Source organism: Macaca nemestrina, chromosome 13, assembly GCF_043159975.1.
Source record: "Macaca nemestrina isolate mMacNem1 chromosome 13, mMacNem.hap1, whole genome shotgun sequence".
In the NCBI taxonomy this organism is placed as follows: Eukaryota; Metazoa; Chordata; class Mammalia; order Primates; family Cercopithecidae; genus Macaca; species Macaca nemestrina.
Genome location: NC_092137.1, coordinates 26,956,550 through 27,062,683, shown reverse-complemented (window position 1 = coordinate 27,062,683; position 106,134 = coordinate 26,956,550). Strand labels below are relative to the sequence as shown.

Genomic DNA, 106,134 nt, shown 5'->3' with positions numbered 1-106,134 from the left:
AAGGATCTAGTGCCAATTGGCCCTATGAGGCAATTAACTCATTCATTCAGCTTCAGTGACTGAGCAATGAGTTCATGACCAGGGTCAGGACAGCCATGGGCACCAGCAATAAGAAGCATTTTATGTCTAGCCTCTCTGTCAGAGGATTGAATATTGAGAGGGAAAAGGGGGGAATAATACGATTTGGGGCCTGGTGCTGTGGCTCACGCCTGTAATCCCAGCACTTTGGGAAGCCAAAGCAGGAGGATCACTTGAGGTCAGGAGCTGGAGACCAGCCTGGCCAGCATGGTGAAACCCCGTTTCTACCAAAAATACAAAAATTACCTGGGCGTGGTGGCACACTCCTGTAATCCCAGCTACCCAGGAGGCTGAGGCAGGAGAATCGCTTGAACCTGGGAGGCAGAGGTTGCAATGAGCTGAGATTGCATCACTGCACTCCAGCCTGGGTGACAGAGCGAGACTCATATCAAAAATAAAAAAAAAAGGTGATTTGGACCTTGGGTCATGCCAATCCACATGGGAATTCAAGTTTGTGGGGAGTCTTGAGCAAAAGCCCACTTTTCTCCAAAGAGATACACTTTACTTTTCCTTTTAGCTCTTCCTCCAGGTTTAATACTTTAGTAGCCCACCTCCCTGAACCCAGTCCCCCTTCTCCCGGGTCTTGTTGCTTTCTCACTCCTGAGCCTAATTCTGGCCAGTCCTTTCCTTGAAAATGTCACACTAATCACAGAGATTGAGCTCCACAAGTGCCCCCCAGTCATTTCCCTCCACATCCTCCCAAATCCCCCCAGGATGAGGCTGTGCCTGTCTCACTTCCCAAATAGTTTTCTATCCAAGCTTGGTTTGAGATATGTCTGTTCTTAGTTAAGTCTAGTTCAGTCTCATAGACTGTTTTTTGTTTCAGTTCTTCTAGGCACTGGGCCAAATGACCCATTCAAGGCTGATAAAGACTCACTGACCTAGGCACAGGAAGTTCTGTGAGGTGAATGAATTTCTGGGTGGTCCTAAAATAAATCCTTTCCCTCTTGTGCCTAACCCTAGGACAACCTACTGAGTCCAGTCTGACCTGGAACATGGAGTGGAGGTAGGAGGAAGAGGTGACACTGCTCTTTCACCAGTTTGTAGAAACTTGGTGAAATCAATTACCTGCTGGGCCTCAGTTTTCTTCCCCTTTTTTTTTTTTCCTGAGACAGGGTCGGTCTCTGTTGCTCAGACTAGAGTGCTGGAGTGCAATGGTGCAATCTTGGCTCACTGCAACCTCTGCCTCCTGGGTTCATGCAAGTCTCCCGTCTCAGCCTCCTGAGTAGCTGGGATTACAGGCGTGCACTACCAGCTAATTTTTGTATTTTTACTAGAGACGGGGTTTCACTATATTGGCCAGGCTGGTCTCGAACTCCTGACCTCAGGTGATCCACCCACCTTGGCTTCCCAAAATGTTGGGACTACAGGTATGAGCCACCATGCCTGGCCAGTTTCCTTCTTCATGATTCTGAAGGCCCCTTTCGGCTCTGATAGTCTAGAATACTATGCACCTGGGTCAATTGGTTTTAAGCACTTCCAAGGCTTTCTTTCACGTCATTTTCAGTCTAGAAAGTTTAACTTCCAGGGCCGGCCTAAAGGTAGAGCTTATTTTTAAAAGGGAGGGCTAGTTCTGATTCAACAGTAGACCCAAGTGTTTGGTTGGACTTGGATCTGCTTCAAATTTCCAGGAGACATGAAGCATAATGATGTGTAATCCTTAAGACCTAGACCCTTACTCTCCCAGAGGGGAGCTGGAAACAGACTGCTAACTGAGAGATGCATAAGGGAGTACCTGTCTGGGGTTTCACCAGTGTTATGTGGAGGGGACTCGGCTTTCTAAATATGAAGCTTCTGGGAAATATTGAGTGGGGGCTGGTGGTGAGGTGGTGGTGAGGTGGGGGGAGGCCAGGGGAACTACAGACTACTAAAGGCAGGGATTATGTTTAGGAGTCACCGGGCTGAAGCCCTGGGGGACAAACTGTTGATGGTCCCAGACCAGGGAAGCCACTTTGGGATAGTGCATCCCCAGCTCCGTGCACACGGGCGGCAAACTGGTCCCCTGTCCCAAGCTCATAGCATCTCCTGTAGAGTTTTCTTTGGCTCCGAGAAGCAGAGGCCTCCCCTGAGCCTTGGCCCCCCTCTACCGCAAAGCAACTGGCTTCCATTACCCCTGACAGCTCCAGAGCAACAGCCCAGCCCCCGGCCCCGGCCTGGCTCGGTGCCGTTCCCTTTTATGGTGAAGTTGAGAGAAAGCATGGAGTGAGGGGGGAGAAAGTTCTGGCTGGGCAGAGGCTTGGAGAGTTCCAGGGTGCCTCTCCCCTCGCCAGAGACCCTCGGGTACCCGCAGCCACCGCTCTTCGTTCTCTTCGGCGACCTAATCTGTTCTGAACCCAGGACCCTTGCTTGTCCCAGCCCTTCCTCCTCTTCTCCATTTCTCCCCTTCTCCCTCCCTCACATCCGGGGGGTGATTTCCCACTTGGCCGAAGTCCCACGGTTTGGGTTTTGATTCCGGGAGGGTCCGCCCTATTTCCGACGCCCAGCTCCAGGGGTAGCGTGGAGGGAGGGAGCCCGGCTAAGATCCTGGTCAGATCACAAAAGGCAGGATGGTTCTACTTGGTTGCATGTGGGTCACAAAGGTTGGCGCCGGAGAAAGGAGCACCCGGCAGCCCCAGCCCTGTCCCCATTCTACAACGCCTCCCACTCCTGTCCCCGCCGCCCGAGCCAGGGAGAGGGCACTGAGGGCAGGGCCCAAAGGAAGCACCTGGTTGGGCCGGGCCGGGAAGCGAAGGGTGGGCAGCAGTACCGAGGGCCGGGGCCGGAAGGGGGTTGGAGTATCCCGCCGGCCCCGCCGCTGCACCCTCGCCCCAGCCCACTCCTCCGCCCTGGGGAGGCGGCCACCACGGCTTCGCTAGCCGCTTCCCGAGCCACGCCAGCTGCGACCAGCTGTGCAGTGCCCGGCCCAGGCGCGCGTCCGCGGCCCCACCCCACCCCCTACGGCTGGACCTCCCACCGCAGGCGCGCCCGTGGCCCCGCCCCAGTCGCGGCCGTAGGGCGCCGCGCGGAGCCGACGAGACGGTGGGGCTAGAGAGGCCGTCCCGACCGCGCCCCCCGCCGGAAGCGGCTGGTTCTGGCCTGAGTTGGCGCTACGAAGTTCCGGTCCAGGTCTCCTACCTTGCGCTTGTTCGCTGGCGGCGTCGGAGCCGAGCCGGACTGGTCAGGTGAGAGGCACGCAGGCGCCGTCCCGGGGGCTAGTCCCGCCGTGGCCGTGGCCGGCCCGTGGGGCAAGGACGGGTCCTTGCGAGGGCGAGGAGTGCGCCAGCCCGCGCGGCTCAGCCCCTCTCTCCTCCGCAGGATGATCACCGACGTGCAGCTCGCCATCTTCGCCAACATGCTGGGCGTGTCGCTCTTCTTGCTTGTTGTTCTCTATCACTACGTGGCCGTCAACAATCCCAAGAAGCAGGAATGAAAGTGGCGCTTTCTCCGCCCCAGGTAACGGCCCGGGGCTGTAGCGCCCAGCCCCCAGAGCTGAGTGGCGAGGCCGCGCCAGGGGTAGCAGGGTTCGAAACTTCCAATCAGAAAGTGTCGGGCCAAGCGTGATACAGTCCAGAACTGGTCCCCTTTATCTGCACAGAGTAGAGAGCGCGCTGTCCCCTCCCTGTAAACTGTTCCCTGCTAGAATGGGAGTGGGTTTCCTAACCCTCACAGTCCCCATCTTGTCCTCAATAGGTAGATGCCCAAGTTGGGAGTATAGTTGTAAGGAGGCACTGACACCGGTAGGAACGAAGGTACCGAGGGTACCATCCAAGTATAAGGATTTGGGCTCTTAAATAGCTCCCACTTTCCCCAGGTTGTTTAGACCTCATTTGGGCAGAATGTTTTTGGTGAGGGGGTGACAGATGTAGAATTCTGTTTCCATGTTCTGAGGCCAGGGGTTGGCTGCTGACCCAAGCTATAGAGAAGGAAGGGGGGGTTTTGGAGCCAGCCTGAAGTGTGGGTCACAAGTATAAAGGGAATATGGATAGACGTTACTTCCTGAAGGAATCCCCGGAGGAAAGCTGCAGCATTTTCCTTACCTCAGGTCTTTCCCCCTCTTTTCTAGGGTTCCAGGACATAGTCTGAGGCAAGATGGAGGGTATGAGGGGCCTTCACACTTCACTTCATCCCTTCTACCCATCACAACATACAAAGCAACTACACCTGGATTTTTCCAAACAACTTTTATTTCCTCAAAGTCTTCCTTAATCCTATGGAACAAGAAGCTGCCACTGAATAGGGCCCAGTATAGGGGCTTGCTTTTCTACTCCCTCCCCCCAATATAAAAATATAGATTTTTTTTTGTGGTCCCAAAATCTTGTGCTGTGGAGGGAAGGAAGGGGTGGCAGGTCCCTGTTTTGTTCTGTCTCAAGGTGCTGCTCTTTAATGCTTTGGACAGCGTGGCTGGCATTCCAAGGACTTAACGGCTGTCACATGGAATCAGCGGCCTGGAGGGGAACTAGCATATTTCCCACGTGTTACCCCATCTTGGGGCTATATCTTGGGCTTCAACATAAAGGCATTATCAGACCCGGGGAGAAATAGTGAGTGGGGGAGATTTAGGGACAAAACAAACCTCAGGTTGGCCCAAGGGACCCCCGCTGTAACAATTCCAGGATGGGGAGTCAGACAGACTACAGGATATAGGAGAAAAGGCAGGGGCAGAGCGGGGCCGTGGGGGCCTGGCCTGAGGCAGCCTGCAACAGAGAAGAGAGAGGAATCAGGGCTATGAAAACTCTGCTCCTCTTCTGTTCTGCTAACCAGGGGCTGGGAAGTGAAAGAAGTGAAGCAAGATGAAGATGGGTAAGGATGGGCAAGTTGGTTACTGCACAGTGGTCTCTTGCTGGAACCAGCCAGCTCCTAGGCCTTAGGCCCTAACTAAAAGTTGTTTTCTTTTCCTTTGGATTGAAGACTGTGGCCATGGTGGGGGAAAAAAAAATCAGGGACTAGATTCTTAATGAAAGTACATTTAGTCTTTGTGCTCAAAAGGAGTAGGGAAGGCAGAAAATTATTCTGAATGACAGAAATGGGAATGAGGGGACAGAAGTGAGGGGTGGGGTGAGGGACTGGACCCAAGTGCTCACCCTGGTTTAGCAGAGCAGGGTCCCGGCTCCAGCTCACTGCTCTTCCTGGTCCGGGGGGTAGGGGATGTGGGGCCTGAAGAGCCTTTCATCCCTCTGCGAGTCGGCGGTGAGCCCCGGCCCAACCTGGGCCTAGCCTGTGTGGACAGGGTTTGTGCTAAGAGGCTAGATTCTTCCATGAGTTTTTTTGCTTTTAGTTTGCTTCTAGAGTTTCCATGCATTAGAGTGTTGTAGTATAGGGATCAGTAGAGGTACTGGGACATTGAATTCTAGCTGAGAGGGTGAGGCACGATAATAGCCAGAGAAGTCCTGGATTCAGTCCATGACTGTGCACTCCAAGTCTATAACTAGGGGTGGCAAACAGATCCAGCATTTAACCGCCATGGCTATACCATGACTAAGGTCTGGGTGAGTAGAGAAACACTGTGTAGAAAGATAGTGAGGGTTGGTAGACCTCTCTCACAGCCCTCTATGCCTCAGCCCCTGCCAGAGCAGTGTACACTTCACCCATCCAGTCAGCTTCTGCCTGTACTCAACTTTACCTAGCATGGGGATCTGGACTGAATCGGAGTTGGTGGCAGGGCTGTTCCTAGCAGCAGCAACCAAATGTGTTACCTGGGGAATCCGGGACCCCTCCTGGCGGAAACTCTCCTCGGGCAGGTCTGGGCAGAAAGAGAGGAGAAGCTAAGGGCAGGGGCAGGGAAAGCCAAAGCTAGCAGGCTGAAGTTGGGGTACATCTGGCAGGGACAGGTTGAAAGCAAGCAAATGACCTGGCTGATGGGGATGGTGGAGAGCAGGAAGGGGACTGGACAGACAGGCACTCAGGCACCAGAGAAGCTCTCTGATGTGGCCAAGCGTAGAGGCAGTAAAGCAGTGCTGAGCATTTTCCCTCCCACTACCCAGAGGAACAGTGCCTTGCTGGGTTCTGCCAGAGTAGTTGTGCTGAAGACCCAAAAATATTACCTGCAATCGAGTCTTGATGCAGGGCATCCGAGCTCCAGTCCCTAGCAGACCTTTCCCGATTACCATGACAGCCTCTGGTTTGTCCCCGGAGGACAAGAGTGAGCAGCCGCTCCCTAGGGAACAGGAAACTGATCAGGGTAGGGGTCACAGAGAAGAGGAGATAACTTCCAAAGGATCAGGGTTTCTTAACCATGGCACGTTGACATTTTGGGTGGAATAATTCTTTATCATGGGGAGTAGTCTTGTGCATTGTAGGATGTTTAGTAGCATTCTTAGTCTCTAAACAATATATGCTGTTTCCTCATCTCCCTCCTCAGTGTAACAACCAAAAATGTCTCCAGATGTTGCCTGGGCAGCAAACTCACCCCGGGTTGAGGCTCTAGTCTGGTCCAAGGGGTGGAGCAGCAACTCCAGGCTAGAATCGGAATGTACCCAAGCTTAAATCCTGTGTCAATTTATAGGCCGCAGGGCCTACCCCAATCATATGTTTAGCATTTGAGGATCAAGTCAGCTCTACCCAGGACTGGTGGGTTCAGTGCTACCCATTGAGGAGAGTAGACAGGTTGGGAGTAGGGGTCTTTGAGTGAGGTAGAACATGTTGGACTACAATCTTAAAATCATTCCCATCCATTTCTTTATATAGCTGGGTCTGTAATTTAAAGGAGAAGAGATGGCTTAAGTTTTGTGTGAATGATATGGCTGCACACAACATTTAGCAGTGTTGACAGGAGAAAGACCTGTCATGCTTTTTTCATTCTCCTGTTTTGTCTAATGTTGCCCAGCTCCTGGAGTCGGAATTTGCATAAGTAGCACTTTGCAGGTAGACAAAAAGTCCTCAGGTTCCTCAACTGTAAAAATGAGGATTAAATGAGATTAAATGTGTAGAGCAGTGCCTGGCACATAGTAAATGTTCAATAAATGTTAACTATTGTTTTATTACACAAAGACTAATCAATTCCAGCTTCCTATACAAAGGCACCAGTGTTAGAGGTTTAGGATACCAAGAGGATAACTGATGCCGCTGGTCTCCCAACTAGGCTTAAAGAACCTGGGCTGGCCACGGAGGAGGCTGGCAAACCCAGATTTCAGTGGCAGCGAGTACAGACCTGGTATGTTGAGTGAATCGGGCAGTAGACAGGAGCCCAGCTTGTGTGAGGAGGCTGGGCCAGAACTAGTAGGAGCTGGGGATGGAGCAAGGCTGCCTGCAGGGCGATGGGTCAGTGGCTGCTGCCGCCGTCTCCTGTCCTGGCTTCGGGGCTCTGAGTGGAAGAGATACAAGCAGATAAAAGGGCAAATAAGTGGGGCATTATGAGGCAGCCTTCACTGACTTGCTGGCTTCCCTGGTCAAAATATGCTGTTTTTCAAGCTTGTCATCAGACCCGCATCCCTCTCCTGAAGTAACTATTAATATAAGATGGGTAGAAAGATCTACTGTTTATTACAGTTATCCATTCTCCACCAGCCTTCATCCTGCCAGTTTGTTGTTGTTGTTGTTGTTGTTTGATAAAAGGTTTCCACTCTGTCACCCAGGCTGAAGAAGTGCACAATGGCACAATCATGGCTCACTGCAGCCTCAACCTCCCAGGCTCAGGTGATCCTCCTACCTAGCCTCCTTAGTAGCTGGCACTATAGGTGCACACTACCATGCTCAGCTAATTTTTGTTTAAAGTTTTGTTTTTGAGATGGAGTCTTGCTGTGTCGCCCAGGCTGGAGTGCAGTGGTGCGATCTTGGCTCACTGCAACCTCCACCTCCCGGGTTCAAGTGATTCTCCTGCCTCAGCCTCCTGAGTAGCTGGGATTACAGGCGCGTGCCACCATGCCTGGCTAATTTTTGTATTTTTAGTAGAGACGGGGTTTCACCATGTTGGTCAGGCTGGTCTCGAACCCCTGACCTTGTGATCCGCCCACCTTGGCCTCCTACAGTTCTGGGATTACAGGTGTGAGCCAGCACACCCAGCCTAATTTTTGTATTTTTAGTAGAGACGGGGTTTTGCCATGTTGCCCAGGCTGGTCTTCAACTCCTAGGCTCAAGAGATCAACCCACCTTGGCCTCCCAAAGTATTGGGATTACAGGTATGAGCCACCGCACCTGGCCCAGTTCATTCTTTTGGCAAAGAAGTTGGTGAGCTTGGCTAACACAGATTTCCTTGGTTCCCCTCTTACGACTAATTGCTTCTCTTCCAGCTATTCTTCCTGCCCCTTAAGTGTCAAGTCTTCCCCCATCATTCTGTCCTTGAGCCTCTCTTGCTCTACTTACTCTTAAGCTCCCAAGTCAGTCTCTAGCCCTTTTCTCCTGAAATCCAGCTCTAATTGTCCACTGGAAATTTCTTCCCAAGAAAGTCCCCTTGACAAAACAAAACTCATTCTCTCCCTTTCTTTCATTCTCCCTGTCTTCATGCAAAACCCAACTGCTAGAAACTTGTTTCATCTTCCTACTCCTCCTTAGATTTGCATTTGTATAATCAAATCCTACAATTCTATCTCTGCATTCACCTGACTTCTCTTTTCTTTTGGAGACAGGGTCTCACTCTGTCACCTAGGCTGTAGTGCAGTAGCATGAACATTGCTCACTGCAGACTTGACCTCCTGCATCCCAAGTAGCTGGGACAACAGGCGCATGCCACCAAGCCCAGCTAATTTTTAAATTTTTTGTGGAGATGGAGTCTCACCATGTTGCCCAGGCTGGTCTGGAACTCTTGGGCTCAAGCGATCCTCCTCCCTCAGTTCCCAAAGTGCTGGGATTACAGGTGTGAGCCATTGCACTGGGCTTGAAGATCTTCTAAAGGATGAAGTCTAAACTTTTGAATACTACACATTCAAAGCCTTGCCCACTATAGTTCCAGTGTACACATCCTTAGTAGGATGCTGATTTGATTCTTCATACCCTCTGCTATAGACCCTATGGCTATTAGTTGGGTGTGGTTCCTCTGGAACTGTTACCTTTTCTAATGAAATCGTGACCGTCTTTCATGTACCATCTCAAATGTTACCTCTCTGAAGCTTACTTGACCATTACAGGCAGCATTAATTGTTCTCTCCTCATTATCTTCATTCTTTGTTTGTGTGGCTAGTAGTTTATGGTTTCTGTTTAATTAAGTTAGTATGTGTAAAGTACTTACAGGCACAGAGGACTCAATAAACATAAGCTAGTATTTTTTCTAACTGGAACTTGAGTTTCTTGGGAGTAGGGACTTTGTTGCCTCTAACACTATATATCACAGTGCCTGTAAAATACTGCCTGAAAAACCAGAGACCTTTATCAATGTTTTGTTTACTTGAAGAGCAGACACCCACTATACACCATGAGCTGGATCAATCATCTCTGGGAGTCTAAAGCATACAGTTATATCCTTTGGGGCAGCTGTCTCTGCTCCACTCATGTCTAGAGACTTAAACTACTACAAGTTCTGAAGGGTGGGGCCCGGGGGGGCAGATGGTAAATGGATGGGGTGGGGAGGCTTGCAGCTTTGGCATGTCCTTCCTCATCACAGAGGAACAGCAGGTGCCAAATGCTCTCAAACCAATGGGCTATTAACTTTTCATAGAACTGAATTCACCAGAGGTGCCAGCATGCCAACTGACCGTTAATAAACGTGTTGGATATGAAAATCCTGTAACTTAAGAAGTGACAGTAACTTCATCTTCCCAGCCACACTGGGAATTAGCAGGCAGTGACAAGAATACTTTTGAAAGGTCCAAGCCAGGTCAGGCATGGTGGCTCACACCTGTAATCCCAGCACTTTGGGAGGCCGAGGCAGGCGGATCACCTGACGTCGGGAGTTCAAGACCTGCCTCACCAATGTGGAGAAACCCCGTTTCTACTAAAAATACAAAAAATTAGCCGGGCGTGGTGGTGGGCACCTGTAATCCTAGCTACTCCAGAGGCTGAGGCAGGAGAATCACCTGAACTTGGGAGGCAGAGATTGCAGTGAGCTGAGATGGGCTACTGCACTCCAGCCTGGGAGACAGAGTGAGACTGTGTCTAAAAAAAAAAGGTTCCAAAACAAAATGGTAAAAAAAAAATCTGAATGGAAAAAAAACATACTTGTATGAATAAAGAAGAAAGGGAGAGATCTCAGGATGGAAGCTACTATGAGGAGATATGCTGGGTACCAATTATAGGTTAAGACGGTGGTCAAGAGTCAAAAACGTCAGGCACAGTGGCTCACGCGCCTTGGGAGGCTGAGGCTGCTGGATCACTTGAGTCTGGGAGCTTGAGACCGGCCTGGGCAACTTGGTGAAGCCCCATCTCTACTTTAAAAAAAAAAAAAAAAAATTAGCCAGGTGTAGTGGTGTGCACCTGTAGGCCCAGCTACTAGGGAGGCTGAGGCTGGAGGATCACTTGAGCCAGGGACACAAAGGTTGGAGTGAGCTGTGATCACGCCACTGCACTCCAGCCTGGGTGACTGACTGAGACTGTCTCAAAAAAAGAATCAGAAACAACCAGATGTTAGGGGGCTAGTGAGAGTTGGCACAGGTTGCCAATAGGATATCAGAAATCGAGACTTGTGGCCATAGTCAAATAACCTAAAACATTAGCTACCACCAATGACAGAGATAGTCTAGGGCCCAAAACCAAGTAATTCTGTGATTAAAATGGATGTCAGGATGATGTCCAGTTGACAGTGCACAGTAGGCAGAAATCATGAACTTGATAGAGGAAATAGTTTAGATAATTTGAGAAACATCTACACGCAGAGGCATGTTGAAACCGTATTAAGGGACAAACCTTCACCCTACCCCAGGAAAGGGTAAAAGCAAGCGAGAAAGAAAAAGCAAGAGTGCAAGAGTGACGTGATCAGCTCTGCTTCCAGGGGTTATGAAATGGTATCTTATGGTAACCAGCCAGATGTTCCATTTTGGGGGTGGTAGGATAGTACTGGGCAAAGGTCTGAGAGGTCTGAGGAGAGACTGACCTCCCCCTGAATTAGTCAGAATGGGTGTTCTAAGGTCTCGCCATTTACAGCAGCAGTTATTTGACTTGTGCCAAGACCCTGTGTGTCATCCTCCCTGAACATCTTTGCAACTGTCCTTCCATGTAGCACTCCAGATCTCAGTGAATCCCTGGGACAATCACAGACCTGATTTATGTCCTCTGAGGGGTAGAAAGGTGAGACAAGCATTCATTTGGTTCCCAACTTCTTGCTTTTTATTCATTCAACAAATACTTGCTGATCGCTAAGTGCCAGGCATAGGACTAGGTGCCAAGGGCATAAGTACACGTGTTAGGAGACACTTCCTGAAGCTTTTGTTTGCAGTGGAAAAAGTAGCCTTAAAGCCCTCTTAATTCCTCTGTCTTCTACTGAATCCTGCCACTTCTCTTTCTAATACTTATCTCTCCTTTCCAGATACTGGTACTGGCTCTGGTCATCTCACCTCCCGTTTCCTGTCCAATATGTACAGTTCATAGACAGTGTCTTACACAGTCTTAGGTTTATTCCCATTCGTAGACACACACAATTGTTGCCATTGTCTCAGTTAAGCTCATAATCCTTGTTCTCAAGACATTTCAGCTAATTCTCTCTTCACCTAATCTCCTTGGTGATGGGCTTGGCCTTTTGCATACCCACCTAGATATACATGTTTTTTGTCCTCTCCACCCACCAGCTCTGTTCCTGCTCCTGGCTATCATTTCTCACTTTGGGAATGTTTCTGTCAAACTATTGGCTACCTATTTTTCAAATTATTTCTTAACGGAACATTATTCGGTTAATTACTCTTGTGTTTATCTACCACAGTAGTTCCCCAAACCCCCAGGATGTTTACAGTGTGTGTGCGCTCTCATGTTGTATTTACTGTCCTGTTTCCCCTATTAAGTTTCAAGTCAATCAACCAGGAATTACTTGGTACTGACTGTGCATATTTTCTATTGGTAGGGGGAAGTAACAGAAAAATAGAATACATGCCCTTCACCTCAAGGAGCTCAATGCAGTGTTGTGCATTGGAAGCGGGGCAGGGAGGATGTCAATAAAATAGTGATTAAAAAGTGCCTAGCCAGGCGCAGTGGCTCACGCCTGTAATCCCAGCACTTTGGGAGGCTGAGGCGGGTGGATCGCCTGAGGTCAGGAGTTTGAGACCAGCCTGACCAACATGGAGAAACCTGTCTCTACTAAAAATACAAAAAAAAAAAAATTAGCCAGGCGTCAAGGCGCATCCCTGTAATCCCAGCTACTCAGGAGGCTGAGGCAGGAGAATCACTTGAACCTGGGAGGCGGAGGTTGTGGTGAGCCGAGATCGCGCCATTGCACTCCAGCCTGGGTAACAAGAGCGAAACTCCATCTCAAAAGAAAAAAAGCCTAGACGGGCACAGTGGTTCATGCCTGTAGTCCCAGCACTTTGGGAGGCTGAGGCGGTGGATCGCCTCAGGTCAGGTGTTCGAGACCAGCCTGGCAAACATAGTGAATCCCCATCTCTACTAAAAATACAAAAAATTAGTTGGGCATGGTGGTGGGTACCTGTAATCCCAGCTACTTGGGAGGCTGAGGCAGGAGAATCGCTTGAACCCAGGAGGCAGAGGTTGCAGTGAGCCGAGATTGCACCACTGCACTCCAGCCTGGGTAACAGAGTGAAACTGTCTCAAATAAAAAGAGGGGCCTAGAATATTCCAGTGACAACCTAAAAAAGGCTCTTTACTATTTCCCTTTGTAGTGAGGAAAGAAGAACTTAGGATGCTGATGAAGGTATTCCCAGGAACTATGAGTTAAGAGCTAGAAGAGGCTGACCAAAAAAGAAAGAGGTTGGGTACAGTGGCTCATGCCTGTAATCCTAGCACTTTGGAAGGCTGAGGTTGGTGGATCACTTGAGGTAAAGAGTTCAGGACCAGCCTGGCCAACGTGGCGAAACCCCATCTCTACTAAAAATACAAAAATTAGCTGGGTGTGGTGGCGGGCGCCTGTAATCCCAGCTACTCAGGAGGCTGAGGCAGGAGAATCGCTTGAACCCAGTGGGTGGAAGGTTGCAGTGAGCTGAGATTGCACCACTTCACTCCAACCTTGGTGAAAGGGCGAAACTCCGTCTCAAAAAAAGAAAGGAAAAGAAATAGAAGAAGAACTTTATGTAGATTTACCATGGGAAACTAGGCATACTGGAGCATGAGAAGATATAAGTTGGAATAGCTGTGCAATCTTGGAGAAACCATTCTTAAATAGCCTCAGCTTCCTTGTTGGAAAAATGGAAACACCATCCATCCCATAGGGTCCTTGTGAGGATTAAGTGAAATTTATTTATGTGATATTATCTTGTTCACTGTTAAATGCTGTGTAAATATAAGGCATTATTATTACTTTATTTTTCAAACACAGTGCACAAGTGTCCTTTCCTAATGAAGATAAGACTCTCAAACAATGGGGCTTGGAATACAAGCAGATAATCAAGTTGCCTGTCAGGGATAGAATATTTCAATGGTCACAGCTGGTAAGGACCATCGCCCTCTCCTCCATGGCTTCTCTCACTAGCAGTCAGATTTACACAGCCACTGACACAGCACATGTCTGGTCTGTACCAATAGCTAGGGTGCAAGCTGGGAAAAGCTAACAAGGATGAATATGCTGCAAGACTTAGCCCCAGCTGACAAGCCTCCATACTCTGGGCAAGATTTCTGTAGTGCAGAGGCCAGTACAATATTGATTTGTGGTTTAGCATATTTCCAGAAGTGGCACTACAACAATCTCTTCCCCTTTGCAATCCAGGTTACTCCCGTTAATTTCCTCTTTTTCCCTAAAGGCCCATCTGTTTCTGGTATATAATTTTGACCCAGAATCTTATCAGGCAGGGTTTCATTAGGCAAAACCCAGGGGGGTACTAATGGACAGTTAAGCAACTGTGCTCACTGCTGGAAAGAGCTAGACTGCTGCATTTTATACCTAGAAAAGAAATTGTCTGCAGTTGTTCCATTTTTCTTTGGAAGAGTTAGAATCCTTCTGATATCACTTTCTTTTCTTTATTTGAGGCAGAGTCTTGCTCTGTTGCCCAGGCTGGAGTGCAGTGGTACGATCTTGGCTCACTGCAACCTCCATCTCCTGGGTTCAAGCAATTCTTCTGCCTCAGTTACCTGAGTAACTGGGATTACAGGTGTGCACCACCATGCCTGGCTAATTTTTGTATTTTTAATAGAGACGAGGTTTCACCATGTCGGCCAGGCTGTTCTTGAACTCCTGGCCTCAAGTGATCTGACTGCCTCAGCCTCCCATAGTGCTAGGATTACAAGCGTGAGCCGCTACTGTGCCCGGCCTGATACCACTTTCTTAGTGAGCTCTGAAGCCAGGAACAATTTTAGCCCATAAAGACCACAGATAAGATTCCCCATCATTCTGTAGTGCTGCAATTTGGATTCTCAGGACATTCCCTTAACTGCCCCCATGAAGACAGACTGACATTATCCTTGATGTGGAGGCTCCATGTCCTGTTTGGCACTGCTTCAGCTAGTGTTTCATTCTTGGAAACTTCCCTGGCTCCTAGCATGCACTGAAGCCCAGATACCCAGACTTCCCCCTCTGGCCACACACAATACCACTCTGGAATCATGCCGCAGGGAACACCAAGGTCGTAGGAGAGGCCACAGGTTCTGCTACAAACTAATTTTATTGATTCACCCCTTGGTCCTGGGCCAAGAGTATATCTTCAAGCTCTTACTTCCCCCAGCAGTGTCCCAGACAACCAAACACATGTTGCAGGGGCTCCCAGACTGGCTTACCTCTGACGGGGCCCAGCACCCGGTGGGTGACCTTTTGGGTACTAGAGCCCAGGCCTGGCAGCCCTGCAGGCCGACTGCCATGAAAAGGAAAGCTGGGGGAATTCTTCATCTGTGGAGAATTTTGTTGGCTGCTGCTGCTACCACCAGCACTTGTGCCAGTGCTAAAACTTCGTGCCCGGCTCAAGGTGTTTTCGGAGCAGGAAACAGGCAACCCACTGCAAAGAAGCAGATGCCAGTTAAACCTGGGCCAGGAAGGTTGTGTCCTAAGGCTTTCCCTAGGATCTGCTGCTCAGTAAAGCTTCACCTCTGGGGTAAAAAGGTACAGGGACCCATTCCAAGGGAAAAGTGGGGAATTCATGTCCGTGGATGAAGTATCTATCTGGGGAATACCAGCTAATCTCAAAATGTCATAACAGCCATCCCTGAGCAGCTTTATCTCCCAATGAATTTTCCCCCTACTGCCTTGGCACTGACCCTTGAACTCCCTTCAGTCAGTCATTCACAACCGTTGGAAGCTGAGGCCTGCCCCACTGCAATTATATTTGATTTTGTGCAGGGCTCTGCAGCAGTGAATCCCTAGCCTGATACTCAGATCTCTTAGATGTATGTAGCTCAGAGTAAAAGGGAAGAGGATCCCATTTTCAAAAAATAAACTAATCTTACTAATTTTAATTTACCCTGAAAATATTTGCCATTTGGCACTTTAAGGAGGATGGAAAAGGAATATAAATCCCTTGGAACTCCTAGCTCTAGAGCCCTGTCCCACTGTCCTACCCTTTCTCCCTCCTATTTTGCTGGCCTTACTTGTGACTTTTGGGTGGAGTTCGAGGGCCCCTCTTCTTGCTGACACCCACATTCAGAGTGCTGCTTAGGCCTCGGCTGTTGCGTACATGTTTCAGCATCCAGGCCCGAAGATTAGTAAGGCTGCTGTGCTCTGACAGTACAATTCGGGGCCACGGATTACATTCCGCCATGTCCAGAGCTGCGATGGCCATAGCTCGTCCCACCTGTGGGGTAGTCCAGTTTGGCTCAGCATGCTGGTCCTCCCATCCAGGCTGCTACCTTGGGGTGGGTACACAGCACAGTGGAAGGGAAGGAGGGGCCAGACCTATAATTTGCTCATTGGATGCCCTAACCTTTGTGCCCAGGCTGTTTATTACAAATGGATTTGGAGCTGTTCCCTAAACTACCACCAATTTGGGGGCCCTCTTCCATTATGAGGGGCAGGGTGTGTCCTTTCTTTCTGGCTGGCACCATGAAGGAATTCTCCTAGCAGGAAAGGGGTTTGAATCCCTTCTGTAACCTGCAGCTCTTTCTGCTCTATTTTTTTTTTTTTGAGACGGATTCTTGCTCTGTCGCCCAGGCTGTAGTACAGTGGCGTGCAATCTCAGCTCACTGCAATCTCTGCCTCCCGGGTTCAAGTGATTCTCCTGCCTCAGCCTCCCGAGCAGCTGGGACTATAGGCATGTGCCACCATGCCCAGTTAATTTTTGTATTTTTAATAGAGATGGGGTTTCACCATATTGGCTAGGCTGGTCTCGAACTCCTGACCTCAGGTGATCTGCCTGCCTCAGCCTCCCAAAGTGCTGAGATTACAGCCATGAGCCACTGCAACCGGCCAGTTCTATTAGGATAATGGGAGTCATCAAGACCACTGCAGTCAGGGTGCTTTTGAGCCCAGGAACTAATAAACCCAATAGAATGAGAAAGACAAGCCCAGAGGCAAAGAATCTGACTCAGAGGTGCTAGGGGATTCTCTGTGATGTGGGGTCAGATATAGTGCCTGTTCATCCTTTCAATACTATTATAGTCACAGTTATGCTCCTGTTAACTGAGGAAAATAACCATAGTGGTGAGAGGGCCATAGTGATGAATATCTCTTCAGAGGACCTTAGAGTCAGGCATTAGGAGTGAAGGCCTTTCCAGGCTATAAGGTTTCTCCCTTTTCCCACTTACACCATGTATTCATACCTGCTCAAATAGTTCCACAGTGTATCTGGAGGGGAAAGCCGGCGGGGGAGGGGGGCTGGCACGCCCATTGTCATGGCAGGCAGCAGGGATGCTGTTTACTGAGCGTCCAGTGTTGTAGTTGCATTCAAGTGTGTAGCTAAGACATAAAGACCTTTATCAGTGTCCCGCCTGAACAGATACCAGGACAGAACCACAGAGAACAGTTTATGTGATCTAAGGAGGCAATCACTTGGAAAAAAGTGAACACAAATGAAAGTGCTAATAATCCATAGCAACTAGCAGCTGACCCTGGTACTGTATCATATACCCAGGGAGTCCCCCAAAAATAGAGTCCTAGACTAAAGACAATAATGCTAATTGTGAGGTTCTCTTTTAAGAAGACTCAGGTGGTCCCCTCCCTCTCAAACACCCTGAACCGGGTGTTGTTTTCTTTTTTTTTTTTTGAGACGGAGTTTCGCTCTTGTTGCCCAGGCTGGAGTGCAATGGTGTGATCTCGGCTCGCCACAACCTCTGCCTCCCAGGTTCAAGCAATTCTCCTGCCTCAGCCTCCTGAGTAGCTGGGATTACAGGCATGCGCCACCACACCCGGCTAAGCTGTTTTCTGTAGGGAAGCTATTTCATCAACTATATCTCAGCTTCCACCCAACCTGTGGATTATCCCTGAGGCTTTGTAGATTGCAACACGGCCGCTTCCCTCTTTAGACTGGCCATCTCTACGGTCTCGGGCATACATATTCTTCTCTGAGAAATTGCAGCCCTGGAAGTCGAAGTGGGCTGAGTTCAAGGAGATGAGCTTTGGATACAGCATGTTTTCCACCTGTTTGGGGAAGAAAAGTCAACTCAGAAGGAGAGACAGAAGGGACAAGGGGCAAGGAAGAGATGGCAAGTATGCGACCGTGTGACTTAATACACAGCAGATACCATCACAACCATTAACAGTAATCAGTGCTGCTTGAATTCTCAGTTTGACATTACTTCTAAGTGTTGGTAAGCAATTCTTTTTTTTTTAAAGCTTTTAGCTTCTTTCCTCCAACCATGCAAAATCTTCCTTCTCTGGATTCCCAGACTCTAGCGAAGACTATAATGCAGTTAGCTTGACCCTTAAAAAAAGTTCATGATGTAACAATTGAGACATAAGCCCTCTATGCCATCTCTTCTTGGCCCTTCAAAGCTTTTTCAGAGGTAGTCTACACAGGCCTTCCTGCCAGAAGGCTACCTAAGGCTATCTTCCCTCTGTTCATGGCCCAACCCCATCTCCTAACCTGCAACATTTCGCACACTCACATGACATTCTTAGGACTCCCACCTGGGTGCTCTCATCACTAAAGCTGTTTCCGTACATGAAGCAGCCCCTTTTGGAAGCATGTCCATGCAGGTCCACGTAGTAAGCAACGCCACTCTCTTTGGGGGGGATGGTGTCAGGGGCTGGCTCTTCAAGCGCTGCAGACTGTTGTGGCACAATCCACACGCTGTTGAGCTTCTGTTCTGCTGGCTCTGTTTGTTTCCAGGCTTCAGCGTTATCCACGTCAGCTGAGTGCCCACACTGAGCTTCATTTTGGAGATTGTTGGCTTTCTCCAAGTCAGAAACAGGAGCATCAGGAGGGAGACAGGGACTGGGCTGGTGCTCAGAGGAACTCTGGGAGTTCAGACGAGAGTGCACATGGTGGTAGAGAAGCACAGCTTTGGCCCCATAGATGGCTGGGTGCAGGACAGCATCAGGCTTCAGGTACTGACGGTTCAGATTCACTCCACGTGAGTCTGTGCTGTAGGAAAACAAGGACTGAAGCAGGTTCTAGAGGACTGGGCCAGTGAAGGAGACACTAGTGTAGATGAGAAGGAGACCACAGGAGACTGACTTATCAAATGTGAGACTGAAGCTGCGTTAGGAAAGAAAGAATTGAAGACAGGGCCTCTCTTTGATCTGCTGTCACCCTTACCCCATAGAACCCTAAGGAGCTTCCTCAGGGTAGCTGCCTCCACCCAGATGGGCCTGCAGTCATCCTGGTTTGGTTCCTTTCTGGGAGTGCCACTAGATATGATCTCATGCTTTCTCAGGAAGATGAGATGGGCTTGCCTTTATTAGGATGCAAGAGGACTGGGAACACAGGAGAAGCCAGAAGGCTGACAGAATTTCACTGAGATGCAGGGCATGAGGGGGAATGGGAACAGTCCAGACAGGCTGGGGAAGCCACTTACCGGTAGTGTCCCCGAACCACACCATCAGGGTTCAACATGGGAATCAGCTTAAAGACGAAGAGGCGACGTAGGGTTTGGGCCCGGGGATCATCAGGTCGGAGGATGAAGTCCAGAAAGCCATTGAAGACAAAGCTAGATGGAGTCTCCCCTGGGTGTACTCTACTGCTTAAGAAGAATATCTGAGGTAGAGAGGAGAGCAGACATTAAGTCAGTTACACTATAGTTCTACTTTGACAGTATATGGGGGTTGTCATGGATGAGGCAGGAATAGCTGCTGGATTTCCAGTTGGCTGAGTCTGCAAGTGGAGCTGGGGCCATCACCCTTGCCACAAGTTGCCGGCAGAGGCCGTGTCCAAGATGCCTAGAGATAACATAGTCTTTAGCTATCAACAGTACCTGATGCTAGACAAAGGCCAAAGAACTACCTTTATGCTATTTCCACTCACTCTCTTGCCTGCGAAACGGAATGGTCGAGGGGTGCTGGTATCAGGAAATAGCTGCTCTAGACGGGGCTCTCGATCTTCTCGAAGGCCATGGCAGGAAGTGATCGTCAGCAGATCTACACGAAGTCCATCCAGAGAATAGCAAAGGAGCTCCCGATGGTAATAGATGGTATCCAGGGGGCTACATGGAAAAAATAATTAAGCCAGGAGAAGTCCCTAAAGTCCTAGTAAGAGGTAGGCCTTGTCACCAGCCCAGGATTTGCAAAATCTGGTCCTTCACCTAACCTTTGGGGCCTTACAGTCCCTCACAATGTTAAATGAGGCTAAGGATTTGAGTGGGCTTACATTGCCAGAATGAAGAGTACAGGACAGGGTGAACTTGTTTTTCCCCAGTTTGTGCCTTCCTAGAATACTTTATGTAGTTGGAGTTGTTCTCCGTGGGGGCAGATAAAAAAGGTGTACTGAGTCACATAGTGCTGGCTAAACTCTGGATAACTGATGGGAGCTGGGCTAGTAAGAGGTCTGAACTGGGCAGGTAAAAGAGTGGAGGGCAGGTGTTGATATGCTGAGATCAGGGTCATACAGAAACATAGTTTTCAAAGGTACCCGAAGTCCTGTCTGTACATTCTATACAAAAAAAGACTGATGAAAGTTTGGTTCAGAGCTCTAAGGGCAAAATTCCAGATGTAGTGGAGGTACTGTCTGATCCAGGACTGTGTGGCAGGAGTAAAAATGGGGCTGGCACCTGCTATGGGTAGGGTGGTTCTCCGGAAAGCGCTGGTCTAGCTGGTTTAGCAAATCCTGGCAGTCACTGTAGGAGAAGGGGTAGCAGAAGGCGAAGAAGGTGGTGGCCCCACGGCCCTCCAGGAAACGGTGAACAAAGGATAACACAAACTGTGTCTCTGTCATCTGAGGAGCAGAGGAGGAAGAGGGAGGGGCAACATGCCATTGTCAGAACTGAGCTCCTACTGAGACCACCAGGACCTGACCTCACACCCTTATCACCTTTACCAACTTCCCTCCCTCTGACACTTTCTATATGAAAAGGGGCTCCTTCTAGGCTTCCTGAGGCGGGGGCTCATCTTGGACTCCAGCTAACACTGGAGAAAAAGCTGATACTTAAACCTGTTGTCCCACCTGCCTCATACTTGTATCAAGGACAAAAACGCTTTACTTTCCTGTCTACTTTTAGCACCCAATTCTTTCTTTCCTCCTCATGGAGAACTTACCTCAAAGGTGGGCCGGTCTCGAATGCGTTCCCAGCGTGGCCGGGTGGGCAGTGTGCGCACAAAGGGGGCCATGCCCTGGGAATACAGCTTGCTCTGCTTGTTCATGTTCATAATGTTGATCTTGATGAGTTTTCCTGGTGTTCCTCCCCGGACGCTGAAGTAGAACCATGACCTGAGGACCAGAGTAAGAGAGAGGTATGTGGAAGGGTTGGAGATAGGATCTGTGGGAGAGCTGGAGCCAGCCAAACTGGGACAGGGCTATTTGGCAAGCAGAAAGGAGGGAGGACGGGTCAGAAGAGGACAGGTAGCATGCTGCTATGAACAGGTAAGGCACAGGGCTAACTGAAGCATGGGTTTGGAGCCTTCTTCCACCCTCCATTTCGTTCCATATACCTGTTCCCATTCTCAAATTCCGTTTCAGCACAGTCTGGTCGGGTCCACACATTGAATTCATAGTCAGGGGAAGAGGCAATGCCACTGGTCAGGGCTGACGCCCCACCTCCTACCCCTTCCCCATCAATGGACAAAGATTCCACCTTCTCCACGTGGGCTAGATTCCCTGAATCAAAGCGAGAACTGAACAGCAATCCCCCACAGCGCAGCTCCATGGTGGGGCTGGGAAAGCATCCTCTTGCCCCGCTCTGGCCCTGAGAGCTGGGGAAAAACAGGGTTAGGTTAAAGAGGAAAGGGAAGAGTTTTCTGGGTATCTCTGGATAAATAAGAGCTATTCTTAGGGAGTGCCCTATGAAACAAAAGGCTCTCTCCGTCTTAGAAAACACAGAAGTGGTCTTCCAGCAAAGGCCAAGAGAGAGCAGCACTCTGTACTTCAACACTAAGGGTTGTAAATGACCTAAAGGGACCACATTTTACTTTAGCTTGGCTGTTCCCAAATAAAACACAGTGGCTTAACTATGTTGAAAAATACTAAACTCTCAGCTGCTTTGCAGCCCAAAGATTAGAGAATATAATCAGAGAGGTCGGATTTCCCAAACCTAGCCAAGATACACTCACCACCATACATGGCCACCTTTAGAGATGGGCCGTTCTGGATCTCTGGCTCTGCACTCTCCAGCACAGAGCAGAGAGAGGAACGGAGGTTCTCAGTGTAAATGGGTAGTCCTCTCTCCAGCCTCTGTCCTCAAGTACTGAGCGGACATTCTCGTGTTGCTCCCCTGAGCCCTGTAAGGGCTGGTTCTTCCTTTTTTGTTACTACCTTATGCCTAGTATGGAGGAAAATTATAACAGCGTGGCCTCTGCCAAGCCAAAGGCTACTGGGCTCACCTAGCGACAGGAGCTCCATTCCAGCCAGGGCATGGGGATGTTTCCAAACCCTTCCGCCCCGTAAGCAGTGCACCCTGCGAAAGCTACCCTAGTAGTTGTGGATGAGTAATGGGTGTTCTGAGCACCCCTAAAAGAGGTGGGCTGCTAGAGTACCACTCGGGGGCAGGAGGCTGGCTTCTCCACCCTCGACTCGCGGGGAACCGTTCACACCGAGCGGGCTTGTCCTGGGCAGGGTGGGACTGGGAGGCATGGGAGGGGTCGAGACGGACTCCCGCGGCAGGGGGTTGGGCAGGGAGGGCCTAGGAGTCAGAGGTGAGGCCACGGAGCTGCGCGGGGTTGGCACCGCGGAAGCCAGGGCGGGGGAGGGGGGCGGGGGCGGGGTGGCCTTCGAAGGGCTTGGGCTGAAGGGGCTGAGAGAAGGGGGCGGGGCCGGGGCTGGCGGGGCCGGGGCTGGCGAGGCCCGTAGTCCGCGCAGAGCCCCTCACCTCTCTCCGGGCCGGTGATCCCGCTCCCTCTCCCGCTAGCGAGGCCGCACCTCGGGCCCCGGCACCCGGGCCCTCCACCCGGGCCCCCAAAAACACCCGAGCGCCGCGGTGCCGGGACCCCGCTCTGCCAGGAAACAAGAAGTCTCTCGCCTATTGGCCGCGGCTGCAGCTGGCGACCCGCCCAGTAAAGCTCACTACCATTGGTCAGCTCGCAGGGTTCCTCGCACGTTAGTGGGTACCTGAGCGAGTGTCGTTTGGGGACTGGCGGCCAGGCGCGGCCGGAGGATTCTAGCGGCGTCTTCCCGGAAGACGGTTAACGGCCTGCCTGCCAGGAGGCGGGAAAGATAAAGTGGCAGAAACTGGGACTCAACTGCGAAATAAAAACATCGTGTGAAGCTCCTTATCGCTTAACAGTCTTGTAGCTCTAAAATGAAACACCTTGCCCACTGCGCTGGGGATCCCTCCATTTTGTGTTCTCTAGTGTGAGGGACGCAAAATGCGGAGTGGAGGATGCGGGCATCGATCCCGCTACCTCTCGCATGCTAAGCGAGCGCTCTACCATTTGAGCTAATCCCCCGCCTGCTGCTGATTTCTTTCCCTTTGCCTTACAGGTTCACTATACAGTTCCCTGACCAGCGGATCAACCGCAGTTCAGGACATTTATTTAGCATAGTATCATCCATATGCAAGATTCTAAAAGTCAGGCATATAATTGTGTGCTTAAGTAGAAAACCTTATTCTAAAACACGTTACCACATTTACACTGAACGCACAAAGAGCGTTACCGTATACTACATACTACTGTGAGTCCTTTGGTCTAAGAGCAGTACTCATGCTAAGTCACAGGAGGCCTCTAAGCCTTTCCCTTTATGAGACAATTTAATTTAATTGAGGCTAAAAATGGTACACGAAGTCCTTCGAGCCGGAATCGAACCAGCGACCTAAGGATTACCACAGTTCCATCCACTACAGTCCTCCGCTCTACCAACTGAGCTATCGAAGGCTCCGCTGTGATAAGGGGTTGCTGACAGCCCTCTAATACTTACCACAATCTCATCCAGCCATGACCACTGACTTCTCCCGCTAAAGGAACCTGCCGGGGCCTCACAGAGCTGAAGAAGACGGACTCCCAAAGGCAAGGAAAGGAAGCTGCCCAAAGTTCGGGTTCTCAGCCCAGAACGAAGGCCACACCGGCCCTGAGCTTCCCGGCTTTTTAACAAAATGCTCCCAACGCCCCGCGGTCGTTTCTCCAGGATCGCGAACGCCCAGCCCGCCGCCGCCTCCTGGAGCTCCGGGGCAGCGCTTGTGCCGCGGTGCCTGCACTCACGGAGCTTTGCGACCGCGACGCGCAAACCCTGCTCGAGAGCCGATGGGCCACTTTGGCTGCTCCTGCTCCACATTTCCCTCGGCTTCTCCGGGCGTGTTCTCCTGACGCGAAGGACATTCGCTCGGCCAATTAACTCAGGTTTTGTCAGGCTCTATTCATCCTGACCAGTGCAAGAGACGGCGACCGCGGGGCGCTGCAGGCTTCGGCGCGGCGCGGGATCCGGCGGCGCCGACCCCCATGGGCCGCCCTGGGATCGCGGGCCTGGCTGCGTGGCCCGAAGGCTCGGGGAGGGGGCTACGCGCCAGGAGAGGGCGGCGGGGCTGCAGCACAAGCTTTCCTGCCCTAGGAAGCGCTCGCAAGCCTGGAGGATTCCCCTGCGGTAGACCTGGGATGGTGGGGGGCGCGCGGCCCGGTGGGAACCTGAAGCCTCCGAGACCCATGTGAGGTCGGGGTCGGGGCGGCCTTGCAGTGCCCGGCACAGGTCACTGGTCTCCCTTGTGGGTTTTTGCACAGGTCCGTTTACTCTCGGAAATCTTGGGTTCCCCAGGGCCGGGGAAGGGTCTTCTGCCCCGTCTGGGGCCTCTCCCCCGGCACTGTGGATGTCTAAGTGTCCTGCGTGGGGTCAAGGAGTGACCCCACGGGTTCCCCCATCTCTGTCACTAGCCAGCTCACACCTTCGCCTGTCTTTTCCGTGTGTTTTTTCCACAGTCTTTTGCTCACCGGGTTTTCAACAACAGATATAAACCTAAACCTCAACTCCTCTGTGAAGCCCTGCTTGGTCGTCCTGTGGGGTGGGTCTGCCGGGAGACCTGGCCTCAATTTCCAGCTCTGAGCCAACGTCCTGTGCTACCTTGAGCCAACATCGCCCGCGAATCCAGGTCTGGTGATGCTTTCTAGCCCCTTGCAGCTCCAACATTTGATGGGTTCTCTCGGGCTGAGCTTTATATCCGAAGTTTCTAGATATAAAGGTGTGTCAACATTTAGATAGAAGAATATAGAAGATCTGCATAACTTTTATTATTCATTATCAAAAAATGGCATTCATGGCCAGGCGCGGTGGCTCTCACCTGTAATCCCAGCACTTTGGAAGGCCCAGGTGGGCGGATCGCCTGAGTTCAAGAGTTGGAGACCAGCCTGGCCAACATGGTGAAACCTCATCTCTACTAAAATGCAAAAATAATTAGCCAAGCATGGTGGCGCGCGCCTGTAATCCCAGCTACTCAGGAGGCTGAGGTGGGAGAATCGCTTGAACGTGGGAGGCAGAGATTGCAGTGAGCCTAGATTATGCCACTGCACTCCAGCCAGGGAGACAGAGAGAGACTCTGTCTCAAAGAAAAGGCCGCAAGCGGTGGCTCACGCCTGTAATCCCAGCATTTGGGAAGCTGAGGCGGGTGAATCCCCTGAGTTCAGAAGTTCCAGACCAGCCTGGCCAACATGGAAACCCCATTTCTACTAAAAATTAAAAAAAAATTGCCGGACGTGGTGGCGCATGCCTGTAATCTCAGTTACTTGGGAGGCTGAGGCAGGAGAATCGCTTGAACCCGGGAGGCGTAGGTTGCAGTGAGCCAAGATCGTGCCACTGCACTCCACCTCGGGAGACAGAGCAAGACTCCATCTCAAAAAACAAATAAACAACAACAACAACAACAAACCTCTCAACAGACAGAAGTCCAGGATCAGAAGGCTTCAGGGTGAATGCTAGCAAACATTTAAATAATTAACACCAGTCCTTTCTTTTTCTCAGATCACTAAATGAAGGTAACACCAAAATGAAGGTAACATCAATCCTTTCAAACCGTTCGAAAAAATAGAAAAGGGAACAGTTTCTAATTGATTATATGAGACCAGCATCATTCTGATGGCACAGCCAGACAAAAAGACCACAAGAAAACTACAGAACAACATCCCTTATGAATATCGATGCAAAAATCCTCAACAAAATACGAGCTAACTGAATCCAACGGCATATTAAAAGGAGAGGCCGGGCGCGGTGGCTCAAGCCTGTAATCCCAGCACTTTGGGAGGCCGAGACGGGCGATCACGAGGTCAGGAGATCGAGACCATCTGGCTAACACGGTGAAACCCCGTCTCTATTAAGAAATACAAAAAACTAGCCGGGCGAGGTGGCGGGTGCCTGTAGTCCCAGCTACTTGGGAGGCTGAGGCCAGAGAATGGCGTGAACCCGAGAGGCGGAGCTTGCAGTGAGCTGAGATCTGGCCACTGCACTCCAGCCTGGGAGACAGAGCGAGACTCCGTCTCAAAAAAAAAAAAAAAAAAAAAAAAAAAAGGAGAATACTATGACCAAGTTAGATTTATTGAAGGAATGTAAGGGTGTTCAACATAAGAAAAATAAATCAATGTAGGCCGGGCCTGGTGGCTCACGCCTGTAATCCCAGAACTTTGGGAGGCTGAGGTGGATGGATCACCTGAGGCCAGGAGTTCGAGACCAGCCTGGCCAACACAGTGAAGCCCCATCTCTACTAAAAATACAAAAATTAGCTGGGCGTGGTGGTGCACGCCTGTAATCCCAGCTACTCGGGAGGCTGAGGCAGAAGAATTGCTTGAACCCAGAAGGCAGGGGCTGCAGTGAGCCGGCCACTGCACTCCAGCCTGGGAGACAGAGCAAGACCCCATCTCAAAAAAAGAAACAAAGAAAAATAAATCAATGTAATATACCACATTAATAAAATGAAGGGAAAAAACACGTTATCTCAATTGATGCAGGAAAGGTACTTGACAGAATTCATCACCCTTTCATGAAAAGTAGAAACTCAGAAAACTAGACATAGAAAGGAACTTCCTCAGCATCCTCAGCATGATAAAGAACATTTAAGAAAAACCCACAGCTAACATAAAACTCAACAGTGAAGGTCAGGAACAACCACTAAGGTCAGGAATAAGACAAAGATGCCTTTTACCATTGCTACTCAACATTGTACTGGAATTTCTGGCCAGAACAACTAAGCAAGAAAAAGAAATAAAAGGCATCCAAACTGGAAAAGAAGAAATAAAACTATCCCTACTTGCAGATTATATTATCTTATATATAGAAAATATCAAAGAATCTACCAAAAAAAAAAAAAAAAACTATTAGAAAAAAAAAAAACTGTTAGAGAAAATTCAGCAAAGTTGCAGAGAACAAGATCAACATGCAAAAAACCCAATTGTGCTTCTTTACACCAATAATGAACAGTCTGACAGAAAATTAAAAATGTAACTTCCAGGCGTGGTGGTACAGGCCTGTAATCCCAGCACTTTGGGTGGCAGAGGTGGGAAGATGGCTTGAGCTCAAGAGTTCAAGGCCACCCAGGGCAACATGGTGAAACTGCATTTCTACAAAAAAAATACAAAAATTAGCTGGGCATAGTGGCATATGCCTGTAGTTCCAGCTACTCAGGAGGTTGAGGTGGGAGGATCACCTGAGCGCAGGGAGGTTGAGACTGCAGTGAGCTGTGATCAAGCCATTGCACTGCAGCCTGGGTACCCGAGTGAGAACCTGTCTCCAAAATAATAATAATAAAATAAGGCCGGGTGCGGTGACTCACGTCTGTAATCCCAGCACTGTGGGAGGCCTAGGCGGGAGGATCACTTGAGGCCAGGAGTTTGAGACCAGCCTAGCCAACAGGGAGAAACCCTGGTCTCTACTAATAGGATGAAGTCTGCATCTGTAATCCCAGCTACTCGGGAGACTGAGGCAGTAGAATTGCTTGAACCTGGGAGGTGGAGGTTGCAGTGAGCTGAGATGGCGCCACTGCACTCCAGCCTGGGCAACTGAGTGAGACTCCGTCTCAAAACAATAAAAAATAAATTTAAAAAGAAGAAAAATATTTCCTACCTGGAACCTAAATCTTTCTCTTTGGTGGGAGGCATTGTAACTTAAAATATGTGTAGTAGGCTGGGCGCAGTGGCTCACACCTGTAATCCCAGCACTTTGGGAGGCCGAGGCGGGCAGATCACGAGGTCAGGAGATTGAGACCATCTTGGCTAACACAGTGAAACCCCGTCTCTACCAAAAATACAGAAAATTAGCCGGGCGTGACTGCACGTGTCTGGAGCCCTAGTTACTTGGGAGGCTGAGGCAGGAGAATTGCTTGAACCTGGGAGGCGGAAGTTGCAGTGAGCCAAGATCACGCCACTGCACTCCAGCCTAAGCGACAGAGAGAGATTCCGTCTCAAAAAAAAAAAAAAAAAAAAAAGTGTAGTAACCTCCATGGAGCTGTCTGGGACAGACTGGGTATCTCCTGGCCTTCCAAGTGAGGTGAGCTGTTAATAACAGCACCCACTCATATAACTGAAGAGTATATCTATGGATGAAGGCTAGGGTATTTGGAAATATATAAACTATGAAAAGTGTAAATATGTTTTATTGTAGATAATGTATAAGATAGCTATTTAAAACAATAGTAAAAGCCACAGAGTGGGAGAAAATATTTCCAAGAGGCATATCTAATAAAGGACTGTTATCCAAAATATACAAAGAACTCTTAAAACTCCACAATAAGGGCAAGCACGGTGGTTCACACCTATAATCCCAGCGCTTTGGGAGGCAGAGGCAGGAAAACTGCTTGAGGCTGAGAGTCTGAAACCAGCCTGAGTAACACAGCAATGTCTACAAAAAAAATTTTTTTTTTAATTAGCCTGGCATGGTGGTGTGTGCCTATAGTCCTAGTCCTAGCTACTCGGGAAGCTGAGGTGGGAGGATTGAGGTTGCAGTGAGCTGTAATTGCACCATTGCACTCCAGCCTGGGTGGCAGAGCAAGACCCTGTTTCTTAAAACCAAAACAAACAAAGCAAAGCAAAACAAAACCCTCAACAATAAGAAAATGAACAACCCAATTAGAAAATGGAGAAGAGATCTGGACACCTCACCAAAGAAGATACACAAATGGCAAATAAGCATATGAAAAGATGCTCAACTTCATTACGGAATTGCAAATTAAATATTTTCATCCACCTATGAGAATGGTGAAAATCCAAAATACTGACAAAACCCAATAAGGATGTATAGCAATAGGAACTCTAATTCACTGCTGATGAGAATGCAAAATGATACAGCCACTTTGGAAGACAGCTTGATGTTTTTCATGAAACTAAACATACTCTTATCATATGATCAATTGTGCTCCTTGGTATTTAGCTAAATGTGTTTGAAAACTTATGCCCACACAAAAACCTAAACACAGAGGTTTATAGCAGCTTTACTCATAATTGCAAAACTTGGAAGCAACCAAGATGTCCTTCAGTAGGTGAATGGATACATTTTGGTACATCCAGACAAGGGGATATTATACAGTGCTAAAAAGAAATGAGTTATCTAGCCATGAAAAGACATGGAAGAATCTTAAAGACAAATTACTAAATGGCTGGGCGCGATGGCTCATGCCTGTAATCCCAGGACTTTGGGAGGCCGAGATCACTTGAGTACAGGAGTTTGAGACCAGCCTGACCAGCATGGTGAAACCCTGTTTCCACTAAAAATACAAAAATTAGCCAGGCATGGTGGCACCCACCTGTACTCTCAGCTACTTGGGAGGTTGAGGTGGGAGAATTGCTTTAAACCAGGAGGCAGAGGTTGCAGTGAGCCACGATCGTACCACTGCACTCCAGCCTGGGTGACAGCGTGAGACCCTGTCTAAAAAAAAAAAAAAAATTACCAAGTGAAAGAAGCCAATCTGAAAAGGCCACATAGTATGATTTTCACTATGTGGCATTCTGGAAAAGACAAAACTGGAGAGAATAAAAGATCAGTGGTTCCTTGGGCTCTGGGGGAAGGAGGGAGGGAGGAATAGGTAGAGCACAGGAGATTTTCACGGCAGTGAAACTCTTCTGTATAATGGTGGATACATGCTATTGGACAGTTACCAAAACCTACAGAGTGTACAACGCAGATAGCGAACCCTAATGTAAGCTATGGACTTACATTATGGACGATGTGTCAATGTAGGTTCATTGATTTCAACAAATGTACCACACTGGTGTGGGATGTTGATGGTGGGGGAGGTTGTGGGGGGCAGGGGGCGGGTTGGGGAGGAAATACATGGAAACACTCAATTTTGATGTGAACCTAAAACTGCTTTAAAAACAGTCTATTCAGGCCGGTCATAGTGGCTCACGCCTGTAATCTCAGCACTTTGAGAGGGCGAGGCGGGTGGATCACCTGAGGTCAGGAGTTTGAGACCAGCCTGGCCAACATGGTGAAACCGCCCCTCCACTAAAAATACAAAAAATTTAGCTGGGCATGGTGGCGGGCACCTGTAGTTCCAGCTACTTGGGAGGCTGAGGCTGGAGAATCACTTGAACCTGGGAAGTGGAGGTTGCAGTGAGCCAAGATTGTGCCATTGCACTCCAGCCTGGGGAACAAGAGCAAAACTCTGTCTCAAACAAACAAAAAGTCTACTCAAAAATTAGTAAGTGATGCGCTAACACAGAAAAAAGTTACATCAAGGCACATCCAACAACACATGCAAAGCCAACATTTGTATTAATAGGCAGAATAGACAATATTTACTAAATATTCACTCATACCCTGAACAGTGGACACTCCCTCCAAATTCCTTCTTATACCTCAAGTAGACTGTCAAAACTGTCCAGTATAAAAGGGGCACATAGGGAAAAGCAAGGCACATATAGGGAAAAACAAGGCCCTTTCTCCCCTCAACAACTTAGATCACTCTAAGTGTCCACTTAAATTCAAACTCCTTTAGGTGAGGTAAGACAGCAAAATGCTCAGAGGTCATTGAACTACTGAAATGTCTGTGTAGGGCTGGGCATGTGGCTCATGCCTGTGATATCCCAACACTTTGGGAACCCGAGGTGGAGGATCACTAGAGACCTGGAGTTTACTGATTATATGAATCAATGAACCTATAATCAGTGGGACCAGCCTAGGCAACATAGTGAGAAGCCATCTTTACAAAAAATGTAAAAAAAATGTAGCCAGGCATGGTGGCATGCACCTGTAGTCCCAAATACTCAGGAGGCTGTGGTGTGAGGATCATTGAGCCCAGGAGTTTGAGGCTGTGGTGAGCTACGATCACGAACCACTTCACTCCAGCCTGGGCAACAGGGAAAGACCCTGTCTCTTTAAAACAAAACAAATGCCTGTGTAATTGACACTGGGTCATTCTGAAATAGGGTAGGGCAGGTGTGCCTGGCTCTGTGGGAAACAATCCACCCTATCTATGGTGGTGGCATTTTGTGAATGGACTGGCAACATAGCAGGCATGAGCTCAGCAACACTATCTGCCTAGTAATATTATCCATTGTAGTAAGTCAGGCTACCCATCAAGCTGCCCTGCTCTAAAACTGAAGTGTGGATTGGATACAAATAACCAGAGGAATCCAGAAATCTGCTGGAGGCTTAGGAAAACAAAAGGAAGTTTCATAGTGAGTTATGCATATTATTTTCAAGTCCACGAAATAACTGCTAATAGGCCGGGTGTGGTGGCTCACGCCTGTAATCCCAGCACTTTGGGAGGCCGAAGCAGGCGGATCACGAGGTCAGGAGATCGAGATCATCCTGGGTAACATGGTGAAACCCCGTCTCTACTAAAAATACAAAAAATTAGCCGGGCGTGGCGGCGTGCGCCTGTAGTCCCAGCTACTCGGGAGGCTGAGGCGGGAGAATGGCGTGAACCTGGGAGGCGGAGCTTGCAGTGAGCTGAGATTATGCCACTGCACTCCAGTCTGGGAGACAGAGCGAGACTCCGTCTCAAAAAAAAAAAAAAAAAAAAAAACAAAACAAACAAAAAAAAACTGCTAATAAAGTTAATAAGAGATAACCATACTCAAAACTGCCCTTCAGCTTTATGGTGTGTTATCGGTTGACCTTCAGCTGTGTGAAGTTACTGTCCAGATGTGACTGAGGTGTCAGCTCCTTTCGGTTCTTCCAGTAACAACAATAGTTACAGTGTGACTGCCCCACCCATCAGCATCACTGTCATACACTCTGCTAGCCCACGCTGGTTCAATTTACTGGCTCTGCTTGGACTCTTGTTTGTTGACAGCTCTGCAAAAATGAAACATCTCGACATCTGGTTTTGCTTTAACGCAGAGCAGGTGCAGTGTTGGACTAGTTCTCCACAAAGGAAAAATTTCAGACAATTTCAACACTGGGTCAAAAAACTTTATCTATCGAATAAAGTCAATTAAGCTTAAGCTGTCAGTGTGGAGATGGCAATTAATCTAAGTTGATGAAAAATGTTGCTCCCCAGGATTTTAGTGTCAGAAGTTAAATGAACCCAGCAAGGTAAATATAGTCACACATTAGAAGCCAACACAGCACTGTGGCATCCTTGGTTCGCTGGATGCAGCCTTGGACTTCTAGAAGTTATCACCAAACTTGTCCTCCCTGTGCCATTGACAACCCATTCTCACAACTGCCACCTTTCTCCAACTTGCCTTGAACACAGGCCAGTTCTCCTGCCCAGCAGTCCCAAAACATTGGCCCTTTGCCAGGTAGTTTATCTTCTCCAGGAAGATGGTCATGGTTAATTGCCACTAGGAGAGAAAGGGCTTGTGGGCTAATTCCAGAGGAAAGGCAGCAAACACATGAGATGCTGTTATATTCATGACCTCACTTTGGGTCAATATTTTCTTACATCTGCTACTTTATATTTGAACCACTGAAAAAGCAGAGTGTCTCAGGGCTCCACGTGAGAAGGGAAGTGGTAACTGGCCATCATACCTGCTGAGCATCATGGGAGTTTATGAGGGAAGCTGAATCTGCTTTGAGAGCTGCTAGAGCATATCTCTAGTACTGCTGACTTGAAACATTCAAGGAAACCAAACTGAGAACTAAGAAACCAGCAGTTAGATCTAACTTCTCTTTAGTATTGCTGACTTGAAACATTCAAGAAAACACATCTGAGAACTAAGAAATCAGCAGAGTTATCTAACTCCTTATAGTCTCAAGTCAAAAAAAAAAAAAAGGGGCTTTGGCGATAACCCTTGGACTCATGTGTCCTTGGAGTTCTAAATCTTTCACTCACTGCTCTATAAAATGAAGGTCCTGGCAAGGAAAGGACATCTCCTGGTCACTGGCCAAGAATTCCCCTAAGAGACGGCCCCCTGTTTTTCCAAGCACAAAACTATCAAGGCAAATTTGGGATATGAATCAGTGACAAGTCAGACAGTATAATTAGCGTAGCAAGAGAAGTGTCTATAATACCCACCAGGTCAAACTTTAGACCATGGATGTGGCCTTCCCCACCAGGAGCTTAATTACAGCCATGGCTACAGTCTTCAGGAGGGCAAGGGCCCAAGATTTTGTTATTCTGAACCATAATTAGGGGAATTTCTGTATGAGGATGCAGACAGGAATGCTAGAAATCAATCTGTGTCCTTTATTCCACCTGGTAGGCATACCCAATAACCATATGCTGAGTCCTGTCTCAGGTTGATGGAGGGTTCCCTGGACCCAAGGCACACAACTACCTGGGCTCTGCTCTCCAGACAGATGATAGGAAGGATGGACAGTGGAGAGAAGCTGAGCCTTGTGACAGAGTCCCCCAGCATGATGGGGAATGGAAAGTTGGAAGAAGTAGGACTATGAAGGAGGAGACAGGAAGGGGCTTAGAGGCATTTGGGGCAGGTTGGGCATTTTGAAGTGAGAGGCATTTCCATCCAGCCCCCCATGTCCACTGACAGCCACACCCAGGCTTCAGGTGGAGATGAGGCTGCTGTTTCCCAGCGTGGTGCTATATTCTTCTGGAAGCCCCTTTCCTTCTGCTGTGGCTAGAGCTGTAACCAAGAATGGGAACAGGAGGCTGCTAAAGTCTGGAGAAGCAGGAATCATTTGTCAGAAGAACACAGAAGCCACCTGCTGGGAGTTCTGTCTTTTTGGAGATAAGCTGTTTGGGGTTTAGAAATGAGATGGAAGGAAGTGGAAGGCAGAGGGCAAGGGCGGAGTTGTGAGAGGCTACCATCACAAGGATGGAGGCTGGGGGCCATGTGCAGTAGGTCCAGAAAAGTGTTCAGTGGAATTGTGGGTAGGACGCTGAGATGCCGCTGGGCCCTGTCCCCACCAAAGATGGAAGAACTGAGGTGGAGGCAACTGGCCACTTGCCTAGGAGAGAACTCAGGCACCAAGTTAAAAAAGACTCCCATGAAGAACTGCCACCTTCTACCCGCTGCAGTCTTGGTTTGCCCACGCAGAAATCATGGCCAGGGAGGCAGGGCCTACTGCTGGGATATCAGGGCAAGTGCCCAGTCCAAGAAAGCCACTGTGATGTCCTGTAGGCAGAGCCAGGTCCAGTGGACAGCCTCACTGAGCTGTGTCTTCATGCAGTCCCAGGTCACCTCACCTCTGGAAAGAAAGTGGAACATTTTTGAGTATGCACGTGTGTAGCTGTGTCAACTCTCGGGGCTGAAAACTTAGACCCACAACCCTCATCCCAGGGTGGTCAGGGATGGGCAGTCAATTAAGCTTAAGCTGTCAATTAAGGATGTAGCGAGGGGCAGGACAGTGTGGGAGACTGGTCAGAGATGGCTTGTCCCTGGGGCCCGGGAATGGGGCTGCTGGGGATCCTGCTGGAGCCCTGGGCAAAGGTCTCACCTGCATGCCTCATGGCAGTGCTTGTGGGCGCTGGCCAGGGCCTCAAGCAAGAGGTGCCACAATGGCAGCAGTACATTCTGGTAGAAAAGCAGGGGCAGCTCTCTCAGATAGCGGAGCAGCTGATTCAGGGAATCAGGGAGCTGGATCTGTAGCTGGACCATGGAGAATGGATGGGGTCAGAGTATCCAGGGAACTGCATCCTGGACCTAAGGACTCAGGCCACACAATGCTGCTCCTTTCCCAGAATTCTGCTCCTGGGAAAACCAGCCCGTCATGTGACTCCCTGTCTCTGACTTACCCTCTGAGAGAGGCTGGTGAGGCTGTCACCAAACCAGGCAAGGTGAGAGGCACAGTGGGCAGAAAAGAAGCTGACTGTGGCATTGGTGTGAGCCCAGGCCAGCTGCAAGCTGGGCCGCACCATGGTGAGCAGGTGAGAGCCCCAGACAGGCAGTGTCTCCTCCAGCCAGCTGTGGAAGATGGAAGTGGGGGAAGAGGGCTCTGAGTCTCCTCAGGCACCGCTTAGCTCCCAAGAAACAGCTGGGGAAATGGAGGCCGCGGGAAAGGAGAATCACAAGTGCTTCCCACTGTCACCTCCCTGACACCCAGGCCTCCTCTCTTCTGCCTCTCCTCTCCCCTCCCTGGGAGAAGCTCACCTGTAGCCTTGCAGACTGTAGGAGTAGAGCTTGGCACACGCTTGTTGGCTAGCAGGTAAGAAACCAGATGTTCGAAGCAACCGGCCAGTAAGGGAGGCTGAGTAAAGGGGGCCTCTGGTGAGCCGGGAGATGAGAGGGGCAGGGACTGGGGAGACAGACACTACAGGGCCTAGAGCAGGCACAGCGAGGTGCTGGGCAGAGCTTTGTGTGCTCACAGGGCCACAGAGCCAGCTCCAGCCTGCTGTGGAGGAAGGCATGCGGAGTTGTCCTTCTCCTGCTGGGCCAGGTGTGCAGGAATGCAGCTGCCGGGTAGAGCTTGGGCTCAGGGTTCAGGAAGCCTCAGGTTGAGGGTCTGCCCTTCTACTTACTAGCTATGACCTAAAGCTAATTGCTACATCTTTCTGAGACCATTTTCTCAGGAGTTAAAAGGAGGTAACACCTACTCAAATGATACCATGAATATGCAAGCACTTCTATACTGCAAAGTCCTAGTCTAATCTGAAATGGTAGTGTCATATCTGAGGACAGAAAAGTCTGTCTGTAAAGTGTTTACTCTGAGGATTGAGAACTCGTGAGGACAAAATGTGTGCTGTGGGGGCGGGGGGTGCTACACGTAGCTCTGTGCCCCTCCTATGCCATCCTCCTCACTTGCCCATTGCTGCTTACCCTGGAAGGAGCTGTGTGACCGGAGGTCATGGCACAGGAAGCCTACAGCGAAGACCAGCAGCAACAGGAGGAGCCGCGTCCAGGGCAGCCGAGGACCCTGAGCCTGCTGCAACAGGCCCTGGTGGGAGGGGAGCAGGAGACAGTTGTAGAAGCGAGAGGGGCTGGTCTTTGCCTCTGAGGGCAGACCTCAAGCCAGGCCTTCCCGGAAGAGCGTCAAGCCTTCACATTACCCTGGAGGCAGCGGGGGGCTCCACAGACAGGTGGGGCAGGAATGTGATACAGGCCCAACCCGGGTGTGCTGAGACAGAGATGTAAGATAGCGTGTGGGCTGGAGGGGGCCGGGTGCCAGCACCTTGCAGGCCATGTCACAGGTGACGACATCCTGGTTGTTACCGCTGCCCTTCCTCAGCAGCTCCTGGTTGGTAAGCTTGAGGGACTGAATGGTTTCTTGCAAAGACTTCTGTACCTATGGACAAGAAAGGTCTGGCCTGTGAGGGAATTCAGAGCTTCCATCCTGCTTCATTTTCCATGCCAACAGGGTCCCTTCTCAGGGAAGGGACAGTGGCTGAGGAGCCCCTACTCAGAACCCAGAATCCAGACAGGGCTCAACCTGCCACGTCCTCCCAGCTCCTCACCTTCTTGGGAATCTGCTCCCAGGAGCTGAGCAAGTGCTCCAGCAGCAGGCTGTGGGGAAAGCACAACCCCTCCATCAGGTGGCTCATGCGGCCTTGCCCATCCTCCCATCCTCCATTAGCCCTGGCTCCTTCAGGCTGAAAGACCCTCCACCTACCACCCACAGAGCAGCAGCTTCCTAGAGGTTGCTCCAGCAATGTTCCCACTCAGCCTGAGAGGTGTCAGGCCATGAGACAGTGACCCAGGCTCCCCTTCTGCTTCTAGCACAGGGACAGGCTGGCCCCCCACCCCACCTGCCTGGACTGTGACAGGTGCTTAGGGTACAGCTGCCTCCAGACGCTGGCGCTGAGGGGGTCCACTGTCAGGCACTCGGTCAGGCTGCTCAGGAGCTGCACAGCGGGACAGAGGGAGAGGCTGCTGGGGGCATGGGGCAGGCGGAGGGGGAGAGTGCTAAGAGGTGATCCCCTTCCCGTTAAGTGAGGCCACCCAGGCCGCACATTCACCCTAAGGAGTGGAGAAACAGTGTCAAGACTCCAGAAAGCTCTCTGAGAGGCTGTAAAGCGGGAGATTGGGGCTCCTGAGCTAGAGCTCTGAGCTCAAAGATCACTCATCTGCAAGTGACGGGCATCAGAAACCACCCAGACCTGAACGTGCTGTCCCTTGGGATCCATCTTCTGAGGGTGAAGCTCGAGTGAGCGGGGCAGGCAGCTGTCAACAGGGAGCTAAGGAAAAGCCTCAGAATGGGCTCTGTGAAGGCAAGGCCTTTGTCAGCAGGTAGGGACCGCTGCAGTTGACCCCTGGGGAAGGAGAAGCAGCCTCCCACCACGTCTCACCTCTTTCTTCATCTCAGGGGGACAGCTAGGGGTGGCTCTGGACAGGAAAGAAGGGAAGTAGGTATGCAGGGTGGAATCTGGCTTTGCTCCAAATGCCAGCACCTTCAGTCGGGGGTAGAGCTGACATAGCTGCTCCTGCAGGCTGGGTGGGGTGGGGAGGAAAGCCAGGCATAAGCTATAAATGGAGCTGTATGATGTGAACCTTTTGCTTGCTTCAGAGCCCATGCCTGCCTGGGGGGAATAGCCACTGAGGACCTTGCAATGGCTCTGAATCTTTTTACTCAGAGACTCCTTGGAAATCTGTTGAAAGCCATGGACCCTATCCCTAAGAAAATGCCCATATGCCAATCACACTCAAGGGTCCATATAATTTCAAGGGATCACTGTTCCCTTGAAACCTACTCTTGAACTTCCAGGTTGCAAATCTCAGATCTAGGATGGCTGAGGAAGAAGGGATGGGAAAATGTAACGTGGTTCTGGTGCTGGGGGGGTCCCTTCACAGCAGGTGTGCCCCAGAGCAGTACTACCTGGGTGTCAGGGAGTTGTTCGGCATATAGGCAAAGTCCAGAAGTGGGAAGAAGTCCTTGGGGCCAATCATGCCGAAGCCCTTGGTAAGGTTGGGATGCATCCTGTGGGGATGAAGAAACAGGTTAGGTTCGCTGGACACCACCACCTATGCCAGCTGTTTTGGTCATGACCCCAGCTAAGCCAACATCTAGGAAAAAGGGTGTAAACTCTACCCCATCTGCCAGCCCTTAATAGCTCCCTCTTCTTCCTTCCTCACCATCACATTCTAAGATGGTGGGAGAAGCTGGTCCTGATTTTCCTCATATCCCTGGAGACCAAGATCACAGCCTCCCATTTTGCTAAAACAGCCATCTGGGACACCTTGAGCCTTCCCCTCGCTGCCCTTCCATTACTCACAGGAGCAGCCGATCCAGGTATGTGATGGCAAACGGAGACAGAGACTTGATGCCCAGCACAGGTAGCATGATCCCCAGCCACACTGTGGAGGTGAAGGTCAGGAGGGAAGCCTCAGGCTTGCACCTATTGGGGGCATCAAACAGGAGTTTTCCGGTTCCAAAACCCTCCCTCTTTCTTCCCTATTTCCCTGTTACCTTTCAGTCCCTCGGTGAGGTTGGCAAAACCCGCTTGACCCAGGGCCCACATGATGGTCAGACACTTGGCTGGTCGGCTCTGGTGGGACCTCAGTAGTTCCAGGAACTGAGGAGACCGGTAGGGAAGGCAGATTGGGATAGGACAAAACACCAGGAGCACCCCCAAAGACAGGCGGGAAGGGAGATGTCAACTGGAAGAGGGAGGACAGGCCGAGCAAGAGTGGAGCACTATGACCACGTGGTGCAGGGATTGTTTGTGGGCTTCACCTATACTCTGCCATTGGCTGGATGACTGAGCCTAGGAAAGTTACTGAACTCCTCTGTGGCTCAATCTTTTCATTTATAAAAATGGGAAATAATAGCAGTACCTGGCTGCTATGTTTCCAGAGCAGACACACAGTAAGTGCTAATAGTATTACCTATTATTACTAGGCTTATAGGTCTTCCACTATCCCAAACCTGAGTCCAACAATGTAGATTCTGCCCAGACTCCCCAGTCCTAGCTTCCTGGTGTCCCCACCACCACTGAGAGCTCACCTTCCCTAGGTTTGCGGTGGCAATCTTGGGCTTGTCTTGCAGGATGGCCTGGATACAGATGCGGTAACCATGTAGTGACTCCCCTGGAGAGATACACATTCTCACACCTACTCACATGACTTGGCATCCCAAACCTGAAATCTTCCATTTGTCAGTGGTGAGCCCAGGCCCCAGGTCCACTGACTCCTAACTTCCTCCACCCTTTCCAAAAACAGTGTCAAGGTTAGCACATTTCCCTACTGGAAACAGAACCACTGAGTGGTACTGAAAGCAGGAAAAAAAGGAGGAGGCTCCCAAGATGGTCATCCCTCCTGTGCCCCCTCACCTGGTGTCTTATCCAGCTCTTGCAGCATGGTGAACAGACAGTGGTCAAAAAAGAGCTCCAGAGACCCTGCTGCCTTCGCCAGCAGCCCTCGGATGATCCCACGCAGCTCCCGGCTCACCAGGCTGTAGGGATAATCTAAGGCCCATAGGCCTCATTGTGAGTGCTAGGACCAGACACCCATCAGCTCTGAGAACTGTGGTGCTCTCCCTGAGAATGGTGAGTGGAGGCAAAGGCCCCTGCACTGAGGTTGGGATCCTTCCTCTGAGGAGACCCAGAGGGAGGATCACAGAACGAGGCCCAGAAACATTCACAGTCACAGGTGTTTGAGACCAGCCCAAACACCCATGGAAATCAAGACAGTGGGGGGCACTGGGATCTGTTATACCACCCTTTTTGAATTTCTTTGAACTTGTCTGAGCTTGAGGAAGCTGGAAGGACTTACCATGAGTATGCTGGCTCAGCGTGGGTTCACTTAGAGGAGCTTGTAGCTTGTAGTTGAGATAGCTGGCCAGGTCCTTCAACCATATGGATGGGTTTCCAGAGAACACGCTCTGGCTCTTATCCAGTTCCTTCTGCAGGGCTGCCACATCCAGCTGCCAGGGACAATCCCCCAACCCCCCACCATGGCGAGTTGTGAGTGAGGGAGTAAAGAAGTGGGGTAGGGGTGGGAAAATGGTTGAACTAGGTGGCAGCAGGAAGAAGGGTTTCCGTTTTTAAGCATAAGAACATGGAATGCTGCAATTCTGCTGCACCCACATCTTTAAGTATGGAACAGGACAGCTGAAAATGCTGATCTCAAGGCCCTATCCTCTCAGGCTCTCCACATGTTTAAGAGGAAAACAGAGGGCCAGGCGCAGTGGTTCACACCTGTAATCCCAGCACTTTGGGAGGCCAAAGTGGGTGGATCACCTAAGGTCAGGAGTTTGAGACCAGCCTGGCCAACACAGTGAAACCCCGTCTCTACTAAAAATACAAAAATTAGCCAGGCGTGGTGGCACGCACCTGTAATCCCAGCTACTTGGGAGGCTGAGGCAGGAGACAGAGGTTGCAGTGAGCTGAGATCACGCCACTGCACTCCAGCCTGGGCGACAGAGGGAGATTCTATCTCAAAAAAAAAAAAAAAAAAAAAAAAGGAAAACAGAGGACAAGATAGAAAATGAAAGATCAGTATTTCCACAGGACAGAGAATCATAACCAGTTTCTCCATCTCCTCCCTGGTGTTCCTGGGTCTTCAAGGCTTTCCTCTTACCAATCCATGTTTCCCTATAAATTTTCCATTTCCTTTCTATTCTAGCTACAGGCATTCTGTTCCCCTGGGGTTTCCATCTTCTCCTGAACTCCTGCTCTCAACCCTTAAGTGTTCCTCCAATTTCATAGGATCTCAGCTGTCCATCCGCCTCCTCCTCTCATCTTCTCTACATCTCAAGCCCCCATTCTTTCTGCGTGTCATGTCTAGGCACACTCACAGCTTTCAGTGCTTCCTCCAGGCTGCGGAAGCGGCCCTGCTTCTGGTTTTGGTTGGGAAGAGTTGCCACCTTCTTTGGCTGCTTCTTGTTCCCTGGTTTCTTAGGCTCCACAGCAGGGGGTGGGACCTGCTCCTTATTCTGCCGCTTCATGATATTCTCAAAGCCCCGCTCATAAAGGGTGCTTGTGGTCTGGATTGGAGCTGAGGTGAAGATAGGTAGAGAAAGGCAGGCCACCCTTGAGTCCCCAAGGCCTCACCTATCAGTGGTCCCTTTCCCCACACTGCCACCTAATTAATCTCCAGGGAAGAGCCTGTCTCAAAGCCCCTTCCTCTTGGGCTGCTTAAAGAGCAGGGCAGGGTGTTCTCCTGGTAGTTTCTTTCGTTACAGCTCTTGAGTCTATGGGCTCTTTCATAAAGATGGGGCAGTTCTTTATTAGACAAATCAGAGTATGTAGGAACAAGCAGAGAGGCTGGATATAGAGGTTTGCCTTATTCGGTGAGTGGCTACTAGTCTGGAAAGGCAGGCTTTTTCCATCTTGGTCCTACCCTAACGCCTCTTGGTTCCGACATGACAACTCTATAATCAACAAGTGGCAATCTTTCTCCACTCCTCAGTGGAAGAACCAGGTGTCACTTATAATTCCTGGTGAGTGTTGAGTGTGTGGCACTCATTTCTCCCACTGCTTGGCCTCCTGTCCCTTCCTCCATGACTGGTTACTTAAAGAGGGGGCACTGTGTATAATGATCCAGAGTGCCTCTTCCCAGCTCAGACACCTGCCCAGGGAGGCCGGCTAGGTTCCTGGGCAGCTGGGAGAGTGTGTGCAGTGAACTGAGAGTCTGAGGACCGGAATCCTGGCCCCTCTGACACATGACCCTGGCCAGGGTGTCCAACTTCACTGGGCCTCAGTTTACTCATCTGGGAGGTAAGGACCGCAACCTCCCCTGGAGCTGTCCGCCTCCCGTAAGGCTCCAAAAAGACAACGCAAGGGTGGCGCTCCGGGATGTGCCTGCGAGCTCGCGCCCAGGTTCTGGGAGCGGCTCGCTGCGACCCTGCCGGACAGGCCCGGGGTACGCGCCAGGCAGGGTGGGTACTCACGGGTCAGGTCGTATTTCCACACTCCATTTGCTTCCCCGAGCGCCCGGCGGTTCCCGCCGCCGCCTCGGCCGCCAGCGCCGGCCCCAGGCCGCCGGCCCTTCTTCACCACCTCCCAGCGCCCCACGCCCGCCGTCTTGGCCGCCATGGCTCGGAGCCCTCCCGCCTCGGCCACTTCCCCTGCTTTCCGGCCCGGCGCTGGCGCGCCGCACTCTGCCACGTCTCCTCGCAGGACCGCGCGCCCGGCGCCCAGCGCCCGCCGCAAGGCAGCCTGGGACTTGTAGTCCCTCTCCTGGGCCGGGCTCTTTCGGGCGAGGAGCGACTGGAAGAGGCTCCCGTGGCAGCCTGCGGTCCCCGTCCAGGCGAAGAGGCCGGAAGGAGAGGAGATTCCCTTCTGAGAACGTTCACTGAGCGCCGATGTGAACGCCACGGCATCGAGAGACTTGGTAGAACTGTTTCTGTTTTTGTTTCCTTTATTGATCAATTGATTGATCGATTGATTGACAGGGTCTCGCTCTGTCGCCCAGGCTGGAATGCCCAGGCTGGAATGCAGTAGCGCGACCCCAGCTCACTGTAACCTCCGCCTCCCAGGTTTAAGCGACTCTCGTGCCTCAGCCTCCCGAGTAGCTGGGACTACAGGCTCCCGCCGCCACGCCCAGCAAATTTTTGTATTTTTGGTAGAGACTGGGTTTCGCCATGGTGGCTAGGCTGGTCTCGAACTCCTGACCTAAAGTGATCCACCCGCCTCGGCCTCCCAAAGTCCTGGGATTACAGGCGTGAGCTGCGGCGCCCAGCCACTGCTTTTCTTTCCTTTCTGGTACAGCTGGAAGGATGGGATGGAAGTAGTGCTCCTCATCTCTGGGGAGAGTTTGAAGATTGAATGCTTCCTTTCTTCTAGGAAAGTGCTGGCTTTACTGCTGCTAGTGATTAAACTTCGGGTTTAATGGGCTATACAAATCTATTGCCAAAGAACAAGGAAGAGGATGGAGGCTTGAGGAAAGGGCAGAGTGTTGGGGAGCTGGGGTAGGAAGTGGAGAATGGAGAATACTTCTTTTATTTTTATTTTTATTTTTTGAGACAGGATCTTGCTTTGTCACCCAGGCTGGAGTTCAGTGGCACGATCACAACTCACCGCAGCCTCGACTTCCAGGGCTCGGTTGATCCACCGCCACGGATCACCTGACCCACCACCACGCCCGGCTAATCTTTGGTATTTTTTGTAGAGACAGGGTTTTGCTGTGTTGCCCAGGCTGATCTCAAACTCCTGGGCTCAGTGATCCACCCTCCTCAGCCTCCCAAAGTGCTGGGATTACAGGAGTGAGCCACTGCTCCTGGCCTCCGAGTTCTTCTCATGGAGGCTGAGAAAAGTTTGGGGGTCTGGGACAGCTAGGGCCGGGTTTCCCCTTCCAGGCAATGGGAAAGAACAGGCTCTGCCTCCCACCACAAGAGTCAGTCCCAAGTTCCAGATGTGTCAGGGAAGCGATGGAGAGCCCCAGACTTGAGGCATTTGCAGACAGGTTCCTGCTCAGACATCCATGTGGAGGGTGTTAGTATCTTGGGAGCCTTCAGAACCTTGAAGCATGCCAGCAGAGGAGAATGAGGGAAGAGAAAATCGAAGTGACTTATCACAATTAAAGAAATGTGCTATTTCATATACTACTGTGTGTGAGGATGAGATTCCTATCTGCCATACTGAGGTATTATGGTAAGAACTATGAGAGTCCAAATTCCTACAGGATGAACAGCTGAGGGAGTGATGAATTCTTTAGGAAGGAGATTAGCTTCTGGAAGGAGACAGCAGCTGAGATAGGTTCTGAGAAATAGAATTTTCATTGGTTCGCTGGGCGCCGTGGCTCACACCTGTAATCCCAGCACTTCAGGAGGCCGAGGTGGGTATCACTTGAGGTCACCAGCCAGGCCGACATGGTGAAACCCCGTCTCTACTAAATACAAAAAATTAGCTGGGCATGCTGGCACATGCCTATAATCTCAGCGGCTTAAGAGGCTGAGACAGGATAATCGCTTGAACCTGGGAGGTGGAGGTTGCAGTGAGCCCAGACTGTGCCACTGCACTCCAACCTGGGCAACAAAAGCTAAACTCCATCTCAAACCCCAAACAACAAAACAACAACAACAAAAAACAAAATTGAATTTTCACTGGCTGAGGATTAGGGTGGGTGGAGAGAAAATGCCAGTTGTGTGGATCTGTTGATGTAAAACAAAGGCCTAGAGGGTTGGTAAACTGGAAGCAGTTCAATGGGACAATGCTTGATGGGACTTTGGAGGTGATGAGGTTTGATACAGTTTGGATTTTTGTCTCTGCCCAAATCTCATGTTGAATTGTAATCCGCAGTGCTGGCAACGGGGCCTGGTGGGAAGTGTTTGGATAATGGTGGTGGATCCCTCATGGTGGATCCCAGTTCTCATGAGATCTGGTCATTTAAAAGTGTGTGGCACCTCCCCAGCACCTCTCTCTCTCGCTCGCTTGCTCGCTCCCGCTTTTACCATGTGATGTGCCTGCTCCCCCTTTGCCTTCTGCCATGATTGTAAGCTGCCTGAGGCTTCCTTAGAAGCAGATGTCAGCGTTATGCTTCCTATACAGCCTGCAGAACTGAGCCAATTAAACTTCTTATAAATTACCCAGTCTAGATGTTTCTTTATAGCAATGCAACAATAGCCTCATATAAGGTTGGAAAAGGATCTGAGCCCATATGCCAAGGAACTTGCCTGCCAAATCTGGACTTTATCCTTCAGGCCCTGGGAGACCAGTGAGAGGGTGGCATAATCCACTCTTTTGGAAGGGTAAATGGGGCTGTGTGAAATGTTGGTAGGGGAAGGCAGGGGGTGGGAGACGAGCATATCTTGCTGCCTCCTTCTACCTGTCCTCCAGCCCCTTTAGGCCTGACCATGGCTGACTTTCCATCAGGTAGCTCTGAGATGCAGTGCTTTTGGCAAGGACCATATTTGAGCTGATCATTAATCAATTCATTTTGCAGGTCATTGGTTTAGGTGTACTCAGGAGACCAACAGCAATATCTTCTCTTTGTTCGACCCCTCCTGTGTCACATGTATGATCACAGAAGAGACCCTGTTTTTGGAAGAGAAACAGAACTGGCTTTCCATTGAGGCAAATGAGGGGGCTGCCCCATGGCAGAGGCACACAGAAGGGTGGGAGGGGGACTCTCTCTTTCATTGGAATAGTCTGGTAAGTTACCAGTTCTAACTTGGCATCTAGGACGTATAAATCATGCATTTACTTATCCAGCAACCTTTTCTAAGCACCTTCTCTGTGTCAGGCCCTGTGCTAGGTGGAGCTGGAAGATATACCTCACTTGCTTGTAAGGAACTTGAAGGCTGTGTGGGAGACAAATGTATAAACAAAAAATTACAGTTCACCATCTTAGTGTTCCAGAGGAAAGAAGCACTTAGTATGAGGTACCAGGAAGAGGTGGGGAGAAGGGAGTGGCTTTACATCCTTAAGCTCTGGGTGTTTGAAGAGCAGCCTTAGACACTAGCCATGGAGGTGGGCTTGGGTAGGCCCCACCATGGGGTTTGAAGACCAAAAAGATGTTGGGTCAAGGAGGACATGGGTGTCTAGTATGGGAGTAAGCAGAAGGATGAGCTCACTGAAGCACTGTTTTACCCACTGTACTACGTTTCTATTGCTGCTAAAACAAATTGCCACAAACTTAGTGGCTTAAAACAGGTGTGTTATCTTCCAGTTCTGGAGGGCAGGAGTCTAACTCAGGTCTCCCTGGGCGAGAATTGAGGTGTCAGCAGGACTGGGTTCCTTTCTGGAGGCTTTTGGGGAGCATCCATTTCTTTGTCTTGCCCAGCTTCTAGAGGCCACCTGCATTCCTGAGTTCATGGCTCCCTTCTGTCTTCAAAGCCAACAACAGCAGGTGAGTCACTCTCACATTGTATCACTTTGACCTCTTTTTTTTTTTTTTTTTTGTTTTGAGATAGGATCTTGCTCTGTTGCCCAGGCTGAAGTGCAGTGGCATGATTATGGCTCACTGCAGCCTCGACCTCCAGGGCTCAAGTGATCCATCTCAGCCTCCCAAGTAGCTGGTACTACAGGCATATAGTACCATGCTCGGCTAATTTTTCTATTTTTTGTAAAGATGCGGTCTCGCTGTTGTCCAGGCTGGTCTCCAACTCCTGCGCTCAAGTGATCCTCCTGCCTTGGCCTCTCAAAATGCTGGGATTACAGACAGAGCCACCACACCCTGCCCACTCTGACCCTTTCTGCCTCCTGCTTCCACCCTTACAAATGTTTGTGATGTCATTGGACCCACCTGGATAAACCAGGACACTCTCCCTGTTTTAAGGTCAGCAGATTAGCTTCCTGAATTCCATCTGCAACTTTCTTTCTTTTTTTTTTTTGAGACAGGGTTTCACTCTGTTGCCCAGGCTGGAGTACAGTGGAGCAATCATGGCTCACTGCAGCCTTAACAACAACTGGGCTCAAGTGATCCTCCTGCTTCAGCCTCCTGCGTAGCCGGGACTACAGGCACATGCCACAACAACCTTCAAATTTTATTTTTTGTAGAGATGGTGTTTCCCTATGTTGCTCAGGGAAGTCTTGAACTCCTGGGCTCAAGTGATAATCCCACTTTGGCCTCCAAAAGTGCTGGGATTACAGGCGTAAGCCACCATGCCTGGCCCACAGGCAGCCTTAATTCCCTTTTGCCATGTAACCCACATATTCACAACTTCTGGGGATTGTGATATAGACACAGTGCCTCCCACGCCCACTTTACCTTCAGGGTGAGGTCTCAGCCTGAAAAGCAATGCAGAACAATGGCCTATCCTTTCATGGTATCTACCTTTAATCATGGGGAAAAGCCTTTAAAAATTAGGCAAGGGAATTAAAATCATCACGATAAGTAAAAGCAGGCAAGGAACTTGCTGGAGGAGAAGAACAGAGATAGAATAAGGCAGAAGTGTCTATGTATGTGGGGGTGGGAGTCAAAAGGGGCAGTGGTGATTGAGAAATAAACAGACATGAATTGCTTATTTAAGGCTTGAACCTGATGTCATGATAGAAATGGTGGTGGTCTCGAAAGGGGCCATGGGGTGGGGCCACAGAAGAGACACGGCCCCAGCTGCATGTTGGCCATACTCAGGGTGGCGAGGAAACCAGCACTGTCCTGCAGCTGGAAGAACCTCAGTGGTCTTTGGGGATGAGCCCTGAACCTCAAGTGAAGAAGTGTGAGTTCTAGCCCAGGTTTCTGCCATGGCGAGTGAGTCACGCATGTGGGCCTCTCATCCCTCCTCAGTAAACCGGGGGCTGGTCTAGATGACCCCAAGGCTCTCACATTCATTTCCGCACTCCTGGTCTCTGCTGGGCTTCTGGGACATTGGTTAGTGTGGCCTTTTGTCAGGCACATGCCGGGACTGGGGCTGTGCAGATAATGTGGAAGGGCCCCTGGCTCCCTGTTCCCACTGGAGCCTGCTCTACAGAAGGACCCCCTTGGACATTGCCATCCTGGGCTTCAGCACTCAGAACTGCTTGTTCTTTGTAGCCATCCCAGCTCTCTCTGTCACGTGAGCCCCTGTCTTCAGCTGAATCACTATGGTGAGGTGTGTGAGCTTTGACAACAGGTGGGGAATGACATGCAGTCCCCCTGACCCAAAGGAGACTGAAACGAAGAACCTCTTGGCCAGGCCACTACGGTGTCATGGTGTCCCACAGCCGCTTCACCAGCTGCCCCTTGTCATGGCCACGGGCCCAGACCTAGTTCCTCCTCAGGGATAGGGGGTTGGGGCCCCTGCCTGCCCTCAGAGCCCTACCACCAGTGTTGGGCACTGGGGCTAGGCTGGAGCTGGGCTCCGAGCCCAGAGCTGGTGGTGGTTTCCAGGCCTGTGGGAGGGTGACAGTGAGGCTGTGCTGCAGCTGTGGACTTTTACCGCACAAGTTTATTTAAATAAAAGTGAACACATATGCAGGCTGGTGCCTGAGGGGCAGGGGGTGGGCAGGGTGGGTGGGAAGCAGACAGACAATGGGGTCCAGGCAGAGTCTGTGTGGTGAACCAGGCTGCTGGAGGGAGTGGCTGGGGGCCTCAGGGCAGCACTGGGCTTCGGTGCTGGGGCAGGGGGCCTTGGGTGGGTGAGCCTGGTGCCAGGAGGTCATTTCCATCCCTCACATGCCCCCCTCCCTCTCCCTGACCCCCTGGGCCTACGGCACTACCTCCTCAGCCCCCTCTCCCTCTCCTGACATCAGCCTTCCCCTCAGTTACTGAGAAGCCAAAAGACAAAATAAATTAGAATGGGTGAGTCCAGCCCCAGCCCCCAGCCATGGGGAAGGGAAGCCAAGCCAGGCACACTGCCCCGAGCCCGTGCTGTCAGCTCTGGAAAAGAACAGGTAAAGTGCAAGGAGAATCCAGTAAGTAAAAATATACCAATGACTTTGTCAAATACACAGCTGCTGGCTGTCGGGAGCAGGTGGCTGGCTGGGGCGGGTGGCAGCAGCACCCTGGGAAATGTTGGGTGACACAACAGAGAGACAACAGAAATAAATAGGGTGGGTGTGGACAGGGGTCCCGCCAACTGGGCCAGCGCCACCGCTTTCCGGCCCCATGCCCCCAAGCCCCGCTCGTCTGGCTCCCCAGTGCTGCGGCACTGACACAAAGCACCCGGCTGACCATGTTAGGAAAGGACTATAATGTGGGAGTGGAGCAGGGAGGGAGGCATGGGGAAGCCGTGCAGTCAGCCAGGGCTGCGGCCGCCCTCAGTATTCGTCCTGGTCTTCTTGTTGATGCTCTTCAATCTCATCGTCCTCAGGGGGTGCGAATCCTTCCTGGAGGGTGGGAAGGAGAGGAAAGTGGTGGGCCAGGCAGGCCAGTCAGGGCTTCTCAGGTTCTGTAGGCAGCTGAAGAGCAAGGGGTCAAGAGCCTGGGAGCCCTGCTAATAGGTGACCCTGGGCTAGTAACTTTACCTCTCTCTCATCAGTAAATTTTCTCCACGGTCCCTTCTGGCCCTATCACACTTCTGGTCTTAGGGCCAGGCCAGACTGGGGAGTGCCCAATGGGCCTGGGAGTGCTCACCTCCGTTGCATAGAGGATGCCAATGATGCCTGAGATAACAGGGCTGTTTTCACTTTCATGCTCCTGGCAGATGAGCTCGATGTCACGAAGTTTGCTGAAGTAGAAGTCACGTTCCTTCTCCAGCCCATCCACTGTCAGCTTCAAGTCCACCAGCTGCTTGTGACAAAGTGGTGTCAAGTCAGAGGTCCCCACCTCAGGCTCCCCTGCCTGCCCTTTCTTGTCCCTGCAGACACCCCAAGGGCCTGGCTTTGGTGACAGGGCTATCTCAGCTACCCTTACCCATCCCACTCACCTGTTGGTTGAGTTCAAGAATTTGGGCATCAGTCTCATGGCCACCATTTCGGGCTGATGGAGGATTCTTCCGGAGAATGCAGGGGGGGGCCACGTTGCTCAGCCGGCCAGAGGTCTGCATGTTTTTTGGGCCTGTGGGGGACGTCCTCTGTGGAACTGCCCAGAGGGAAAGAGTCAGGTGAGTCCACGTGAGCCCACAGCACACGCGGCAGGAGACAGCCTGGTGTGAGGACTGCGGGGGCAGGCCCATGCGACAGGCAGGCACTCTCACCCCCCTGCCCCCACCCCAGGAAGGCCATCTACAGCTAGGCCCCGAGCCTTGGCCACATGGACACTCCAGCAGCTGGGCAGCCGTTTGGCAAGCCTGGGACAGCAGAAACTATAGGGACTAAAGAAGGTATGAGGTGTTGGGGCCGGGAGAGAGTTGGCCTGAGGGATAGAGGAGAGAAATTAGGACGGCAAATTTGGGGAAGCGGAGTTGGAACGGTTCGGGTCCCTCTCATACTGATAGCTAGAGGAAAGGCAGCTGGCACAGGGCCTTTCCTAACAGAAGCCCCAGCCCAAAGCCATCGTCTCTGGGTGGCTGTCCCTCCTGGGGCCCTATGTCAGGATGGGCTCTGTTGCCCTCTGCTGGGCTGGACCAGGTATCTGTACAGCAGTGGCCAAATCAGGGACCCCAGCTCCTCCCCAGCGCAGCCAGCATGCCGTGGCGAACTGCTCACTAGTGACTGCACCTCCCTAGACAGAGCGGGCTGTTTCTAGTGCGAAGCAAGCAGGCGGGCGAGTGGGGCAGGCCCAGGCAGAACGGCAGTGCAGACAGAGGAGGTGGCTCTGCTATGACGGGGTCCGACGCGGGCTGGGGCTGCTTCTCTCCCTTCCCCTCCCAACGCTGCTGCTTCCCAAAGGCCCTATTGCTTCTCTCCCTTCCCCTCCAGGACTCAGACAAAGCCTCGTTTCTAGAGACTCATCTTTCGAGGACTTAGGACTGTTGGGCCTTTGGAGTAGGGAAAGGTGTGATCCAGCTTGGTAACTCCTGCTCTGGCCATCCAGTGGGCAGGGGGCAAGAAGGGGCTGTGGTGCTGGCACCAGGCTCTTGGCCTGGATGCACCTGGACGGAGAAACCAAGTCACCTTGCTGCCCCACCATCTTGAGGCAAACAAGTTAGCTCGTGCTACGAAACAAAGTGTCTTGGGCCTCCTACCCCAGCTGCCACCATGGCTGGTGCTGGTGGCTCTCCTCTTGGAGCAATTTGTGGAGCTCTCTCACCCACTACTTTCACTCCCCCGGTCTAAGCGGCCAGCAGGCGGCGTCATCTGAACTCCGTGATAACAAGTCTCCTCCAGGCTGGCAGGGCCGGGCCGTGGCCCAGGGGGCATTCCTGGCTGTAGAGGCCTGCCGGCCCGGCCCCCCATGCTCCCTCCCCCGGCTCGGGCACGTTACCTGCTGTGCCAATGAGTTTCTTGGATTTGTTGAAGATCTGATCACCTGGGTTAGGAGGTGGCGCTACGTCCTGGCCCTGCCGCGCCAGCAGAGGGTTGTAATCCTTTCCATCATAGTTTGCGTCAAAGAATTTCTTAAACCACTGAATAAACTCAAAATTATCTTGGAATTTTCCTTTCACTAATTTCTCTACAGGAATGATCTGAAATAGACCACATAAGCAGAGTACTTTAGCCACCTGCTGCTGTAGGGCCGCCTTTCTCTGCTGAGGGCCACTGCTCTCAGGAAAGCCAGCCCCTGGGCTGCAGCGTCCTCCACCTTCTCCACTTGCCCCCCTCCCACGGCACCACAGCAGACAGGTAGGCTGGCAGGCCCTGGTCTCAGATCCAGAGGCATCCCTTCTCTACAGGCACCGTGTGGAAGAACTGTGTGGGGAGGCGTCCCTCGGCTCTACTGCCTGTGTGTGGGCTGGGGGTCTGCAGCCACCGAGGCAGGAGAGTGAGCAAAGACACTTTCTTGGGCCCTACAGAGACAGAGAGAGGTGGAACTTCACAGGAGCGGTACACAGAGCTCAGTGTTAGGGTGGGCAGGGTCCAGAGAGGAGGAAGGGAAAGGACTGTTGTCATGATGGGATGGCAAGTGTTGTGGGCTCTTCCATTGTGCCTTGAAAAGGGGGAAAATTCCCTCTGGAGAGTTGGGAGGTGGAGGGAGGCGCGAGCACTGGAATGACCCCAGGAGCCCCAGTTGCCCGGGCTGATGGGTCCTCTTCTTCCCCAGGGTCACACTGCTCCTCGGGCCCCTCCCCGGAGCGCAGGCACCTACTTTGTCAACACCCATCTTCTTGAAAGCTGCTTGCAGCACCTTGAAGTTGTGGATGTATTCATGCTCTAGTTTGGCCTGGAACTTCACTTTCCTCAAGTGCACACAGCCAGGGAAGAGCATGTCCATGAACTGGCAGTAGGCTGCCCCTGTGGAGAAGGACAGCTGGCTGAGGGTTCTCGCTGCTCTCCTTCTGTGGGCTGCTCTCTCACTTCCCCAAACCCCATCTCCTCTTCTCTCTCCTTGTTCTGAGGCTGGGGCCAGTCCTACTTTCAGGAGAGACATGGCCAGAATCCCCCCAGCTTTCCACGAAGAAGAGCGATGACTATTTATTGATGCACATTATGTACCAGTACCACATCACACACTGCATGTAGGTAGGGTAATCCCAATAGCAACTCTAGTTACTTGGTGATATTGTCTCCATCTTATGGATGGGAAAACTGAGGCCTAAGGCAGCAGAGTGAATTGCCCAAGGTTGCACCACCAGAAGAGCTGAGAGCTGGACCCAGAGAGATGAGGTCAGACTTGTGGCTCTGCCGCCATCCTGGCTCTCAGCTCCCCACTCCTCCTTTCCCTGCAGTCCTTCACGGTGCCTCTCCTGCTCTTCTCTTTCCCTGCTTCCATTTCTTGACTTCAGCTCCAGATAGTCTGACTGGTTCAGGGCCTCCAGCTCTCCTCCTTAGTCTAGTCACAAGCTACAGCCATGGGCTGCATAATGATGGTTTGGTCAGCGATGAACCACATATATGATGGTGATCCCATAGGATTATAATACCATCTTTTTATTGTACCTTTTTTATGTTTAGGTGTGTTTAGATGTGCAAATACTTACCATGTGTTAAAACTGTCTGCCGTATTTAGTACAGAAACATGCTGTACTTGTTTTTAGCCTAGGAGTAGTAGGCTATACCATATAGCCGAGGAATGTAGTAGGTTACGCCATCCAGGTTTGTGTAAATACACTCTGTGATGTTCACACAACAACAGCATCGCCTAAGGATACATTTCTCTGGGCACATCAGTCATTCAGCCATGCATGACTGTATATTCCCTGCCGTGGCTGCTCTGCCTTCTGACCTTTCTTTCCTTTCCTTCCGGCAGGGCCACTTCCCATATTCCCAGCCTCCTACCTGAACAGAGCTGTTCTATCTTGGTATAGTTGAGGTGCAGGGAGTCGTTGACCCATGCAAGCATATCATGGCGACTCAGATTTTCACTGGTCACAGATGTGGAGTACACATTGACGGCCATACCCCAGCTGGAAAGCAAGAAAAATGGTGAGGTCAGCACTGGGGCCTCATGCAGCTCCTTAGCTGTCACGAGACACGGGCTGTATGATCCTGGGAAGTAAGAAACATTCCCTCCAGATTGCCCTCACAGTTTACCCCCAGAGGGAGGGTCTTTATTCCTTAGACATTTCGTGAGCATCTACTATATGCTAGATGTGCGCCAGGAGCCAGTAATTCCAAGTTAATTAAGATATGGCCTCTGCCTTGAGGCATTTACAGACAGGCAGATCCCCTCAGTAGGGAGCGATGGGGCAGTGAAACAGGCACATAAATGTTCAGGGACAGCACAAAGAAGGGCGTAAGCGTATCTGCTGGGCAGGGTCAGTAAAGGCTTCAGAAAAGAGATGTTGGAGCCTGAAAAGAATAGGAATTTTCCAGACATAAAAAGGGATGGGTGGAAGGTATTTGACTTTGGTATGGGGGGATGTTCTGGAACAGGGTCTAGCAAGAACAAAGGCAGAGCTTATTCTGGGCACTCTGAGTTGTGGAGCAGGCCCAGGGAGCAGATTTTTCTGTTGGGGTGTGGCACAATGAGGTTGGCAGGGACAGGTTGCCAGGGCCTTGTTTACCAGGAGGAGGAATCTGGACTTTCTGTTTGGATGACGGGAAACCATTAGAGGGTTTCAGCAGACAGTAACCTGACCAGATTTGTGTTTTAGAAAGCCAGCTAACCTTTGCCTCTGTTCTGACTTCAGATTCCATATTCCTGTGGCTGACGCAGACGCATCTAAATTCTGCTTGTCCACAACCTTCCCTTAGAATATGCTTCTGCCTCCTGTATTCATTATCCCAGTGAATGTCACCACCAGCCATCAATCACCACCTTAGAAAGCTGCGGGGTCATCTCAGACAGCCTACTCTCCCTCATGCACCTATTAATTCTCATTCCTCAAGTCCTGGAACCCCCCCTCCCCAATCCACCCCGTTCTGCTTACCTTCAGGATTTATGCATACCATTGTCCCGGTATTCATGAGGGAATTTGTTCCAGAACATCCCCATGTACCAAAGTCAATGCACAGTCAAGTCCCTTATATAAAATGATGTAGTATTTACAGTTAACCTACACAACCCTCCTGTATGATTTAAATCCTCTCTAGATTACTTATAATACCTACTACCATGTCACTTCGATGTAAATAGTTGTTATACTGTATTGTTTAGGAAATCATGACACGAAAAAAAAGTCTGTAGGCGATGTAACAATCCTTTTTATTTCCTGAATATTTTTGATTGGTATTTGACTGAATCCACAGATGTGGAACCCACAGATGTGGAGGGCTGACTGTATTTTCTCTCTAGCCCAGGCTGGCAGGAGCCTCCTGAAAGGCCTTCTAGCCTTCAGTCTCCCCCTCCTCCTAATCCATCCTTGACACTGCTGTCGTCAGAATCTAGCTAAAAGCGGGCCTGGTCACCCCCCTCCCCCACTCGAAGTCCTTTCAGCCAGCAGTCGTAAAAGAGACACTCCTTGGCTGAATTTGCCTTGCAGACTTAAACTGTTTAGCACTCATAGTGCTGGAAACAGTTTTGAATTAGTGCCCAATATTTTAAAGTTGAGATGTTTAACAACTTGGGATTTCTGGCTTCTTTTGGCCACTCTGACCCTATGCTCCCGCACTGAAACCAGCAGTTGGTGTGGAGCCAGCAGTGAGCCTCCTTCCCACCCCACAGAGGCCAGGGCTCAGTTGCTGCTGCTGACTTGCGCTGTTAAGAAAAAGAGGACATAATTCTTGTAATCAGTTCTTTATCAGAAATGGAGAAACAAGATAGGTCAAAAGGACTGTGTTTTCCGAGAATTGTGAGGACATGTGTTTCTGGAGTGAGCGAAGAATATTTCTCCAGGTTTAATATGTAAAGTGTCTCTGTGAAATAAGAATACATCTTACACACCCTATATTCTTACAGGAAGAATATTTCCCTATCTGTTGCAGGCATCTGCTGTTATCATGTGACTCCTCCCGACCACTTATCAAACTCATAAGGGGACCCCACCTCTTCAGCCTCATCTCCCACTTTGCTCCCCCAGTTAGGAGCCATAGGCAGCTTCCTACTCACCCTCTCTCTGGAATGCTGTCCCCACCCGAAAGTTCATTCTCTGCTCCATGGTTCTCAACTGTGGCCCCAGACCTGCAGCACTGGGACTATATGGGGATCAGCCAGTTAAAAATTCCAATTCTCTTGCCCTCCCCCAGACCTACTAAATGAGAAACTGCCTTTGACCAAGATGCCCGGAGGATCTGCAGGCATGGTCCTGTTGTGAGCAGTACTGCTTTACAGAGGGAGGCTCAGCAAGGCATCTGCAGAGCTGTGTGCCCCTCACGTTCCCACCCCTGACCCCAAGCACATAGGACGGAGCACGTTTAACTTAAATGAATGCTTTGAAGAAAAATCATGAGAGAAAACCCTCCTCTTTATTCCTAGTTCTTCCTCCTTTGAAAAATAAACCTTGTCCTTCATTGCCCAGCAAAGGGAGGCCAGGTGGGGCCAAAAAGCCAAGAGAAACAGAAATGAATTATTGTCATGGGAGCTCCTAAAGACTCAGGACCTGGCAATTTCAGAGCTTTCCGAGGGTAATGTTGACTGCATTTGAGTCTCCTCCTCCACAACGGCTCTGCGCCCACTGCCCTGCATCTTGGCCCTTGCGCTTACCACTGGACTTTTAAATGCCTGTGCCCCGTGTCGGAAGTGCCTTGAAGCCAAGAGTGGGGTATCCAGGCCTGTCACAGGCAAGACGTTCAGTAACGCTGAACAACTGAGTGATGCCTTGTGTCCTCTCCTCTTTCTAAATCGTGTCTCATCACCTTCTGGCCTGGGTCCCCCTGCCATCCCCCCGCCATCCCCCCTCCACCGGCTTCAGCCTCAGGACTCTTCTTTAGCTCCAGGAGACTTTCTCTGACCCCTCTGTGGGAGGCATATGCCTGTGATCCTACAGCACCCTGGGCATGGCTCTTCATGGCATCCCACACGGTCTCTTGAAATCATGTGTGTGAGACCTGGTGTGGTGGCTCATGCCTGTAATGCCAGCACTTTGGGAGGCTGAGGGGGGCCGATCACCTAAGCCAGGAGTTCGAGACAAGCCTGGCCAACATGGCAAAACCCCGTCTCTACTAAAAATACAAAAATTAGCCAGGCGTGTAATCCTAGCTACTAGGGAGGCTGAGGCAGGAGAATTGCTTGAACCCGGAGGTGGAGGTTGCTGTGAGCCAAGATCATGCCACTGCACTCCAGCCTGGGTGACAGAGCCAGACTCTGTCTCAAAAAAAAAAAAAAAAAAAAAAAATTATTGTGTGCCTGCCCCTTCCACCTGACTGTAAGCTCTTCAATGGCCAGGTTGTGTTCCATTCACTTTCGGGTTCCACGCCAGTTCTTGGTGGATAATAACTGCCTAACCATATTGGTGGAGTGGAATTGCAGACCGGAGTTAGGGGAGTGTTTCCCAGTTCCCAGGACACACCTAAAGTAACAGGAGGAGGAGTGGATGGATGGATGGACGCTAAGCTTGCCGAAGGGGCAGAGTGGGTAGGGTCAAGGAAGGGGCATCTAATTTTGATGAGTATTATTATGTTGTGAACTGCAATAAATTGAAAAGATTTGCCCCTGTCCTCAAGGAGTTCATAATCTTATTGCGGAGAGTAATGCACCCATGAGAACAGTATAACCAAATGCCCAAAAGTGTGCTGGAAACAGCAAGTGCCACAGGAAGCGGGAAGGGGAGGGCACGCAGAGGTAGAGAGAGGGATGTGAATGGCCCCAGGGCCAGAGTGGTCAGACTCTGCCAGGTCCCCAGGGAGGATGAAGAGGACGGCCAGGAGCTGGTACAGAGGGCACCAGCTATTCCGGGAACTGTCCAGAATGACTCTGCAAGAGCGTTCCACAGGCTCAGAGACTCATTCCTTATGAGGCCCCTGGGGCAGAGTGATTCTGGGCCAGCTGTGGCTGACAGGCCTCAGAGAGGCTGGTCTGGTTTGGGGTGGTTCTGGGCGCAAGAAGTAGTCTTAGGTTGGTCCTGGGAGTTCCTGAGTCACTTTAGGGATTCTGTTTTGTTTAAAGTATATGAATTTCAAGGACTGACTACTGAAGAAAAGGAAAGGCAATGGTCTTAGTCCAAACATATCCTCCAGTTTTTGACTGAAATTGTTTGAGCCTCAAGGGTCTTCCAGCCTGAGGGCAGCTTTCCTGGTTCCACAGGATTGGACCTGCTAATGGTTCAGGCCTCCTCCATGCATTGCAGAGGTTCTTTACTAGGAGAGTCCACCGGCTTCTCCTGCAGAGACTTCAAGAGGCTAGAGTGTAGCCCAAGTGTGTGTGTAGAAAATATATTATATATACATTACATGTTATATGCACATATTTTACACACACACACACATATATATACATAATTTTAAAGAATACCCCAGGTGATTCTGGTGCACAGCCACATATGAGAACCACAGCCTTCATTTGATATGCATACTTAGCCGGGATTTACTGGCTTTTGTTGCAATGGCAAAGGCTGGAACGTTGGGATGTTCCGCCACTTATCTGGGGGGAAAATGCTAGCCAGTCCTTGGTACACAGAGAAAATCTCCAGTTTCCCTAGAGTTTAGAACGCAACTAAAGGCCTTGCTTTTAGGGCTTCTAAGAGTCACTAAGAGCCACATAGCTACTTGAAAAATGACCAGGTCTTCTCAGCATTGACCCAGTTTTGTCAATGCCTGATGACAGGAGGGTATTTTCCACACCTTTGGTCTGACTCTAGGGTCCCATGAGTGCAGCAGTGCCTGTGCGAAGGAAGCTGGAAAAAATGGCTCCTTTCAGGGCCCAGCAATGAATCATTCTGTTACCCACTATGGGGCTTCTGGGGAAGCAGGTAGCTAGTAGCAGGAACAGAGCCTCAGTCCCCACTCAGGATTCACTCAGGTCCTCTCAACTGGGGCTACACTCTGCCCTAGTGGGGGTCCATTTGGCTCAGGAGGACTCATCCAGGGCACCCAGAGGTCTCTGCAGGAATTCTCTGCTGCATTTGCTAGGGCAGCATGAAGAAACAGCCTCCTTGTTTCCTTATCCCTCATCACACTGGGGAGGGCGGGATGCCCTTTTAATTTTCCTCTCCTAGCTTTGGCTCTGTAAATAGAACTAAACATGGCCAGCAGGTGGCACCCAGGTCCTGAGCAAAAACTCCTTTAAATGTATCCCTCATCCTCCAACCCCCCTTTCCAGAGCTCAATTTAGAGCCCAAATTGGGAGCCTCTAAGAGCTGGGCTGGCTGAGGGGCCTGGAGCATTGGGGCTGTTCTAAGATCCTAGACTGAACTGAGCCAGCCTCCGTATCCCCCAAAACCACAGTTTGAACTCACCAAACAGGTCCAACTTCTGATTGCACTGGGGGTTGACTTGGGCCTGGACTCACACCAGACCAGCTGCTGGGGGCAGAGGTGTATAAAGTATTTGCCCAAGCATCAGGGTCTAAGTGGACCAGCTGCCTCCAATTACAGCAAAGACATAACCTGATGAAACTCTTAATAATAAAGCACTTGTTCCCAAGAGCTCCTTCACCTCCCCAGAGTGAATGGTAGGTAGCCACTCGGAGTGGGCAGGCTCCGTCCCAAGAGATGTAGTAGCAGTGTCTTCCAACCCCATCCACATGTTTCTACCATGATCTTTGGCACACGTGACTGTTAGGAGAAACAGACCCTGATTGGATTGTGGCATGTCACCATCCAGGCAGATCCACATTCGAGGATCAGACCGACAACGTGGCCTTGGGGAATGCCTGCTCTGCTATCAGGAATGTAGTCAAGGGCAAGAAAAGTTGAGGAGGTTTAATCTGGTGATTTTGCTGAGTCATTTCCTATACTAGGACTATAAGGTTCATGGTGCATTCACCGGCAACTAGGAAAGGCAATTACAGCTCTCACTGTGGAAGGGGAAGCTGCTGGTCATTCTGCAGACTGAGGCCTTAAAAATGGTCATCAAAACCAAATCCCACTAACCCATGGTCAGAAGGGTTTCTAGAGACCATCTGCTTCCTTCCCAGGCAATTAGGACTGCACTTAGATCTAGGCACTTATATTCTTAAATCATAAAGATGGCCAATAAGGCTGCACAACTGAAATTTCACATTCTATTATTTAATGACCTTATCACCAGCCTAAATCTAATTTTGGCTTTTTGTTTTTAAGTCTATCTTCCACAAATATGTCTTAAGGGTAATTTAGGGGCCCTCAGTCTTCTCTAATTCTCTAGATCTCCTTTTACCTCAAGGTTAGCCCTGTTCTGGCTGGTCCCTGAAAGAACTCCCTGCAGTTTCCAGGCCTCCACCCTCTGCCCAGCATGGCTATGAAAGACACACCAGGTCTATCAGTCCTGAAGGAGGTGGCCAGCATGCCTCCAGCAAGCTCCAAAAAGGTAGTGCTTAAGAACACTGGATCTCCAGGCACGTCACGTGGGTTCAAATCCTAACTGTACCATTTCCTAGCTGTCTGACTTGACTTTAGGTCTCAGTTTCCTCATCTATAAAATGGGGACAGTGACAGCTCTCACCTCACAGAAGAGTTATGAGGATTAAGTGAGCCATGTGTACACAGTGCTGAGCACAGAGCCTGACATTCAGTATGTATTTGGCAAGTGCTGTCAGCATCACGGGGATAGACAGTAAGAATCTAAGGGCATTTGTTTGAGGAGTAGGTGCCTGACACGCAGCCAGCTTCTGGTCTCTGAGACCACAGAATGGCCAGTCCAGAAGGGAGACAGACTACGGAACTTTTCTCTGCCGCTTTGCCTTGAGACAGCCACATGGTCTTCCCAAAGCTGGGCTCTGACCACAATCCCTCCCCAACCCCCACATAGCCTGCTTTGTAGACGCCATCCTACCGGCCAAGACAACTGGAACAGACGCTGTGGGATCAGAGGAGAGAGAACTCCGCAGAGCCAGCCAACACGTTTCCAGTTCCTGAAGTGGGGCTATGCCCATTGTCACTGGGCTACCCCTTCCTGCCCAGGCCCAAGGGGCTGAAGTCACCTGTTTGGAAAATCTGCAAAATTGCTACCCCTACCCCCGTAAGTCACACATCCAGGTTATTCTGGGCTTGCATGGAGGCAGTATGTGCAGGTGAGGCTGAGGGGTTCTGAGGGGCTGGGGAGCCAGCCAGCGGGTCACAAAGCCCTGGCAGACCCGGCCAATCACCTTCTTCTTATGGCTGAGCAAAGACCTAACTCATCGAGAGGCTCAGCCTCTCAAAGCTGGATTAGTCAATGCAGAGATGGGGCAAGTGGAGTAGTTGCAGGGTTGGCCAGGAGCCCAGCATGCACCCCTTCCCACAGATCCAGGACAGGGATCTGGACGGCTGTGGGTTCAGGTAGGGACAGAAACTCCTCCAGGATTTTGTTCTCACAACATTTTTAGGTCACAACTCTAAGACCCTGATACCTACTGAAGTTCCAGCCACCTAGGTCCTGGATATGTCCTGCTGAATAATTATCTGAACTTTTTTTTTTTTTTTTTTGAGACGAGTCTCGCTCTGTCGCCCAGGCTAGAGTGCAGTGGCACGATCTCGGCTCACTGCAAGCTCCGCCTCCTGGGTTCACGCCATTCTCCTGCCTCAGCCTCCCGAGAAGCTGGGACTACAGGCGCCTGCCACCACGCCCAGCTAATTTTTTGTATTTTTAGTACAGATGGGGTTTCACCGTGTTAGCCAGGATGGTCTCGATCTCCTGACCTTGTGATCCGCCCGTCTCGGCCTCCCAAAGTGCTGGGATTACAGGCATGAGCCACCGCGCCTGGCGAGATCTAAACTCTTACCAAGGTTCTCCCCAGGCTGGTTGGGATAATGGTGCCACATCCCTGTAGCTGCTAGCCAGGGAAGGAGTCCTTGGGGGAGGTTCTGGCTAGGTTACTTTATCTGACCATAACTTCGAGGGTTAATGGAAACACTGCAGTGTAGTAAACAATTTCTCATCGCTAAAATCAATCAATTTTAGTAGAGTTCATCTAGGTGGGCAGATAGAAAGGCAATCTTTTCTTTCTAAAGGTTCTTTGCTGGAGATCTTTCAGTTCCTCAAACACCTACTTTTTAGGTCAACAAATGTCCATGGAGTCACCCAGCAATCCAAGGCTCTCAGCAGAAGGTAGACAGTGTGACTTGACTGCAGGCTTTGCCATTTGCTGCCTGTGAGACACAAGCAAGTAGGCGAAGGTATCCAAGCCTCAGTTTTCATGAAGCAGCAGAATGACGGTATGATTGAGCATGGGGCTGTTGAGAGGATAATGGGTACTGCTGGCCGGAGCCAAAGGTTCACCATCGCCCTGCCTTGGGGGCTGAGCAACTTTACTGATAGGCAAGATCACTGCAATGGACATATCTGACTCACTGTCTTCTTTCCTGCACCCTGACCCAATTGCCACAGACCCTCTGGTCAGGGTCCTGAGCAGGGAAAGAGCAGGGACAGCCTTGGGTATCCACTCTCTGCTGCCCCAGGCAGAAAAACAGAGCTGTGCTTTTGGAGCGATGTTGCCAATTTCTTTCCTCAATTAATACTGGCTCAGGGCTCAGTGCACAATAGCTGCTCAGTACCTATATATTTATTGAATGAATGAATGACTGAATGGGAGAGGTTAAACTAGGGTTTGGGGGGTTCAGATGACAGGTGGACTCAGAAAGTGTGGTTTTCTGGTTTTGTTTCTCGTTTGTTGACCCTAAGGCGGTACTGTCGGCTACATGGAGGAGGAAGGAGAGGAGAATGCTAGCTGCACTCCCTGGCCACACGCAAACAGATGCAGCACGAAGCCTTGGGAACCTTGGCAAGGGATTTAAACAATCTTCCTCTAATGCATATAACATGGTGCTGCTGGACTTCCCAGAATAGGATTTTAGGATGGTTCCGAGGGTGGAACCTGGTAACTCCTGGGAGCACCTCTCTGCTTGGTCTGCTCTGGGGGTGGGCTGTTGGCCCATCTGTGGCTAGCCTCAGGATAGAGAGGGAAAGGAGCTGCAGCAGCTGCCATGACGTGTTGGGAAGGGAACTGTCATGTTTGCAGCAGCCCTGGTGGGTCTGATGTTTTCTTAATTATCCTTCAAGCTCCAAAAGCACATCCATGTCTCTGGGGACACATACAAGCCATGTCACTTTATGTTCCTTTGGAACGATGTCTTTTTGGACTGTCTTATAGTTGTTGTCCAGGGCCAAGTGATATATCCTCACTCTTCTCTGAAATGTCTGCATCCTGTGAATTGTTTAGCCTACTTTCCCGACCCCAGGCTCAGGCCCCTCTTCTCTGCTCTCGTACCTTCCACCTAACATCCAGTCCCCTCCCAAAATCCTCCCAGTTTTACTTCTGTGCCCTTTTAACAGGGCACAGTCATTTATACTTTAACCTTTCCACCAGAAAGTCGACCTGAAGATGTCCAGGACAAACTAAGTTTCAGTGTTTGTTGAACTCTGTGTGCCCTCTCCAGTAGACTGCCATTCCTCATGGCCTCAGACTCTACCCTACCTGCCTGTCCTGTAGGACTAACCCTATGTGGAGACAGTCAGCCCCTACCCCAGTGGGGACATGCACTGGAGAGCTTCCAGCAGACCTGCAGATAGCTTCTCTCCTGCCCTACCATGGTGCCTGAAATTCCCACCAGAAATGCCACTCTTGTGGATTACAGCATCCAGCTCCAGAAAGCCTTTATTACCTCAATTTTGCTTATGAGGAAATGAAGGCTGAGGATTCCAGTGACTTTTCCAAGTTCAAGATCAACCACTGGCAAGATCAGAGCTGAACCCGGCCAACTGAACCCAAATCCCATGCTCTTTCCACACCGCCACACTGGGGCTGGAAGGACGATTTGATTTTTCGCAGCTCTAGAGCAGGATGACTTGCCCAGATTTCACCCCTTGAGAATTAGGAGGAGGGAAAGGGAATTTCCAAGGTTTTCTTCTTCTTTTTTTTTTTTGAGACAGAGTCTTGCTCGCTCTGTTGCCCAGGCTGGAGTGCAGTGGCGCGATCTCGGCTCACTGCAAGCTCTGCCTCCCGGGTTCATGCCATTCTCCTGCCTCAGCCTCCCGAGTAGCTGGGACTACAGGCTCCCGCCACCACGCCCGGCTAATTTTTTGTATTTTTACTAGAGATGGGGTTTCACTGAGTTAGCCAGGTTGGTCTCGATCTCCTGACCTTGTGATCCGCCCGCCTCGGCCTCCCAAAGTGCTGGGATTACAGGCGTGAGCCACTGCGCCCGGCCGGTTTTCTTCTTCTTCTTCTTCTTTTTTTCTCCCCCACCCCGAGATGGAGTCTTGCTCTGTCACCCAGGCTGGACTGCAGTGGCACGATCTTGGCTCACTGCAACCTCCACCTCCCAGGTTTAAGCAATTCTCCTGCCTCAGCCTCCCGAGTAGCTGGGATTACAGGGATTACTAATTTTTGTATTCTTAGTAGAGATAGGGTTTCACCATATTGGCCAGGCTGGTCTCAAACTCTTGACTTTGTGATCCGCCCACCTCCGCCTCCCAAAGTGTTGAGATTACAGGCATGAGCCACCACACCTAGCCCAGTTTTCTTCTTTATACTTATTTTTTCAAGACGTTGTAGCATTGCCTTAACCTCTGTCTCTCTCTCTTTTTTTTTTTGAGATGGAGTCACACTCTGTTGCCCAGGCTAGAGTACAATGGCATGATCTCAGCTCACTGCAACCTACATCTCCCTGGTTCAAGCAATTCTCCTGCCTCAGCCTCCTGAATAGCTGGGATTACAGGTGTGTGCCACCACACCCAGCTAATTTTTGTATTTTTAGTAGAGATGAGGTTTCACTATGTTGGCCAGGCTGGTCTTGAACTCCTGACCTCAAGTGATCCACCTGCCTCAGCCTCCCAAAGTGCTAGGATTACAGGCATGAGCCACCCGGCCCAGCCTAGCATTGCCTTCATCTTGACCAACAAGTGCTTACTGACCACTGACAAAATGTGCTCAACACCCAGTGAGGCATCATGAGGACATGGGATCATTTCAAGGCATGAGTCTTGTCTTTATTAAGGAGCCTTTCTTTGGTTGAAGACGTAAGAGTAATTTCTAAAATAACAAGGGATGCCACAAAGCAGAATATATGACGTGCTAAATAGTGAAAGCACCTTTGGCTTTTAAGTATTCCAGGCACATGAAAAAGATGAGAGGGGGATCAGCAGTTAGAGGGTTTCTGGAGGAAGGTGGCACCTAATTGGGCCTTTAAAGATGACAGGATGCCAGAAAGCAGCGAAGAGAAAATGGGAAATTCTGGACATGGGAAACATATTTATTATTACTTTTATTTTTAAAAAAGGACATAAGACCAATGACTCAGTCCTGGAGGAATGTTAGGGACGCAATGAAAATAGAGGAGGTGGAGAGAAGGCGATGTCTCAGGAGCCAAGGGAGGGCCACTTTCAAAGAGGAGGTCATCTGCTCTGTTTAATGAAGCTACCAGACCAGAGGTGGTGATATGGTCATTAGATTGTGCAATAAGAAATGATGAAACTCTGAGTCATTTTGTTGGCGTGTGGGGACAGCAGCTAGACCTGCAGATGATTGTGGAGTCCTTGATCACCTGCCCAGGAGGAAGCTGGAGAGGGACATCAGGCATTTGTCATCACAGCCATGTGTGTCTGCTGCAGCACTTCGGGTAGATAGTGAGTGACTGCCTGCAGGGTGGAGAGCATCTTGGTTCTTTCAGTTAAAATTTGAAATGAAATATAGATTAGGTCAGGTGCTGTGGCTCATGCCTGTAATCCCAGCACTTTTGGGAGGCCAAGGTGGATCACCTGAGGTCAGGAGTTCGAGACCAGCCTGGCCAACATGGTGAAACCCCATCTCCACTAAAAAAACAAAAATTAGCTGGGCATGGTGACATGTACCTGTAATCCCAGCTACTTGCGAGGCTGAGATAGGAGAATGGCTTGAACCCCGGAGGTGGAGGTTGCAGTGAGCCGATATCGCGCCACTGTACTCCAGCCTGGCCAACAAAGAGCGAAACTCCATCTCAGAAAGAAAAAAAAAAAAAGAAAAGAAATATAGATTAAAGGTAGGCTTGTGCTCCTTATCTCAATATCCCACCCATCCCCCTTCAGACTCCACATCCTACCCTCAAGTTCTAGATCTTATCTGTCCAAGAAGACCCATGAGTGTGACTCATGATCTTTCTCCAGCTACTCACAACGCTGTATCACAAATGAAAAGCAAGATGGGAAGTATGTTTATATAATAAAGTCTTAACTAAGTTGAATGTTTGGAAAATAATATTGTACATATTGATTAACTTTGTTTAATTGTGGTTAATCAGAGCCCTTTTTAATGTTTGGTTTTGTGGGAAATTACTGTATTAAGGCAGGAAGAATAGACAAAATTGCTTTCTAAGGACACTGCAGAGCCTCAGATTCACTCACTCATCACCATTTGTGGAGTGTGTGCTTCAGCACCCAATGCTGTGTGCCAGCCCCTGTGCCAGCACAGGACCTGTAGGAACAAATGAACCCACTCTGGGCCCTCGAGAAATTCATGAACTTAGGTGAGAGCTAGACAACTGAATGAAATAACCAAAGGGCAACACATTACGCTCCAACTCCAGATACAGGAGCTGTTGGAACAACTCTGCTTCCTGCATCAGGGAAAGCTTTGTAAAGGAAGCATGGTTTGAACTGGGTCTTGAAGGAGAAACTCATCAGGAAGATAACAGTTAAGAGGAAAGGGGAATGCATGGGGAGGAGGGAAAGGACTGCAAGTAGCTCATCCCAGAGTCATGTTGGAGCAGAAGGAGATTTGGTTAAAAAGGCAGACGAGAGGCCGGGCGCGGTGGCTCAAGCCTGTAATCCCAGCACTTTGGGAGGCCGAGACGGGCGGATCACGAGGTCAGGAGATCGAGACCATCCTGGCTGACACGGTGAAACCCCGTCTCTACTAAAAAATACAAAAAACTAGCCATGCGAGGTGGCGGGCGCCTGTAGTCCCAGCTACTCGGGAGGCTGAGGCAGGAGAATGGCGTGAACCTGGGAGGCGGAGCTTGCAGTGAGCTGAGATCCGGCCACTGCACTCCAGCCTGGGTGGCAGAGCGAGACTCCGTCTCAAAAAAAAATAAAAATAAAAATAAAAAATAAAATAAAAAAATAAAATAAATTAAAAAAAAGGCAGACGAAAGCCACATCACCAGTAGCTCCATACGCCATGGTTAAGGAGTTATTTTATCTGGAAGGGAAACTCTCCAAAGGATTTTCTTTTCAGGTATACAGTATTTTAGTCAACAATACAAAATATTGCTAATACTATATTTAAAATAATTTCCAAACCAAAATTACAACAAATGAAATTACAGTGCTTAGAAACTGCATTCAATTTATAATTCTGCAGAGGCTTTATTCTATATATTTTCTAGTAAAAACTGAAGAGATTCCCAAGAGAGTCCCTCCAATTTTTGGTAAACTTTTTTATTTTGAAATGATTTTAGACTCACAGTTGCAAAACAGAACAAATAATTCCCATGTATTTCATGTCTCCTCATCCAGTTTCCCCCAGTAACATCTTATGTAACAATTACTAAAACCAGGAAATCCACATTGGCACATTTGTAAATAAACTATAGACCTTATTTGGATTTCATCAGTTTTTACACGCACTCTTTTTTTTGTCATATACTCCATGAAGTTTTATCACATGGATTGATTCATGTAATCACCACCCTACCAGAATACAGACTTGTTCTATAATCTCAAAGAAACTCCCTCATGCTACCCATTTACAGCTGTGCCCTCCTCCCAACCCTATCCCCTGGCCACCAAAGATCTGTTCCCCATCACTCTATAATTTTGTCATTTTGTCAATGTTATATACATGAAATCATACAGTAACCTTTTGAGACTGGCTTTTTTTCTTCTCAGCATAGCGCCTTTGACTTCCATCCAAGTTGTTGCATGGATTAATGGTTCCTCTTTATTGCTGAGTAGTATTCTAAACAATGGCGTACATATGGATGTACCATAATTTACTCATTCACCCACTGAGGACATCAGGGTTGTTTCCAGTTTTGGGTGATTACAAACACACCCTATGAGAACTTTCCTCAGTCTTCTCTTGCTTTGTCCACGGAGGTCTGGCTCTGGGAGAGTTCTCCTCTCCAAACCTTTCTGGCCTCTAAGAACTGTTAATGTGCTTGGGGTTTGTAGTTGGAAGGCCCAGGCATTTGCTTAGGGTGGGAGGAGTTAAACCTGAGTTACACAAGCAACTCTCTGGATTGACTGTTCCCAGAATTATGGCTTTGTCTCAGTTTAAACCTAAGCCTGTACTCCTGCCTCAAAAGATTCCTGCTTCTTTTTCCATCCAAAAAATCCAAATTCAGATTTTTTCTTCTTTTTAAAATAAATTTCATAACTTTAATTTTTAATTATTTATTTTTGAGATGAAGTCTCACTATGTTGCCCAGGCTGGTCTTGAACTCCTGGGCTCAAATGATCCTCCTCCTCAGCTTTCCAAGTAGCCGGCATTACAGGCACATGCCACTGTGCCCGGCCCAGAAGATTCTTGCTTCTTAAATGCGTTTATGCTATCACTCAGATTTGTGGCCTTATTTTTCTAGATGCCATAATTTCACCAAGGATAATTTAGAATTATAGTCACCAGTCAAGGAACCTTTGATGAACAAAATTGTTTGAGAGGCACTTTAGAACAGAAAGAGGACAAAGTTTCAAACATCCAATTGTTTGTAGGATTATTGGTGCTGAATCCACCAAGATTCAAAATGATCCATCTAAATTTCTACCCAAACTTGCACAATACCCTCTAAACCAGAGCTAAAGAAGGACTGAGATAGTCAAACAGCATGATAGAGAAAGGACTCATCATATTTTAAACAAGTCCTCGTAACATCCCTACCCTCCTAGTAAAAAAACCCAATAGGTGGGGATAGAGATTTGGTCAGGACCCGGAGGCCATAAATAGAATAGTCATTCTCTGAGCAGAATCAAATACTCCTTTATCTCCAGTGCTTCCCAAAGCCGCATATTTTACAGCTGTATTTCACTTTTTTAGTATTCCTTTAGATCAAAATAGGCAATATTTGTTTGCCTTCTCCTGGGAACATTAATAGTATACTTGGACTGTGATGCCCCAAAGATTAACAGAGGCCCCCTCAGTACTTTTCACAAGTCTCGAACGACAACCTCAAGGACCTTAAATATCTCTGTTATTCTACTCTTGTTTGACATGTGGATGACCTTTTGTTGTGTTCTAAAGATAAGCTCCAAGACTGTTCCAGCTATCTACTGTTTTCTTTCAGAAAGGACATAAGGTTTTCAAAGGAAACTACAATATTGTCAAAGTAAAGTTTGTTATGCAGAACATAATTTATCCCAGGGCAGTAAATCCTTTACTCCTGACAGACCACAGGCCACTCAAAACTTTCCCAATGACTCCTAAGAGACAATTAAGAAGAATCCTGGCTAATGTGGATAGCAGGTTTACAACTTTTCTAAAATCATCACAGGATAACTTAACCAAGTCCAAACTTCTTCCTTGGGATTCTAAACATGAAGAGGTCTTTTGTGAGTTAAATTAGCCCTTCAACAACCTGCCACTATGAGCTCACCTAATTATTATAAACCTTTCTACCTACTTGTACATGCGAGATATAGACGAACCTTTGATGTTATGACTCAATTTCATGGTGAAGGGAAACCAGAATATGTCACCCCAAAATATGCCTGATTGACATAAAAATTATTTTTGAGCTAAAAGTAATTAAAGAGCAGCAACTAGAGGATGAGCTCTATTCTCCTTTTCTGCCTAAAAACAGGATATAAATTCTTCTTTACTGGAGATAGTTCTTATCAGCCCAGACACAGCACCAGAGGAATCTACAAACAAACCTTACACCATTGGTTTCTTCCCATGTATCTAACTTCCCGTAGTTTCCCCCTTTTGGAAGACTAAAATTACTTTCTTTTGTCCTGTCATTTCTCTACAAATGTATTGTTCTTTTTTGAAGACGGCATATAAGCCAGAGTTTGGTGCCACTGCCTTGAAGTTGCCTTTCATTGGGGTTTCTCCTGCATTCTGTGCCCTCCACACATTAATAAACTTGCTTGGCCAGGCATGGTGGCTCACGCCTATAATCTCAGTGGTTTGGGAGTCTGGGGCAGGAGGACTGCTTGAGGTCAGGAGTTCAAGACCAGCCTGGGCAACATAGCACTACCCCGTCTCTGCAAAAAAAAAAAAAAAAAAAAAAAAAAAGTAGTGGGACGTGGTGGCACATGCCTGTAGTCCCAGCTACTTGGGAGGCTGAGGAGGGAGGACTGCTTGAGCCCAGTGAGTTGTCATCATGCCATGGCACTCCAGCCTGGGTGACAGAGTGAGACCTTGTCTCTGAAGGGAAAAACAAAATAAAAAAAAGCTTTGCTTGTTTTTCTTTTGCTGATCTGTCTTTTGTTACAGGGGTCTGTCCCAACTATGAACTTATGAAGGTTGAGAAGAAATTACATTTCCTCCCCAATAATGGGAATCATCAGACATCGATAGTCTACTAAGTCTCTCTTCACCCAGTGGCAAAGCCTACTCGTCTAACAGCCACAGCAGCTAAGCTAATGGGGGCTTCCACACACTTGGTTTTAAGGTCTCTTTTAAATTTGATAGTCCTCCATGCTGTATAATATTTGTTGCTCACTAAAAATACACATTTCTCAGCAAGTAGGGTTACCACCAATGAAATCCCATTACTTTCTCCCTCACCTATTTCTATTCATTGTAATACTACTTTGAATCCTGCCATCCTCCCTTTAGATGTCATGTTCTCAATAAGGCCATTTGGCCCACTGATTCTGCCCTCGGAGGAAGACAGTGTTAGATAATTTAATTCAAGAGAAAGGAAAACTGGGCCTTAATTTAGGAACCAAAACCCTAACCACTCACGGGAGTTCAGGGTTGCTTTCTTTCCTCCTCAAGCCTTTGCAGTTCATGCTTTGCAAAAGGCCTGGAAAGTAGGGAGAATCCTGCAAAATGTGGGACTGAGGATTTGCTGCAGAGCACTGTGGGATATGAGAGAGAGAGGTCAAAGATGACCCCAAAGTTTCTTGCCCAAGCCACTGGAAGGATGGAGAAAACTGCAGGAAGAGCAAGTTTGAGAGTGCGGTGAAGACCATGAGCTAACTTAAGATTATGCTGTGGACACTTCAAAGAATAATTAAGGATATTAGGAAGCATCATGTTCCATGGGACATAATATTCCATGCTATTATTAGCTCTAGTTGCTGGGCATTTTGATTTTTGATAGTCCTGGAATATATTTGAACATTCAATTTTTGTCTAAATCCATCACTACTTCCGTGGGCAGGGAATTACTGGGTCAAAGGGCATGATATATTTTTTAAGGACTAACAACTTCCAAAAAGGCTGTACCTTTCATTTTTTCCCCAGAAGTTTGCGAGTGCTCATTTCAACACTAACATTGTTATTATTTTAAAAAGTGTGTTGATTGAATGAAAATTTTTTTAATTCTTTAAAATAATGTTTCTTTGATTACTAGTGAGGGAGAACATATTTCTATATTTATGCCCCATATATATTTACTTTTCTGTGAACTGTTTTGGCCTGTTGAGTTTGAGAACCCACAAGTCATCTGTGTTTTCATGTCTAACAAATATCTGGAAATCCTGCTGAGGAATTCTCACCATTCGTACCTTCTACTAAAGATCTAGTATCCTGAGATAAATCCATACTGATCCCAGACATATTCATGGCATTTACTTTTTTTTTTTTCCTAGATCCTTGATATTCTAGTAATTTACTCGAAACATGAGATACTAGAAAATATCTTTTTCAGAGGGTTTTGGCCTAGGCAACATAGTGAGACGCTGTCTTTACAAAAATAGAAATTAGCTGGGCATGGTGGCACATGCCTATACTCAGGAGTACTGTTGTCATACTCCAGCTATCATGAAATGTATTTCAATGTGGGAAAAGTGGGAGTTTGGTAACAATGGGAAAAATTCACATTACCAGAGAACCAAAACAAAGCTAGACATTATCCAAGCTACTCTCTCATCATATTTTTGCCTAGGAAATGAGGGGGAAGAGGAAGGGGCTAAGAAATGGAGAATGACTTAGGCTTTCCCAAGTTTTCTGCTAAAAGTAGGGGAAATAGAGAATTCAGAAAGTAAACTTTAATTGCACTACCCAAATAGGTAGCCCATTCCTAAGAAATAAACTGGCACATTGAGCTATGTGGATGGGCAGCATGGTGCATGAAAAAGGTGGTGAAAAGGACTCTACAGCACCCAACTCCAGCTCTGCCTCTCACGACCTCCCAGGCACGAGAGATCCTCTGGGCAAAGGTGGCCTCTCTTTGCCTGAGTTTCTTACTGTAAAATAGAAGCACTTTTTGGGCATCACTACATGTATGGCTCGTGGGCACAGAGCCTCTGGACAGACAACTCATGAAAGGGGAAGTGTAAATGGCCAACAAACACATGAAACATGCTCAACGTTACTAATAATTCTAAAATACCTATGCTGCCAGACTGTTGTGAAGGTTCAAGCTAACTCAAGTGGAGCACCCACACAGAACCTCACACACGTCAATTCAGTGAGTAACGGTTATAGGTCAGAGGCTGTTAATGCAATTTTGATAGCCGGGGAGTTTTAAACAATCTTTGACACGGGGCCGGTAACAATGAAATTAGGTAAGGAAAAGGGGATGGGGACTGTGATATTGTCATATAAGTAAGCTGTGTGAGGGATTGATTTTGTGGATGCCATATTGAGCAGCACTGTCTCATGGGGAAGGTGAGGGATCTGGGTAGAAGCCGTGAGCTGGAAATTTGACAGTAGTGACTGGTCAGGTATCACCTTCCTGACATTAGCTGGATCGACAACAGGTGCTTCATAAGTTTTAGTTTTCCTTTCCAAGTGGTGGTGGTAACTGACAGAGAAGCGTAATGCCATGCCTATGAGGAAAGCTCGTAGACAGCTGATTTCCCTAAGACGGTGCTTCTCTCTTGAGGATGTTACCTTTCAAGAGATCAGGGTAAGGTCCTGAAGGGAGCATTGAAATAGAATCCTTATCATTTCCCTCCTGGAATCAGAATTCTGATTTTTTTTCTGATTTCAGAGGGGTGGTGATGTGGTCTGGGGCTTTGGCCTGTGTTCTGCATTTGTTCACTCGTGACTATCTGCCTACGCTCATGAATATTGAAACACCACTGTGTGCATACAGAGAATCTGGCCAGAGGATTGCAGTTCAGGGAGTCCTTCTGTCTCACCCATGGCTGACTCCTCACTGGATGAGAAGCGCCGTACACAGTGGCTAACTGCTCACCAGTTAGTAATTACTTCAAAGAGTGCTGATGCATAGGGATCACTCACTCTTTTGACCACCTCCCCAGGAAACTGCAGTACGTCTCAAAAGCAGCTTAATAGATTAAAATGTCCCCAGAATCTACTGACACCGTCTTCTCGGCCTTCTCTGTTACAGACGATGACGTAGACCTGTAAGGCCATTATACCTGAGGTAGGCCAGTAAGAGCAACGTGTGAGGTGTGAGGATGTGGGGTGAACTGTACCAAAAGAGGCCAGTTCCCAGGTGCATCTCAATCTAAGATAAGCCAGGATGGTCTTGAATTAGGACTCAGGTGGGACAAATGATGAATTCACAGTGGCAGAAAGGACTTTCAAAACAAGAATAGATGAGCAAGGTGCATGCTCACAAGAAACATCATGGGTCCTCTGCAGTGCCCATCAGGACAAGGGCCCCGCCAGCCTGCCTGGGCATACAGGACAGCCTGCAGACCTGCACCCCCAGGCGCAACACAGAAGGGTGCAACTGCTCCGGGTTCCGAGATGGGCAGTTCAGAGTCTGGTCAGGGCTAATACAAAGTTAAACCCACACTAATGGGCACAGTGTAACAGCTTAATGACAGAACAAAAAACCTGGTTTTGAGGGTACAGGGAAATGGGCTCTTTTAAACATGATTGGTGAGAATATAATTTAGTACAGCCATTTTGGAGGTTAATTTGGTAAAAAAAAAAAAAAAAAGATTAAAAGCCTTTAGATTTTATATACTCTTTGACCTTAATTCTACTCCTAGGAATTTTATACAGAATCACTAATTATAGATATGTGTAAAACTTTAGATATTAGCATGTTTATAATAATGAAAAACTGGAAACCACCAAAATGTCCAACAATGAATTGTTAAATAAATTGTGACACATCCAAACAATGCCACTCTGAAAAGAGGGATGTTCTAGAATATGTAATGATGCTGGCACTGCTGGCTGGGTGACTCAACTCCCAGCCCAACACCCTTCTTCCTTGCCCATCTCCAATAGAGAGGCCAATAAAACAAAACGCCTGCTTTCTCAGCCTCCCTGAGAGTTAAGAGCCACTTTGAGACCATAAAGCAACACAGCCGCCTAAGAGAGCGGGAGTGTCCTTGGCAACGTCCTCGAGCTGTTCCACCAGCCTAGACCTCCTACTTTCAGACTCCTGCCTCATGGGCAAAATACTCCATTATTTGTTCAAGCCACTGTTAACAGGGCTTGTTGTTACTTGTTTCAAAACACAATCCCAACTGATAAAGACATGGAAAGATGTATACAGTACGTCAAGTGGGGGGAAAACACAGTCATGGCTGCATCACAGTGTTTATGTCAACAACAGACTGCGCGTACGACAGTGGTCCCACAAGATTATACTATATTTTTACTGCACCCTTTCTGTTTAGTTTTATGTATGTATGTATATATGTATGGATTTATTTAAAAAATGCATTTATTTATTTATGAGTGAATGAATAAATGGATGAATGAAGGGGTCTTGATTTGTTTCCTAGGCTGGAGTGCAGTGGTGCAATCATAGTTCACCATACCCTTTCTATGTTTAGATCTACATACCTATCTATCAATCATATGGCTATATATCAATTATCTATCTATCTATGAATGATGGGATCTCACTCTGTCTCACCCACATGGGAGCTCAGTGGTGCAATCATGGCTCACTGCTGTCTCTAACTCCTGGACTCAAGTGGTCCTGCCGCCTCAGTCTCCTAAAGTGCTAGGATTATAGGCATGAGCCACCATGCCCAGACCATATGTTTAGATACCCAAATGCTAACCATTATGTTCTAATTGCCTACAGTATCCAGTGCAGTCACATGCTGTACAACTTTGCAGCCTAGGAGCAATAGGCTATGCCATACAGTCTAGGTATGTAGTAGGCAATACCATCTAGGTTTGGGTGAGTACACTCTAAGATGTTTGCACAATGACAAAATCACAAGACACATTTCTCAGAATGTATCCCATCATTAATCAATGTATGACTGTATTACAGAACAAAAATATACCAAGAGTCATTGAAGAAGAATGTGAAGTATATTCTAAAATTATAATTGTGGTTCTGTCTGATGGTACGGTTATATGGGATTTTTATTTTCACATTTGGGTTTATCTGAATTTTCTAAATTTTCTACAGTGAATATGTCTTTTGTGATGAGAAAAAAATCCAAAATATTTAAAAAATAAAACAAGGTAGATAAATAATTAGATAAATCTTGTGGTCAGGCAGCAACGAGTCCTTGACAATAGTTGCCAAAATAACTACTTTAAGGCTTCTGTTGCTTTCTTCCAGGAGGTTCAGCTGGAACTCTGGTTTTAAAAGGTCCCACTGGCTTCTAACTAGGGCAACTGAGGTCCACCTCCACCAGCGGACACTGGCAGCCGCACCAGCCCAGGAGGCCAGAGGGGCTCTGAGCTCTTCGTGGCACAGCTCCTTCTCCCCTGCTCATGGGCCTTGCTTCCCTTCTCCTCCTCCTGTCTCTCATCTCTTGCCTTCTTGGCAGACTCAAATGAACTAACCAATCTGAAAGTACTTCATACATTATTAGTTGTAAAAAATAGCAAGTTATTTTTCTTGTAACTCTTTCTTCTTCATTCTTTTCCCTCCTTGTTTTTAAGTCTTTCACTTTTCTCCTTTCTCTTCTACCCCTGTTCCTCTTTCCACTTCCCTCCTCCCTCCTCATCGGGTCATAATGGAGAACATTCTGGGCCTCCACAGGCTCATACCTCTGTCATTTCTCACAGGAGCCCGCCCTGTACTTATCTGTCCATGGGTCTCTCTCCTTTGCTCCGCGGTGAGTCCTCTGAGCAGAAACCATGTCTTTCAACCCCTAAGAATCTTTTCATGACACTGTATCACAGTACTCACCTGGTTAGTACTTATTTGATATTACTAAAATGTCTTTTATTATTTTGTTATCTAGGGAAAGCTAATAGTGAAACAAACCCATATATTTATTTGTAAAATCAGCCATCCATATATTTAAGTGAAAATTTGTTATTAGCATCTTAAAAATTTTTGTGAAGTCATTTTTTAAGAACCAACAACTGAGAATTGGTAGAAAGATAAGTAGTTTGAAAGCAGTATTTTGTCTTCCTTACTGCAGTTGTAAAATATTGAGAACTATATTCAGAATTGAAATGGAAACCTTAGTAATGATAATGTGGAAACAATGAAATGTTTTATGGTAAAATATTAGAGCTAATTTGTATTTCAAATTTGCATTATCCACTAAAATGGTTAAAAAAATCTGCCAAAAAAAAAAAAATCCATGAGATGTCAGTCACATTAAAAGTGCATGTAGGCCGGGCGCGGTGGCTCAAGCCTGTAATCCCAGCACTTTGGGAGGCCGAGACGGGAGGATCACGAGGTCAGGAGATCGAGACCATCCTGGCTAACACGGTGAAACCCCGTCTCTACTAAAAAAATACAAAAAACTAGCCATGCGAGGTGGTAGGCGCCTGTAGTCCCAGCTACTCGGGAGGCTGAGGCAGGAGAATGGTGTGAACCCGGGAGGCAGAGCTTGCAGTGAGCTGAGATCCGGCCACTGCACTCCAGCCTGGGCGACAGAGCGAGACTCCGTCTCAAAAAAAAAAAAAAAAAAAAAAAGGGCATGTAGTTGGGCTGGGCGCGGTGGCTCACGCCTGTAATCCCAGAACTTTGGGAGGCCAAGGCAAGTGGATCATCTGAGGTCGGGGGTTTGAGACAAGCCTGACCAACATGGAGAAACCCTGTCTCTACTAAAAATACAAGATTAGCCGTGTGTGGTGGTGCATGCTTGTAATCCCAGCTACTCAGGAAGCTGAGGCAGGAGAATCGCTTGAACCCAGCAGGCGGAGGTTGCAGTGAGCTGAGATCACGCCATTGCACTCCAGCCTGGGTGACAAGAGCGAAACTCCGTCTTAAAAAAAAAAAATGTGCATGTAGTTGGACCCTAATCCTGCCTCTCTTGCTTTGGGCCAACTTGTCATCAAGTCATTGATTTTTCTCATCCATCCTGTCCCTTCCCTTCTCACTGACATCATCCTTGTCCAGGTTGTTGCCATTTTGTGACTGGATAATATTCCTGCCTTTGGTCCCTTTTCTTTCAACTTTCCTTGCTCCTCACTGCAAGACAAACTTCCCAAAAACACTGCTTTAATTACCCCCTCCCCCTAAGCATAATATATCTATAGGCGCTCTATATCTCTATTCTGTAGGATCAAGACCAAACGTCTGTAGGATCAATTCCACTTCCTTCTTCCCCAAACCCTTTCTCTGATGTCTCCAACCCCAAGCCCCTCACTTGGGTCAGACTGTCGTTCTCCCTCCTGCCAGTCTCCCTAATACTGAATCCCTACTTGCCTTGGCTTGTACTGGAATGCTCTCCTCCTTTCAAGGCCAAGCTCATGTCCCACCATTTCTGTGAGCACTAGCTGACAGAATCAGGATTCCAAAGTGCTGTGACAGGCTATGGGAAGAAGCTAAACCACTCCAAATAAACACATATGAGGTTCTGCATTTGTATCTTAAAAAACAAATGGAAGATATTTGGCAGAAGACATAAGGTTTGCAAAACTGTGTGCAAAAAACATAGGGATTTTACACTGGCATGTACTCTCTCAAGTGTCAACTCCCCTGGAAAGTTTTCCCTGACTCCCAGCCTGTTCCCCTGGGCTGGGTTAGCCTAGCCTTCTGGGTACTTCTGTAATACTGTTTGGACATACTTCTAACACAGAAGTACATGTCTATTTCTTCCACATCACTAGGAGCTTCCTGAGGGCTGGGATTACGTTTTTTCAGCCCTATTGTCTGGCATGGTGTCCAGCACATGGAATGTTCTCAGATATTAGCAGAATTGAACTGAGGCTCAGAGAGCTTAGGTAACATGCCCAGGGTAACACAGCTAGTGAGAACAGAACTGATTTGAAACTAGATATTGGGTTATAAAGTCCTTCTTCCAGAATGAGGAAAGTATAATATTGCTCCCCTCTGGGCTTGTCAGATGACACCTGTAATACTGACTTCAGTTCTGTGCAGCAAACTTTTAGAGTAACATTCACAAGCAGGCCTGTTTAAAGGAGAAAGACCATGACAGTGAGTGGAGTGGATATGCTCCAATCTAGGTCAGCCGAGGACCTGGTGGAGAAACTAAGGGGTTAGCTTAGAGACAGAAGAAAAACTCAGCATGACATGAGAACTACCTTTAATGACTTAAGGGCCCAGAGGAAGAGTAGGGATTACACTTACTTTCTGTGACCACAGCGTTTGTAAAACTGTCACCAAAGTGTTGAAGATACAGAAAAAACAGATGTTGACCCACTGAAGACAAACATTCTCAGTAGTGCTGGTTAAAGGCAGCATGTCTACCCCAGGAAGGGGTGAGGTCCCACTATGGCAGGTCTTCAAGCTGATGACACCCTGTGGGCGTGCCCTAGCGGGGTCAAGAACCAGAATGAAGGCTGGACTAGCTGAGATTTTATGTTTAGGTGACTTCTTAAGGTCCTTTCTAATAGATGCAACAATTCTATTATTTTGTCTGCGTTGACCTCTCTAGCCTTCAGCAATTCCTTACTCCTCTACATTTAGTGAATTTTGAGTTTACATAATTCACTTGCCGATTAAGCATATATGTACCCTGCTACACAACATTTAAGTTACCAAACTATCCTTTCTACCAGGGATTTCCAACCCCCAGGCTATGGACTAGTTCGGGTCCATGACCTGTTAGGAACCAGGCTGCATAGCAACAGCGAGCATTCCTGCCTGAGCTCCACCTCCTGTCAGATTAGCAGCGGCACCAGATCCTCACAGAAGCGCAAACCCTATTGTGAACTGTGCATGTGAGGGATCTAGGCTGCATGTTCAGTATGAGGATCTAACTCAGGGCTGTCCAATCTTTTGGCTTCCCTGGGTCACATGGGAAGAAGAAGAATTGTCTTGGGTCACACATAAAATACACTAACATAAATGACAGCTCATGAGCTAAAAAAAAAAAAAAAAAAAAAAAAAAAAAAAAAAAAAATCACAAAAAAACTCCATGTTTTAAGAAAGTTTACAAATGTGTTGCGGCCCATGGGCTGCAGACTGGACAAGCTTGATCTAAGTAATGCCTGATGATCTGAGGTGGAAGTTTCATTCTGAAACCAACGCCCACCTTCTACCCCATTCATGGAAAAACTGTCTTCCACAAAACCTTGGTGCCAAAAAGGTTGGGGGCTGCCGCTTTATACTATTGCCATCTAATTTTTTTCCAAATATCTTCCCAAACAGATAAGTGCCTTGAAGTCAGGGATCACATATCACGTATTTTACAACTTTGGTCTCCAGGTATCTACACTTGTTCAAAATAGAATAAAAATATTTTAAATGCTTACTTCACAACTTGACTTTAATTTCTCTGCTAATGGGCTTGTCTTTTCTCTCTTGAAGATCCCCTAGAAAGTGAGAACCATTTCTTCACTAGATGCTTTCCCTCCAGGTATTTTTCTGTTCCTCAGGTGAAGGGTTTGTTTTAATTTATTTATCTATTTATTTTGAGACAGAGTCTCGCTCTGTTGCCTAGGCTGGAATGCAGTGGCGTGATCTCGGCTCACTGCAAGCTCTGCCTCCTGGGTTCACACCATTCTCCTGCCTCAGCCTCCCAAGTAGCTGGGACTACAGGTGCCTGCCACCACATCCAGCTAATTTTTTTATTTTTAGTAGAGACGGGGTTTCACCGTGGTCTCGATCTCCTGACCTCGAGATCTGCCTGCCTCGGCCTCCCAAAATGCTGGGATTACAGGCATGAGCCACTGTGCCTGGCCCTGGTGAAGGGTTTAAAAAGGAAACCTTGTAGGGTTAGTCTCTGCTATTTAAGAAAACACCTGTTGGCTGGGTGTGGTGGCTCATGCCTATAATCCCAGCACTTTGGGAGGTGAGGCAGGAAGATCGCTTGAGCCCAGGAATTCAAGACCAGTGTGGGCAACATAGTGAGGTCTCCAACTCTACTAAAAATAAAAAAGATTAGCGGGGCAAGGTGGTGCACACCTGTATTCCCAGTTAATCGGGAGGCTGAGTGGGGAGGATCAAGCTGGAGCCCGGGTGATCCAGGCTGCAGTGAACTATGATCTCACCACTGTACTCCAGCCCAGGCAACAGAGTAAGACCTTGTTTCAAAAATAAATAAACTAAAATAAAACAAAATAAAATAAAATAAAATAAAATTCCTATCTTCTGGCCGGGCGTGGTGGCTCACACCTGTAATCCCAGCACTTTGGGAGGCTGAGGTGGGTAGATCACGAGGTCAGGAGATCGAGACCACCCTGGCTAACATGGTGAAACCCCATCTCTACTAAAAATACAAAAAATTAGCCGGGCGTGGTGGTGGGTGCCTGTAGTCCCAGCTACTTGGGAGGCTGAGGCAGGAGAATGGCGTGAACCCGGGAGAGGGAGCTTGCAGTGAGCCGAGATCGTGCCACTGCACTCCAGCCTGGGCGACAGAGCGAGACTCCGTCTCAAAAAAAAAAAAAAAAAAAAAAAAAAAAAAAAATTCCTATCTTCTAATGTCTCATCTGTTTCTATGGGTACCCAAGAACAAACCCCAGAGGCAGGAGCTCCTCCTTTTGGACTCACCAGGTTCCAAGATGGTCAAATATATTGGTGAGGATAATAAGGAATAGAGGCGATAGGCAGGCATGAATGGGCCAAGCAGGCTGAAGACTTACTTCCCTCTGCTATCTTTCCACTGTCTTCTATGGCTGGAATATCAGTGGTCCCCAAACAGAAAAGGCCCATCAGTATCTTGTGGGGAGTTTTTCCAACACACACACACACACACTCCTCTTAGAAAGACTCTCAGGTATTTGAAAAAGTCCCCATTCTGATTTGCCCTCTAACCTACTTGAGAACTGTTCTTAACGTTTAACTCCATCATAAAGGAAGAGCTATCCCTTCCTCCTCCATTTATTTTTTCCTTTATTTATTTATTTAGGCCAGTATAAACTCATAGATGATTATTTTATTCAAAAGATTATAATACATTGTTATTATTTATTTTGATGTTCATAGTGTCCCAGTATTGGCGGCCACAGTTGGAGCCCCTTGCAACTGGCTCTTGTGTCTTGTTGACACATCCCATCATTCTTTGAGAAGTTCCTTACTTTCTAGAAGAATAATTTGTTCTAGGATCAACTTGCAGTTTCCCTGCCTCAGTGTTGAAGCAAGGCATTTCTCTGAGGATTCTGAGTTCTTTTAGGGGAGAGTGGAAACTACTTTTGAAGACTTAAACATCCTATTAACATCTAGGATAAAATAGGACTGCAGCAAAACCAGGAAAGAACAGAGTCCCCTCTGCGATTATGACTAATAAGCAGCAGCTGGCAAATTAGGAGCTAAAGCCTCCCTTTTGGTCAAGGGGTTTTATTGGAACACAGCCACACCCATTCATTTACCTAGTGTCTATAGCTGCTTTCATATTACAACAGCAGAGTAGAGTAGTTTTGACTTGAGACAATATGGCCAGCAAAGCATAAAATATTTACTATCTGGCCCTTACAAAAAATGTCTGCCAGCTTGGGCAACATAGTGAGATTCCGTCTTGAACAACAACAACAACAAAATTAGCTGGACATGGTGCCTTGTGCCTGGAGTCCCAGGTACTCGGGAGGCTGAGGTGGGAAGATCACTTGAGCCCAAGAGTTCAAGGCTGCAGTGAGCCATGATCCTGCCACAGCACTCTAGCCTGGGTGATAGACAGAGTAAGACCTCACTTTTTTTCTCTTAAAAAAAAAAAAAAAGAAGAAGAAAGGAAAATGTCTGCCAATCCCTACTAATGAGTTAATAAGTATCTACATGTTATAGATAGGATTACCTATCAGGAGAAATAGAGTGATTTGGAGCTATTGTAAATAAAACTACAATGTCTTCCTAGATGTCACAGAGCAGGACTGACTTAAAATTTACCAATGTAAAATAAGCTACAAACTTGGCAAACTGTAACATGTCATGATGTAGAAGCTGATTGTAATGTTAATTATAAAAAGGGGATGGCTTATTATGGAATCTAGAGAAAAAGATGGTTAGAAAGGAAAACTACGTTAGTGCAGTAACACTGTCCAACTGAGTAGCACTCTGTTTAGCTGGAATTGGTATTCTAGTCACTAAGATGAATGATGTCTCCTCTGGTAGAGAGAGGAGAATTAATCAAGCTCGAACCATGGTGTGGATAACACATCATTTCTTAACTTCCAACTGTATTTGCTCTGATTTCATGCTTATAAACCAAGCTCTGATTAACTTTCTGATTTTCAAGGCACCATGATACAGGGAAGAAGTATATTTATTAAATTGACTTTCTGGTACAAATGTGCCTAAGCAAATAAATGTAAGTCAGTTTTCTCAGGGCTTGGTGACCTCAAGAAAAGCTGATAATTAAGTTATCAGATCAAAGGACCTGAGAGGCTAGATCCTGAATTGTGTCAGTTTCCTTAGAACATGGCCCACAGTAAAACAGTCAAGATAGCCAGATTATTATCACATTTTTTTCAAATTAGGCAAACGCAAAAGTATGCTGAAATGTTGGACAGCTCCCCCACACAAAGATTAGGGCTCAAGCCAAATTCTGGGGTATTCTGGAAGCATTCCTTAATGTCAGTCTTCTCAATTAGTCTCCGTCTTGGGGGAGAGCCCCATCTCCTACTCAAGGAAGCATGGTTCTCAAGACATCCATCATGAGTTCTTGCTTTCCTGCCAGGCATGAACTTTTGGACCCAATCAATGGTCATGGCCAAGCAGGGCCTACAGTAATAGGATAAAGAACCAGAACTGTCCTATTTCCTAAATCCAGCAAAAATCAAGTTGGTAAGGCTGAGAAAGGGGCAGATGACTCCTTAGCTGGTCTTCAACCTGGCAATCTCATGGGGAGGGAGTCACATCCATACCAAGAGTTCAGTCACCACCTGAAATGTTAGGGACATCAAGCAGGAGCTACATATCTTCCTAACCTCCCCAGAACTTTCTCTCAGGAGGAAATTTTTCTATCCCTGGAACAACTTCTTTCTGTGACCTGGAGAAGGACTTAGCTCTAAGTAGAGAAACTGCTGTAATATAGTGTGGGACTCTGTAATTTTGACACCAAACAACTTGAAGTGACTGATGATAGATCAGATGGCTAAGAAAGGAGTTTTAAAGAACCAGTTTCTGGTTTTATTTTAATGATGTCCTAATTTTTTTTTCTTTTGAGATGAGTTCCACTCTTGTTGCCCAGGCTGGAGTGCAGTGGCGCGATCTCGGCTCACTGCAACCTCCGCCTCCTGGGTTCAAGCAACTCTCCTGCCTCAGCCTGCCTCAGCCTCTTGAGTAGCCGAGATTACAGGCATGCACCACCACTCCCGGCTAATTTTTTGTATTTTTAGTAGAGATAGGATTTCATCATGTTGGCCAGGCTAGTCTCAAACTCCTGACCTCACATGATCTGCCCACCTCGGCTTCCAAAGTGCTGGGATTACAGGTGTGAGCCACCGTGCCTGGCTAATAATGTCCTAATATTTTACCTCATCAGGGTCTTCCAGTTAAAACATGCATGGTATTTCCAGAGAAAGGAAAAGTGGGAGCTATACAATCCCTATGACTAAACTGAAACTAGGGAAAGTAGCAGAATATAAAAAGGGCATGGAAGTACAACATGTGCAACAGGAAATAAAACAGAATGCTGGATTTCTCAGGAGAGAAGCAACATATTATACAGAATCAACACTCCATGTAGGAAACAGAAGGATTTCAAATAATCTTCTCACTTCTGGCCTACACAGTCTTCACAAAGATATCAATGAGTAAGATGCAATTGGTCCTATTTGATTCTAGTTTTATGGAACATATACCACATTTCATGATTACAGCAGGGTATATTAAAACTATAACATGAATTCAAGGGCAGGGATGAGGTGGTATCTTACATTTGTCATTTTTAAATTCCAAATCATGGCCAAAATAGGTGCTTCATGTTTGCTGAATGACCTGTCTTCTCCTCCCCTCAAACATCCATTCCAAACCGTTTTTTTTTTTTTTTTTTTTTTTGAGATGGAGTCTCACTCTGTCGCCCAGGCTGGAGTGCAGTGGCACGATCTCAGCTCACTTCAAACTCCGCCTCCCGGGTTTACGCCATTCTCCTGCCTCAGCCTCCCAAGTAGCTGAAACTACAGGCGTCCGCCACCTTGCCCAGCTAGTTTTTTGTATTTTTTTTTAGTAGAGACGGGGTTTCACTGTGTTGACCTTTCACAAGGTCTCGATCTCCTGACCTTGTGATCCGCCCGTCTCGGCCTCCCAACCAAACTCTTAGAATAGGTCAGGATTAAAAAAAAAAAAAAAATTGTCCGGGCCCGGCACAGTGGCTCACGTCTGTAATCCCAGCACTTTGGGAGGCTGAGGCGGGCGGATCACCTGAGGTCAGGAGTTCAAGACCAGCCTGGCTAATGTGGAGAAACCCCATCTCTTCTAAAATTACAAAATTAGCCAGGCGTGGTGGTGCATGCCTGTCAACCCAGCTACTTGGGAGGCTGAGGCAGGAGGATTGCTTGAAACAGGGAGGCGGAGGTTGTGATGAGATGACATCATGCCATTGCATTCCAGCCTGGGCAACAAGAGTGAAACTCCATCTCAAAAAAAAAAAAATTATCTGATAACATTAGTCAGTAAGAATGAATACTACGCTTCTCCCAAAATGTGACTAAAATTACATTTTTGTCAAAAAGTATTGCTACAGCATTTAGATATAAATATAATAAATGTGAATACACTTCACTTATTCTTCTCCTTGGTTATAGAGTAGTAACAGTTTCTGATTTTCCAAAATCATGAGATTAAAAAATTATACACATCCAATCTCTCTTAGGAATTTGGCACAAAGTACATGTGTGTGTGGTGGTTGTGGTGAAGGGCAGGGAATCAATTTCCACATGTGTGGCCTAAGGAGGTCAAGGTGCAAAGTCTAACATGATTTACTCAAGTTATTTCAATAAGAGAAGGAGAGGAGGAATGCCCGATGCTTTTAGTGGAATAGAGAGAACACAGACAGTTGTCACCCATTTACATCTGGCCTGATTTGGAGTTTGAGAATCTGATATAAAAATGCAAGACAGGATGGGTGCCTAGAAGTTGCCAGGGCCTTCCAGAGAGCCCATTTAGGCAATCTCATGATTGCAGGATTCTAAAGGGATGTAAATAGAAAGGAGAAAATAGGGCAATTTCTTTTATTTATGTGGGGCTCTATAAAGTGAATGTGGAATTCGATTGTTTAGAAAAAGAGTAGGGGTTACTTTGGGGCAAGCGGACACAGCTCATAGAACTGGAGTAGGGATTTAAGAAAGCAAGTGGCAGTGACCCACAGACCATTTGTAGCCAACTGTCACCAACAAAGTCCTCTTCTCCCTATCACCACCACCAAACTGTTTCTTTTGTGGTGGAGGCTGTAGGCAGTATTGGTCCAGCCACCACAATCACTTCCTTCCTGCTATTGTCTTTCTACTAGGACTAGACATGCCAACTGACCATAGGCTGTACCTCAGTGGCAGACCCGACCACCCCTGGAGCTGATCAATTAAGCTTCCCTACAATCGGTTTGGATCTCTTTTTTTTTTTTTTTTTTTTTGAGACGGAGTCTTGCTCTGTCGCCCAGGCTGGAGTGCAGTGGCCGGATCTCAGCTCACTGCAAGCTCCGCCTCCGGGGTTCATGCCATTCTCCTGCCTCAGCCTCCCGAGTAGCTGGGACTACAGGCTCCCGCCACCAGGCCTGGCTAATTTTTTTGTATTTTTAGTAGCGACGGGGTTTCACCTTGTTAGCCAGGATGGTCCTGATCCCCTGACCTTGTGATCCGCCCGCCTCGGCCTCCCAAAGTGCTGGGATTACAAGCGTGAGCCACCGCGCCTGGCCGTGGATCTCTTATGTTCAGTAAGTATGCAGTGCACACCCACTGAGTGTCAGGGAAGTGCTGGGCACTGGTGACAGGCAGAAGAATAGCCTGAAGGCCTTGCCATTCAGGAGCTCACAGCTGAACGGTGGAGGGAGACACACGCAACCATAACATGATATACAAGGGCTATAACAGCAGTTGATTCTTCCTTGTAATTATTTAAGCAATTACTCTCTTGGTAATTACTCTAATTGTTATTAAATTCAAAAAATTACAAAACTAATATGTAAATTTTAAAAACACAGATGTGTATAAAATTTAAAAGTTTCCTGTTACCAGGTATGTGTATTCCTCAGACCTTTCTACATACGTATTCAAACTATATATACCTATTTGTACAGTCATCTAAAGAAAAACAGAATCAAAATAGAAATATTCTGTGACTTTTTTTTCCCTCTAAAAATATGGTTAGTTTTCCATGCCCCATTCTCTTTGATGGTTGCATGGTATTCTTTGGTATCTGGGAAGGATTCATTCCTCTGCAAAGGTTCAGGAAAAGTTTTGGGCGAGAAGTGATGTGTAACCTGGTTTTCAAGGAAGAGTGGGAGTTCACTTAGTGGAAGCAAACCCAAGAGATGATGCTTCTGATGCATACATAGGAAGGACTGAGTGGAAAGCGGCTCAGTGAGCAGGGACAGCATAAGGTGCATAGGTAGGGTGTGGAAATACAGCTTCCTTGGGAACCATCAGGAGTCTAGGGGAGCCACACTGTTCTTCAAACTTTGGTGTCCATCAAAATCACTTTGGGAATTTTTTGTTTGTTTTCAAGCAAGACAGTCTTGCTTTGTCGCCCAGGCTGAAGGGTTATGGTTTAGGCTCACTGTAGCCTCACACTTCTGGGCTCTAGTGTTCCTCCCGCCTCAGGTCCCCAAGTAGCTGGGACTTCAGGCACGCACCACTGTACCCAGATAATTTTAAGATTTTTTTTGTAGAGACAGGGTCTCATTATGTTGTCTAGGCTTGTCTTGAGCTCCTGGCCTCAAGCAATCCTCCCACCTCGGCCTCCCAAAGTGCTAGGATTAAAGGCCTGAGCTACCACAACCAGATGGAAATTTCTTAAAACTGCAGCTTCCTCATCTCCTAACTCAATATTCTGATTCAACAGGTCAGTGACCCCAAAGTCTTTTCTCTTAACCACCACATTAGGCTGCCCCTCTGTACGTGATAGTGAGTATTCACACCATCCTTCATAAGACAAGCAAGGCAAATGAAGGTCTGGAGAGTCTCCTGGCAGCAGAGTGGAGCATCCTGACATCCTTACATTTTGCGGTCACTTAGCCATCTCATTTTTAGTTTTGTAGCACCCTCCTCTACACCAACTCTTCACTTTGTAGTTTTATATCACCTTTCATCTGGGAAGTTCAAAGTATTCCCAACTCTGACTTCATGATTGGGCGATGGGAAGAGCAATAACCTCATTTTATAGAAGGATACATAGAGGCACTAGGGAACTGACTTTCCTACCCTGAGGAGTCACACCGCACCTGAGAACAGAATTCAAGTCTGCCTTTCATTCAGTTCCTACTGTTATTGCCCTTTCCCTTGCATTGCACGGACTTCGGATCACTTTTCTTATTAATTGAGGTGGTGTTTGGAAAGCATCCTGCACAGTGCCCAGCTCATGCAGAGACGAGTCATTTCTTTCCCTGACCACAACTAAACAGGGACTGCCTGGGGCTTTGGAGCCTAGTGGGTGTTTCTTGATGTCCTGTAAAACAGCCATCAGAAATTCTACACAGCCTTTTCTTCTTTGAGTGCCAAGAAAAACTTCAGAATGCCATCACACAGTGAAAGGCGAAATGGTGGCATCCCAAGGCTTGGCTTCTTTATCAAGGTGGGATACATTGGTGCTGGAATTACATGGCCATTGTGAAAAAGCTGAGGTGGTGATGCTGTCTACCTGTCAGGCAGCAAGAATGAATAATAAACTGGGACTTCACCATATACAGAGGTGCTGAGCTGGAGCACAACTCTTCTCTAGGTCCAAGGGGATACAAAGAGAGAAACAGGAGAGTTTTTCTGTCAAGGGGTGTCAGGGTCACTGTTGGCTTTGGGTAAAGGTTTTCGAGCCAAGATCAACTCCACATACCTCAAGGAGGAAACCCCTCTAGGGAAGAGGTTCCCAAAATTTAGGGTACATATAGGTGACTGGCCTATTACTAATACGGATTCCTTGGCCTACCCTCAGAGAGGACAGTTGTCGGCTGGGGCTTCAGAGTCTGCATTTTTCACCAGCTTTCCTGGTGAGTCAGCAGCAGGACCACACTTGAGAACACACACACAATTTCCCCATTTACCAGCACTGCTCTTGTCACTGTTAATCAGTCAGTGGCCTGACTATTAAGCTGAGTCACGGCAAAGCATGATTTTTACATTGCAGTTTTCCCTCATCTCCAGAAACTTAAGTCTCCTTTCTGGTTGGATTCCAGAATGTTGTGATGAGATGAAGCAACTTGGGGAACAAATATAAAGAAATTTGCTGAAAAAGTTTCAATGATGGGTTGCAGCTATTAATGGCCATTTAGCTAATTGGTTTCTTCTGCCAACATTTCTAAAAGCAACTAAATGTATGCAGTGTTCTTCTTGATGCTCTGATACGCAAATTGAAAAAAAAAGGAGCTAGAGACTAGGACAGATATTACCTCACACCATCACAGAATAATGAGATGCTGGAATGTCCTTGTATTTAAAAACTGTCAGGGAGGAGCCTCCCCTTCTACCAGGTCAGGATGCCGGTCCCATGAAGACACCGGTATCACTTTGCTGTGGCTGCTCACGGTGGGCGAAGGGGCGCACTATGTAGCAATGGCTCTGGCAGTTAGAACCTAGCCTCCAGCAGGCCCGCCCGCTTAGGAGCTAGTGTTGTCTAGAGAGGTGGCCCCAGGAGAATGGGTTCTCTTTGTGTCCCCCTACCTTGAACTTCATGCTCTAAACTAGAGCAAGTATTCAACAAACTTCTTTTTAAAGTGAAATTCATTAATTGAAGTCTCAGACCTTTCTGTTATGAAAAGAAGAGCTGAAGCAGAATTAAGCCATTAATTATCTGGCAAGTTTCCAAGGCATGCACCATAATTTCTCATAGTGTTTCACAAGCATGTAGGAGGTAGCTGCTTGCTGACACCTTTGTCTAATGCCTTGCCCTAGAAATGAGTCTGGGTGGTTAGGAACACAAACATTTCTGTCCTAATAGATTCTTCTCTGATCCCTTTATTGATTGTCAGATCTCTTTTTGAAATTCTCCAACTTTATATTCAACCATTAGAAATTTTTTCTTTCTTTCTTCTTTTTTTTTGAGATGGAGTTTTGCTCTTGTTGCCCAGGCTGGAGTGCAATGGCATGATCTCGGCTCACTGCAACCTCCGCCTCCCAGGTTCAAGTGATTCTCCTGTCTCAGCCTCCCAAATAGCTGGGATTACAGGGGCCCACCACCATGCCCAGCTACGTTTTTTTGTATTTTTAGTAGAAACAGGGTTTCACTGTGTTGGCTAGGCTGGTCTTGAACTCCTGACCTCAGGCAATCCACCCGCCTCAGCCTCCCAAAGTGCTGGAATTATAAGCGTGAGCCACCATGCTCAGCGAAACTTTTTCAAAACAGGCGTAAATATTTTCTAGTGGATAATTTTAATGCTGAGAATTAATTCTCTTCCTCAGTCCCAACTCTACCTGTTTGAAGTCAGCATGTCTTTCATCTGTAAATATGAAAATAAACATTAATAATTAATGCTTTTTCATCCTCTTCAAGGCAGAAATTTTTTATTTTTTTATTCCCACATTTCACTGATACAAAAGGAGGAAACTGTATTTACTTCTGAGGAAGATATCATCTTTTCCAGAGCTAGAGAGACAGGCAGGAGCAGAATGGGAACTCGGCTTTTGATGGTCTTGATGTGCAGCCAAACCACTTCAAGTGATTCTATCTAACCTTAAGGGCAGCTATTGCTGGGGCGCTCCCTCCTGGGTTCTTACCTCTAGATGGAAACTCTTTCACACAGTGGCTCTTCAGCTTCCCACTCTCCCTCCAACCAATACTCCACAAGCGCCACTTCCATCTTCCATAGCATCTCTCACAGCCCTATCACTCTCCATTCAAACAGGCATGCCCCATTACCTCTAATCCCCACACCACGTCTACTGCCTGATTCATCCTCTGGATCTTCTCCAGTGGCCGGTGTCTCCACAGGCACCAGTGCTATGATTGATGGCTGCACGGAATGCCCTTACTGGCACAAACCAAAGGCCCATCCAGCTTAGTCTGCCTGAGAAGCACCAAAGGTGAGTGCTGTAGAAGACCCCCCCCCACGCCCTCACCTCAAAAACTTACAGGGAGAACCTCATCTTGCCTAGCTCACATTCATACCCCCATCTTTCTGTTGCTGCTGACGTAGCTTTTCATGTTTTCTGCCTGAGAGAACCTGTGCAGGTAATACATTCCATGGACACCACTTCTGTATAAAGAAGTGTTTCCTTTGATGCTGCTTTTCTCAAGATTCAGGAAGTAGCATCTAACTTGAACATTCTGGGATGCAGTGAACAGATCCACCATTCCTACCCATACCATTTAGATTTACAGACTATGGTAGGTTCTCAAAGATGTCCGTGTCCAATCCCTGGAACGTATAAATATGTTATCTTAAATGGCAAAAGGGATTTTGCAGATGTGATTAAAGTTTTTGTGATGGGAAGATTATCCTGGATTATCTGAGCAGGCCCAATGTAATCACCAGATCCTTATAAGGGGAAGCAGAAGGGTCAGTCAGAGAACAGTGATGATGGAAGCAGAGTGATGTGGTACCAGGAGCCAGTGAATGTGGGCAGCCTCTAGAGGATGGAGGAGGCAAGAACATGAATTTTCTCCTGGAGGCTCCAGAAGAAACACAGCCTTGTCAACACCTTGATTTTGGCACACTGGATTAGTTTCCTGTGCCTACCGTGACAAATGACCACAAACTGGGTGGCTGAAAACAACAGAAGTTCATTCTCTCACTGGTCAGGAGGCCAGAAGTCCAGCACCACATTGTCAGCAGGGCTGCCCTCCCTCTGAAGGCTCTTGGGGGAATCTGCTCCCTGCCTCTCTTCTAGCTTCTGGTGGCTTTAGGCTGTGGCCACACTGTCTCTTCTCTCTCAAAACCCCTCTGTCCTCCTGCTTATAAAGATACATATGATTGCATTTAGGGCCAACCCAGATAATCCAGGATAAACCTCTCTCTCAAGATCCTTAACTTAATTAACACTTCTTGCCATATAAGGTAATACCTATTCTTTTGTCCTATAAGGGAATATTTACCAGTTCTGGGGGACTAGAACTTTCTGAGTAATTTGTTAGGCAGCAGTAAGAAACGAATACCTGGCTGATCAGGTCTTCTCTCACTGGGACTTCCTAGGCTGCTCTCTCATTCTCCAGGGGTTGCTCTGAGTTATGGTGCTTGCCCTGTGACCATGACAGTATGGTACAGCGTTGGTCTGGGCCACACCTGAGCAAGTGGGGAGGGTCTCCAGGGCCTGCTTCTGCCATATTACTGCTATAGGAATAGCCTCATCCACTCAGATCTAGGCTGCCAGAATGCTCTCTGGCTAAGTGTTTACACATGGAGAAATGAGATGTACAGAGCAGAATTTGGAACGAGAATATTGTGAATGATCTCAGGAGCAGGGATGATGGCCCAGGTGGGATTCTGCCTGACTTGAGGAAAGGCCAACATCCTTCCCCAAAAGGGAAGAAGAGTTTCAACAGCACACGTCTTAACAATCTCTCTCAGGGCCGAAGCACCATCTGTCTAAATGGTACTAAGCAACTGATATTGAGGCTAAAGAAAAAGGAAGAATTCAGGACCTAGGCATGTCCCTTCTACTCCTTCTCAAATGCTGCAGTAAAGTCAGGCAGTTCAGCCAATGATCTTGGGCAATTAGACACCTGTGGGTAAGTCTAGCTAAGGCAGAGTTTCATTTTGATCTTAAACAAGTCATTGACCCTATGTTTCAGCTTCTCCACTGACACAGTGAAAGCATCTCCCAGGGGTGAGTTCAAAACAGTTCCCTGACATGTCTTGGAAATAGTGCTACTGGGGACAAAATCAAAACCAGTGTTACCTGGGGCAATGGGAAGTGCGTTCTACATGTAATTTACACTGGAACTTGATATGACTACTGGAAAAACTATAAATGAATATGATTCTTAGTTAAAAGATATATGTGCAACTGGAAGAAAATGGAGTGATATGTTCATCACACTAAAAAGCAATGGTGGCAATGAACTCTCTGTATGGATGGGCTTAGGGTTGGTAATCTGGTGGGAACAGGGAACTAGAAGAAAGTCTTGAAGCTGCATATGCAGAAGAAGGACACATTTGTATTTGGAGCCTATGTTTCCTTGGGACAGCTTTCAGGAAGAGGGCAGTGCTAAAGCTCACCCAAACCACCCCCTGGTGCCACTACGGTCTGAATGGTAGAATTAAAAGTAGTTCTAATTTTCTCACTTATTCTTTACTATCGTTTCCAATTTTTCTATAAATGAAAAATAGTTAGATTCCATGTTTCTTAAAAATAAATGTTAGTATGTGTGTAGAAAAAAGTTGGAATACTCAACAAAATAGTGGCAGTGATTCTCTTTGGGGGACAGTTACGGAGGACTTCTACTTTTTGCATTGTGCATTTCTGCAATGTTTTAATTCATAAATACTTAATTCTAAAAGCAATTTTGAATTATATTTGTCATCCAGCAAGAGGTTTTTGATTATGACTATACATTAAAGGCATTAAACACATAATACTCTTAGAAGTTTCTCTGAAAATAAGGGCAAGGTTGTGACGATTCTGAGAATAATATATAAATATATTTAAATTCATGGGAAAGTTAATGCATGGATACAAACATTATTAGGTGAGACAAGTGATGCAAAAATTCTCGAGTGTTCTTCAGATGTGGCAGTCATCTGAGGAAGTTCCTTCCAAACCCCAAATCCCCAACAAGGGGAAGGGACGGGGGTGAGGGGCAGCTGCTACCCAGGGACACCTGGAGTCAAAGGCTTCTCAGTTGTCTCTCTTTGCTTGCCTCCTGCCTTCAATGGGTATCTTGGAAAGCTTCTTAAGGAAGCTGACAGGCAGCCTCTCTGGAATTAGGAAAGGCTGTCAATTCCAGAAAACCAAGCTGAAAGGAATATATAAGATATTTTAGCTAACAGCTCTGGGAGCTTTAAAACAACTGGTTATTTCCTAGTCCTTCCCAAAGAGGTCATCTGCTCTAGGTGGCAAGCAATATAATTTCCATAGAACAGCTAGATACTGGCAGAACCATCTGAGTTCAAACGATGAATTTTAAAGATAAAGGTACAAATGGGATCTTCTTAAGTACTCTTGACAGGGCCTGCATTATCACTGAGTTCCCAAAACCCTTCAAGAGGGCCTCAGAGGCATGAGTCCTCTTGTGTTATGACCTCCTAACACATCCTGGGACAGCCCTGGGCCAGAGCAGTGCCTTGCTGGGTCCTGAAAAATCAAGCCTTCCAGGCCAGAAGAAGTTCAATCAGAGGCTTGCATGTCTGAGAAGCTGCAGGGGAAGCAGAGCAGTACTTGGGGAGAGTTGGTAGGCAGGGTTGGGGGTGCTTCCTGGAGAAAAGGAGTTCTGGAGCCTAAGTTTGGAACCCAGTGGGCTCCTGGGTCAGGATCTCGTTATCCACACCTAGGAGAGTGGGAAATGCACCCTTGGGAAAGGCTCCACTACACATTTGACTTCTTCTTTATGTAAGCACAGATTACGTGGTGGGTTCTGTCTCTGAATGTCTCTCTCTGTCTCTGTCTTACTGGAAGCTTAATTCTGCCCAAGTGAGGCTTTATTGAATAGGATAGTGGTAGTGGTACTGGGATTTTCCTCTCATGTCTTTCCATTTCCCTCTGACAGGAGCTAGTTTGGCCCTTCTTAGTTTTCAATGCTACTCCCAATCTTGACAGTCTTTGAGTTTTCACTTTGAGAAGTCAAAACATTGCTTTTCCTGGCACTCTTGTCCATTAGGGACAACTGTGGGGGCTTTTTCATTAGTTACTGCGGTCACTATCTACTCACTCCTAGGAACCATTTCATAGAATTAAGGACCGACAACAACAAATATGCCTTAGAAGTCCATTCATTTAGCAATTATTTGTTGAGCCCTAGCTACTGCTAGGTCTTATATGGTCCCTGCCTCATGAAGCTAGTTATCTAGTGAAATGGATAAACAGTAGTAAAATAATCATTCTACCTAATTATAGGCCAAGGACTAATTATTCTCAGGTAGGCTTACTAGGGGAAAAGAGAAAAGAACAGTGGCAGGAGGCTGTGTTTACAGAGAGTCCATTTAATTCCACAGGCAACACAATGCACTTTTGCTCCTACCCCACCTGGCTTGAGGCCTGTACTGCAAGCTGTTTGTTCCTTCCTGGTAGGGACTGGCAGAGAGCCATACTTCTGCTTAGGTCCTGGCTTTCACAAAATGTGACTACAAAGTGTCCAGGCAAGGTAATGTCAGTGTAAGGCCCTGGAAAGAAAGCAGCCCTAGCTTTTCCATTTCCACAGGTTGACTGCTGCACCTGACTTTCCACATATTCCCACCTTGTTAAGTCCCCTGTTATCAGCCCCTGTGGCTGCTTTGCATGGTGAGCTGTGTAAATGGCTTCAGTTGTGCAGCATGAAAGTAATGTGAATCCAGCAGGTGGAATAAAGGTCACAACCTGGGGTGTCAGACAGGGTCAGGGTCAAAGTGGATGATCTAGGAGGACATGAGAAAGAGAGGGGTCAGAGGAGAAAAGGACCTTAGGCCAAGTTTTATAATAGAGAGAAACAGGACTGTTACATACAGTCATACAGTTTGTACACAGCACAAAGCACCTATAGAGGAGATGAGTGAGGGCTGGGACCCTCACAAAATGCATAGAACCCAAGCTCCACTCACAAAACTGCATTCCTAGCAAGGGACTCTACCTGTCTGGAGGAAGAACCTTCACTCACAGAGGCCAGAGAGGCATGGCTCAGTAGGGATCTGCTCAGAGAGTTGGAAACCCTCAGACTCACGCAACAGCACATCTAAGAGATGACTGTAAAGCCTGGGAAGATGGCCCTCCTTGGATTTGGAACACTACTGGAGTGTAGGTGGAGGAGGGCTGCTGGCTGGGTGCCACGCTGTTGTGACAAGCTGAGACCACAGGAGCCACTGGCTGACACATGGAGGCTCCTCAGAGGCCCAGCACCTTTTCAAGGTAGGCTCCATGATCCAGCTCCATCTTCATTTCTTCTTCATCCATCTCAGCAATCCAGCCACACCTGGAAGGCACAGCTTGACTCCTGAGATTTTAAGGAGTCATATTCCTTTTAATATTCCTTTAAGAAATGTTATGCCAGGCGCGGTGGCTCAAGCCTGTAATCCCAGCACTTTGGGAGGCCGAGACAGGCAGATCACGAGGTCAGGAGATCGAGACCATCCTGGCTAACATGGTGAAACCCTGTTTCTATTAAAAAATACAAAAAACTAGCCGGGCGAGGTGGTGGGCATCTGTAGTCCCAGCTACTCGGGAGGCTGAGGCAGGAGAATGGCATAAACCCGGGAGGCAGAGCTTGCAGTGAGCTGAGATCTGGCCACTGCACTCCAGCCTGGGCGACTCAAAAAAATAAAATAAAATAAAAAGAAATGTTAGTGGTTACACATGCCTGTGTTAGAAACGTAAACATTATACAAAGATGAACAAAAGTAAAATAAGCCTCTGCCAAATTTTACTATGAAAATCTTCCTCTGTAAGTAGTCTCCTTACTGCTCATCCCTCATATTCTAAACCTGTTTTCTGTTCCCACTGGCCCCTGTAATTCCTCTGCCTCCTCATTCTAGCTGACAACCAGCGACTGTCTTCGACCTGTGGCCCTTCCTCCACCTCTGGCCTTAGGGCCAGCTACTTCACTGCATCTTAAGTTTTGCCTCCTCAGAAACCTTGCCCTGAACATGCCAAGCAACACCCAGTCCTGGTGCCCGCCCCTTCCCCCCCCGCCCCACTGCTGCTTCTCTGGCCAGAGGGCTTTAAAGACTCAGCCCATTATGAATTCATAGGTCCAATGCAGCATTCACAACAAGACCTTTATTCATCTCTCATATGCCCAGACTCATTTCTCACTGTGGGCAATTCAGACCTTCAAGAACTCAATTCCCCACCAACCCTCTCCCTCCCCCACCTCAGCAAGTGGCCTTGGCTCTATTTTACTAAAGAAAGAAAGGTCTTTTCTTAGGAGGGACCCTAGTAATCTATCCTGGACTTCACCCTAAAAGTCAGGGGTGGAAAGAGCCATGCCCTCTCCTCTTCAAAGTAACCTTTCCCTGGGATCCTAAAGATCATTCCTTTTTGCTTTATTTCTCTCTTGCCCATGTACTATTTTCTTTGGATAACTCCTTTTCCCTTCTGCCATTAAACATGCTCAGACCTCCTTCTTATAAAAAATGATTCTTCATCAATACCAACATTTTACTCTAATTGAAAGTTGGTTAGATCACCATGGAGAACGTTGTATAAAAAGCTTATTTAAAAAAAATTGTAGCCTTTGCACCTCTGTAATTCCACTTTATGGAATATACCATGAAGAAATAATCCACAAAACAAAAAAATGTCACTTGTACAGTCATGTTCAAAACAGAGATATTTACACTTGCAAAATGTTGGAAATACTCCAATTGCCCAACAACAGATTGAGGTTAAGCATACTGGTATCAATATGATGGGATACCACCAAAGGGGTGAAATATTTGAAGTTACAAATACATGGATTATGTCAATATAGGGAAGTCTACAGATGAAGCACATTTTAATATACAAAATATATTTTAAGAACCACATATTACAATTTTATATGTTTGCTGATAGAGAATAGAATTATTTTACAAAAATAAAAAATTTGATTCGATTGCTTCTTCTGGTTACTACTTTCCTCTCCCTCCCTGCTGCCATTCTCTGGTGACCAGCCATTGCTTCTATTTTTCTCCGTCAATTTTCCCCTTAAACCACTCCAGTGTTTTACTGAACGGATACCCTAAGCAATCATCATGACTGCCTTCTAGTTAAATTCTTAAATCTAGTTAAATCAGCAGCACTGAAACTCTCTTCCAGACATTTTCTCTTCCCTTGCTGTTGAATCATCCTAATTTCCCGCCATCTCGTTCCTTTTTTCCTAACTATGGACAGTTCTCAAAGCTTATTACTTGGGGCTCTGGTCTTTGTACTCTGCATGCAAGACCTCTGGAAAAATTCCTTTGAGGGAAGCCAGCCCTCCTCTGAGCTGCTGACTCCCACTCTACAGCTCCATCCACAACCTGACCCTCGGCTTCTGGTTCTATGAGATCACTCCACTTGGATGTCCTGCAACCCACGGTCACATTGTTTCTAGCTCTCTGTGTCCAAAAAGCAACTCCTTTCCAAACTGTCTCTTCAAACTTCCTAATTTCTGGTTAATGTCACCAATATTCTCCAAACTCAAAACCAGCACACATCCTGCCGACAGGCCCCACCACACTCCTTCCCACGGCCATTCCTTTGCTGATGCTGTACCTTGTCTCATGATAAGCCCTCTCTGGTGTTCTGTCAACTCACAGCCTGCTCATCCTTGGGGCAAGGTCAGGTTCTGCTTCCTTTGTGAAGTCTTGTCTTTTTTTAATAGAGATTGACCCTTACTCTGCCACCCAGGCTGGCGTGCAATGGCATGATCATAGTTCATTGCAGCTTCAAACTCCTGGGCTCAAGCCATCCTCCTGCCTCGGCTTCCCTAGTAGCTGGGACTATAGGTATATGCCACCATGCCCGGCTAATTTAAAAACAATTTTTGTAGATGGGGTCTCACTATGTTGCTCAGGCTGGTCTTGAACTCCTGGCCTCAAGTGATCTTCCCCCCTTGGCTTCCCAAAGTGTTGGTAAGACAGGCGTGAGCCACTGCACCTAGACTGAAGTCTTTTCTGATTATTTTCCTCTCAGCATCCTTTTGGAATTTAGACTCTGCAGTACCAGTGACACCCAATGCACTGTTCTTTTCTTTTGCCTCTCTTCCTCAGCTGTCCTCTGATGAGTCTCCACACCATCCTGCACACCCAGCTCCAGTGTGTCTTCATTTCTGAAGACTTTCTGGCTCTCACAGGCTCAGGGTGACTCTTCCTTCTGGCTTACCAAAGCACCCTTTCCCATAGCTGATAAGGTTCCATCCCCTCATGTTGCAGTGAAATATAATTTTGTGTCCAACTCTTTTGCTAGAATATCAGCTGAATTCCTTAAGGGCTGAGACTGTGTCTTATAGAATAAGGCACCGAAGATGTGTTTCTGACATGCAATATTGTCATACGAACTAATCATTCCATATATCCATCTTGTCTTCCACACAGATTACAGCCTCTTCATGGTCAAGGGTTGAGTCTCATTTCTTTTGCATCCTATAGTGACTAACAATATAAACAGAGAAAGGGCTTGATGAAGAATATGTGCTGAGAGCATGCTTACATGTCTTGTGAAGATGATATGCAAATTTATATGAATAATCTGTAAACCTGGAAACTATACTTTTGGGGTAACAGAAGTCTTATCAAGTTGTCTCAAGACACTGTACCTTGCTATTTTGGGGCCAGCATAACACATCTCTGTACTTAGCAGTGATCCTGTCACTTAAGAATGTTAATAGGATGCTTAAACTGAGAGCTTTCAGCTATGAGCTCTACCCATCTAAAATCAGAACAAGTCAAGGACCAAATCAGAGTCCCAGGTAAGTGTCAACAACCTTCAGGGAAGCGGGTGGGGGTGGAGGGTGGCTGGCTGCCAAGAGTCTGGTGCTGCCGAAAGGCCTGGCTACACGGCATGCATTATGCCACTGGAGATAAGCCTGCGTGAAACACTCCTCACATGGGAAAGGTATCTAATTTCATCCAGTGGTCTAAGACCTGCTTAGACCACATGGCAACACACACCTTAGACCCAACTATGATCTTGCTGACTCAGAAGCAGCTAAGATTTCATTTCTTACCAGTCAGAAAACACCATTTAAATTACAAGGTGACCAGGACCACAATGCCCTCAAGATAAGATGACTGTTTCTCCCACAATCACTCTCTCTGAGTGGTGGAGTCTCTCCAGCCAGCCATACCCAAAGACTTGCTCACTAATAATTCCAGGCAGCAGGGAAGGCCTCCACCCCATCTGGGACAAGTGTTTGGGTAGCCAGATCATTTGGAGGAAGAGGCAGATCCCGCTTAGCAAACATTTATCACAGCACAGGCCGAGCTATGTGACAGGCCATATGTTCTTCAACTCGAAGTCCCGGATCCTCAGGAGGAAGCCAGAAGTGCCCCTTTCTCAGTGCTCAGAGCTGGGCAGACTCCACCACCAGTAGAAGGCAGGTATCAGTCCACTGGGCTGGGCCATCTAGGCAATGTACAGTGTGTGTGTGGATGGGAAAGATGAGGGCAGAGGACAGCTGCCCAGCCAGGCCCTCCCAACACAGTCAGCAGCTCCACGGACCTTGTATGGCACAGAGGGAGTGGCCTAGCCCATGCCTATATAGGGCTTCTGGGTGGGCACCCAACCCTCTCCATCCCTGGAAGGAAAAGGGGCCTCTGAGCTCATGGCTGAACGGAAGGTGACAAAGGGCAAAGGGAGGAAGGTGACTGTCGTGGGCCTGGGCAGAGTCTTTTAAAACAGGCAATTCAGACAGGTACACATCCATACCAAAAATGAGCAAAAGCCTCAAAAAAGGCCCCTGGAACACTAGATAACTGGGAATATAGAGAATCTGAAAAGACACCAGGGAAAAGAAGGCCACCCAAAACAGAGCCCTGTGGTATACGAGGTTTTACTAAAACCTTCTGATAAATTTAAACAGTAAAAGTAAGAGGCAAAGAAGACTCTAAAGATTGCTCTACTACATGGAATCTAGAAGTCACTGGTTTTAAAATGTCATAATTAAGCTATAGTTGCTTAATGCAGAAAAGCTTAGGAAAAAAACATCAATAAGCACTAAGGAAAGCCATTCATTTTTAATACCATTACTCAATCACTTATGACTTGGCATATGCTCTTCTAGTATCTTTTCATGTTTTTCTTTATAAATATGATCTTTTCCTTGACACACTATTTTTCATCCTACTGCTTTCATTGATATTAAAAGTTCTGGTATTAATATTCCTCTCCAAATGTGTTTAATGCCTGTGCAGTATTTTATCTGGGTGAGCCTGACCAATCCTCAGTTGCTGACACTTTTGGTGGTTTTCAATGTTTGATATTACTAGTAATGTTGCATTAATAAATCTTTTACAAGTATTTCTGTACACACCTCTGATTTTCTAAATATTGCTAGAATGGCACTTTCTGGTCTAAGGATATACATCCTTTTAAGCCTTTTTATATATAGTCAAACTACAAGGCAGATTTGAAACCATGCTTCTTGCTCAGTTATTTTAAACTTATCACACAAGTGGTATGTATCTCCTATATATAGGAAATAGTTTCAGGGAAAAAAATCATTTTGCACGGAGTTAAAGCATTTTAGATAGGACAAGTCCTTATTTACTTGAGGAAAATAAAGCGTCCAGGGCTTAAAACACTGATGTTATGCTAAAAAGTTGACTAACGTCTGGTCAGTTTATCAAAGCTGGTAGGGCATGGTGCTAGTGAGTGCAAGATCTAGGCTTATGCTAGTATTGGCCAGTCAACTCTATGCACAAGAAAAACCATCCTTGGCCACAGCATGCTTCACCAAACTTGGCTAACTGTCACACAAAATTGTACTCTTGGCCAAAGGGAAGACTGGGTGATGAAATGTGAATTACTCAGCATAACCCATCCTAACTCCTGGGTAAGCAACCCAAAGCACATGTCCAAATGATAGGTGTGTCATCTTTCTATAATAAACATGACATCTGGCTAGAAAATACAGCTGGCCAACTTACGATAAAATTAAAAGCTCAACAATCCTTAAGGATTTTTATCATAGTTTACCAGTAATTCCTACCAGAAGCAGTTAAAAAATCATTATGTAAAAGATGTGCTGTACCAGCTAGGTCTGATCTAGAACTTAGCTACACAGTGTGCCAGCATTTCAGCTTGGGTCCCTTTAAACTTCAAGCCCTCTTGACATTAACTAAGAGGCAGGAATTTTTCATGAAGGTCGTATAGTCAGATGCCATTTTCATCAATAGTTGAAAATTAAATTAGCTTATTAGAATAATGATGATTATTTTAGCTGGTCAAGAGATGGAGGGGACTTTCTCAACACGGAAGTGAAAAGACTAGGAAGAGGTGATGAGGTGGGTGGTCAGTTAAGTACCCTGGGCTGACTGGGAAGCAGCCACTTTGGAGGGTCCTGACTTCACTAAAGAACTTGGTTTGGTGCAAACTGCCTGGGCCTGCTTGAAGCTGTCAAACCCTATTTGCCTCAGGCATGAGAGGCTCCAAGTAAAGGCAGCTGCTTCTTTTGTATCAAAATGTATTTACTGAACAACAATCACTACCCATTCTATTTGGTCTTCATTAAATGACTAAATCATACATGCTTCTTACAACAAGTCAAATACGAAAACATATCAAGTAAAAGTTCCCCTTTGAGTCTCCTTTTCCCTTCCCCACGCCCAAATCCCACCTCCCAGAGGTAAACATTATTGCGTTTCTCTTTTCAATCTTTAGATGTCTATACGTGGGTATTTCCTTCCCTACTGAAATTTATCTAGGAATTTAAATTCACTTTTGCTCTCTCACCTGAACAGCTTGCCCTGGTTCTTTAATTAATCAGTAGTCTCTGCCTTGAGCCAGTTTGTAATTCTCTCCATCCAAAATGACCTCCCTTTACCTCGGTCACTGGTGAGGTTTCCCTCCTAAGATGAATAGCTCCTTTCCTTCGCCCTCTGGATCTCAAGGATACAGAAGCTGATTTTAGCAAAGTCACCGATGAAATCTATGCCTCTACCAGTTGAGAAAGTCAATAAAGACCACATGTGTGTCCCTCACAAGCAAGAGCTCAGCAGCTTTTCTATTTCAAATGAAGACCACTCCAGACTGGCCTCCCCGCTGGAGGATTAGCCACCCTCATCACACACCCAAGCACAGCACATCTGTGCCTCCTAAAGTCAAATGCTCCTGTCCTGCTAGTCTTTCAGGTTGGCTGAATACATGGAGCAAAGATACGTTTCATATACTCCTGTTTTGGCAGTTGAAATAATAATGCAAGTGCCGGGTCTTTCCGGGACAAACCTCCTCTCTGTTCCTGACAAATACCAAGAGGGCTGCTGAGAGATGGGGGCCACGAAACTGAGGGTCCAAGATGGACCTAAATCACGATACAATTTTGAAACCATTATTTGCTATTTTATGCTTTAGTCAATATAAAATAATCACTGCTATTTCTTAAGAAGTAAGCACTCTACATACTCTCTTTCATTTAATCTTCACAATAACCCTCTAAAACAGATGGTTATTACTCCAGGGTTATAAATGAGGAAACTGGCATTCAGAGGTAACATAGCTCACCAAGGCCACACAGCCAGGAGGTGGCTGGATGGGGATCTGAACTCAAGTCTGCCTGCTTCCAGAGGCCAGGCTGCCTCAGTGCTTCCCAAGGAGAGGGTTTAGAAGCCCTTATGGCTCCCAGAAACTACAAAAGGTTCCATTCTGAGAGCTGGAAGATAACCCCGCAGCTGCCCAGTGTGCACGCTCCTCCTCTCAGCCCAGTCTGCCTCTCCACCTTGCTTTCTGGAATGCAGCAGTCTCACAGATAAGAAGTAGAAAAGACTTTGAATACCCAGCTTCACATTTGCTTTTCTGTTAGTCGATGCAAATTAAAGAAAGAAAGACCTTCCTGAAGTCAGAATGTGTGATAAAAAATATATATATATTTTTAAGGTGACAAGAATAAATATTTAGTAGACAGTTTGACACAAAATTTTGCCTGGCTGTGCAACATCTCAGATGACAAAACAAGCCCTTGTCTACAGGGCTAATTACAGACTACTAACTTATTTTTATTAAAACCCTTTGGAACATTATGAGGGATGAGGCAATGTGGTGTTGAAGAATAACTCTAGTCTGGAAATCTGGAGATCTAATCCTGACTCAGCCACTAATAACCACCAACATTCATCTGCCTAGTGTACACAGTTTACAAAGTGTTTTTACATATGTTCTACATGGGTTGGGTGACCTTAGGCAAGTCATTTAACTCTTGGTGTCTCGTGTCAACTTTAGAAATGAGGGTATTAAACTATACCATATGGGGTCACCTCCAGTGCTAACATCCTAAGGGAGGGAGACATGTGCCTTGGGACCTTACAAATGGATCTGTAAGCAAATTAGGGTAGATGCATTCTGTTTTTTAAAAAAAACTATATTTTCTGTTCGGCTTCTGACAAATGTTACTCGGCTAAAATCGGGTATAGCTCATAAGATGTTTGCTGCCAGATAGTTGGCTCAGTTTCTGGAGAGTACTACATTAAGACCTTGGGTTGCATTCCCATATGGGAACTTTCCTCCGTTCAATAGCCTCCTACTATGCCTGATTCCAGCCAGTCATCTTACAAATACAGTCCCACAATGTGTGCTCGTGTGGAGGACGGACTGGAAGAAACTCATCTTCACAATGCCTGCACTCTCAGGACAGTAGGTTGGAAATGGCATCATCACACAGGCAATAGCATTCTTTCTCAGTTCCAAAATTCACAAATCCCTCCCTCAAGTCTTGCCACTTCCCGAGGGTTTTAGTGTTTCCAAAATGAGGATGCACCTTGGAATCAACATATATATCTTGATCTGGTAGCAATAGATTATGTTACCTAAAAGCTGTTGGTAAATTGTTAGTGTGTCTTAGAATCAAGAATACAGTCCTTCAAAACCTTAACATCCATTACATAGATTTAGGTCTAACTTGGTTCAAATCATGTCCCTCTCCTTGATCTTAACAATTACATTCAGCAACAGCTGGATAGGCAACGTATAAGACAAGTATTAGTCCTGTTTCCTCATAGTAGCAGTTTAAAAGGCATTCCATCATTATCTCATAAAACACTGGTATGGATTTCAAAGGCAAATTAATCCATATAAAAACCACTCTGATCCTCTGAAAATGTACTATCCCACAGCAAACTGGAAAGGAACATTTTACTTACACCCTCCTGATCTATCTAGCCTTGACACATTTTCTTCCTCCTTAATTCACAACCCTCTACCCCAGTAATATTGCTGATTCCCAAAATACACTCAGCCCAGGAGGAGCAGCTCTCCAGCACAGCTGTCTGCTCCTGCCCTGCTCGGGTATTTTGGTGAGCTATGTGACACAGGACCACACAGAAGGAATGCCACTCTCAGGCCCCACGGTTCCCATTGCACCACAGGCAGGTGCATCCCACCAAACCCCAGTCTGGCATTCGAAACAGAAGAAACTGCCCTGCTGGATGGCGGCTATAGTTTTTCTGAACTTCATCTCTATGTTTAAAACTAGGGCGACAGCCGTCTTGGCTACTGTAAACTAATCTGATGGGCATGGGGGCAGGGAGTGGCTCTGAGGAGGCTGCCAATAGACCATGATTGAGCAAAGGAAAGGAGTGAAATAGTTATTTCTCACTGTTTGCAACCCCAGAAACTCCAAATGAGTGGCTCCTTCACCATGATTTTTAGAAATGGACCATGAGTTCCTTTTACCATCTGGAGTAAAAATCCCAAAGCCTCTTGTGCGGTAGGTCTGGCTTATATTTACACGTGTTTTCTAACAGCATACTGAAATTTGGAAGCCAAATAAAAAAGAAGTTGTCAATGAGGTACACACATAGTAGTTAGACAGGTAACTACTGTTAGTAGGTACACACATCTCTCATAAGTTGAGACATGTTTATTAAGAGTTTCTGGCTCTGGGCACTAACTGTGACTTCAGCTCAGTTCTCCTGGAAAAAGAGAACTGTTTGGGATCCTCCTCTATTCCAAGAACAGGGACTGCAAGATGGGCAGGTGGAGGGGTAGCAAACATAACCCAGGGAATTGTCCAAATATGCTAGAACCCCTATCTGGTGACAGCCCCCACACAGACACACAGCTGGAGGAGGCACAGTGTACAGGCCTCACACCTACACCACGGAGAAGCTTCGATTTTTCTCCTTCCTCTCAACTCGGCACTCGTTATGTTAAAACTATCACTACTATCCAATTAGTTAATTTACAGGAATCCAAGATCAAGTCCTGCCACAGCCCCTTCATATATACACAGTAAGCACTTCCTATGGATGCTATCAGGCCTGTTTCCAAACCTCACATTATACCAGGGTTGTAGTGCGATTTAAAAAAAAAAAAAAAAAATGCATTTTAAAGAGTACCGCAAGATGCTTATTCACAACAACACACCGGAAGCGCAGCAACTTTGAGCTCCCAAAAGCAACCTTTTTTCCCTTCCCTCCACTACTTCTACTCCCCGCGCCACACCACCGGCTGGGCAGTAGCTCAGCCCACTAGAAGGCCACCAGGCACTAGCGGCGTTCACTAAACGCTAGATGATCACGATGGAGCTGAACCCTTCCCAGCCAGATCTATTCGAAAAGCCCTGCAATCTCTGAGCAGCCCGTGAGAACTCTCCAGACCTGCTTCCCCAAACCAGCCACGCAGGAGCGTGTGGGGAAGAAACCCGAGGCCCCCAGGCTGGGCCCGGCGCGAGGTTCCCCCTCCCCCAAGTCTCCCCTCGCTCTCCTGTCACTCTTTCTGGCACATCACTGGGGAAAACCAGAGAGGCCGGGAGATGTCAGGCCTAGGAGGAGTGAGGAGGAGGGAGAAGGGACAAGGGAGGACGGGAGGTAGTTTGCGGGAAATATCAGTCCAGGGCAGAGGTGCGGTGGCCACGTCTAGTGGGGAAGGACCTCCAAGGTGGATCCGGAGAGACTGAGGGAAGGGGAGGGGAGAGAAGGGGAGGGGGAGTGGCTGGGGAGGCCGGGCCGCCGAAGCCGGAGGGAACCTGGCGACAGGGATGGAGGGGGTTGACCGGCGCGGGGAAGGTGCGGTCGGGGTGCGGGGGTACGGGTGGGGAGGCGGGGGCGGGGGGAGCCCTGTTCCCCTCCCCCAGCCCGGGCCCGGGCCTCCCGCTGACTCAGCCCCACGGCGTCCGTCGCCTCTGCCCGGACTCACAGTGCGCGAGGCGGCTCCGGCGGAGGCGGCGGGGGAGGGGACAGGTGGTGGGGGCGCTGCGGCAGAGGCTGCGGTCCCGGCCGGCGGCTCCGGGGCGAAGGGTCCTCGCTGAGGCCGCCGCGGTCTCCGGCTTCAACGCACAGAGACTGCGGGGGACGAGGGCACTGCGCAGGCGCGATGCGGCCGCCGCTGTCAGTCCGAGCGGGGCGGGGCCAGGGCACCCGCCGTCTCCAAGGCAACTGAGCGGCGGGAGGAGGACAGCCCCTACCTCCACCTTGCCTTAGCGACTGCGGCGGGAGGCGGGGGGCGACGGGAACAGGCCCATTGCGTTGCCGTAGCAACGAGGAGACGAGACCGCCTCAGACGTGTGCGGCGGTACCGAGGGAACGCGCCTACCTCGTCACCATAGCAACTGGGAACAGCCCCTTCCTTTTTCCTTGGCAACAGGGTAACAATCCCTCCGCCCTGTCTCATCACGGGAGGAACAACCGTGTACACCTGATTCCAGTAGCTGGATGACGGATTTTCATCTTTTATGGCTACGGAAAAGGAAAAAGAGACGTTTTCTTCTCTTTCAGCGACATGGAAGAGCTAAGGCTGGGTTTTATCTCCTCTCTTGGTGTGCGGGTTCCAATCACAGTCTTTTTCTCTAATCCCCAAATTCATTTTTTTTTTCTTTTTCTTTGGGACGGAGTTTCACTCTTGTCCCCCAGGCTGGAGTGCAATGGCGCGATCTTGACTCGCTGCAACCTCCGCCTCCTGGGTTCAAGCCATTCTCCTGCCTCAGTCTCCCGAGTAGCTGGGATTACAGGCGCGCGGCACCACACCAGGCTATTTTTTTTTTTTTTTTTTTTTTTTTTTTTTAGTAGTAGTAGAGATGGGGTTTCACCATGTCGGCCAGGCTGGTCTCGAACTCCAGACCTCAGATGATCCACCTGCCTCGGCCTCCCAAAGTGGTGGGATTACAGGCATGAGACACCGTGCCCAGCCCAATTTTTTCTACCTGTTTTAAACATCCCCTTTCATCTCCTACCAGAGAGTGTACACCTTTACCCTTAAATCGAGCTAACGAAATCGTCTGTCTACAGATCACTTGAGTTTTTGTCAGCCTTATTGTTTCTCTCCCATTGCAAGGATAAAAACCTCTTACTTCTTCATCTTGCTCACTATCTGGTTTGCAGTCTACTTCCTCATAACTAGCTCCCTCTGACATGTCCATTTGTGTTCCCGAATTCCCTCCCCCAATCGTGCTGTTATGGATCTCCTAGGTTCTTCTGGATCCC

The 106,134-nt window shown here is 47.9% G+C and overlaps 4 protein-coding genes, 2 long non-coding RNA genes and 2 other non-coding genes across 17 annotated transcripts; 3 read left to right on the top strand and 5 right to left on the bottom strand.

Moving 5' to 3' along the window:
* The first annotated feature begins 3,085 nt into the window (after positions 1 to 3,085).
* LOC105479769 (oligosaccharyltransferase complex subunit 4, non-catalytic) lies at positions 3,086 to 4,354 on the top strand. The gene is made up of 3 exons (XM_011738019.2): positions 3,086 to 3,239; positions 3,373 to 3,510; positions 4,121 to 4,354. The coding sequence occupies exon 2, from the start codon at positions 3,374 to 3,376 to the stop codon at positions 3,485 to 3,487; it is 114 nt and encodes a 37-aa protein (XP_011736321.1). The 5' UTR covers positions 3,086 to 3,239; position 3,373; the 3' UTR covers positions 3,488 to 3,510; positions 4,121 to 4,354.
* On the bottom strand, positions 4,222 to 22,765 carry LOC105479768 (AGBL carboxypeptidase 5). 6 transcript variants are annotated; one of them, XR_003017616.2, is made up of 16 exons: positions 22,635 to 22,765; positions 21,023 to 21,283; positions 20,630 to 20,801; positions 20,146 to 20,309; positions 19,404 to 19,581; positions 18,958 to 19,136; positions 18,068 to 18,524; positions 17,409 to 17,578; positions 16,762 to 16,897; positions 15,595 to 15,797; positions 14,791 to 15,005; positions 7,205 to 7,357; positions 6,099 to 6,211; positions 5,751 to 5,797; positions 5,139 to 5,272; positions 4,222 to 4,751 (listed from the first exon to the last, which is right to left on the bottom strand). XR_003017616.2 is itself a non-coding variant. In XM_011738013.3 (15 exons), exons 2-15 carry the CDS (start codon positions 21,235 to 21,237, stop codon positions 4,580 to 4,582), a joined length of 2,661 nt encoding a protein of 886 aa, XP_011736315.1. In that variant the 5' UTR covers positions 21,238 to 21,283; positions 22,635 to 22,721; the 3' UTR covers positions 4,222 to 4,579. The 6 variants fall into 6 exon arrangements, 4 of the variants coding, with proteins under 4 accessions (XP_011736315.1, XP_011736314.1, XP_011736317.1 ...); XR_986067.3 differs by lacking the exon at positions 22,635 to 22,765 and adding an exon at positions 22,396 to 22,534; XM_011738013.3 differs by lacking the exon at positions 5,751 to 5,797 and having other exon boundaries at positions 22,635 to 22,721.
* A 134-nt stretch (positions 22,766 to 22,899) lies between these two features.
* On the bottom strand, positions 22,900 to 22,972 carry TRNAA-AGC (transfer RNA alanine (anticodon AGC)). The gene has a single exon. It is a non-coding gene; the product is annotated as a tRNA-Ala (tRNA).
* A 336-nt stretch (positions 22,973 to 23,308) lies between these two features.
* TRNAY-GUA (transfer RNA tyrosine (anticodon GUA)) lies at positions 23,309 to 23,398 on the bottom strand. Its single transcript is given in 2 exon segments — positions 23,309 to 23,344; positions 23,362 to 23,398. It is a non-coding gene; the product is annotated as a tRNA-Tyr (tRNA).
* A 9,648-nt stretch (positions 23,399 to 33,046) lies between these two features.
* On the bottom strand, positions 33,047 to 41,800 carry LOC105479770 (transmembrane protein 214). The gene is made up of 17 exons (XM_011738020.2): positions 41,604 to 41,800; positions 40,509 to 40,708; positions 39,485 to 39,635; positions 39,043 to 39,177; positions 38,718 to 38,800; positions 38,181 to 38,286; positions 37,987 to 38,068; positions 37,590 to 37,691; positions 37,063 to 37,204; positions 36,527 to 36,618; positions 36,232 to 36,280; positions 35,949 to 36,062; positions 35,597 to 35,714; positions 34,931 to 35,027; positions 34,576 to 34,744; positions 34,278 to 34,429; positions 33,047 to 34,028 (listed from the first exon to the last, which is right to left on the bottom strand). Exons 1-17 carry the CDS (start codon positions 41,746 to 41,748, stop codon positions 33,902 to 33,904), a joined length of 2,064 nt encoding a protein of 687 aa, XP_011736322.1. The 5' UTR covers positions 41,749 to 41,800; the 3' UTR covers positions 33,047 to 33,901.
* Positions 41,801 to 41,813: 13 nt separating this feature from the next.
* On the top strand, positions 41,814 to 49,189 carry LOC139357797 (uncharacterized). 3 transcript variants are annotated; one of them, XR_011611562.1, is made up of 3 exons: positions 41,883 to 42,046; positions 44,597 to 44,805; positions 44,897 to 49,189. It is a non-coding gene; the product is annotated as an uncharacterized lncRNA (long non-coding RNA). The 3 variants fall into 3 exon arrangements; XR_011611561.1 differs by having other exon boundaries at positions 44,597 to 45,502; positions 45,725 to 49,189; XR_011611560.1 differs by having other exon boundaries at positions 41,814 to 42,046; positions 44,597 to 49,189.
* LOC105479773 (microtubule associated protein RP/EB family member 3) lies at positions 47,505 to 105,018 on the bottom strand. 3 transcript variants are annotated; one of them, XM_011738021.2, is made up of 7 exons: positions 104,852 to 105,018; positions 52,333 to 52,460; positions 51,203 to 51,348; positions 50,381 to 50,582; positions 48,942 to 49,096; positions 48,650 to 48,802; positions 47,505 to 48,402 (listed from the first exon to the last, which is right to left on the bottom strand). In XM_011738021.2, the coding sequence occupies exons 2-7, from the start codon at positions 52,451 to 52,453 to the stop codon at positions 48,334 to 48,336; spliced, it is 846 nt and encodes a 281-aa protein (XP_011736323.1). In that variant the 5' UTR covers positions 52,454 to 52,460; positions 104,852 to 105,018; the 3' UTR covers positions 47,505 to 48,333. The 3 variants fall into 3 exon arrangements, with proteins under 3 accessions (XP_011736323.1, XP_011736327.1, XP_011736324.1); XM_011738025.2 differs by having other exon boundaries at positions 50,426 to 50,582; positions 104,852 to 105,017; XM_011738022.2 differs by lacking the exon at positions 104,852 to 105,018 and adding an exon at positions 59,344 to 59,577.
* LOC105479772 (uncharacterized) lies at positions 59,693 to 61,308 on the top strand. The gene is made up of 3 exons (XR_986068.3): positions 59,693 to 59,828; positions 60,547 to 60,665; positions 61,171 to 61,308. It is a non-coding gene; the product is annotated as an uncharacterized lncRNA (long non-coding RNA).
* Positions 105,019 to 106,134: the final 1,116 nt, after the last annotated feature.

Coding starts and splice junctions, on each gene's coding strand:
- LOC105479770 (XM_011738020.2), bottom strand. CDS start 41,748: ATGGCGGCCAAGACGGCGGGCGTGGGGCGCTGGGAGGTGGTGAAGAAG. Junction 38,069..38,180: donor CCTCACCGAGGGACTGAAAG/GTAACAGGGAAA, acceptor TCACCTCCACAG/TGTGGCTGGGGATCATGCTA. Junction 37,205..37,589: donor AACAACTCCCTGACACCCAG/GTAGTACTGCTC, acceptor CACCCCACCCAG/CCTGCAGGAGCAGCTATGTC.
- LOC105479769 (XM_011738019.2), top strand. CDS start 3,374: ATGATCACCGACGTGCAGCTCGCCATCTTCGCCAACATGCTGGGCGTG.
- LOC105479773 (XM_011738021.2), bottom strand. CDS start 52,453: ATGGCCGTCAATGTGTACTCCACATCTGTGACCAGTGAAAATCTGAGT. Junction 51,349..52,332: donor GATAGAACAGCTCTGTTCAG/GTAGGAGGCTGG, acceptor CCTTCTCCACAG/GGGCAGCCTACTGCCAGTTC. Junction 49,097..50,380: donor GAAACTCATTGGCACAGCAG/GTAACGTGCCCG, acceptor CCCTCTGGGCAG/TTCCACAGAGGACGTCCCCC.
- LOC105479768 (XM_011738013.3), bottom strand. CDS start 21,237: ATGGAGCTGCGCTGTGGGGGATTGCTGTTCAGTTCTCGCTTTGATTCA. Junction 19,582..20,145: donor AACCACCCTACCCATAGCAG/GTGCCAGCCCCA, acceptor TTTTCCATGTAG/CCCCCTGGATACCATCTATT. Junction 17,579..18,067: donor TTAGTGATGAGAGCACCCAG/GTGGGAGTCCTA, acceptor TTCCCCAAACAG/GTGGAAAACATGCTGTATCC.